Raw genomic sequence first — 103,814 nt, forward strand, 5'->3', positions numbered from 1 at the left:
TAAAAATAAAAAAATATAACTCACCTTTTAGGGGAAGACGCTGGCAAAAGGGAAAGGTCCGGCCGTGGCCCGAGCGATGAGCGACGAACGGCGGTGGATGAGACGATTTGCAACATCTTCAGGTCCCCTGAAAAATAAACAAAACGGGAAGAGAAAAAAGAGGAAGAAAAGAGAAGAAAAAAAGAGAAAGAAGAGAGAAGAGAAAGAGGAGAAAAGATATGAGGGGTAAAACACCAACGACTGTCGCACCGCCGGGCAAATGAAGCGTCAGAAAAGAAAAAAATGGGCTAGGGTTTGAGTTGAAAGAAGAAGGAAAAAGAAAGAAAAAGAAAAAGAACAGTCGGTTCAACTTGACCCGTACCGTCGATCCAAACTACTGACCCGAACCAGATCTGATTTGTTGCCAGCTGTAGACCCAATAACATACCAACCCAACAGCAGCCCAGCAACAACAATACCAGCAGACCCAACAACAAGCCCAACAGCCGCAGCCCAATCCAGTCAGCCCGTCCAGCAGCATACCAAATTGAAAAAAAAAAGTGAGAAAGGAGGCCCGATTTGCATTGTTTCAAGTCCATAACCTTAGGCTTTTGGTAAAATTTTAATCCATTGTAAATTTAGTCCATGTATTTAAAAGATACCCATTTTAATTAAATTAGCATTTTTAAATAACCTTTTTGAAATATTATTATGTCTACTTTATTTATTATTTTTAAATTTAAATAATTTCAATACATAGGGCAACGAATCGGTTTGACATTAAGCCATTGATTTCACTGCTATGTTGGGTGTATATCATGGATTTTTGTTAAATGCGGAACGCCTTTCTAAAAATTGAGAAATTTAGAAATTCTCGTTTTTTTTATAAAATCTTTATTTTTGAAATTACTGGTAAATTATCAAATTGCCTTTTAAAATATATAATGCAATAATATGTAATATATCAAAATTTTCATTTTTTCATCGGATTATGATTAAATATTAAATTAAACTCGTATATTTGAAAATTAAAATAATGTGCGCTTAATGAGATACCGATTTTGGGCGTCACGAAGGTGCTAATACCTTTCTCGTGCATAACCGACTCCCAAACTCCAATTTTCTCTGGATTTGATGCAGACCTAAAATCGACTTTTTTTTAAGAAAATTTTAAAAATAATTTTTTCTTTTAAAGAGAATTTAGTAGGTGTCCGATCGCACCTAGAAAAAAGATCAGTGACGACTCCTCTTTTTTAAACAGAATTGAGATTTTAGCGCTTGTAAAAATTTTAGGTCGCTACAGTGGTGACGATGACAAACTAGTTCGACAAAGTGAGATAGTAAGAGGACAGCGTGGTTGAGAACCAAGGTGCTGCGAAGGGCAAGAAGGTTTTGTGAAAGGACTTCATGAAGGTCGTGGAGACCCAGACGGCCAAGATTGAGTCCGCTATGAGTGACGTCCTTATGAGGGTGGAGGATACTAGGATTCCCTTGATGAGATTAAGTTCGAGATTAGGCAAGTATGACAATGAAACAGTGCCTAAAGTTATGGTCATTGTTTTAGCCATAGAAAAAACGACAAAATTATCCTTGCATTCAAATGTGTCAACAACCTCTAATGGGGACAATATTAAGAGTTCGACCGACTACCTGATAGATGACACTTCAAAAACATCTCTGAAAGGAGTCTACCCTCAACACAGTGAAAAAGATAGAGTTTGCCAATTACCACGAATACTTGTTAATTTACATCATTGACAACTTATTACCTTTAAAAACCCATAACACAAATGAGAAAAGATACAATAAACGACCACTCTTTACTTCACTTAAATTTGTAAGAAAAAGAAGGGAGAAGAAATGAACCATTTCGTTTGGAGATTAGTGCCATAATAATAATGTTGAAAGCTATTGATGGGTCATTTGGGACCACATTGGTCTATGTTTTTCAACACTTATGCATGAGGATATCTTAGGACACTAAAAATTGTTTCATTGGCTACACATTAATGTAATGCATGTGGGTTTTGTTTTCCATTTTATGGCGTATCTTTACTGCCAAAAACCCAACCTAGTACGTATTGATGGCTACATATTTTATATATTTTTTAATATGTCATTTTTGTATATGAGGACATACAAACTACGTACTTGCATGGTTAATTAATAGATCCAATTAAATGATGATCATCAATTCAGACTCAAGTTGTAATAATCGAGCCATGTGCTCAGAGGTTTGCACTCCACCATCACCTAACTCTCCTCTTTCTTTTCACTTTAGCTTAGGGTTCAAACCAGCAACCATAATAGAATCATTTTCATTTTTTCAATGTTTCAACCTTTTAGGTGGCCTTTAATTTGCTTTCTTCTTATATCCAAATTTCAATGAAATGTAGTTGTTGAAAATATTATTACTAATAATATTATAACACTTATTACGCTTGAAAAAGTGTGATTAAAATAGTAAAATGATATAATTACATGATTATATTACTAAACATTTTACTAGAAATGTGCCTGTAGTTTACTCTCATCAAATATAACACAAAAGGTTAAGTTCCAAAAATTTTCAATAATATTTGTTATATGATATACTTCCCTTTTAGTTTTTTTTTAACAATTAAAAGTTGAATTTTAAACCTTTTAGCTTTGGCTAAATGAAAAAAAATCATTTTAACCTCTCAAAACTTTTTTAATTTTATCTCCATCATCAATACAAAAGTTTTTGCTTCCTCACTGTTTTTAATTTAAAATTTTAGTTTATTACTAACAAACCATAATTTAATCTATTTATTTTAAAAATAATTTATTTATTCAAATAGAAATAAATTAATACATTTAATGCAAAACTAATATAAGATTAAGTTAAAATGAATTTTAAATATTTAATATGAATTTGAACTACAATATAAGTGAAAATAATTTGATTCCGCTTAAAGTTAATGTTGTCCAACCCATGCTCATATATAGGAAAAAAAAAACATTCTCTTATTGGAGGGCAGTAATAATTCCCCCAAAAAAATACATTTTCAAAAAATTATGTAGACACTGATAAAAATGAGTTAGAAAAATGGGAAGATAGTAGGTGTTGACACCATTTTTTTTTTGTGAAAATGGGTCGACTTGGATTTTGAAAATGAAAACGGGAGTCGTCACCGATCTTTTTTTGACGAGGTGTGATCGGGTCACCTCGTAAAACGGTTGTTTTCAATAAACGATTTGACTTTATTAAAATAACGATTTTGGTCCATGAAATTCAAAGAAAACGGGTTCGGGAGTCGTTTACGTATGAGGAAGGGTTAGCACCCTCGTAACGCCCAAAATTGGTACCTAGTTGATTAATTAAAATCTTAATGTCGAAGGTTGAAAACTCGGCAAGAACTTAAAATACGATCCTTTTTTATTAATGTTATCTAATTAAAATTAATTGAATAGATTGTAATGCATAAAAGGCCTCCTTCTCTCGAAGAAACTAAATGTCACATCCCGTAAGTTAGGACACAACATCTTGTTCTTTTGAGAATAAGTTCGTCTTATTTTTTTAAAAAAAAATTTTATTTCAGTTTTAAAAGGGTATTCGGTCATTTGGGTAAAATGAAAAAAAATCAGAACCCAATAAGTCAGGGCTCGATTTTTCAAAGTTCCAAATGCAGAATATTGCCATTATATTTTTAGAAATCTTTACATTGAGATAGCAAAATGTCACATCCAATGAGTTAGGCACAACATTTTTGAACTCCCGAGGATAAGTTTTTATTTAACTTATACTTTGATTTTCTTAAAAATGATTAGTTCTTTAGACTCGTCGAGAAAAATCGAAATCCAGTAAGTTAGGGTACGATTTTCCTAAATTTTGAGTTACAAAATTGCTTAATGTAAAATATATTGGACGAAGGTTAATGTAACGTGATTTTATAGCAAAATGTAAAATGAATTACAATGCTATTATATGCTAATAATGATGATGACAATAACAACAGTGAATGACAATAATAACAAAACTGATAATGGTAATGAATACTCGAAAATTGAATGTATGTATAACAAAATGTAAATACGTAAATAAATAAGTAACGAAATGACATAATAAGTGTAAAAGTTGAAGTAAAATAAACCAAAATAAAAGGAATAATAAGAATAAAAACAAAAATAAGATAAACAATAAAAGCAAAAATGATGAAATAATAAAATAGTAAGATAAAAAAACTGATTTAAAAATGAAAACTAAAGAAATAATTAAAATTTTAAAAGTGAATCCATAAATAATAAATGAGTGAATATTAGATCAAAATAGTTTAAAAATAACAATGTATAATAATAACAATAGTAGTAAAAATAGAAATAATAATATTAGTAATAAAAAATAATGATAATGATAATAATAAAGTAAGTAATAATAATAATAACACGATGATAATAATAGCAATATTAAAAATAATAGTAACAATAATGATAATACTACCGAAATTAATTAATTTAATAGCAAAAAGAAAATAATAATAAAAAAGGGACTAATTTGAACTTAACACGGAAATCTGGGGGGCAAACTCGCAAATGAATAAAAAGAACGGGACCAAATCGAGTGCGCGAATAATAAAGAGGGACCAAATCGACTCCGGTCACTGGCCACCATGTCGGCCACCAGCTACGGCGCTGCCGTATGCGGTGGCCGAAAAAAATTAAAACCTCTGGTCTGACCCTTTTAACCTCCCAAACCCAGATCTGGGTCCAAAATCCCAAAAAAAATTACATGGTTATTTTCGTGGCTTTTATAGCCACGACTACATCGCTATATCACTCGACTACATCGCTATATCACTGTTCTTTTTGCTTTTACTTTCGTTCTGCTATTATTTTTGTTGTCGTTTCTGTGTTTGTCTGGCGAAGTCAACTTGCCATTTTGGTGCAAATGGAGGCTGCCTTGGGCGACGAGTGCGCTACGAAGGAACATGGGCAGCAATGACGCTATAGGGCACTAGGGTTTCTGCCTTACCGAAATCAATTAAGGTTTTGGGCCTGTTGGGCCCTGGGTTTATAACTTGGGTTTTAATTTTAATTTGGGCTAATATTGTAATTTGGAACTTGGACTATTATTTGGGTTTTTATTTAGTTTAGGCCCGGGCAAAAATGGCCTATTACAATAGGATTTATGGATTTCCAATTAAAAAAGAATGTAGTAAAAGACATTTTAGAACAAGAGCTTACTGGTACCTCTGAACTGTACCTTCTGTTTTTGGTACTTTTCATAAATCTTTATAGAACAAGAGCTTTCACTTCACCTTTCATAACCCACGAAATGTAGAAAACAATCTCATGAAGGTAACAGAAACTGGTGCATATGCTTGTTTACAGAGCCGGTACTAGGCAAAGTTAAAATCACATGATATCTCCCAGCCCACAAGCCATAAACTAGGAAATGCTAGCTGGAGCGAGTTCTTTGACTCGACTGTACAGAAATTATTGGTAAAACCACAAGGCACCAGCCCTAGAAAAAAAAGGGGGACCACAGGGTTGCACATGCAATATGCAAATTGACAAATTTATTTGGGGATGTGTTTTTAGTTCCTTGGCCTATGGAAGTTGAAGCTGATATCTGTGCCTATGTTTTATAACATTTCAAGCTGTAATGGGGTCCGTTGTTTCTTCATCATCAATATTGTAATTAGAATTTGTTAGAGTTGTGTGACCTGAATTCTTGTTAAAGAAATAATACAGTAGTAAAATTAGGGGATTTGTTGCACGGACTACGTGGCACGAGTAGAATCCATATAGAACTACACTTTCTCTACTTGACTTTGATTAGAATAAGGTTTTTCAAGCAACTTTTCTTGTATCATTCGATTTTCAACACTAGTGAATTTTCTCCTGTGGCTGTAGTTTTTTTCTAAAAGGATTTCTATGTAAAATCTATGTATTATTGTTTTGTGATCGTTCTATATTATTATTGTTAACGTTAGTTTTAATAAGATCCTACAAGCAAAGTAGGAAAATTCTAAAAGAAAAGAAAAAACCTTTAAATGAGGTTACTTTGAGGTTAAAACAAAAATAATTGTTAGATCTAAAATGTAACGTCCAAAGTGTTGAAAGTAATACATGAAAGAATTATTTAAAATATGAAAGAGTTACTTAAAATATAAAGAAAAAGTTAAAAATTTAAGTAATTCATAATAAATGGAAGAATTGCTTAAAACATGAAAATGTTTCTAAGAAATTAAATAATTGGTGATGACACATATATTTATGGATATCTGTTTTTTTTATAATTAATAACAATTATCTTTAAATGAAAATGTTTCATTTCTTATTTGCTTGCGAAGCAAAAAAAAAAAAAGACAGGGAAGGGGAGTCTTACCTTCTCGAAACGCATCGCCGGACCTCGCTCACTTCGTCGGCATCGAAATTGAAGAGGGGTTTCCCTCTTGCGGCGGAGTGAATGGCTGCTTAGGCCTCTGATTTCATTTGAAAAGTGGGAAAACCCTGCTGATTAGGGTATTACTGCCGGTTGGGAAACGGCGTCGTTTGAAGCCTAGAGCAGTGGCCTCAAAATGACGTCGTACAAGACTTGTAACCCGCAAACCTGACCCGCACGCGTAGGATCCGCGTGTTCTTGGTGGAGGGAATATTTATCCTCCTGGTCCCTCTGATTCTCTAGTTTTTAATTTGTCTTCCTTACGCTTTACTTTGTTTTCAGATTTAATCGCGTTTTTTAAATTTGTTTCAATTTGATCCATATTAAAACTTAGCGTTTTGAGGGACGGGAATGTTTCCCTTTTTGGTGCCCTTGTTATTTACGCATCTCGTTTCTGCCCCTGTATTTTGATTTATTTCCACTTGTTACATTTAATTCTGCTTTAAGTTCAAATTTAACCCTTATTAAGTTGTTTTATATTTTCCTTTTTTAAATATTCGTTATGCCGTTATTATTTTAATATAGTTGATTTTAAATCTAATATATTTTTTAATATTTATACTTCATATTACTTTAAAGTTATTATACATAAGATTAATCGTATAGCATTATTATGTACTATATTTTAAATTACTACATATTACTTTTAATTTCATCATGTATTATGTATGCGTGTTTTAAAGTTATTGTGTATTATTATTCTAAAGTTATTATTATTACTTAAAAGTTATATTATTATTTTTAATTTGTACATTTTTTACGTATTTCATTTTATTTATAAAATTCCCTTTACATTTTGTTGGGCTTTTTTCTCTTCATATAAATAAAACTTCCATATAATAATATTTTATATTTTCTCATTAACTTACGATAAATTATTATTATTTCTATATGTAGGGTTTTTTTTTATATATATCATTATATTAACTTTCAATTCATTTTTCAATATTGTTGTTAATACTTGTATAGTACAAAATCATGGCATACAAGTGTTGCCCACTTGTACTTATTGATTGTTGGTCGTTCGTTAGTATACGTTTTAACTTGCGAATTATCACATTGTGGTCTAATTTATCGTTCATTCATGTTTTATTTCGTTTAAATGGTTGTGTTTGGGTTAAATATCGAAATCGATTTATCCATAAGTTTTCAAATATTCGATATCCAAGATCCTCGAGAGGAATGTGCCCTAACTTACTGCGCTTCAATTCTCCTTGTTGAATTTAGATAATCGGATTCCCCTTTTCAATTAAATGTAGAAATTCATAAATAAAAAGCTCAGTATCGGGAATTCAATACGTTGTGTCCTAACGCATTGGATATGACACGTTGTTTTCTCGAGATGAAGATTTTTCTAAAAAAAATAATAAAGGCAATATTCTGTATTTGGAAATTTGAGAAGTCGTGCCCTAACTTACTGGGTTTCGATTTTTCTTGCGTTAAACCTAAATAACCGAATATCTTTTTAAAATTGAAATAAATGAGGTTTAAATAAAAAATAAAAGGCAAGCTTACTCTCAAAAATATAAGGTGCCGTGTCCTAACTTACTGGATGTGACATCTTGTTACTCCGAGATAAGGAGGTATTTTCCATTTTGATTTATTCGAGTAATTTTAAAATAACACAATATAAAGAGGGATCGTATTTTTAAATTCTTTTCGAGTTTTTAATTTTCGACACCAAGACTTTAAGTAATCAATTAGGTACCAATTTTGGGCGTATCGAGGGTGCTAACCCTTCCTCGTGCGTAATCGACTCCAGAACCTGTTTCTCAGAATTTCGCAGACCAAAAGCATTGTTTTAATAAATCTAAATCGATTATTAAAAACAACCGTTTTACGAGGTGACCCGATCACACCTCATCAAAAAAGATTGGTGGCGACTCCCATTTTCGTTTTCTTTTTCAAAATCTAAGTCGACCCCGTTTTATCAAAAAAAAATGGTGTCAACAAGAATAACAAATATTCATGATTGTACACCTCACTATTATGCTTATGCATTACATTTTTGTATATATTATATTATGTTGAATGTGATTATTTTAATCCGATAATTTTACGATGGAATTGAGATATATAAAAATTAGAAAATTCATGTGTTTCCGGGAAAATTTCCTTTTAGACCTGTCTTCCTGTTTAATTGCGACTAATCATTATAAAAAAGTACATCCAAAAAAAGTATTGTAGATCAGTAGGCAGATGAAATGAACTGTGTTGGGTTAGGTAAGGAGCATCTTACTGAATCAATCGAAGTAAGATTGGTAGTCTCCCACTTCCGTATTATGCTTTGATGAGGGTCTCAATGATTCTTATTCAGCCACGACAACTGCAATTACCTTATGGGTTGGCATCCATACTTTTGAGATAGGCATGCCAAAATCCAATGCTTGCTATTCAATAAGGATTTTCTTATAAGGAAGTTGTACAACTTTTATAATATTAATTGACAATAATTAATAGAAAAAATAGGTGGACCATCTTGAGTAGTATAGGTACTAATAGATTTAATATAACCCCTTTTTCTAAAAACAGGTGTTTCCAAACATAAATGCAAGAGAGGGGTGAATAAAATAAGTCTCAACCAAAGTAATTAAACTATAATTAAGTTTATTATTTTGTTTTATAATATTTTCAATGTATATTTTATAACATTTGACTTCACCAATTTTACTATAGATTTTTGGTTATTTACGTATTTTATCAAAAAATAAGTTATTTACGTAATTAATTACTTTTTTGGGTTAGTTTTATAAAAAAGCCGGAAGGTGAGCTTTCGATTAAAAAGATCATACAACAGTAATTTTAACAATGTGATAATTTAAATGAAAACTCTTATACTTTTTAAAATGTGATGATTAAAATATAAATTTACTAATAATTTAATCCCGTAATTTTCACATAAAATAATCTTTTACTTACACAGTCATTCTTATATTGAGTCGAGTCATATTCATAAATCAAAAGTTGACCGCATTAATCTTGCTCAAGGATACGACACTCTAGTCTTTCCGCATGAAAAAGGTAAAAGAAAAAAAAAACCAGTTAACAAGCTGTCTGAAAGGAGAGGCATGCATCTAGCATCTGATTAGTGCAAGAGTTAATTAAGTGGCACGTTGTGGATCTATAGCTTCTTGAACCGAAATTGTACTTGTGCTAGGTTAGAACTATGAATATGGCATACGGAAACAATAAGGGTGAGTGAGTCCAAAATCTTAAATTATGTCTCATCGCGGGAGTCCTTGAGTGTGTACTGAACAGTCAGTTTCTGATCTTAGAAGTGATAGTATAAAGTCAACACTGTTCAGGTTTTGCAGGACATTGCATATTTTTTGTTCAGCGTTGAACACAGAAAATATAGCTGATCAGTTGGCAGTACTCGATGCTGACTCGTGATTTATGTCATTTCCCCACCAACTACGATGTTCTAATATCATCTAATCACTTTTGTCCCAACCTTTATTTATTGACTATTATAATTTGGCATTGGGAAAAAGTTGTGCCTATAAAATTGTTTATCTTGTATAATTGATTGCGTAATTCTATTATCTTTGTTAAGATCTCTAGTAAGAATGAAATTATACTCAGAAATTGAATTGGTATATTATTGATATCTTGAATCTGTTCAATCAATAGTATATATACAGTTGTGTAAGACTAACTACTGCTGCTAACTATTTAGTAACTGCATAATAATATGTCTAACAGACTAACAGAGCTCCTCCAATCTTTTATCACTAATACAATAAGTGATTCATACTTTATCACTCTTAAAATATAAAGATCTCACCTTTATACTTAAAAGATTACTTAAACAGTAGAACACTCACTTCTAAATCTTCTTCCAAGAATTTGGGCTATAAACACGCACTCTCTTGATATAATGACACTTGACAGGATCCAAATATTTTCTTCATTAAATTACCAAACCAAATAAGATAAATTTTTAATTACCTCAATAACAGTATGCAATTGATATTTCCGAATACCATTCAATAACTCTATACTCATTTTCCCTCAACAAGCTCATTGGGTAATTGGTTCCTTTGGCCTACATTAATACCTCTCTCCATGTGATGTTCCTACACTTCCTAAGAAAGGCCAATAATAAAAATAACTATTGGTAGTGTAAAGAAGACCAAAACAATGAAAAGAAAAGTTGTCCCATCAATGTCAATTTTTTACATTACTTTCAATCACATGGAATTATATTGCATGAGAAGCAACTGATGACAGAGTAGTACAATATGCAAGGTTAGACCCATGTCATTTATTCGGTAGGTTTCTTATGGTTTTTAAGGAAGGTGTAGGTGACGAATGACTCTATAGGACGGTACTTTTAGTATTTAGCCGACAATCCATCTTTTCAGTTAAAACTTTCCGCTGTGTAAAATCTCCCTTCATATATGATATCTCTTAGCTCTCGTATGCACTCTCATTCAACAACAATTCTATATCCATAGATGGTTCTTTTTTTCCTTTGAGCCTGATTTTTCCCCTGCCCTTTTCAACCCTCCATTTGTTTCCAAATTATGGTGCAATCAAAGAAGTTTAGAGGTGTTAGGCAGCGACACTGGGGCTCCTGGGTGTCTGAAATTCGCCATCCTTTATTGTAAGTCGTTTAAGCTACAAGATTTTCTTTTGTTTTTTGTTTTTTCCCTTTATTCTCCTTTGATTTGGTGGTATTTGTTGTAGAAAGAGAAGGGTATGGCTAGGAACATTTGAAACAGCTGAAGAAGCAGCCCGAGCTTATGACCAAGCAGCCATCTTAATGAGTGGAAGGAACGCAAAAACCAACTTCCCCATATCACAAACACCAAGTGGAGACCCAAAAGGCACTGAAAATACCCATTCAAGGGTACCATCAAATGAGCTATCTGAAATCCTCCATGCCAAGCTTAGAAAATGCAGCAAGGCACCTTCTCCTTCAATGACTTGTCTGAGGCTTGACACTGAGAATTCTCATATAGGAGTGTGGCAAAAGCGGGCAGGCCAGACCTCAGAATCCAATTGGGTAATGACTGTTGAGCTTGGAAAAGGAAATACTGAAGTTTCAGCGAATACGGTGCCTTCCAATAACCAAGGCTTAACTGGGCCTGAAGTGGGACCAGACATGGACGAAGAGGAGAGAATCGCACTACAAATGATAGAAGAGCTGCTTAATAGGAACTGTTCTTCATTTGATGAGCAAGAAGGAGATGGTAACTTGTTGCAGTAGTACCCATTAATTCTCTTGGGCTGTTCATTTGCTTTGGTTTGAAAAGTCATATAGTGTGTTGTATAGGATATTAATATCATGTCAGTCATCGGTGCATATATAAAAAATATATTAAGCATTCATGCAGAAAGGAGGGAAGGATACCATAATTAAGAAATTAAAGTCCGTCATATATATCACATAATTATAGCTTACAGCTATAGAAGGCGTCTGGTTTACATTTGCAAATGTTGTTTGTGAAAAAGAGAAATAATTGAATCATATATGAATTCTTTGTCTCGTATTTATATACTTCAAGTTATGTTTTGGTGTATTACCACGTTCTTTTGAGTTTGTTTTAAGCATCAGTTTGATCCCAATATAGCTTCTTTGAATCATGTATGAAATTGCATTCCAAAAATTGACCTCTTTATTTTCATCAATAACATACTTCCATTTGAACTATAAATATTAAAATTTTATTTACTCTTTATTTTAAATTTTTATGAGGTAAAATTTTGTTTTCATTTTCTTCATATTCAAGTTGATAATCAAAGTGTGGGATTTATTAGAAGTTGGAAGGTGTTTTAGTTTGTTAGTTTCCAAAACATATAGATTTACAGGTTTTTCATTTTGGAAATTTCAATTTCAATAACCAAAATTTGAAACATAATAATACCCTCCGTAAATTATTAATCAATTTCAAAAATAAAAAATTATATCATTGAATTATTTTAAAGTCGTTGAGTTGTTAAGTTATTTTTTAAAAAGTTCGATTATAGAGCTCTAAGTAACGATTTAATCATCCATAACTATCGACACGTAGAATATATCTTAGACCAAAATCGATTTGACGACTAGTGTCGGGGATCGAAAAAAAGCTATTTAGATTTTGGTTTGTAAATTTATGATTTCATAAATAAATAAATAAAACCTAAAGTGTAGAAGAGAATGAGATGAAATTTTTTCGACTGGTGCAGACGGTGCGAACAGAAAAAATTACACAAAAAACAATTTTAACAACTTAATCACTTAAATAGAAATTTTTAAATAATTTAATCTTTTAAAATTAAATAATATTTACTACTAAAAAAATGGGTTTAATATGGATTTAAGGGGAAAAAAAACAGGCATTGAAGTTTTCGAGAAACTTAAAAGGAATAACAAATGAGTAGTATTTTGGTATTTGATTATAAGGAAGATTAAGGAAGAGATTGAATGGCAACTTCAAAGAGATATTTCTTACAGAGAGAAATAGGGAGATTGTTAAAGAAGAAACCTAAGGGTATTGAATTTGTAGAATTATTTTAAAATTGTAAAAATTAATTTATTTGTTTAGATAAATATATTAGAGAATTTCAAAATTTATAAGTAATTTCGAGAGAAGATTTTAGTAACTCAATTAATTTCTCTTTTCAAATTCTATCTCAATAAGTGATTTTTAATATTTTATTTCCATCATAAGATAAAAGATTTAAACTTAAAAATCATTTTTAAATTTTTCTTTATTAAAACTATTTATAAATTTTTACATATATAATAATATTCGTATTGGAAATTTTTATAATATTTATTTTAAAATAATTATTCTTATTTTATAATTTGTAAAATACCAGTAATTTAATTTTTAAATCAATTATTTATTCAAACAAAACATTTATAAATCTTCATAAATTCTAAAATATTAACATTTTAAAATCTCAAAAATTTAAAATTTCGCAACTAAACACACTAATATTTTTTTAATTACTCATTTACCTTTCTATTACGTGAAAAAGATGATAATATGACAGATTTTCATTTATGAAAATGATTTGAAAGTTCGTGCACCATATTGGATAAAAGAACAGCACTTTTAGGGTAAATTTATAGATATTCACCTAATTATTAAAATTTTTATTTTAAGTACTCAAAATAAAAAGTTTGCAATTTAATTATCTATGTTACATAAGTCAATCATTTTGGTCACTCCAAATAAAATCACAAACGGCAAGCTGATGTGGCATAATAACAAATTTAGCCCCTCAGCTTCAAAATATTATATCAATTTATTCATAATTTTAGAAAATCAACTCTCAAAATTTACAAATGTTCATAATTTGATTCTAATTTTAAAATCCCCCACTCCGTCCCTCTCCCTCTCATGTTCCCCCATCGGACCTCCCCCCACCCTCGCAAATATTCACAAGCTGATATTGAACATGTCTCGAGACAATAACTATCATACCTCAAAACAAAGTATTCACTTATCTCGAGACAAGCAAACATTGAAGTTAAGCTAGGTTTGCTTTATTAAAAGCTAAGCTAATATATTATCAATCATCTAGTAAAGATTTAATAATTTATTTTTAGTAATAAATTTAATAACATATTAATAACTTAGACCATCAATACTATTAATTTATAATTAATTATTTTTAAATTATAAACAAAATTATTTATTAGTAAATTATAAATCATATATTATTAATTTATAATTATGTATTTTTAACATAGAATGATTGAATGATATATATGCTGGTGGCACAACACATATTACCTTGTCTTCTAACATAGAATTGTCCTCATGCTATTATAATTTTGAATTTTAAATATATACATATATATATAGTTCTAACTGCTTAACTTTTCAAGAAAATTTTTTAGTTACTAAACTTTGAAAATTCATAATTTGATCACCAAATTTATGGCTCGTTGTTGACTTAAACTTTATATTGATTTAACTATCAACACTTTTTCAAATTTGATATGTTAAATGATTTGCTGTTTTGCTACTTATCTAATAGATAAATAGGGATGTTCAAATTTTAGTTAAAATCGGTTTAATTCGGTTAATCGGTTGGTTAACCAATCTAATTCAGTAGGAGGTCGGTTAATGATTTTTTGAAAGTTTAGTTATCAGTTAATTCGGTTCAAAATCGGGTAATTAATCAAACTTCATAATTAATAATACAAATTATATGTAGTTTTAATTCAGATAATTAGGTGAATCAATTTATTTATTTTTTATATGTTTTATACTTGTTTTAACTAAAAAAAACCATATAAATTTCGGTTCGTTTGATTTTTGTTTGAAAAAATTTCAGTTCAGTTAACCGTTTGAACACCCCTACAGATAAGAATGGAAAACAAAAAATTTAAAGTTTAGAATGCGTGGAATGAAAGCCTAATTTCTAATCATATGCTTCGAAAGTATTTAGGCTCAAGACCCACCATACGTAATTATATATTTAAATCTTTGAGTCTCGCTATATGTGAATTTAATTCGATTACATTTTATTATTTCAAAAAAAAATTAAGCTTAATGTTGTTACTCCATTCTAGATCACAATATCAATTTTATAGGGTAAAGGAATCAAAATACAAATGATGGAGTGGACAACAAGATGGCCTCAGGTGTAAAACATCAGTATTATCATTAAAATTGAAAGATGAACAATAGACTGAATGCATGGGGTTGGATAATGAAGGATTAAATGGAAACAAATATATGATTTATACATCTCACATATCTTTTTCGTTAACATTTTCCATTAATTTGCTAAGAAAAAGATGTGAATGATAGATAGATAACCAATAATAAACAGTAGCAGCAGCCAAATTAAGCCACTTCTTTGGCTTGTACTTGTTTCATTAATTAAAGCTTGGTGTCTAAATCTTAATCATGTCCAAATCCAACATTTGATTAATATCAATGTACCAGCAGGAGAAGTTTTTGCCATTGTGATTATCTGAGAAAGCAATAGGTTTGATGGGTGATATATCATTAAGTTTGAAATTTTGGCACATCTATGAACTATAAACTCAAAATATTGTTTAGTTTTTATGTTTATGTTTATTTTGAACTTTGCATAAACCATTTTCTTTGTAATATTAGCTCTTTCTTTTTCAACAAGAATTTTGTTTGATCCATAGTGTAATAGGTGAGAAAATAATTAATAAAATCAATTTTATTTTTATTTTTCTGCCAATGCGGGAGGATATGGGTTGAAGTGCATCATCCTTTTATTTATGAGTTAGGAGGGGCTATGAATAGTTCTAAGCATTATGTCAAAATGAGCAGAAATGATTAGAACCTATAATGAAATTATTCAAAAAAAAATCATATACAAAATCAACAATTCATAATGAAATTAATGTCCGATTAACTTGTAACAACAATATAACCAGAGACAGCGAGGCAGTATTTTAGCTACTTAAAACCTTCCAAAATTTTGCTAACTAACCAATCGTACAAGTATAAGATAATTAAGTTTTTTATATTAAAAACTAAAAGTTTATTTAGATTTTTCTCATCAACTTACCACTTACCAAGTAAGTGTGTAAGTATATATTTCTTTGCTGCAAAAAGAAATTGTCTTGAAGATGAATGCCTAAGTTATAGAAATTGAAACTTAAGAGCTATATGTATATTACAACTGTTAAAATAAAATGGAAAGAAAGTAGTACCTCTAACATTTAAACACCTTCCATTCTCCCAAACAAATTTTACATGGATACTATTTTTGTTTAAACAGGCCTCAATTTATGCATTGGGTCGTTGATTCATTAGCATATATGCATATAACAATGAAGCATGATTTCCTCTTGTGTATATATATATATATGTATGTAAGTTTACTGGTATGGATTGTACTTAAATAAGATTTTTTTTTTTGGGTAAAATTAAGATAAGCTTTAAATAGATCATGAAAAATGCATGCAACCATTAGGTTCTTAATACGCAGAAGAATTTGGTACCAAGAACCTAGAAATAAAAATATTACTTAAATTTCTCAAAAACAAAATATTACATTTTTTTTATAAAAAGGAAATTACTATCTCTACTTAAATAATCTCGACAATCATTACTATTAATCCAAATTTAGAAGCAGGATACAAAGTCAATTATGATATTATTTTCAGGAAAACTAAATAAATGGGTTAGCCAAAGCCAAGATAGTTGGTTGGCCTTCAATGTTGTAATGTTTGTTGGATTAAATAAAGTTGTCTTGGTCTTTGGAGGCTATTTATTTTTAGTGGTCCCTACTGATATACAGATATATCACCCCATTCTTTGTACCTTGATATGATGTTTGAATTAATTGACAAGCCATTAAGCTAAAACCTCCAATCTAACTATAAGAAAGAGACATCTACCCATTTTATCAAAGGAAAAAAAGAATGAGGGGGGGACAGTCACCAATAGTTCAATTTTTGTAATTTTAGATTTTAATTAATAATAACCACGAAAAATAACGGTTTTAAAATATCAACAATAAATAATCATGAGGTATGGTATAATGGTCGCTCATCTTATCTATTAGTAATATGGCTGGGAGTTCGATCTCCACTTATAGAAACTAAACATATTTCATGATTAATCGTTTATTTTTTTTTAAAAATATCGGAATGAGAAAATTAATCATTCGACAGTGAATATCCTAATTACGATAAAAAAATTAAGTAATAATTAAGATTTTCATGCTAGTTGCTATTGATAGAGTCTCGACTCTTGAGGTACCAAAAAATTTATATGTGAGAAAATGTGGAAATTTAATTAATTAATTAAAGAAAGAAAGAACAAAAAGAAAATAAAAGAGATAGAAGGCTAAATACTATAAAATACCCCTTAAGAAATAATGTAAAAATCAATTAAGTCTTCATTATTTTATTGCATCCAATAAGTACTCGAATTTTTTCTTCAATCAATAAAGCCCTCGTGGATAGAAACCGTTAGCTGATAACTTTCACTAATTTGGCACTTTTCTTGTCCCCGTGACCATTCACGTGATTGAGTTTGTTGACTTAACGTTATTTTATTTTAAGGTAAATTAAATTTTAGGTCACTAAATTATTAGTAAATTTACGTTTGATTATTTAACTTTAAAGAGTTATAAAATGATCATTGAACTATTAAAAATATTTCATTTAAGCCTATGGCTGTTAAGTTTCTTTTTTTTTAAGTCCAATTAGTGAGCTCCAAGAGATAATTCGACAATAGGTACAATGGATCAGTACTCATTGACGAGTGGAAGAACATACTTTAGATTTAAGTCAATTTGACGATTAGCGTTAAAGATTGGAAAAGAAAGTTGTTTGAATTTTGGTTCGCAGTTATGTAACGTTCAAAGTTTTTTCATGAAAAAAAATATATAGAAGAGAATGGGAAAGAGAGCTTTCGATTGGTGTAGGTGGTGCAAATAGAGAAGGCCATACAACATTGACTTTAACAAACTTAGTGACTTAAATGAAAACTTTCAAATAGTTCAATGATCAATTTGTAACTTTTTGAAGTTGTGTGACCAAAACGTAAACTTTCTAATAATTTAGTGGCCTTTGGTAGTTTACCCTTTATCTTAATATCACATTAGAAAATAATTAAAATTATAAAAATGTTTCTAAAATGTTTCTAAAAATTCTAAAAGTTATAGTGATTTCAAAAAATTATGAAAAATAATAAGTAAAAAATCTTACAATATTTAAAAATTTAAAAATTAAAAAAAGTTATAAGAATTTCCAAAATATTAAAAATTTCATAAAAATCTAAAAATTTTAAAAATATATGAAAAAAACTGAAATAAATCCCTTAAATTGAAGATATTATAAAAGTTTGAAAATTGAACTAAAAATTAAAACAAAAACTTTTATATCAAATTTGAAATTTTTAATATAAAATTTGAGAAAAAAATAAAAATTTGAAAAAAAAATGTTGTTGAAAGAACACAATTCTTTTTTTTTTTAACTTGAATAGGCATCTTGATCTAAAAACAACCAAAATTGTGACACCTCACACCCAATCCGATCACCAGGTCTGAATATGTGGCATTAAATTATATTATCGGGGAAACTCATATCAATTTTTGTTTCATTTATCGTGTAACAGGAAATCAAACAAATTAAGTCTCATACATTTCCAACTATACATATAAACGTGTTCAATGATTGTCAAGTAAAGTCAGTTAATGCATTTGGGGATTAAACTAAATAAAATTCGGAGTTAAGATTCAAATCTAAACTCCAAATACCAAAGTCCAGCAGCGTGCCTTGAGACAATGATACCATGTCTCAAGATAGGCTTTTCCAATTTCACTAATTTTGCTTCGATGTGGATGTCTCGAGACATTTGATCCATGTCTCGAGACTAGATCTTTCATGCCTCGAGACAAGGATTGAGACACCAATCCCCTATTTTCTTAATTTAGCTTCAATGTTTGGATGTTTCAAGATGATGGGTTCTTGTCTCGAGACTTGGAATAGGGCAAATCTATTTTATTTTCAAAGTGCCTTATTTCGAGACACAAGTCATTCTGTCTCAAGACTTGTTTCATAACACAAGTGCATTGTTTTTGTAAGTAATCAAGTGACTTTCTTGTCTCAATATACCACGAACATGTCTCAAGACCACAAGAACAAAATTGACCATTTGGTGCATTTCATTGCTTTAGGTCTCAAGACTGATCAAAGAAGTCTTAAGAAAGAATGGCTTATGTTTTGAAACAATGACACTTCAAAGATAAAATAGATTTTCCCTGTTCTTGGTCTCCAGACAAGAACCCCTTGTCTCGAGACATTAAAAAATCAAAGTTAAATTAAGAAAATAGTGAATTTGTCTCAAGCCTTATCTCAAAATATGAAAGATCTAGTCTTGAGACATGGACCTGGTGTTTCAAGACATATCCACATCGAAGCAAAAATAGACACATTAGAAAAACCTGTCTCGAGACATGGTATCATTTTCTTGAGACAACACTATTGGACTTTGGTATTTAGAGTTTAGATTTGAATAGTAACTCCGAATTTGATTCCGTTTAATCCCCAAATACATTAAATGACTTTATTTGACAATTATTGAACACATTTATATGTATAGTTAGAAATATATGAGACTTAATTTTTTTTATTTCCTATAACATAATAAATGAAATAAAAGTTAGTATGAGTTGCTTCGGCAACGTAATGTGACGTCACACACTTGGAATTGGTGACAAGGTCGAGTGTGGGGTGTCATAAAAATGGTAGAGCTGGTAAATAGGCAGGCTCTGTTTTTTTTTTACTCTGGATTTTTTTTGGGTTTAATTTTTGTAATACCCCGAAAATTACTACAGTAAGAAAGTAAGATAATATCCTTTACATAGTAACATAAGGAAATAAAGTGACAAAAAAGATAATTTTGAGTTATGTCAACATTGGGAAGTATATTATGACATATTAATTTAAGAAATGATTAAATCGCAAAAGTGAGAAAAGTTTTGTTGCCCAAGAGTAAATACTCAAAATTTGAGGGGTTAAAGTGTAAATATGAAAAATTTAAAAGACCAATAGTGTAAATATTTTAAGGGTGAAATAATCTAGAAACTAAGAAAATGGATGAATTGGGACCAAATTGAATAGGTGAAGAATTATGAGGGGCTAGATCGTAATTTCACCAAATTAAGTGATGACTCAAGGATGAAATTTTAAAATATTATAAAGGGGAAAATGGTCAATTAGAAGAAATGGAAATCTAGAAGATAATGATGATGTTGGAGATATTTTAGATTAAATAAATAAATAAATATTAGTTTATTAATATTTTAATTTGATTTTTAAATGATATTTTATTATTTTATTATTATTCTATTTAGTATATAAATGGAAGGAAAGATGAAGAATCATCATCTTCTTCTCATGCATCCAACGTATGAAGAGAAAAGAAAGAAAGAAACTTTCTTTTCTTTACAATTTGGTCCTTTCACCAAATACTCATCATTTTCACTTAGAAATCAAAAGAATTTCCATATCCATCAAGAGAGAAAGATAACAAGGAGACTATGGGGAGCTAGAACATCAAGTTAGATTCAAGAAAGAGAAGCTGGAGGAGAGAGAAAATCAAGTTAAATGTTGAAACTAATAGGACAAGGTAAGAACATCAAGATTTCAATATATTTTTAAGTTTGATATTATTGAAAAAGCATAGAAATGATGTTATAGTAGATTTTTCTTAACAAAGGTCTTATGTTCTTGATATATTAGTGAAGTGAAATAAGAGAAAGTGATGGGAAATATTATAGAGAAAAGGAATAAGGGAGTTTTAAACTTAGTAATCAACATCTTGCATTAAAACAGTTTTTGACAGCAGCAGTAGTCCAAATTTAAAAAATCACCAAAAATTTTGGGAATCAAATTAGAAGATGAATAAAATATGAAATTAAATCTTAATGATTCTAGCTTCTTGTAGAAGAAATGGTGTAAGCAATGGAGTTTTAAATCATGAGATATAATAAATTTTGTGAGACAATGTCAGAATGAATTCGGGTTCCCCTGTTCTGACTTTGGAAAATCATTAAAAATTGTATAAAAATAATTAGGGGCATAAATTTAGATGTCTAAATTCTTAGTGAGTATACTTTTAATAGAAACAAACGAGAACATTATCCTAATCCCGTACGAAGCGAAAATTAATTTTTAGTGAAGAAGGGTTGAAACTGTCAGACAGCAGAATAGGGATGACTTTAAAGAATAAACTGTACTTATTGGATAAACCATAAATTCTGAAAAGTTTATGGTAAGAAAATATGTGAGTCTAGTTTCATATAAATTTAGCGGATCTTAATTTAGAGTTCTGTTGCTCAATATATAAATAATTTAGTGACCATGACTCAAGTGGACAACTTTGAATGAACATATAAATAAATAGTGAAATTATAGACAATGTTACATATAAACATGTTATATACATTAAGGATGTGGAATGGGGAGGAGGAGGAGGAAAATATATGATTATTCAACTAGCATGAGTTTTCATTAAAATGGCTAATTTGCATGTTTTAGATTCAGGGACTAAATTGAATAAAAGTAAAATTTTAAGGGTAATTTTGTAAAAAGTCAAAAGTGACCAAATTGCATGAAATGAATTGTTTTATTATTTAAATTAATAAATTGAATGAAATATTAATTTAGATCAAGATTGAGTGAAAATTGAGGAAAATAGAAAATTACCAAAATGTCTCGAATTATGGTATTTCTACAATTTAGCACGGTAAGTTCGTATGAATTATATTCGTATAATTTTAATTAAAGTGAATGTTATTTGGTGATGAATATTATATAAATATGTGTTTTATTATTGGAATTAAAATATTATTGGTAATATGTATAATTATTAGATGCATTGAAATGATTATCGGAAGCTCCATTGGGTTGGAAGCTTGTCGGAGATATATCACACTATCCATTGGTACTATCAGTAATTTTGGATGATTTGATTCTGGTTATAATGACATGTATAAGTTAAATTGGCCAACGTTAGCTCATTAATGTTTTGATTTTGATTGGTTATAAATATGAATGCTTGATGAAATGAAATGTTTGTAAATTAATTTGTAAACTCCGGTAATACTCTATAATCCTATTCTGGAAATGGATACGGGTTAGGGGTGTTACAGTTTTTGTGGGCTCAAATTTTTTCGAATTCGAACTTGGATCGAGTTGAGTGGGCTTTGATGGATTCAAATAATTTTGAATTTTTTAAGTTATAAATATTTCAATTTCGATTGTAATAATCATTTTATTTTTAATTGATAACAACACAATTTAGATTTGTCTTATAAAAAACATAAATTACATATATTTAATAGGATTTTTATATAAAATAATTAAAATGCTCATTGTATGTAAATTTATTATATAATATGCATATGAATTGATGAAAATATATTTTATTGTTTTTATTATATTCATTAGAGTTTTTATATAAAATAATTGAAGTACTTATTCGATGTAATATTTATTATTATATGATATGCATATGAATTGATAGAAATATCTTTTATTCTTTATTATTATATTTTATTGACATTGAATAACTTTTATCTTTCTTATTAAATTTATAAACTTAATACTTATTTTAAAATATTTATTTCAAAACCCACATATATTACACTAAGCCCAAACCCATATAATATATCCATTATTACCAAACCCAAAATAAATTAATTATATCCCAAATTTCAAGTGTAGCATCCCCCACCTATTTTGACGCACTGTACGAGTAGGAGGTGCTATCAGAGCACTTTCAAGCTTTAACCAAAATTTTCTTTTATAAAAGCCTTCATTTTACAACATTTCAATGTGGTTTGGATCAAATTGACCAATTTTAGAATAATTAAAATTTACTATTAATTATTTTGAGTATTTTAAAACTTAAGGGGCACATCTAAATCATAGAATAATTGTTTGAAGCCCACTAGTTTAAACAAAGTCATTCGGGTGGAGGAAAATAGGAGTTTTATCAAAATTTAAAACTTTGAAAAATTTAAATAAAATCATAAAAATAATATAAAAACATTTTGAAGGCTATGAAATCAACTTAAAATTATTTAAAAATATTTTTTGGGTGATTGGAGATGCATGGGATCAAGTACGAGCCTTGAAGGGCTTAAAATGATCAAAATAGTGTGGGGGCACTATCCAGGGTCCAAGGTATCAGTACCTAAGGCGTAGTTATTGGTACCCAATTTCATGTAATGTAGTTTTTGACATCAACTTGGATACCGACACCTAAGGAAAAGGTATTGGACCCTAGACCCCTTAAGCTAAAATTTAAGCAGAAAAACATGTTCAAACATCACCATATCATTTCATTAAGAATCAAACATTATAATTCAATTTCAAAACCTATTCAAACTCATAATTCAAGCCATAAACACATTTAAAGTAAACCATGAAAAAAATCTTAATTAAAAACATAAAAAAGACTCGAGTTACAACTCAAATTCTACAATTACAATATAAGAAATAAGTTCTTCTATACATGTCAATTTCTATTATAAAAAACATCCAAAATAACTATGTATAACCTCAGGATAATTGATGATACGAAGCTCCCAATTTCGGACCTTATACTTTTCGTCGCATGAGCTTAAAAAACTCAATCAGCATTCATAGATAAACCTACTTTACCATTTCTTATAACTTATGCCAATTATGAAGTTACACTTTTTATAGGCTGTTTATAAAAAGAACAAAGATTCTCTTCACTTATAGTCATTCATTAGGCCTAAGACATGTAAAGGCCAGTTTTTCATTGCTTAAAAAAAACACTTCTGACCCTACAAGCACTTTTGGAAGAAAAACTGTGAAGAGCAAGCTGTTTTTTGCTGAAATTTTTAGCTTTTTCTCCCTCAAAAGCACTTTTAGTGCTTAATTACTTTTTCACCCCTCCAATAACATAGTATTTTCCTTTTTTTTCTTGGTGCTTAATTACAAATGTGTTAAAATCATTAATTAAAAATAAAAAAATATTTTTAAAATACTAATTACAAATATTTAATGGTTATATTTAAATATTTAAAATATAGTTTATATATTCTAATTAAATTTTATAAATAATTAATATTTATTGCTTAAAATATTTAAAATTTATATTTCATATATTAAAATATTAACAACAAGTTATAATATTTTTTATATTCTTACTAAAATATAATAATATTAACTAATTTAAATATTATTTAAATGTATATTTGTTACTTGATAATAACATGTCTAAAATGGACATTTTATTTCTCAAAAGCACTTTTTGACAGTAATACTAAACACTCAAATTTTAAACTAAACTTTTCAAAAGCACTTCTCAAAAGCATTTTTTCAGAACACTTTTCAAAAACAATGAAGAACTACCCTAAATATGTTTTCATATCATCAGTCACCCTACACGCATATGGTGGTTACCAATATATTCCTTCTTCTTTATCACTTGTTACGCATTCATTTAATTAATTTTCTAGTTATTCTCTTATTCACTCACTTTTAGGTCCACATGTATTCCCTTAATCAATCCTTTCATATTTGACCAAGTTTATAATCTTTTCATTGACACTAATATATACTTAGCACATGTGACTTTTTTTTGTTTCGATTATAGCAAGAAACATTCACTTATAGTTCTTCTTAGCCAATTTTAAGCACTTTGACTTTATTAAACCTTCGTAAAATAAAATTAAATATTCAAGATTCCAACTGAACATCCTACATTTGTTGCACAATAAGTGCAACCCAACCATCACACCAAGCATTAGAGCCTTATTATGCACTTATGTGTAGTGCCGTAAAGCTTCTAACACAAAGAACGCACACTAATCCTTATTGACATGCCAATTATACCTTCACTATTTCACTAATCCCTATTGTATTACAAAATCCATATCACACATCATCACCACATGGCAATTCATATACACATTTTTCATGATTTCATTTCCATGTTATATCATATTAAATTTATGATCTCGATTATACATCATATATATATATATATTCATTAATTTCATATAACCATTTTCACATTTTTACCTTATATTGAATCTGTGGAAATTTTGCAAGAATTTGCAATTCAATGCATTACTTGGACATAATGACATTATTAAAATTTTGATTTAACTAACATGATTCATACATGTTCCTACATATCCAAATATACTCGTTATCACTTTCATAGCAACCAAAGTTTCCCATTTCATTTGATTAGCTTATAACGTATTTTTCTATAACACATTAATGACTTATTTCATAACATTTTACTTGTTTACAATCCTTTAATTCATAACATTTGCATGCATACATTTCACTATCATTTTCACATTTATTACATAAATTTATCATTTTTTTTCCTAATATAATAACGTAGAATAAGTAGGAGTATCCAAAGTTACTTGTCTCTTGGATGCTCTTAAACACAGTATCATGCCTCCAAAAACTTGTTTCCATCATCATCATCTTAACTTGGAAGCTCAATATCAACATCTCCTCATTTTCCATATACACAAAAACATATCCAAAATTAATACACAAGCTTTCCTAGCTTGTTAATGGAAATTAGTATTTATTACCTTGATGAAACTTTCTCTCACTAGCTTCTATTTTCTCTCTAACTTGAATGGTGAAGTTGATGGAGGAATTGAGATTAGAATTAAGTTTCCTACTTGATTTTATCAAGAAATCAAACGTTTTGATGCTAAGAAATGGTTTGATCTTAGAAGAAAAGATAAGAAAATGAGAAGAAAGAAGGGTTTCCATAAGGGGTTTGGCTGGCTGCTGCCAGGTAATGGTGTGGGTTCTTCCCCCCTTTTTTTCACTTTAAAAATGCTAAAGTGGGCCAAAGGCCCAAAGTTTTAAAAGTTTTGGCTCTCTCTTCCAATACATAATCCAATGCCCCTTTTTTTAAATTTTAAGTTTTAAAAATGTGAGTAAATGCCACTATAGTTATAAATAAGACATATTGGTTATTTTCCTACCTTTAGTCGACACCATGTTAAAACATGAGTTTTGTCATGTAAAAGATAAAGACTAAGGTAAATATGAATTTTCTCTATTGGAAACTATTAAATGAAATGGATATGCATAAGGCCTAAAGAAATGTGTAAATGTGTATTTAAATGTAAAGCATATTTGGTGACTACATGTGAAAATGAACATGCTCATAAGGCCTTTATTAATATTGATTTGATCATGAGTATGTGAAGACACTTAAGGTGCACCTATATGATATGTGTACATATGTTTGTTAATGACCTTGGTGGATATATGTTAATTATAATTGTAAAGTTCCTTAGTAGACATTTCACTGATGAAGAGTTGAGTGGTAACAATGCTATTAACGAGAGCTTCATTGATAAACAATTATTCTGTTTAGAGTGTTGTCAAGTGTAAGGGAAGCCATCGTCGGCACCATGATATGTTGGTATTGTGAACTGTTTTGTAGAAGGGTTTTTTTTTCCCAATTAATGCCTCGACTCAACAAAAACAAAAGATTATGCATGATGCAAGGGACTACATTTGGGAGGAATCGTATGCCTTCCAGTAGTGTACTGATAAACTAATTCTTCGTTATGTGGTAGAGGAAGAAGTTGTCAAGATTTTAGAAGGATGTCATGCTTCACCTTGTGGAGATCATTTCGGAGGCAAACGAACGGCGCAAAAAGTGCTACATTTGAGGTTTTATTGGCCTACCATGATTTGGGGTTCTTATGAGTTTGTAAGAAAATGTGATTGTTGCCAACGTACAGGAAATATCTCCAAACGAGATGAGATACCCTAAAAAGGAATTTTGGAAGTAGAAATGTTCGATGTTTGAGGAATTGACTTTATGGGTTTGTTTCCAAGTTCTTTTGGTAATCATTACATTTTATTGGAGGTGAACTATATTTCTAAATGGGTGGAAGTGATTGTGATACCAACGAATGATACGAAACCAGTGGTGAAATTCTTCAAGGAAAACATTTTCTCTAGATTTGGAACTCCAGGAGAACTTTTAAGTGATGAAGGATCCCATTTTTGTAGCAAGCAAATGGACAATGAGTCGAACATTATTTTGGAAGGGCGTTTGACACACCTCAAGAGGTTATGTATTTGGATTTCATTGTGTGTTAAGTGAAGTTGGGGAACCCATGGAAGTGGAACATGGTAGATGAATTTTGGATGAGTAGTGAAGACTCATAACTGAGAACTCATTTTGAACTTGGATGATTATTTTTGTTTTTGTTTTTCTTTCTTTATTATTGTATATTTTATTTTGGTGTGTTTTATATGTTTTTCTATGTAGGTTCGCTCACCGGAAGTTACACAACATTTTTGAGCTTTCAACGAAGTTTGAAGAGGACCTCAAAAATTTTCTGCACATCACCTTTTACCAATGGAATTTCTCAAACTTATCTTTAGTAAGTGGACACATTGAGGATAATGTATAACTTAAGCATAGGGTATACATGGACTTTATTTTTGTGTGTTTTGTTTGCTTATTTTTCATTTTTGCTTAAAATTTTCAAAAAATTTAAAATTTCTCCAATGGAATTATGAAGCTTTTATATTGTAATTAAGCCTCTATTTATTCTTTATAAGTTAAGGGATTGTATTATGTTAGAAGAACTATAAATAGAGGCCTGTGCAAGGCTTGTAGAGGTACACAAGGAATGAAATAAAAATTTCTCTCATTTGTCACTCTTGTATCTCTTTCATATTCTCTCTTTAGTTATGTCTTTTCCTTTCATTATTTCATAACACAAATATGATATGAATTCAGTAATGCTAGTAATAAGTTTGCCTTACCATCTCACCCTTTTCTCTGTTATTTTTAGCTATTTTGTCACAAATTTTCCATCAAAATATTTCAGAATCATTCATATAAACACCATAAATAATTAATAGAAATCCCTTGGAAAGTAAGCAGTATTTGTAAAGGAAGATAAAATGTATATTATGGGATCACTAGTGTTATTCCCCAATTCTTCACAGAATCATAACAAGTATTAAATATGATATCACATTTTCAGTCTTAGGAAAATATTAATTTTCTCTCATGATTGGATTCCTGTATTTCTGCATTCTTATGGTTTTAATAATGATATAAAGTAACTTTGTAATCGAGAATAGCATCTCCTGTAGTAGCATTGAAATAGCTGGTCTTAATATGGGCAAACCCTCTAGCCATCCTAAACCGACCTCTCCCTCCCACGATTGCCACTTCACGTTTAGCTTCGGTCACCGGATTCCTAGAGAATATACTGAAGGAGCTCCCTTTAAACTTGCCAGTCGTAAACGCAAAATCAGCGTACAAAACTATTGTAAACTTGGAAGCATCTTGACTGGATGATAGGTACAGTCCTTGGGCGTTGCCGATTATCTTGGATGTTGGTTCAGGCCCTACTCTGAGCCGATCATCGATAGCAAACAAGCTGCCAAACGGAACTGGGGAATGGTCTTTCCTGGTGAGGTTAGCATGGGCTACCAGAACTGCACTAGGGTGTTCTCCACTGAGGGTATCGTGGAGGAAGAAGTGAAGATTGGTCACTTTTTCCACCTTTGAACTAGGTGTAACAGTCTTGGAATAGTATTCCCCATAGACGGGCGCTATGGCGATGCAGAATATCATTGCCCACGCAAATATCAATTGTTCTTCCATTTTTCAACACAATATTTACTTTTTTACTTTAGTAATATTTTCTTTTGTGCTTCTGATTGTGTAACCTCTACGGCTTAAATAGAGTTTATGCTGGATTTTAAATATTAAAGCCCCCTGATTTTGTTTCCAACCATTTCTGACAAAAATTACCGTTTTTGACAAAAACTAATCATTGCTCACAAAAATCACCATTTCTGACGAAAACTAGTTTGGGAATTCTATAAATTCTTCATTAGTTTCCGTAATTTTATAATTTCTTTTCATAACTAAAGCATCCACTTATGGAAGTAGTGATTAATTTCTTCGTTACGGGTATTTTCTAAATAGGTAAACAGTTGGTCATGAAATAGGCTCATTCCCACAAATAGTATTAAATCCACGACCATAATATTAAGGGATAAGGTGAGCAATCACCACAATATCACACCTCATGGTTCATGTTGTTAGAAATTATGTGACAATGTCGATATATTTGAGAAAACGAAATCTAAAGGTTAAAGAGATAAATCATTGGATTGTCATAAAAAAATGGACAGTGACAAAGCAATATCTTTTGCTTGCTAGCTTTCAACAATCAGCATACCAAATTGAGATATTGTGGTAAAAGTATTATAAAAGTTTTTGTATTAGGAGTCAGATTGTATTTTATTTCTTCTACTAAAAAAATAGGTAGATTAGCACTTGTATGTTAGATTAAAAAAGAAACTTGTCATTTCATTAAAAAAATTCATCTATTTCTATCGTTAAGTGATAAAGTGGCTAACAGAGCAAGTAGGCAACGACACATGAAGTGTCATGTGTACCTCATGCTGATGTGTACAGGCTCATCCTAAATGTGGTTTTTCAAATAATTATAAAAAATTATTGAAAATATGGAAAATTATTTAAGAATATTAATAATTATAAAAAATTACTGAAATTATTAAAAGTTAATAAAAATATTTAAAATTTAATTAATTAAAATAAATAACCAAAATTAAAATAGCCCTAACCAAACTACAAATCCAAAATAATAGAATCTATAACTTTTGTTTTTCCAGTGAACAATATTTATACTTTCATCATATCCCTTAAATCTTTATTGGTTTTTTTGTCCTAATTTATAATATATATTTTCTCATATTGTTCCACTAAGTGGACAAAAGGAGGAAACAACTACTTAATTAAAACAAAAGCTTTCACTTCAATTAAATTTTACACTATTTTTCAAGTTATTTTTCATTTCAATTTTTTAAATATTTATAGTAATTCATCATCATAATTATTAAATATTTAAATAAATTTTAACTCAATGATGATTATTAATTTGCAATTCAAATGTCTAATGTAATTTTAAAAACTTTTATTAAATTTTAATACTTTTTAAAAATTATTATAATTCTTGATAATTTTAAATAATTTTCTATATATTTTATAATTTTTTTAAAATATTTGAAAACCATGTCTAAAATAAACCTAGACCAATCAATGTTAATTCTTTATGTGGGGTTTTTAATAATTTTTTAAAAAAGTAATTATTTTTAGGATTTTTTTTATTTTTCAAGTATTTTCTGATGTGTCAAACATGAGGTGCATGTGGCACGCTATGTATCCCTACCTACTTGCTCCATTAATCACATTATTACTTAACTGCAGAAATTAATAAAATTTTTAATGGAAGAATCCATTTGCTCTTTAATTTAATGCATTGAGATTTGTTTGTCCACTTTTAATAAAATAACTAAAATATAATCCATCTTCTAATACAAAGTTCTTCTCGAATGACACCTGAGAAATATGTCGTCGCTCCGGTGCCAGTACAAGTGCTTACTCCCATAACCACAACATCATCGGTTTTAGTCTCTCCTAGCTCAATACGGGGTTTCTCACTAGGTGTATATTATCAAGGACAGAGACAGGTTCAATGATGTCAATTTCAAACACATTAGCAATAGAAGGACTAGTATCAATAACAATGAGATTGGAATTAGATGTACTTTGTTGGATAGCAGCTTGAATCAATGACTCAGTCCTTTCTTCTGGCAAGCATAGACTCATGTTCAATAACAAGGGGATTTACCAAAAGTGTTGACTATGTCCAAAGACCAACAATATGATGATTATAATAACACACATTTACCTAGTTTATTAATAAATTCATTGTCATTATTGTTTTCAGTATTTATTTCTGTGTTTAAATAAATTGTATAATTATAATGTCCAAAGAATGATATGATCATTCTTAAATGTTATTAGTCAAGTATTATTATGGGCTTGGACAACAATAATACATTGAGACTAATATGTGATTGATTGATAACAAGTGTTGTTATAGATATGTGATATAAAATGAACACATAAGTATATATTGGACTAATTCACCATGAGAATGGTTATTGGATTATTATGTAATAGTCACAATGTTTCTCATAGTGGTAATTTTATCTATGATCCTTAGACTTGAGATGATCATTGTTTTAAAATCGTGAGTCGTATGCTTTGAGACAATCAAATGTCTTCCATAAATGGTTGTACTATAAAAACCGATGTGGGGTCTGCCACAATATGTATAGTGGCATGTGAGTGATCAAGGTATGATTTGTCCCTCCTACATAGTAGGAGAAATATCTCAAGCCTCTTGATCGAGTGAGACTAAAAATGCATGGACATGATCAAATTAGTTTATATGAGATATTACACTTAATTGATTATTTTAGTCTACTTGGGAATCAAGAACCAAGAGATTATCCTAAACAAGTGTGACTATTCTATGACTTGTGTTCATTCTAGATATAAAGGACAAAGGGATGTTTTCCATTATTTATCATAGAAGACAGTGTCGGACCGCGACGTCTTGCAACTTGGGTAGCAGTGATGCATTGCTAGATGTCACTCACTGTTTATAATATTAGGGTCGTTTTAATGTTACTTTCAACGTTACAAGATCCTATAGGGTCACACCATTTGGTTGTGACGATCAGAATGTAAAGAAAGTTAGAATTATGTTTAACATGTCATAAAAATTAAATTGATTATAGCACTATTCTAATAATTAAATTAACTTAAAAATGTTAAATTTAATCATAATATATGTACATAGTTAATGTGCATAGGATTAAATTATAGTATTTTTTAAAAAATTTACTATACTTAGGGGACAAATTCCTAAGTAATCCCTCAGGTAAACTCTTGTAGGCTGAGAAATGTTTGTTCCTTGACCAGCGCCAAACAAGAATATCTTGACCAACTTGTTCACTATCTTGTCTTGCTTCTACTACCTTAGAATGGTGAATATTTTAAGGCTTTTGTTATCTTACTCCAATTCCAATTCCCTTAGCTATTGATCAAGTCAACCACTCAAGCATTCTCATGAACTTCATCCTGATTATAATTAGAAACATTTCTTAGCGGTCCAATTTTAGGGATCCAAAACATTGACCCAGAATCTTATTACCTTTCCATCCTCTATAGACCCAACACACACTATCAAGAACAGCTTTCAAACCTTCGATAATGGCCTCCAAATATAAGACCAGCTACGCCTCTCAATGTTATTTGGGCACTTCTCTTTTTAATAGTGCTTATTTTTAACAGCTCTCACCCAAATAGCATTATAAGTGTTTTTTAGAACATTAAAATCCAATTTAAGCATGAAAGACTTACTATGGTCACTTAGCCTGCGAATTCCCAACCACCATTCGCTATTGGTTGGCAACAGTCTTTCCAATTTACTAAGGCCAGTTTCTTTGTCCAATATCAAATTTCTCTCCAATTTCTCTAATTCAATACATACTCCCAACGAAATTAAAGCATACTGCATGAAAGAATTTAGAATCGCTAAGAAGAGTACTGATTTTGCTAAAGTTACTCTGATAGCCATTGACAACTTCGCATCTCGACCGTTATAAACTGATACGTCATGTTAGGTACTCTTTTATGGAAAAGAAGCACAATCATTGACTCATTGAAATCCCCACATGTTGCCACTAGGACATCTGTATTTTCAGAAAAGTATAACTTAGTTTTAAGAACTACCAAATTGCTATAGAATTTCAATCACAATCCTTGCTTGCTCAATGTCTACTCCACAAAACAACACATCATCATCAACAAATGTAAATCTTATCCAATCTCATTGGATTCCATTTTTTATTCGAGATCGCTTAATTAATACAATGACTAAGTCGTTTCATACCAAGCACAAATAAATAAGGAGATAATAAATCTCCTTACCTTGTACTTTGTGTCATCTTAAAGGGTTCTCCAAAAAAATTTTATGCTTATTGTTGAGATACAATTCATAGTTATCTTAAAATTACAATTAATTTAATCAAATCTCAAACCCTTTTATTAGAAAAAATTAAAACCAGAAAGAATTTACATTTAAAGTTAAACAAGTATACAAAATTATATGTATATGTATGTCTCGTGTTAAATTATGTGATGTGCCAATGTAATATATATATATATACAAATGCTTAGAAATTATATGTTATACCCTAATTGGGTTAGGATGCAAGTTTTCATTTTTATTGTTTATATATTTCCTTCCTAGCATTGTTTATGTGTATATCGGGTTTCATTCAACCTTTTGTAGATTATTAATGATTATAAAAAGTAAATGCTAACATTCTTTTCTTTTATAAACAAATAATTTCAAAATAGATTTTTAAAAGAAAAAAAGCAAAAACTTGACCATAGAATCAAAATTTTACGATTTAATTTATTCTATTTTAACATAAAATCAAGTTCAGAGATTTGAGGTTGTCTCAAATAATAGGTTTTACGTCAATGAGGTCCAAATTTTTCACCCTCAAACAAGGGCAGTATTCCTCACTTTCCAAATGCACCAACGTATCCAAACAACAAGCCCTATATCCAAATTTTGTCCACTCTGATTTATCATCTCCATAACTCTGGTCCACCATTGAAAGCATGGCGAGAAACCAATTGCTAAAGGTTTTAGCAAAAAGAGGATGATCTCTAAACTACTTGGGCAAAGGGGCAAAGGAATAGAATATGCTCCATGAACTCAACCTCACTATCACATCGATGTCACTCTATAGAGAATAATCTATTTCTTTTCCTAAGGTTCTCCTTTGAAGCTAATGCATTTTAGCAAGTTCTCCAAATGAACAGTTTAACCCCTCGCAAGGAGTTGATATTCCAAATGGACTTCCATAGGTTGTTCCTATCATAGCCCTTTGGTTAGAAGATCAACTCCATTTGGTCCCTTACTTGAGTTGGAAATTAGGTTGTAACCTGATTTAATTAAGTACGTACGATCCTTAATCATTAATGTAAAAAAAGATTATTTGTGTAAATTCATTGATGTGAAATTTTTATTGGGGAGGTGATCTAGCTACTATATATATAGGAATGAGGTTTCAATTTGGTAATGCAAATTGATAATGGATTATTCTCTAGATAAGACCTCGTAAACGTAGTTTTTTTTTCCAAATTGCTTAACTAACTTTTGTGACCATCTCTAATTTATTTTTCTAGTTGCAATTAAGTGTGCAATTCAATGAACTCTAGTATAGTTTTCAACACTTTACTTTGGTAAGTTAAAAGAGGCCTAAGTCTAAAAGCTTTTATTTATTTGTAGGGTTAGTTGAACCAAACTATCAATGTTATATAAATTAGGTCCTTCAATTATTAAAATTATTAATTTAATGTTTAAATGATATATTAAATCTTATGTGGCATAATTTAAAATGAAAATTTTAAAGAAAAAGTATAACGTTACGAATAACTTTTAAAAGTAAAACCGAAAAAAGAGAGAGTGGGCAGTAAAACTTTTGTAAAAGTTTGAAAACCTCAAAATTAAGACTTTTCATTTTAAACTATGTCACATAAGGTTTGGCATCTCATTTAATGGTTAAATGACCTTATAAATATAACCTTGTTAGTTTGGGGATATAATTAAAATGTTTTAAAGTTTAGAGGCAAATTTTGAATAGAAATTATAATTCTGTGTGAATGTTACTCGTCTTGTGATTTTTAATAAATTTTTTTCATATTTAACTCTAAAGATATGTTAATAAAATAGGGTTGTTTTGGGGATGATAAGGAAACAGTGGAGAGATATCATGTGATTATGCATATATTATGGATATATCAAGAATATCCATACATAGATCCCATTCTTCTCAATATTTAAACGCATGGATATTCCAAATGCTTTCGCATTATACCAAGCCTCATAATAAAATGGATAAATTTCTTTTAAGGACATGAATTTTAATTTTGTGTGATTCTATACATAAAATTAAATTTTGATTTCATATATATATATATATAAATATTTACGAAATAAACAATATATATCATATACGGATGGCCCAAACCCTTTTTAAAAAGTACTTTTTGTTTGAATTTTTAACCTTCTTTTTCATAATTTTAAGTTTTAAAATCTCTAAAAACTATAATTCTTTTGTATTTCTATTTTTAAAACATTTAAAAATTTTATTACAAATTTAAAATATATTTTTGGATTTTTACGGTCTTTTAATTTGAATTGCTTAAAACATTTAGAATTTTTGAATTATTTGATGATGTTGCATATAAGACAAAATTGTGTCACATAAGCAATGTAAGACTGAGGGCTAGTTTGCTCCAAATAAAACTAAATAAAGAGATAAATTTATTATTATGCCTTATATAATGCCAAAATAAGCATGATGAAAGGATTAATTTGTTCGTTCAGGGATCGATATTTACTTATTTTCTAATATAGAGATCAAAATACAATTCAAAATATAGTATAGAGAGTGGCATGCTATTTTTACTCAGAAATAATAAGTAAATTTTGTTTTATGTTTTAAATAATAAGAAAAGGACATAAATAACCTAGATAAAATGCACAGCCTGGCTTAACCCACTAGATAAATGGTAACCCCGACTGAATTTTATTTTATTTTTCACATTTAACAGTTGCATTAATGTAGAATTTAGGAAAATAACTGTTTCATTAATGCAAAATTCAATTAAAAACCGTTTCATTAATGTCTAATTTCCTTTTCTACTGTAATTAATGTCTAATTTCTTTATTTGTATTTAGAGTTTCTACAGTAAAATTATTGGAAAAGTCTTAGATTGTATTTTGGTCTTTCTACTAAAAATTGGGTAAATTAATCTTTATATATTTTGAAACATGCGAATTAGTCCCTCCATTAAACTTTATTTGTTAATAATGGTGTGGAACATTAATTTAAATGGTTAATTATTAATTTGGTCTCTAAACTATACCTAAAATATCATTTTGAATTTTTTAAAATTTTCTTAACAATAATTCTCAAAATTAAAAATAAATATAATATATTAAAATTAGGTTAAAATATTTTAAACATAAAATTTTAAATAAAAATTCTAAAATTCAAAATATATATGTAAAAATCTAAAAATTTACAAAAAATCTTTAAAAAATTATCAAACTTTCAAATCGAAACCCAAAACCATTGTCTTTTACAATACTTTCTCCCTATTATTGAAAGGGAGTTCAACTTTTCAGAAAAACAAAATCATAATTCAACCAAAAAAAACTTCTTTGAATGTAAGTTTTGGCTTTAATAAATCTAGTTTTAATTTTGTTTTAACGTAATTTTAATTTTTAAATATATTTTAATAATTTTAATAATTTGTATTTATTTTAAGATTTATTTTAATTTCTTTTTAGAATTATTGTTAAGAAAACTTTTTTTAAATCATAATTATATTTTAGCTATAGTTCAGTGATAAATTAGTAATTAACCATTTAAATGAGCATTCTATGTCATCATTTAGCAGATAAAATTTAATGGATGGACTAATTTGCATATTTCAAAATGTATAAGGGCTAATTTACCTATTTGTTCAAAAAAGAGCCGAAATACAACCTACTCCTAAGTACAGGGACTTCCCTGGTACTTTTACCAGTTTCGACTTATTATACTCTGCTCATTAGAAAAGCAGCAGGAATCTCGGGGCAGCGACTTTGACTTCCTTGCTCTTTCAAATTTCTTGATATTAGAATATTATTATAGTAAATAAATAACCTTCAATATTTATTATTTAAACATAAAAAAGAAAAATGTGAATCATTAATCAACTTAAAAAGAAAATTAAGGATGTGATATGTTGGTATATCCTGCTGAACCATTCATGTGTCATGACCAGCGGAGTCCTGCCAATCCATCAATCATTACATCTTAATCTGGTTCTGCACTTTGAAAATGATTCATATTTTTGTTTGATTTCTGAAATTTGAATGCTCTCTAATATATATAATTATATTGAATTTAATTGGGTAAATATAAATTTTGGTACTGGAACTTGGCCTCAAAATACAAATTGGTACCTAAGGTTTTCTTTAATCCAAGTATTTGAACTTAGCTTTTTGGTTCAAATTAGTACCTAAACTTGGCTTCATAACTCAAATTGGTTCAAATAAGTCATTAACGTAAGTACTAATTTGGACAAAAAAACCCAGTTCAAGTATCAATTTTACTCAAGAAGTGAAGTTCAGGTACCTAATTGGATCAAAATAAACTTTAGGTATCAATTTAAACCTTGAAAACAAATTCAAGTACCAAAATGTATATTCATCCAATTTAATTTATAAACTTTATGAGCTACTTTTTATTCATTTATTATAAATTTTTTTATTGCTAAGTGATGTTTTGAATAAATATATACAATCAACTTTCCCCATAACAGTCTCATTTGTCTTCTCGGATTTTGCCTACTATAGAGAGGTGACTATTATACACCTATAACAACATGTTATATAGAGATGATCGTCGTAAGCTTATCATAGAATGTATATCGTGAATTTCTATCAAATAAAGAAAGTGAATTATGTTAAAGAAAATAAAATGAGAATCAAATCAACAAAATTAAAAGGCGTATAACATGTACATATATTATTACTTTTAGACATATTTTATTTTACATTCTTTCACATGATTAATTATAAAGTTCATAAATATAACAAGTTGAATTAATCAATATGAATTATCAAATTAAATTAATTAAATTATCATAAGTTACTAAATTCAAGTAATCAATTCATAAGTTTATGATGTTCTAAATTCATAGTAGAATATTTAATTAGAAATCTTAATAGTTTATTGAATTGATATCTTTAATTTCACTCATTAAAGATTATTTTCATTTAACAAAATATGGTAAATATATTCTTCACAAGAAATTTAGCCATTTCATTGAAATTATATTTTAATGAAGATAATTTTCATGTAGTAAATGATAATTAATATACTTGTTTTATATAAAATAGCTATAATTTTACTTGAAAATTTTGACCATATGATGTTATAAAGAACTAATTTAATAAAAAATATTTCATAACTATAGATGTTGTTATAAGTGAAAAATTGTTATAGATACTTAAAATAAAACATAAAAATCGATTCTTCTAAAAACTTAACTGCTATAGCGAGTGACTGTTATAGAGAAGGCTAACTATAGATTATCTATAACCTATTGAATTTTTAACAAATAAAAAGTATGTGAAACAATGTCAACAACCTCTTAGCCTAGTGACAAGAGCATTATGTTGTAGGCATGAGAGCTTGGATTTAATCCCAAGTTACCTAATTCTTCTCCCCTAATTATCAAAAAAAAGAAAAAAAGAAAAGTCAAGGTTTGTTTTATAAGGATTCTAAAAAATTAACTAAAATTAATATTTTAGTAATTTAATTTTAAATATTATAATAAAAACTGGTTGATAAATTTTATCAAAGTGCAAGAATTTTTAATTAGTTTAGTTTGATTTCTTTTAACGTTATATTAACTATTATGTTTAATATTTTATTTTGCTTAAAAAATCAAATGTTTTTAAATTTTCATAATTAATTATATTCATACTTAATTTTTAGCAAACACTTTTTTTTAATTTATCAAATAACAGCTAAATAATAATAATCCAATTTAGATAGTTTGACTAATCACAATCAGCTGTGTCAAGCTCAACTCAGTAGTTCCGAGTTTCGAGCCAATGTCCAAACAAAAGCTCTCTTATTTGAGCCACTACAAAAGAAATTACATTGCCAGGTGTCGGGCTCTGACTCGCTTAAAAATTTTAAAAATAAAAATAGCCCAAAAGAGAAAAGAGAAAATAAATAAAAATAATAAAAAATCCCTGTCGAAAGGAATAAAACCCAAGATATACTTTTGCTTTCATTTAAAGAACCCCACGGATATTCTCGCCCATCAACTCCGAATATTCCCTCTTTCCGTTATATTCCCCCTCTCCCACCATCCCCGCTCCCATCCTCCTTCCCACATTTTCCCTCACTTGCTTTCTCATTTTCTCACCAGCCAGATACCCTCCTTAAGATTTAAATTAAGAGTTTTCTGTTAATTATATAAAAAAACAGATTTTTTTGGCATGAAATTTGGGAAGAGCCTTAGTAGCCAGATCGAGGAGACTCTGCCTGAATGGCGGGACAAGTTCCTTTCTTATAAGGAGCTTAAGAAAAAATTGAAGCTTATTGAGCCTAATTCCGGTGAGAGGCCGAATAAACGGGTTAAATTGGATGGAAATTCTGGTGATTTTGCCGGTGCCGGAGATAAGGTCGGCGTCTTCGACGGAGACGGTATGTCGACAGAGGAGACCGATTTCATTAAGCTTTTGGAAAATGAGCTCGAGAAATTCAACACTTTTTTTGTCGAGAAAGAGGAAGAATACATCATTAGATTGAAGGTAATTCGAATTCTGATTTGAATTCTATCTGTCTGGTTGGGGAGTTTTTCTTTTCCCCTTTTATCTGGCTTTTCGTTTCTTTTCCCGGTAAGCAAACAGGGGATTTAATATTAAAGCTAAAAACGTTGCCGTTTGGTTCAATAGCATAATTCTTTTTTCCTCCCTTTATTTCTGTTTTCTTTTCGTTTGTCCTTCATGGGTCCGTTAAATCGTTGAAACTTAACGTGTTGTCAACTTGCGAGAAACTTCCTTTAACAACTAGCGTACATGCATTTAGGGGTTGTACCTTAAAGTACAAGCTTGAGTTTGCAATAGCATGCTAATGTTGCCGCCAATCAACTATTTGCTTACCTGCAAGACAATACGGTATTTTCTTAAAAGTTGATACCGAAAACATGGAAGCTTGGATTACTGCAATAGAACATTTAGAAATTTATGAGATTTAGTGAAGTTTTGATCATGTAGATTGCTGGTAACTAAGTTAGAGATCTAACGCTATTAAGTTTCATTTATGGGTTCTTCAAGTTTCATGCTCATTGATGGGCTATTTGGGCTTGCGGTGCAGGAATTACAAGACAGTGTGGCAAAGGCAAAGGATTGTAGTGAAGAGATGATAAGGATTCGGAAGGAGATAGTGGACTTCCATGGCGAGATGGTTTTGTTAGAGAATTATAGCGCTCTTAACTACACAGGTACTTCAGCTGTGCTTATTTCCTTTTGTCTCTTTGCTTAATCAAAGATATTGCTACTTGCTTCCTTTTAATGCTTACATAGTTGGTGTTAATATTTCAGCCGGCCAAATGATTTGTCCGGGAATATTATGATTAGGTTTATAGCAACTTGCTAGGAAGCCTGTTGGTGCCATGTCCATTTCTCTTGAAGTCAGAGTTTCTTTTATTCCTTTATTATGGCATGCTTACTTTTTTGACATTAGTTTTCTGGCAGACAACTTATCCATATCCATTCTTTAGTTAAAACTTCAATGATTTGATCTTCCTTTATAGCCTTTTATCATATCTTGTTCATGTATTTTGTAGGGTCATAATCCTGTTTAAGATATTTTATATTTATACAGATTATAATCCATTATTAGTTCATTCTTTATATGTACATAATATATGTATATATCTTGAGACATTCTCATATTCATGTTATTTTTTGAGAAACTATGTATTACATGTGGGCTGCATATGGATCGTTTTTTTGTCATTCCCCCAAATAAAATGAGTTTGCCCAAAATTGAGCTGCACCATAGTTTTGGTCACTAATCCATTATATATGGAGTTTTTCTTCCCAACTGAACTAAAAAGCAGAGGAGATAATGTGTTTATATAAATTATGAAGAAAGAGAAGAAAGTTAACAAACATAGAGGGTTCCAATGATTTACACTTTTGCTTTATTAGGAAGATCATTTGCATTTGTAGTATATCTTTTGTGTGGCTTGTTGGATAGAAAGAAAAGATTAACTGCTTTTTTCCAGTTGTTTATTTCAAGTATTAGGTAAGAGTGCTTTAACTTAGAAGATTGTTTTAGTGGATAACATCATTAACACGATATGCAATGAATAGGATTGGTGAAAATACTGAAGAAGTATGACAAAAGAACGGGCGCTTTGATCCGCTTGCCTTTCATTCAAAGGGTTTTGCAACAGCCCTTCTTCACTACAGACTTGCTTTACAAGCTGGTCAAGGAGTGTGAGGCGATGCTGGACCATCTGTTCCCCAAGAAAGAAAAACCATCTTCAACTGAAGCCGAAAATAAGGATGATGGTGGAGACTGTGAGGATGATGGATGTGATCCTGTAACATCATCCACTTCTAGGAGTGAAGATCGGCTCAGAATGTCCAAAGAGCTCGCAGAGATTGAGTACATGGAGAGTCTATATATGAAAAGCAGTATATCAGCATTGCGTGCTTTGAAGGAAATCCGGAGTGGAAGCTCAACTGTTAGCGTTTTTTCATTGCCTCCATTGCAAATAAGCGGAGTGGACGAGACATGGAAAAAGATCCCTGTTCTTGAACAAGCAGCCAAATAGTTGAATTTTGGTAAAAGACCCTGATATTTTTCATTATTTTTTAATTTACATTTCATGCTTTTATAATGCTAATATTAGATAGCAACACGTGTAAATGCTATATAGCAATTTGATATAATTATAAAGTTTTGATTACCAATGCTCTTATTGTTATATAATTTTGTTTCACATGTGTAGCATTTGGTGTGGTGGAAAAGCTTTTACATGTAAATCAACCATTTACTATTGTACAAACACTACAAGCAACTACCCTTGGTTTGTAATTATACTTGAAATGTTTTAAGATTTTTAACTAATAGTAGTAGAGCTTTAATCTATCAAAATATGAATTCTAAATTTGGGATTGTTGCCAATAATGAAGTATCAAGAATTCTATCTTGTCTAATTCGGTATTTATAAGGATTAATTATTAACTTTAAAAAGAAATTGAGATTGTCTATTGTATGATTTGATTTTCACTAAATTTGATTTTAATTTTTCTTTTATGTTCTAAGAATTATACTCATGCTCAAAATGCAAAATCCAACCATCGAAAACTAAAAAGCAGAAAAGAAAAGAAGGGTAACAAGGTACATAATTTGATTATAAAGGCTTTGAGTTTAGTAAAAAATACAAATGAGATAACGAAGATATATATATACTGATACTATTTATAAAAAGTTGGATTACTTTTAATTAGTTATAAGTATTATTTTAAAGATATTTTATCTTATCCATATAAAATTAAGAAAATAATATTTGAACCCAACAACATAACATTTACTCTCCAACTCAACTATTTAAACCAAAACTATATTTGATTTTTATATTAATATACTATATAATTATTTTCACTCGCATAGTAAATATGTTGACAGTAAGTTTTGTAACATGAATATCATTAAATAAAGGGAACTGAAATTTGTAACAAAATATAAAACCACCAGCGCGCCTGAGAGATTCGAAATCTCGCGGTATGAACCCAGGCACACGCCTTAACCACTCGGCCAAAGCGACTTCCTTGGGATGCAAGTATTTTATTTTAATATTTAATATAGTATATTACTTATTAGCTTTCAGAAATAACATCAGATTTAAAGGTCTGCACGGCAATGCCATAAAGCAGATATTAGAGTACAGGCATGGCGACGGTTTGAAGCATTTCCAAAACAATTAAACGATCCCAAGGGTATTAATTGTTTCTCTAAAGGGAAAAAAAAACAAAAAAACAAAATTACAAAACATGATATCCTTTAAAACAACCCAGAATTTAAGCTTTTTACAATACTCATCATCATAAAATCCACCAATAAAGCCGACTCCATTACAATTCCCTTTTCCCCCTACAACATACATTAATCCCGTTAATCGCTATTTGCTAACAATGCTGCGGAACAGTGCTCATCGTGCTTCAAACCTTCTCAATAATAAGAAATCAAACTTCCAATGCCTGTTTATCTCTTAATGCAGACACCAGAGTAAAGAAGAATAAATAATTAACTAAGAATGCAACCAATCAGTGGTGATGACCTAAATGATATTTAATGCAAGCTATCCCGATTGGATGAAGAAAAGGAGAGATGGGCACCTGCAAAGCCAACACAAGCCACCGGCTTTATATTGTCCGTTGAAGTGATCAACAGAATTAACTCCCGTACCTCAGTATTGAGAACACTGTTTGGCACCTGGTAGTTGGATATAGAAACCAGTTATAATTGTATGTAGGTTGAAGTGCTAGAATAAGTGAACCAACTCTTTTAAGTGATTCTTCCTAGAAAGTTTCAAGTATCATAAAAAGACAATGAAAAAACAGACTCTTAATATGGAAGAATATGAGTTAACCAACAGGGAAGCTAAGAGAGAGTGTGTGAAGGTCGGTGTTTGGCTACGAAGCCAAGTTAGCATATTTCTATGTTTAACTGATATCAGGATATAGCATTAGAATAACACTGCTTCATTTCAGTCCGGTGAGACTGAAATTCATATAAAAGTCATAGTAATACGTAATCTCTTAGCCACAATTTTTGCTTACCATTTTCATCACAATCATCACAGACGATGCTATTTGGTTTGGTACTTTGATTTTTATCTGCAGCCTGTTAAACCAGAAGCTAAGTAAAGTAAACTTGCAAGCAGAAAAAGACAGAAAGATAAAGGAAGAAGTTAAGATTTTAACAAAACTAAACTTCCCCCTTAAACATGTTCACTGTAGCCCACCTTGAAATTCATAGAATGGGTATGAACCCATTGGCAACAACTGATACTTTCAGTTTCCCAACTTTACTTACAAATGTCAAGAATAAGACTATAAATATGATAGTGAACAAATAAAAAGCAGAAAACTAACTCATACCTTAGCTTCTAAAGATTGAATTCTGGCAGTTCTGGAGCTCCCGAAAAATCGTCCTTGGGAAATAATTGTCGGTAACTATTTCTAGAAGCAATGCAGAAAAAAGTGAAAACTTGACCACCTATGATTAAAACAACATCAGTAAAACATCCATGTTTTGATTGCATGGTTTACAGGAAGTGTTGAAGGAGCAAGCAGAAGTGAAACATAGAGAGTTTGCCAATTCTTTTTGAGCTTTCAATTTGTTGTCTTTTCACTTTCTTGAACAGCTCTGTTTTATAACGCTTTGAACTTCAGAGAAGTGTGTGTGTCTTCGGTTGTTCTAACAGATCAGGCTAAAACGAAGCTAAGAGGTTCAGTTTAACTGAATTACCAGAAGGCTCTTTCATTAATGGGTTACATGAAAGTGGGGACAATGAGGTCAATTTATTTTATAAACAAACAGTATATATGTACATATTTTGTAAAAAAGAAAAAGTTTGGGTAAATACAGTGGCCAGTGGTAATATAGAATATATTTTGGAAAAATAACTTGACAAAATACCAACGTAAGTGAAGTGTAAATTTGATTTAGCACTCTGCCTCTATTTATAAAGAAAATAACAAGAGTTTCAGTCGAGGAAAGTGTAACTTGAATAATATTCCTATGCCCAAAATATTGTTTATCCATTAATTTAATTTTCACTTCAAATTTTAATGATTTAATTAAATAATAATTGAAAAAAATTAATTTAATTCTCAAGTCATCTCTTGTTCATGGTAAGAAAACGTTTTCACTTTGAATAGTGATACACACGATCTATTTCTCTAATTTGTCTTTTCACATTTTCATATCATTGATTCTATTGCAAACCATCAAGGTTACACCGAGTTAATGAAGGGAATGATTGAGCACATATAATTAAGGCTCAAATAATTTGTAATTAAATTTCGACTCTTCGTCTATTATACACCATGACCGAGCTCTCCATATTGTATAACATTACAAAAGTTACTATATCAAGTGCTCGTCCAATAAAGTTGTCATATGTGTGTTAACCTCATAGGACATCATTAATCCTTTTTGGATAAAATTCGTTCTCCTAATATGATACTATTTTATCTCATATTAACCATTACATCTTTCTTCATGAAAAAGTCTATTACTAACACATAGTAATTAAATAATTCCTATTAGGATAAATGACTAGTGGCCACATTACTTTTCAATCTACCATGTAATGCTAATGATAGGATATCATTTACCCTTATTGGGCTGTAAATTCTACTATCTCATGCAAAAGTAATATACTTAACGCATCAGCTTTCGACTCTATTACCAATTGAAATTAGGCTTTTAATACATCAATGCATATGAGTCACGAACACATAGTTCGTCACTTACTCAGGATTGAGGTTAGTCGTACTATGAACGTCACAAGTGAATAAATCCATAAACAAATCTAGAATTTATTCTATTTGGATTTTGTCCAAATCACATTTATGTCTCTATCTTTTGGAAGTTATCCGCTCCAATATCTAAGAAAAGGTATCTCCCTAATAGTACTTGATAGACGACGTAATAGTATTTTAATCGACTTTATCAATTTTGATTAGACTATAGACCTTTTTTAGATTATCTACTAATATAAATTGTCTTCTCGCATTCTGATCCAATCACATAATACAACTTATTATTAGATAAAAATAAGATAATCAATGAGTCAATATTTGTTTTCATTATGCTTTACGTGCAAAAATCGATAACGACATTATACAAAAGATGTTAATGATAATGGTGGAATTTTATTAAACTAATTTGTTGGAAAAATTATATACATAAAGTAAATAGACGATATTACTACATTAAGGGCATCAAATCCCAAAAGCACTAAGTTCCTTTTGAGGTTTCTCCAACTTGGTTATCTCTTCAGCAAGTAAGGACTCCTTTCCTTCCACCGATTTGATCACCTTTGTATATTCTTGCAACAACTTAGTATTCACATCACACACTTGTTCCCATTTATCAAGCATAGTCTTACAGTTCTACAAAAACTCTTCTCCAAAAATTTCCCTTCAAACTCATCATCATTGTGAACAGTGACACTAGTTGTGAATAGCACGTTGTTACTAATGGTGAACAAGTTGAATGGTAAAATATTAAATATATTTTCTTGAAAATTTTATTAGGGATAAAATTGGAATGAAAAATTATTTAATTAAATATAAATATAGAAGTTTATTTTAGGAAATAGAAAAACAAAATCAGGTTCTATCAGATTACAAAATGTTGGGTCAAAAAGTCTTTGTGAAAACTATTATTAGAATGCTAATTCTTCCCCAAGCTTAACTCAATTTTTATTAAATTATCTTTTCAATAAATTTTAGCTAATTTTATGATTTCAACCAAATATTTTTGAGTGGTCACGCACCATTTTCTATTGGAACATAATATTCAAGTTAAGTATTTAACATAATAATAATAATTAAAAATATTTTATTTTCTAATATTATTTATTCACTAACCGATGCATTATATTCCAACCGACCAAAATTGATTGAAAGGTATAGACCAAAATTTTCATCAATGCAAAGAAAGTGCTACTTGCGGCGGTGGGCACTGGCCTATACAACAGTGCAAAACCGACTACCATGTGGTCAATCGCACCTAAAACAATTGATGGCTTAATTCATTCCTAATTGTTATGCAAAAAGATATCTCTTACTATTTTCTGTATTACTTGTAAACCAATCCAAGTAATTATTATGCAAAACTGTTTGTCCTGTTTTGACTCCTGGTATGACACATGAAATGCTTATACTTGATTTGAAATGCAACTTGTTTAAATGCTGCCCACTTCTATTTGTATTCTGTCAGAAAACAAGCTTCAAATCAGAGACGATGAGCAACTTTGTTCAAATTAAATGGCTGCTTGGGCTTAAACTTATACCTCAACAGACAACATGAAATTAGTTTCAACACCTACATTAATATTGTATTCTTCCCCAATACGCTAAAGAAATTTTTAAAAAAATAAAATAATAATAACAACAACAATAATAATAATAATAATAGAAAGCGTCAAATGCACGAATTGTTGTTACATTCTTAATTTACAAACAGGGGGTAGTGACTGGTAATGTGAATAATTTCGATTACCGCCTTTCGAAATATCCTCGCTCATTAAACCATTATCCAGCAAACTTTTGTATCGCCATTTCTTTCAGTGAAGCAACTGATCTGCGGAAGACCTTAAGGTTGTGACCTACTTTTTCCTGAGAAGACGAGAAACAACAATAAAAATGAAGTCACCATGTTCCAACAATGAAAACCAAGTGCAGAGATGTAGCTGAAAACAAAACCATGATAACACAAGCCTCAAAGAAATCCAAGGCGAGTATAAATTTTTGAATAAACTTTAGACTAAGTGCCTCAATTTCTTACTAATTTCCCAAAAGTTAAAACTCATTGACCAAGTTTCAAGTTCATGACACCGCCATCATTCCAAACAGACTAAAAAAAAAATTTTGACACTGTCAGTATTGCCAACCTGGTGTTCAATGTCAATTTAGCAGTAAAGCTATTAATTCAGAATTTCAACCACTACAGTAGATAAAGTAAAGATACATTGTTCCATGTCTAATACTAATTCTCATATGGCATGAGGATATTTTATGATAACAACAGGAGCTCGAGCTCCAAGAAGGAAAATTGTGCATTCTAGGAAAAGGAATGAGGTTTATACAGAGATCAGGGAAACGGCTTACCTCACTTAATAACTCGAGTCGTTCTAAAAGTGGAATTAGCTTTCCGCACAGCAAAGAAATCTCTTGCCCAGAGTCAGGCTCGGCACCATATGTAATGGTTTTCATGCTTCCATTCGTATTGAATACACCAGAGCTGCCATGAAAGCCAGGAATTCAATCTAAGACAACTTGCAAAACAACACATATATTGGAAAAGAGAGCTAAAATGAGAGAACATAACATCAATCTGCTGTGCCTGACATTCGGATATCAACTGGCCTATAAGGACAAATCATGCTATAACTGAACCTAAAAAAAGGGAAGAGAGGTATGTGGATGGCAGAGGCAAATGTTTTATGACTACTGCACATTCTAACTTAGATCACTTAGTTCTAAAATATATTATCTACTAGAACTGTTGATCACTCACTATCACAAAAGAGAGCCAGATAGAGAGTTAAAGAACTTTCTTCTACACTTCAAAATCCTACAAATACAGGATTCCAACACAACTTTAACACCTCATCCAACTTGCTTCAATACTCTTACAGCAGTCTTAACCATCTCATTCCTTGTGGCTTATCAATACTAAGCACCAAAACCATGCAACAAAATAAGATTATTAAAAAACAAGAGGACTAGCCGATATGGGTTCACCAATTTTTGAAAATTACAGAATGACCAGAACCATGTACATACACACAAAGTACTGAGGAAAATAACATCACTCATCAACAAAACCAAAGGGCAAAAGACAAAGCACCTATCCTGAAAATGGATTATGATGACATTCAATACATGCTCCACAAGAGGAAGTAACAGAGAAATTAGCTGATCCCTATTACCAGCTACTTGGCACATTTCAACCATTGCTATATATCGCCTGTAAAACATGAAAGCCACATCATCAAAAAATAGATTACATGGAGGATGCACCAGAACACTATTACCACCACAAATGCAAGTTACAAAACCATCACTAAGGAAGTTATATATATGTTCTGTATGAACTTTCTAATAAATTAAACAAAAAGAAAAGGCAAAGCAAAGAAAAGCCAAAAAAATTTGATACCTTTTTTGTATGTCATCAGATGCCGAAACCAAATCTTGCCTAATACACATATTTATGACTTCATCCACCTCCTGTCTTGATAGTTCATTTATGTCTCGAATCTGCAAACTCGAGAAAAAGTAATAAGTTTTTACTTCCAAGGGGTAAGAAGAGAAGCAATGTAAATGCAGAAAGGGTATCCAGGTGCAAGAAAAAAGGACATAATTGAGATCTTTCACAACTTAATTCAATCCAACAATACCTTATTCAGAAGTAATGATTTTTCATCAGCTGCTCTTTCTAGGGAATTTATGACACCATTAAGAAGCGAACAAAGTAAATTAAGTGTTGGCTGCTGCAGGCTAACAGGAGAATGGTATTCAGGAGAGTCATCTGAAACCTGCAACAAGTTGATGGATGAAGCATATTTCTTTGTATTCAAAGAGTATGCTATAATTAAAAGATATATATATAGATGAAAGAATTTGCTTCAAACATACCTGCAGTCTAAGGGATTTCTTAGTGACCAAAAAGTAGAGATAAGAACTCAGGCTAAAGCATAATTGAAAAACACTGAGTTCTGACTTCCTCTGATTCTGTCATCCAGTGGAAAGAAAAAAATAGAGTTCTAACTTCATCAGATTCTAATCATTTGAAAAAAAGGATAAAAAATACATGTGTAGCATCTGCAGCACCTTCAGAAGAGACATTAGCATACCTCAGGAGATCTAGTTGAGATTGAAAGAAAGGGTCTGTCTGAATCACAAGAGAAAAGAATATGCATCATACTAAAAAGCCCTTGAACAAAACCATACTCGCCACTTTCTTCATAAGGCCAAACCTATAATGAAAAAAAGGGAAACAAGTGTCATCAAATCAAAAGTTTATGATGATAACATGAATCCTTTTCTCTTGTATATTCAAACAGAAAATTTACATGGCTATTTATACTAAAAGAATAGGGCTATCTAAGGAAACATAATCAATACATGAAATCAATAATCCTAATTTTAAGCTAATCTAATCCCTAAAAATCAGTAATGAGATTAGCTAAGATAAGCTGTCAACAGTTTATTTGATTAACACAAAAGAAGAGACTATCAACAAGAAAGAGAAGAAAGATGATCAATATAACATGAAGATGAGAACCACTAGAAAAGAAGGTAGGGAGGTAGTAATTTTGAATCTTTTAAAACCATATACCTTCAAAGTGTCCAAAAAGCACCAATCAAGCAGATAATTGCTACCTGATTGCAAGTATAAAAATTTAGAGCCAGATAATATTACAGCAGCACACATCAAAGGTTCTTACTTTGCTAAGTATACCAACAACAAGATTGATCTGCTCCATCATCAAGTCATCAGCTCCAGAAACATCTTCCCGAAGAATGTGATCAAAGACCAAATGATGTCCTTTCACAAAATCTATGACTTCACGAACAATTTTATTCTTCACCTATAAAACAAAGCACACAGGAATAGGAGGAAACCCGCATCAGGTACAACAGAGAATGAAGATCAGGAAAAGGACTAATAAGAACATAAGAAAGAAAATAAATAGTGGCTCATGAAAATTTGAGAGAGGAACCAAGATTGAATGCAAGGAAATCCAGCTAAAATCCTAGCAGCAATGTTTCTGCTCTGCCATGTCTCAGATGCTTTAGTTCAGATGAACATGACTCATTGCAGATGTCAAACAAGGGAGTCATAAAGAAGCTATCAATCAATCTCAATTCAAATGTTAAGGAGCTTGAACTCATTTCTTGAGCTTTAGTTTGAAACCATCATAAGCTTGATAAAAATTAATTTAACAATAACGCCAATCATTATTAATCATAATCAGAAATATGACAGCAGCAAGAAGAGTGGCTTAGGATAAAAGATTTGAAGCCAGAGCTCAACTCTTACACTCAAGCTTGAAATCAACTTTGAGTAACAGACATGATTATTATAATAACAATGGCAGGAACCTTAAATGAGTTAATGCGTTTAATTAGGTTTGGTTATTATTTATATTACATGATCTCTGCTTCCTCCAAAACCAAAATCATATTTGTTTAAAAATAAAAAATTGCATAAAATAACACCAAATCCAGCATAATGACTCAGTATAGAAGCAAAATTATGGTTCTTATTATCCATGACAGTTAAACTACAATTTTCAATCCTTCACAACTACTACATACCTTTGATCCACATGCACTTTTTTACTTTAGGTTTGTGAAACAAAAAGACAAATATAAGAAGTGACAATGAAATGAAGCCTTCAATAAATAGAATACCAAGCTCGAGCGATGTCAATTAGAACCATCTAAAAACTGCTATGTAGCTAGTGGGATAACATTATTTATTATGGTTAGCTTCCAAACATGGATACATGTCCAGTACGAGTCACTTTAACTTTCTGAGAGTTTTACCTCAGATTCAGAGAGTCATACCCTCATCCTCATATCTTCTTATGTAATGCAAAAACATTAAAGAGGTGAAAACTTTGTTGAATTCTGCAGTTAAACCAGACTCAAAGGATGGATAGGAATAAATTCCTTTCATTACAAGCAATAAGTGACCACACTTCAAAGACAATAAAGAGTACCAACTAACCTCAAAAAACTCAGATGTATCAACCAAAGATGTCAAAGAGAACACCACTCTCAATACAGGAGTTACAATCATTCGCTGTTTGTCAACGTCCACAGCCACATCTCTCCTCAGCTTCGTCTCAACCCTCAAACTTCCCTGGTGGATAGTTTAATTTCTATCAAATCAAAAACTTCAGGAAAATAAATATCATAATAACCACAAATATTTGCAATTTCACCTGTAAGTTAACTGCCCTGCATGAAGCAATATGCTCCAAAGCACCCATAGAAAATAAAACCTGTGCCCCAGACTTCCCATATTTGTGGCAAATTCTCAGAAGCAAAGCGAGTTCAGCTTCAAGAGTACAAGCCCGTTGCATTGAGTCAAGTGAATGACCACCATCCTGAAACAATATTCATACAGTTCATATGCAATGCATGAGACAAATGGAGCTTATAGAGGTTAAAGATCTCAGGTAATGCTTCTTCAGATTTTCCTTTTTCATTCTGGGGGTGGGGGGAGGTTGTCAGGAAGCAGAAGGGGGAGCAATTGGAAAACTGTTCAGGAGATGGGAACAAATCTATATTCACATATAAACAATTAACACAAGGGAAGTATTCTTTTGCCAAAAACTTGTGTGCAAGTCAAAATTACCACAAGCAACAAGATGGAGAGCATTAAAAAAGTTTTAACATTTAAGGCCCTAGCTCCGGGAGGGCATAACCGGGCAAATGGCCCTTGGTGAAAAAAGAAACATTGATTAATATTATTAATTATGGATAAAAAATAACATGGCAGCATGTATAATGCACTTTAGCCAGCTAATACCAAAATAAATCTTTATTTTCAACTTAATGACCAATCTAATCACATTTCCCCAACTAATAAATTTAATATCAGAAAAATAACATCTTATGATGGGATGATGGAAACTATGCTAGTTGAGGGGTTACAGTATTTAAGACTTCATATCTTACGGATTTTTCATATAATTAGATTGTTTTATATATTAATTAGTATTTTATTTCTTTCCAAGCATTACAATTTTTAGTGTTATATTTGGTATTTTGTTTTATTAGGGTTTTGAGTTTAGTTATAAATACCTAAATATTTTAGTTTTGAGTAGGCTTTTTATGATGAATATTTGAGTTATTGTGAATAGTGATATTGATTATTGAAATTTACTAGTTCAATTCTTTCTAGTTTTCTAGCCTAGTTCTTCTTGTTCTCTTCCAATTTCATTTGTTCCTTCCTAATTGCTTCCATATATTTCTGATTTTCCCTCTACATTTCTATATTTTATCTCCCCTATCTTCTTGTTCTACATTTTTCATGCTTATAAACATAATATATAGCAAATAATTCAGCAACTAGTTTATGAAGAATACACATACCGCAGAAGAAAAACTACTAATACTCATTAAGCAAGACCTCAAAAATCCTCTACTTTGAAGTTGACTTAAGAAATATCTCTGATGATCGATACAAACTACTGCATCCAGAACGTAGAGTGATATGGTCTTGCCAGGTTCACTGCCATGAGTTGCATCCTTTATTACCTGCAGTTTGAAATTGAATAGATATGAAACCAGAATGAGAAAGAAAAAACCACCAAAATACAGATATATGACATTCCCCCATATCAACCAGAATAAGAATGACATTCTATACAACAGCATGAATCTCCAGCAGAAAAATTTTACAATCAAGAAAACTTTTCAAATTAAGAAACTTGAGGAATTATAGAAAAATTAAACTGCAAAACTATTTAAAACAGTTCATCTGAAAACAATATCAATAAAGAGGATAAATTATGTTAAACCTGTAAAATAACAAAATCACTGCTCTGATTTTCACATGTATGAATCCAAAAAATACGTCACTAGTTTTTCAGGTTGATAGAATTCAAAAGCTGGAGAGATCAGTAGACTGCGTATATGAATTCAAAGGAGCTGTATGGATACACACAACAAACATATAGAGCATTCCAATGCACACAAACCAGGAGTTCTTTTTTGGGGGTGGGGGGGGGGGGGGCGGACTCACCAAGTCTAAGATGGCTTGAGCCTCCTTCCTTAAGACTGAAAAGTTGGCACGAGCTAGTTCTGCCTGTTCTTTGTCAATCTGCAAAATGTGGATCAGTGCCAATGAAGTATTTCTTCAATTAACATAGGCTTAATTATATACTTGGCCCTTGAACTTGGCACCTTCTCCTATTTTGGTACCTAATTTTTTTGGACTACATTAGTACCCAAATTTTCATTCCGCCAAACCTTTTCTTGTTTATGTAACACCATTTGAAAATTAAAGAAAAAGTTTAAAATTCAAAAATATATGTAAGAACCTTTAACTTTTAAAAAAACACCTCCAAAATCAGCTGGAATATCATGTCTAAAACGTTGTATGATTAAAGTTTCAACATTTTTATTCTGGGAAAAGAAATTGGAAGCTACTCTCTATCATAAGAACAAAAGAAAAACAAAACTGTAAGCTAGAGCCCAAAAAGAACTTGAATTCTTCATTTTATATATACCGACTAGAGGAATCTAAAGCAATAAAAATCATGCAAGGCAGAGAGGATAACAACACTTCATATCCAACCCATAAAATTCCTGCCACATATATCTCATAGAAATGAAACATTAGGGGATTCAGAGATTGATAATCAGAAATGAGGGTAAACACAGAAAATGTTTTATATTATATAACTTTAAAAAATTATAAAACCCTCCCTGATAGCATTACGAAAAGAAAAGAGATACGTAAGGCTTGCAAAGTTGTTTTCTTGAGTGATTATTTATAAAAAAGTTGGTGACTTCTGATGAGATTTAACACTGCTTTAATCTCTATCGCGGTCAACTCATCCACACTTTAGTCTCTGACAAGGTCTTATTGCAGGGACCTCATTCACCGAGGATACAAAAGCTAGAACCGGCTTCAACCTCTCCCTTCCAACCACCATAAGAAATAGTACATATCTGACGGTGGTTAGAGTCATTGATGGCGGCAATTTGTATCTCAGTATGTGGATCAAAGTGGTGGACAGGGAAAGAAAAAGAGAACGTTTCAAAAACTTGCCCAGAATTTGGCTAAGGTTGATGATGATACTAGCGGTAGTGATGGAGAAGAAGAGTGAGAAGTTTACGGTTTTAAAGTTTAGGGGGTTTCATTTTAACTAAACAAAAGTAAATAAAATAAATAAAATGAAAGTAAAATAAAATAATGAAAAGTTTTTTATTTTAATTTATGAATTTATTAAATCGTATCTTTTTCATTTTAGGTGATGACATGGCACGCCCTCAAAATGCTACATCATCACTAATAAACGGCATTACAAAAATGGGGCAAAAGGTTTGATGGAATGAAAGTTCGGGTACTAATGTGGATCTATGGTCCCAAAAAGAAAAATTAAGTACCAACATGGGTGAAGGTGCCAAGTTCAAGAGCCAAATATATAACTAAGCTATTGACATAAAAACTGCAACATAGAGAAGAAATAACCGGAAAAAGGTTTTAGAGAGTACATACCTTCTGGAGATCTAACTCCTCACCATCTTGCTCATCAAGCAGCAACTGCTGAAGAACTGATGTTGGCACATTAGGAACAAGCATATGCTGACAATACTGGAAATAGCTCAGAAGCAAAGCATATTGACTGAAGACAGATACAACAGAAAGGTCAGGTAACAACTGAACAACAAGCAAAGAAAAGCACCAGCTCTGTAACAAGAACCATACCGCCTCCTCAACGCCTCTGATGATTCATTTCTCAAAATTGTCATGATAAGCTTAAACAGTAGTGAGTGGCAAGCACCATTCGATAATTGTTTCACCATGATAATATCAAGACATGTGATATTATCTGAGCTAAAACCACCAGGGAATAAGAATCTATCATCTCGTAGTTTTGCCATGCATGTAAGAGCAACCTAGCAACATTTCGTGCAGAAGGCAAGTAATTAGAACCACTGACATAAAAAGGAATGCTAGGCAATAAGTTCACAAGTTTGAGTTCAGTAGGTTACCTGGCTCAATATAAACGCCATTTTCAATGAGCAGTCTGGAGAGGCAGAAGCACCAAGACATGCATCAAGAATCCTGACAATCAAGGGAGAAATAAGCAACACTGCAAGTCAATTACAAGAAAGAAATGTACTAGTGATGACAGGAAAGCATACTGATATAAAATTTCAGATCGATTTTCAAGCGACGAGATTCTTCTTGATACAGAAACCTGCCACAGCACATGGTACAGACATAGGGCATGAGAATATGAAATATTTTTTAAAAAACAAAAACTGAGTTTGGACAAACCAACTACAAGTGGTCAGACCTCCACAATATGTGACCAACCAGTTAACATATGAAGTTGGGCAGCCTGTTCCTCAAGGTTTTTGTTGTATCTCCATCCCCATCTCAACAACTGCTGAATTGTCTCTCTAACCTCATTCAGCTCGGCTTCATTACCAAAGTTACTCAACTGAGGATAAACAGAGTTGAACTTCTGAAATAACAAAATTAGATCAAACTCAGCTATATATATATATATATATATAACATTAAAGCAACAAAACCTCTTATTTTGAGGCAAGTTTTCTTTTAAGAAAGAGGAGCAGACCTGCCAAAGTTTATCGCGAAGTGAAGCAAGATCAATTAGACGATCACCACGTTCAGAGTAGTAATAGATGCCACCCTTTCCAGAAGTTGATGGATTTCTTAGTATGTCCTCTACCTAGAAAAGCAGAAATGAGCAAGCACAGATGACAGGTAGTTTCAGAATCAGAGCTACTATCAGTCGGAGGATTTTACCAGCAAATTATATTTCATATTAGAAATAATTTGAGAAAGATTCATAGTGGTGTCGGGAGATCTGAATTGAACCACTTCAAGCAACTCTGACACCTGAAATTAATCTCAAATAAGTGCAACAATGTGAGACATCAAACCAACTTCAACTCTTCTTAAAGGATATGACACTATTAATACACACCAGAAAATGCATCTCATGCAAAGTATAAGACTAGGATTAATAGCATACATGGAAACAATAGTCAAAAAGATTCAAAACCCTGCCAATAATGGAAAGTAAATAAAGGAACAATGCAACATGCATCAGCATGTATACAACAAGCATAAAACTTAGACTGAACTTTCAAAAGTTCCCAAAATTCTTGTCAAAGTTTCTTGTGACTGTTGATACAGCCAAAATTAATAATTAAAAAAGAAAAGGAACCACCACTTTGAAACAAGCATAAAACATAGACTGAACTTTCAAAAGTTCCCAAAATTCTTGTCAAAGTTTCTTGTGACTGTTGATACAGCCAAAATTTAATAATTAAAAAAGAAAAGGAACCACCACTTTGACTCATAAAACATATACCAGGGGAATCGAGAAGAGGAAAAACTACATCAGTAGCAACAGCAGTGAAAAGAACTACTAGAAACTGAAACTAAACTCACTTTTTGATAACCATCAACTTCTCTTTTTTCTTAAGATCATCAGCCATGTGAGGAAATTTATTTATTCCAATTTGTAATAGATACAAGTAACTAGAAATACCTTGGTCTTACTGATGGTTCTGGTTGCAGTATGTTCCTTGTTATTTTGCAGAATTAAGGACTGAGTGATTACATCAGTGCCAGTTTCAACAACATCCTGCCCAAAAAGGTGAGCAAGGATACTCTGACAAGCCTCTCTATGATGGGGACTACTCATGTAAGCAGCATGTAATTCAACAGCTAAAAGTTTCAACAGCCATGCTCTCTGCCGAAGACAAGGAGCAAAAGTTAAGAAAAATAGTACAATATAGCTCACAAGAAATTTTCAAATAATAGAACTTAATTCTGAATCTGTTGGGGATGAAGCTTACACCATAATGACCATTAATCAATGTAAAATAATACCAAGCAACTGGTTTCAAAATATATTTAACAAACTTCAGATAAAAAAAAGGTAAATACAAAATTGTTTAATAAATGAGCTTAAAAAGGCCTGACATAAGACTAGGGTGCTTTAAGCAAAACAGAGAAAATAAGGGGGAAAAGGCTTATTTAATCTTGTTGGGAGTAAAACATAAGACAGGTTACTGAGATGATTGTTATCAAGTATTAATCAAGTCAAGTGTGAAGGGTCAAGCTCAGATTATAAATTTAATTGAGAAGATAGTCAACTTCCATGAGGGAAGTTGCCAAAAAGTTTTAATCCAGAAAACAATGCCCCATCAGATTTGCCTCAGTTGCATCTCACAATAAAAAAGAAAATGGCACTACAACTTGGTCAAAACGATGCATTAACAAAAGCATAAAACTAAATTAACCAGGAAAGAAAAAAACCTGATGCAGAGAACTGATACGAAGTGCCTGGTTGCTATTTCGTTTAGGAAGTGGAGCAACACCTACAGAATCAAGATGCTGCCACATAAAAATGCATAAGATTTAGTTCCTTGAAACAAGCAAAACGCATGAGAGAGAGACACATCAACTAAAATCATTAAATCTTTAAATCATCAAAGCATGTTATACCTTTACAAAGAAATGGTATTTTTTGTTACTCAAAAGATCCAGGGTAGGTCCGCATGTTAATGGATCCAAACACAACTCGTAAAGAAGCTGCATCAGTGAACAAGTAAATTTTTCTAAGAAATAATCCCACTTCTTTAGAAATTTGAGAAGCTATGAATGAGAATAGATCTCATCCGAATGCAAGAAACTTTCCATTTAAGAAACCTAATATACAAGATAGAGTAGCTCTAACCTGAAAACCAAATTCATGAAGCCATGCATTTACATCTGGCTTTGAAAGGTTCTCCAAGATTTCAAGGATAACCTTCAAACAGCTGTAAGATAATAATGAGTGTATTGCAGAAGGGTCCAAGCGAACATTTACATAAATAAACATGAATGTATTTGAAAAACTAGCAACAAAACCTGAAATGGAATTTTGGCTGCAAAAGTGTCCGCTCAATGGAGGTATCAAGATCAAACTTAAGCAGTAAATGTGTAATATTTGGTGCGGGCCGACTGACATTATCAATCAGGAGCTGAAAATATCACAAAAGTTACGCAGAAGTTCAAGACACTGCTCAAAGCACTTGAACTACTAAAGACCACAATAAATAAATAAACAAAAAATACACACACTACAAATCCAGATTAACCTGCATTATCAGAATTCCAGGATCATCACGACTGTTCTCTATAACCTGACATTCTTGTGATCGAAACTCAAGGCAAGAAGCATAGTCCTCAACCAATGAAGTTGCAACATTGGATTTCAGCAGTAGCTGAACCAGCCCAACCATGCGAGAACTTCACCCAAGGTAGAATTAAAAATTTAAATCAAATTCCAAAGAATCAGAAAGAGAGATAAGAGAAATGTTGTCCAATTGAGCCAACCTTAGAATGCTCATGATTTTGATAGAGGATTGCTGAATTTGTGGTAGAAACTCATATCTGACATACTCCAATAAAGCAACAATTTGATTATGATCTTGCGAGAGTACAACATCCAGAGGCTGCAAGACAACATGCAAAAATTGAGGTTATTTTCTTCCCTCTGATCTAGTCACGCACATAACTAAAACATGGAAGCTATTATCAGGAAATATCAGTTGCCATAGCATGTGATGTAAAATCTACTACTTAGGGTTCAAAAAGTTAGCTGAGAATACACTGCAAGTCTGCAACCAACATGAATAGGGATGAGATGTACGTTCATCAGCTAAATTCAAACATATGAAAGACAGTAATTTTTATGATGGCCAGATGTTTGCCCAAGAAAAGACGTTCACATTATTTCACAATTATGCTCTTCAAAACCTTCTCCTAGCATTTTTACAGGCTAGCTCAAGTTTGAATTTGCATGCAAATCTTTTCTAGACACAGGGAACATGAGAGAGAGAGAGAGAGTATACAAGGAAAACAGCTCACAGATTAATAATAACCCATAATCTGTTAAAAGCCAATGGCCTTAATAGAGAAATATAGAAACAATTGACTTTAGAAAACATGCACTCTTAAATCAAGCAAAGCACCTCATTGTTTCCAAAACAAACCATGGGTCATCAACAAAAATATGTGGAATTAAAAAGCCGCAGTCAGATATAGAAGTCATACCAACTTGGTTATCACCAGAAAATTTTGCTTAGAATCCAAACCTCTCTTAAAAAGTCAGAAAAGAATTCCAAGTCTCAACCTATTGTTTTTGCAACTTAACAATATTCTACAAAGTCCATCCTAAGCTATAGAGAAGCAAAAACTAAAGATACAGCACAGTTGGAATATTTACCTGGTATAGAGGACGCCAGAAATCAGCTAAAAGTATATCCTTTTCCAAAACAAGGATTACAATTTCCAATGACAGCTGCACAGCCTTCTCTAGAAGTGGCCCATATACTTGACTATTTCTTTCAGCAATGATTGTATTCACCCCTGGCATAAGGATACTCATGATATTTCGGAAAACAGTTTTACCACTCATGAAATCCTGCCAAGAGAACATTATGTTTTTTTTGTTCTTAATATCAATGAGGTGAAAAAAAATCATATCATGAAAAATGAGGAAAATAGTAGGCAACAGGCACAAATCATTCCCATCAAACTTACCAAGAAAAAGATTATAAATAAATTTGAGCAAATTACATGCAAATTTTAAACTTGAGGAAATTATTCTTGAAGTCTAGCACAACTTTTGATGCAGTTTGTTTACAACATTAACCTTAGAAGCACTAGCACTAAAATGCCACCTTGGCAAGAAACAGATCACAGAGTCAAAGCAATAAGGGATGATTATACTAATATTGTTCAGAAGTAGAATTTCCTACGCAGAAAATAATTAGATGGCAATTAAATAATTAATGGTTGCATTAGGAAACATCAAGAGATTGCACCAAGGATAAACAATTGTGCACCAAAAATTAATAAGTTCACAGGTGAACTTGCTTCAACAGTCTTCAAAAATGGTTTTTAGCCATATAGGAAGACAGAAACAAGAAAAAGTCATGCAACATACTTTCAGCAACTCTAAGATAGGTAGCTGCATCTGAAGTGAAGATGGTTGCGTTACTGCTGAAAGTTGTGATCGGTCAATAACACTATCAAGATCTTGTTCTTGAATATCATACATCCTAAGAATCCTGCAAGTTACATTACAAGTAATGCAAAAAAAATGGGTAGGGGAGTCATATAAATAATCATAAATTTATACAAAACAAAAACTGGCATTACTTAGGCTTAGTTAGCATCACTGTTGTGGTTGGGAAAAGCTTGGTTTGGAAAAAGTGCATTTAAAAAGTGTCGGTGCTGTGAAAAAGTGCTATAAGATTTTTTCAGTGTTTGGTATTGTTGTGAGAATACAAAATGTCTAAAAAGGACATCATGTTAAAAACTGATATTATTAGATTACCAGTAATGATAATTGAATAAATTAATAGTATTAAAAATATATATAAATATGTTATGAAAATTAATTTTGAAATTTTATATAAAAAATATTTTTTTTAAAATAAAATAAAATTCTTTCATCCGAACAATACTTTTATTTTAATAATTTTAGAATTTGTAAATATATCATAAGTGAATAATGTTTTGTATTTAAAATAAAATCTCAAAATATAATTTTATACAAATTATGCAAATATGTGATAATTAATGCATATAAAAGTAAATACTTAAATAGTGTTTTTTGCCAACAGCAAAAGCACATCAAACCAGCTTTTGCTTTTGGTTCAAAAAGCACTTTTGAGGCCATTTGTTTAGCAATGCTTTTGCTTCCAAAAAATACATTCGGACATCCAAAAGCAAGGCTAAACAAGCCCTTACTCTACATGACAGGACCAAAAATATCAAAAAGGATTACCAGATTAAAACTATAGGAACTATAAGAGATACTCACATATGAAAATGCTGAAGACAAGCTACAACCAGTTGCCATTTCTCAGAAGGATCAGCATAGGCCCTTTGAGGGAATGGCCCAAAAACATGATCATATATGAACCTGAAGATGCCAAAAAATCTGCAAGAAACACACCGTGAGAAAGGTAACAGAAAGAAAATTGAAACTGAGAAAGCAAAGAAACGGTCAGTACCTACGCCCTCTATCGCTTACATCTTTTTCTTCAGCAATAAGAGCATTTAGTAGATTAAGGAAAGATATAGTCGAAGGATATTGTTCCCTCCTTGCTTCTATCTCATTCAACTCAAATTGCATATCATAAACCTGTGAATACAAAACTCAACATGAACACTATATGTATTGAATAAGCACAACACACTTCTCTTGCCAAAACTCATGGTCATTTTATCATACTTATTTGCCTGGAAATTTTGCCAGGCATATGTTAACATGAACGCTTCATGTAAAATAAGCAGTTGCTTCAGGATAATTTGTTGGACTCATAAGCTTCTATTATTAATTTTGTTTGCAAAAAGTAAACTAAGTCATAGATCTCCACATCTGATACAATTTATCAACCACCTAACCGAACAAAACATGAAAGCCAATACCTTACACCTTCACATCAACCGTTAATACTAAATAGAAAATTTAACCTGGGCTGCCATTGGTTGGCCACTAATCCCAACTTGTGACCCAACAACAACTGGTAGATCATACTGCTCAAGAAAAGTCCAAATAGTATCTTTGAGGACTGGAGAGACACGAACAAAAGTAGCGATTGTGTTCCGCAACGCACCCTGTGAAAATATATAAATATTCTTAAAAGCAATTCCTTAAAACGTCCAACCACAGCAGAAGTCTGGGAATCATCATCAACAAATTCAGATTGAAACAACATAAAGGAACTAAATAGGGAGAAAAGAAAAGACAAGGGATAAAATGATAGAACTAACCTTGAGATATGTCGGCACATTCTCATAACTAAGGAGCTTAAATAATGGTTCAATATCTGGAAACCAATTCTTTCTTTCAATAGGATTGCCATTTTGCACAACCTGTAACCAATGACAGATTACCAATTATTACATCAATGGGAAAGACAGAAAGAAGACAATGTACAATTCAGTCTATAGGAAGACAAAGATACCTAACCTAGAACAAGTAAAGATAAAAACATTCATATTAGTTTAGGACAATAAACTCACAAAGATAAATAGATATGCATGCACAAAGAGGGATATACATACAATATAAACCATGTGAGTATAAGCTACAAACAACAGAAAATGGAAAATGCACAACCAAAGAGATTAGCTTTTATAATCGCGATTCACCAATATATACACCAAGTTTATAATTGACCTCAGCAGTTTTTGCTTCTTGACGCACCCGTTCACCTTGTTTTGCAATATGATGAAGGAACATGGAGATCATAAAAATTAAACAAACATTTATGATATGTACTGCAGTGACATCTTCTATAGGAAAGGTCAAGAAATCAAAATCAAGGGAGAAACCATTTCTGAATTAAACATTCTTTATAAATCTGGAGTACTAAAACAAAATTTGAAATCAAACCAAAAAATCCAACAAACTATGACATAGGATGGAACAATATCTAAAGAAAATTCATACACCCTACCCAAGAATTTCGATCATATAAGTTATCCATACTTTCTCCATAACATTAATCATTCAAGAAAACTTAAAAGAAACAAGTGAAAATTTCCAGTACATGCAATTTAATATATTTTTATATGGGAGACCATAGGTGATGTCGAAAACCTTTGCCCAAGAGCAAATCTTACTAAATCATAAGTTTTAATTTGTTGGTGGTCAAGTATTTGCAAAGATCCTAGAAAGACGGTCTTGAGATAAATGAGAGAATGAAGAGGGCAAAAGAGAAAAGGCTAGAAAAGCAAAGATATAAAAGGAAAAAAGGATGAACGGAGTGGCAACATCTATGGAAAATATAGGGGAACAGGCAGCCGGACCTGAAAACTTCACCAGAAGAACGAGCAAATAAACATTAATCAACACACTAAAGATTGTTAAAAAAAGAAGAGGTCAAAACCTTCTGCAGAACATTCAAATATGCAACAAGAGCCTTTGCATCTCCCTCCTGGAACTCAGGTAACATGGCCCCAGCAGTTTGAAGAGACTGTTTATACTTCTCATCATAAATTGAAAGGCAATTAAATAATGTACTCCACCCTATAGAGCGGAATGCTTTACCCTGGAGTAACTCATAAACCTTTGAAGCACCTTCTTGACTAGAAGCCTGCAAAGGAAATCCAATCAAGAAAAACCATAGTGCAATAAACCCCATAAATACAACAACGGATGCTTTGCAAAACAAATAATACAATTAAATACCAGGGTACTCAGCATGTTTAAGAAAGCCACAAGAGTTTGGAAATTAGTGTGATCCTCTCCAGCAAAATTCACAAATGTCCACAAGACATCATTGCCAGACAAGAGCTCTGGTTCCTTCTGAAAGATTCACCAAATGTTAAAAGTAGGCTAAAATGATATAAGAACTAAAAAAAACACCAACATGTCAAAGAAGGAAGGCCATCTCAATGGGATTGAGAGAATATATTCTACCACAAAAAGGGAAGTTAAGCATCATTTCAAGATTCTAATATAATGTGCGTCACAAAGAAAGAATTAATTTGTTTTACACAAAAGAAATGACTCAATCTCATTATAGGGAGGTGCAGAACAGCAGCAAAATGAAAAACACAAGCATATCCATTTATCAAACAGAAATGACTTTTTTTGTGAAGCAAAAGAGAGAGTAGTAGCTTAATCAGATTAAGAAGTTAATAATCAGATTACCAAAAGAAACAACTCTCAATGCTTTATTTTCAAGTAATGAACACAATTCTTTTCCTTTTGGGTTTATAAACATCAACAGTATACTGAATATATACGTACAAAGCTTTTTGTTTTTGAAATGAATAGATCATACACAAACTGATGAACCAACCTGATAAATTTCACTCACAAACTCCAAGAGAGACACAAAAGGTAAAGGAACACCTTCAGCAGCTTGTTCACCTTGCATACTGCTATCATGCACAAAATCTCCAGCCATGCGATATGTATTAAGTGTGATCATAGCCTTCTCCTTAGATTCTTTTACCTACAGTGAAGTGTTGCAATTAAAAGGTCAAGCTGACAATGATGAAAATAAAATGGACTTTCCGATATAAAAAGCAAATAAATCTAACACAAACATATTATAGAACTAGAAGACAAGGATAAATCGAAACAGAAGGACAATGGTGCAAAAATTTTCTAAAGCAATTAATAATATGCCCTAGACCTAGTAAGTATTAAGCACACTCTTCTCCAAGCTGATTTTCCAAAAATATCTCCTCAAAGACATCATCAATGTGAAGTAATTTCCTACAAATCAGGTCTAAGTAACAAAACACATATAAAAAGCACAATGATGATCTATCATGCACAGAAAAAAGCCACTATCGTTAAATGAGATAAATTTAGATTCATTGCATCATTATCCTAAAATACATGAAATAAGAAATGTACGTGTTTGTTATGTATATAGCATTTTACATACACTCAGTTCACAATAAATTGATATGTTGCATGAAATCAAGAAAATAAACCTAGTGATGCAGGTACTAAGCACAAACCGTGATAACAAAAAATTTATCTAAGCCACCTGCATATAAACAGAAATTGATTCAATGCCCACCTACCCCAACCCTAAAGTACAGGAAAAAAAATTAAAGATACCATATTGAAACAGATATCGAAGTTGCCTTAATTTAATATCATAAAAGGACTGACAACAGAATCTGACTGATATTAGTTGTACTCCATTCAAGTTTCTTTCAACGTGCAAGCCATAAATGAGATCAGAAAATTTAAGAATTTGAACTAACCTTATCTCGGGCAACTGGGTGAGATAGAAAGCAGGTAATTAGCTTGTGCAAATAAGCATTATACATATATACCATATCCTCATCATCATTCTGCAAAAGTCACAAACAAGGTCAACTACCTTAATTACATGCTCTAAGCAACAAATATAAAGCACATCACAACATCCCCAAAAATTAAAATAAATTGTTGCTCTATCAGTCAATGAGGCCCTGGCACTATTGACAGAGGCCAAGATCCCAGACTTTGAAGGTCGGGGTTCAAGTCCCACCATCTGCAATTGTGATGTGTGGGTCTCCCTCCCACCATGTGCAAATGCCTTATGTGGGTTTTGTCCGATTCTTTCCAGATTGGTCCGCCTTTTGTCCAGTTCTTTGTCCGCTGTGCATTGTATTGGTCAGATTCTACATTGTAGTTAGTCGGACATATATTTGCACCTGTCTTATACTTGTAATTGTACGGTCAAAATTTGTTGCTATATCAAAATGATGACAACAATTAAGAAAAAAGAAAAATCAATATGAAAATCCACTATGTAAAGGGGGATGGTGCAGGTACTCCAAATTAATAAAAGCAAGAACCAGGAAATAGAGAACATCTATTCAAAAGAACTTTATCCACCTGATATGCTGCACTTCGAAGAACCTTTTCCAGCAAAAAGTGGAACACATTCTTGGCAAAAACCGATTCCAAGCAAAAATTTATGTAACCAAATTCATTTGAAGACACAGTTGATACTGCCTCACCAAGGCCAATCTCATCATGTATTAACATCAAATGTACAACCCAAGCGAGCCTTACGCCACCAACAAAGCCCTCAGAATTTGGGTCATTTACCACAGCCATCACCTAAAATGTTCAAGTGTTTCAGGAGAATAACTCCATGATTTTCGCTAAAAAATCAAGTCAACAAGGGAAAATGAAACTGAGACTGTAGTTCATCTTACAGTATCTTGGAATTCTTTTCTAAAAGAAGCATCATGAGAGAGGATGGATGATTTATCAGATAATGCACTAAGAGCATCTGATACGAAAGCAATGACAAGGAAGAAAAGAAGACTATGTGTAATCTGCATAGAAATGAACAATAATAATAAGCGTCTGGAAGCATACAGAAGCATGTGCATAAATCATCTGTCTGCACATATTGCAAGACAAGAAACATAAAAGGAAAATCTTTTCCACAGAAAATTATAGAGAAAATGGCATGCCTGATGTTTTAAGGTGTCACTGCTCTCACTAAGTTCAGCAGCACTATCTTTTAAAACAGAAAAGACATCCTTAACGTCTTTCGGACCTACATGATAAAAATGTCTAATTAATTGTTAACATGAGAAAAAATAAAATATACAGGCTGTTTAGATTTGTTAAAATCAGTAAAATGTCAAATAAAAAGGTGGTGTGCAGAACAAATGTAGACACAGTGTACATCCTGTGATTAGAATCCAGGTCTTAGACGAAGTTCCAGTAATAGCCTAGTTCATTTTTCCAGTATTTGGTATATTCATGGATTAAAATATAAAAGATTTTCCCTTTTTTGTATTAATTTTACCCCTTTTCTATCAAAATGAAAAACAAAGAATAGAGATTACCACATAAATTCGTTAAACCAACACCAATCAGCTTCATAATAGGCTGCTATGGGAAAACGACCACTAAACAAAACATAGAACCTCATAAAACCATGGAAATCTTCTTTGTGCAGTGTAATTTTGAAGTTGGCAGTTAATATTCAATTTGAGTTGAGCGTTCAGGATCCTACAACTTTTTCTTTAACATGGCTTTGTTTTTTTTTCTACCATCAGGATAACCAATATTAAGGTTTCAAACTTCATTTAAAAATTTGGGCAGATACTACCAGCATTAATCACAACAAAGGGGCAATGTATAGCCTCCTATGATAAGATCAAAGCAAATCTCATGCTACATTATCCTAGGCAACAATGCTCCCAACCTAGTTATAGTTTATGATGTTCAGTCTTTCCATGTTGAAAACCTTTAAATAACCACCAAAAGGGGGGGAAAGGTCTTGAAGAATCAAGATTTTGGTGGCAGAACCGGAAAATGACAGAAGCTCCACAATATCACATGAAGCATACAACTAAACCAAAAGAAACCCAAGTCAAAATGAGAACATCATGGATGGACATAACATTTCCTACTAATTAGTTTATAACCCCCTACTCTATATCCTAAAGAAGCTACTCAAACAAAGCAAATAGCTCAGAAATTATTTTACTGCTGGTTTATAGGTTGCCCATCATTGTTAGTGTTACTTCACAATTCAAAAGCATCACAACTTGAAACTGAAATTACAAGAGCTTGAAGTTAGATTTTCTATGCAAGAGAATCTTAAAGTTAGAACCCTGAACTCTCAACATCATCAGGGATTCCAAGTTACAGCAGCAAAGACCACACCATACATTCAAAAATAACCCCTCATAAGAAAAATTTATAACACAAGTTTTGCACTCAAACATACTTCAAATCCTTCAAAAGAACCATATCCATCTAGATTAATATCTACTTCCATCTTGTAGAAATGCTAAATTCCTCCTACACGCTGCATTACCAATTTTCACACCAACTATTGCAGAATAACGTAAACTATAGACAATGAAACAGCCAAAAGACCAAGTAGTGGGGTTTGCATAAAATAGTACCGAAAAAACAATTTCAACAAGAATTGGAAACAAAGTTTTTTGAGTCTAGATGGTTTAACCTCCTTGCTCACTCCTTTCTCAGATTTTGATTAATGAGTGGGGCTAAATTTAATCAATTAAAGCAAAAAGTAAACCTCTATGAAGTACATAAACCAACTATAACAAACTAAGCATTTCCCACTATGTAGGATCTACGAATCATCATGCATCATTGTTGGCTCTATACAAAGCAATATGCTCAATAAGATCAACATACATAAGATACTTTATAAATCCTCTTTGCTCTTTCAATCCTTATCATGACACGGGTACTATATCAAATCATATCTTCTCTACATGTCCCTCTTTGCATGTTTGAAACACTATTTAGTAGTACTATTTTTAGCCAACAGACTGGAACAGTAACATTACTTTAGAAGCTAAGAAATGACATTAATTTAATATAATGTGGGCTATAAGGATGACAAGCAGAAATCACTGCAAAAGCATGTCCTACCATTCAATCAAATGTGGATTACTGCCATATGTCACTGCAAAAAGTGCATTGAATTGTCTGCTTACCTGTCCGCACAACTAGAACTGAAAGGACAAGGCAATGTCCAAGTAAAAGCCGTTCCCTACAGACCACTGCTCGCCGCTCAACAAGGGCACCTCTAGAATCAAGAAGATAATGTTCAGAGAGAGGCCCACCTAGACCAGCTGGTTCTTCCCGATTGAGTTCCTAAGCCAATGACAATCAATTGCATTTAAAAGACCAAACAGAAAAGTACTAGAGGAAAGCTCATATTCAATGCCAACAAGAAAGGGAATGTTATCCTAAAACCAATCACCTACGATTCACCAAAGTGAAATGAGATAAAGATCAACTAAATGCATCTTTAAAATGACGGTTGTACTCAAATATGAAATCTCATAACATATAACCTGATACCACTTACAACTACTTCACAAAATAAATATGTAAAAAAGGTGGGTTCAAGTTCAATTCTGCAACTCAAACTATAAATCAAGTTGACAATCAGGCTAATTAGGCCATTCTATTCAAAAAAGAAAGGAAAAAAATGATTTAGATTTAAAGAAAGTTAAACTAACCAGGTGGTAATGCTATACAGTTCTATAAACTAGATTACAAAAGAATTTCACTTAGAAAATTTCCAATATAATGTACTTGTTAAATGCTCATAGACATAGGTACATCATTTGGCGAAGAAAAGAAATCAGTCCATCAAATCCACTAGAAAACAGATCATATTCACGGTTATCTACATCATTGGGCATGCTCTATATAGTTCCCTGGCTCTATAACAAGTAGTTCAAGTAGAGTTTAGTAGTAAAACTAAAGGAAAGAAACACTTATATTATACGTTTACCTTTAAGCTATATGATTCTCAAATAAACCACATATCTGATAGACATAAATATTAAGTCATTTATTCCATCTTATCATGAAATATATGTAATGGACTACTCAAATGAAGACCATCACAAAATCCAGAAATAATGATCAAATCAAATGTTGAACCATTCAGAACAATAATGATGGTTAGGCAGATTATGGACAATTGCAAATCAATGAGCTATCAATTCTCTCACAACTGGACAATATTAACAATCTAAAATAAGAATAAGAATTAATGCAAAAAAGACAGACCCATTCTCAGAAGGCATACTACGAAAGCAACCATTTTACAAAGTTCCACACCTTTATTAGAGAAATCAATCGCTGTCTAAGTCCAGCATTGATAAGATCTTCCAGGTACTTTTGAATATCAGCCACAAGACCAGCTTCAAGTCCCGGATCAATCACAGCAGCCTACCAAAAAAAAACAATTATCAGTTCTTACAACAACAGCAACAAAAAGAAAAAAAAAATGAAAGAACAGAATTGCAACCAAATGATGCAGGATGTTGAATGGCATTAGGGAGGGAATTACCCTCAAAAGTGTATAGAGAGCCATCACTATATCTCGCCTCTCAGAATACCAAAGTCCCGCAGCAAGGCGTAAAATCTCTAGTGGTCCTCGTCCAACTAAGCCCCACTGGAAATTTTTCATAATAAAACATAAATACCCGCACAAAAACATTAGTGTACAAGCATGGAACAACAGAATTATTAAAAATTTGCACAGACAGAAAGGACAAAGATACCTCTTGGTTGGCAGAAACAAGCAATTGAACGCAGTCTATCTCATTAAGATAGAGCTCATCACTCAATTTCAATGCCTATAATCAAAAGTAGCATGGTAATAAGATAATAACATTGCAGATGATAAAGATTAAATGGCATAATCAACTTAGTTCCAACAACGTCGTCATAATGCAGCAATTTTTTCCACAGTGAAGAAATTACTAAAATTGAACCCAATGGAACCATATTACCATATCAAGGTTGGTAAATGGACTCATGAAAAACAAAAAAACACATAGTAATTCCCTCTCCATCCAAGAACCACGTTAAACCGTACCGACTTAAAGTATTTCACCTAACTTTTAAGCCAATTTCTAATTAACAGTCCAAAACAAAGCCTAAAATCAACGCCTCATTTTCATAAGAAAAGAAACTGCAAAAGGAATAGAAAATAAATGGCAAAGCATTAAAGCAAAATTCAACTGACAATTTGAACATCTTGATCGTCAAGCGAGATTGGCGGAGAATCCGGAAGTCTCAATTCTTTGGACCGAACCTGCGCCCGGTCTGAGGGTCTCGGGGGCTACAAAATCCGCAATTTTTTTAAAGAATTAATAAAGGAACGAACAATATAGCAGCAAAAAAAAAAAGAGCTTTCGCACAAATTGTAGAGGAAAGAAAATACCGGATAGGAGAGGAGAGATTTGAGAGAGGGAAGTAAGGTTCGAATGGCGTGAAGGAGCTCGATTCGCTGCGCCGGCGATGGAGGAAAAGGATTTACGACAGAGGATTCGATGATGGAGAGGAGTTGCTTTGGCGTCACCATCTTTGTTTAATGAAACCTTAAGAGAGAGAGGACGAGATCTTGGAAATGAGTAGCATATAGAGGAAAAAAGAATGGGAGGAAAACAGAGAAAGTGGACAAGTAAATGGATGTCGGAGAGTAAAAAAGGAGAGGGATGGACTCGGCAGAAAGGAGAAGACAGGAAAAAAATAGAAACCCTCCCTAAGCCCTAAAATCTAATCTAACGGGTCGAATTTAAATTTCTCCCGTCAGTTTTATCATCAGGAGGGAAATTTTTTTATATTTTTTTCTTTTATGTTTTTGGTTGTGTAGGCAAAAAAAATTGAACCTTACATATAGCAAAGTCTCTGGTTAGGCAGCTGACTCATCATGCAGTTACTTCATGACTTCATTCGGTGGTGTACAAAAACATGTGCTGTTTGATAGGGGGAAAATATTTTCTGGAATTGGTTTTCCACATTTTACGGTGTTTGATTGTTGGAAAATGAATTCCTAAGGAAAACATTTTCCAAAACACGGGTAAAATCATCTCATCTTTCCGGAAAACGTCTTACCCCTTAGAAATCGGTAAGACATTTTCCTTGGCTCATCTATTCACTCTTGAAACCATTTCCACAGCTCCTCTCTTCACCCTTTCCACAGTTCCTCTCTTCACTCTCTTCACCCTACCGATTGCAGCCTCATCATCTTTGCTAGTTCACCTCTTCTCTTTGCTTGCCTCGTTAGCATGCTAGTTCACCTCTGCTGGTTTATCGAAAGTAAAATTGCAAGCTTTAGGTTAGGGGTTTCTTCTGCTCGAGTTTGGTTTGTAGAGGATCTGTTGATTTCTACAAGTTTTATTACAAGTTTTTGTAGTAAATGTGTTTTCTGCAAATTTTTTTATCTTTTTATTTTTTATTTTATTTCTTGTCCATAGTTTTGTGAATCAATTTCTGGGTTAGTATTTGATGCTAAGAGAAGAGGGCTTCCTTTGATACCATACTATACCATTAAAATCAGTTTCTGGGTTAACTGGAAAATGGGTAATTTGAATACTTTCATGGCCAAATCAGTTAGCAAAGAGATAGTTATGTCTTCTCTTTCAATTTTCGCTATTAAGGATGATTCTTTTTAAGAGAAAGAAAAGGTTTGGCTTCTTCATCTGTAAGTTCTCTTGACCATGAAACCCTACCTGCAAAGCTTTCCCCTGGTCCAGTGAATTTGTACTGCCATAAAACACAGTCGTGCCAACCCACATAAACCAACCACATGCTATCCTCCAACTTGGTCGATTTAGAACCGTCAGTGATTGGCAATTCTCGGACTTTACCGTTCTCTGTTGCTGTTGAGTTCTTCTGATCTTTACTTTTGCCCCATAGCACAATGTAGAGTCTAAAGATTATGATTACAGTTCCTATTATGCTGGGAAAAAACAAAAGAAATTTACATGAGTGAATAATGCTAAATGGAAAGGAAAATCTAAGGTGTAAAATGATGAGGTAAAATACCTTCCCAAGTGAACTTTCTCTGCTAATATAAAAGAACCCAGAGCTGCAGCAGTGATGATCATGCAAAGGGGACTAAAGGCAGTAACAAAAATTGGGCCTTGTTCCCTAATCACAACTCCTTGTGCATAATTATTCAATACTTGTTTTTTAACACAATTACAAATAATTTATTTGATATTAGTTTTTTTCAATTTATAACGACCAATATTGTAGCTTAATAATTGAGTATTATTATAAATAAATCATTGCAATATATCTAAAAATAATTTAAAATATAAAAATTTATTAATATATATTAATATATGTAAAAACAACTTTTCCGGAAATTATTTTCAAGAAATCTGTCAAACAGCAGAAAATATTTTACACAAATTCAATCAAACACCAGAAAATATTTTTCAGTAAATCATTTTACAGAAAAGTAAAATATTTTCCAGAAATCATTTTACGGAAAACATTTTACTAGCAATCAAACAGACCCATAGCAAAGTCTCTGGTAAGGCAACTGACTCATCATGCAGTTACTTAATGACTTCATTCGGTGGTGTACAAAAACATGTGCTTCTACTTGATCGAGTAATGCCATCTTACTTAACCTATTAGCAACTCCATTGCATTCCCGATAGCAATACTTCACAGTAACAATCCACGCTTTGGCCAACCAATCTCTATTCCTTTCCTACAACCTTGGAGAATCTATACAGGCCTCCTTTTGCAACATTTTGGCTATCCATAAATTATAAGTCTCAAGCAACAGTTTATCGATTCATAGACTTCAAGCTCGTTTCAGTCCTTCAAAAAGCTGCCCAAAGTTCAGCACCAATCGTCGAACATATGCCTAAAGGCTTGGCAAAGCCTTTCATCCAATGTTTGTTCTCGTACCGTATCACCCTTCTAGCAGCTACCACACCATCCAACTATCGAGAGACTCCATCTATATTTAGTTTTACACCAACTACCAGGCGAAAGACTAACGCAATTGTCGCAATACCCGAGTGACACCTGCAAAAGAGTAAAGATTTTTGTTCATTGCAACTGTCAGCTCATTACACTATCTAACACTCCATTGCAAAACACCTTCCTTAAACCCTAGATCAGGTTCAAAAATCCTCTTGCATATGAATTTCCAAGGCCCCCAGTAGATAAAACCAAATAGCAGCTTCCAATCAGGAATAGTCGAGAAGGAACTTGGTTTACAGTGATTGGTCATAGGCCAATCTTTATCATCCATAGCAAGGAATTCATGCAATTTCTCAGGGATTATGATTGATGACCAACACCTAAGAGCATAAGGACACCACCTTAACACATGTTTTATAATTTCAGCAGTATTTGGACACCAAAGACAATTTCCATTAGGTGCAATGGACCGTCGAAAACGTTCTAGATTAGTGAGTAATTTACCTTTGTACACTAGCAAAAGGAAATTATTTAATCTTGGCGGCCCTATGTAATGCCAGAGATGCTTCCACAAATCACTGTCATACACACCATCTTGACGTTAAAGGGATCGATATGCTGATTTTACTGTGAATATCTTCTTATCATCCCACGCCCAACCACGATCATCATCAGAATCAATTGTTGTTAGGGGGAACGTAACTACTATTCTTAAGATCATATCCTATGGCAATAAATCTCGAAACTTACTCCACTCCTAATCATCGTTCGCTGCTACCATAGAAGCGACAGAAACAAAATCATGGGGGATAAGTTCCCGATTATAGCATAAATTCACAGGGGGTCTCTCTCAAAATCCACTTATCCTGCCAAAAATCAATATTTCGCCTATTTCTTACATTCCATATTAAGTTTTCCTCGGGCTTACTAACAATTTAGCAGACCCCTCACCAAAGACGCAAGCTATGGTGTACGTTGTGGTGAAAGGAAAACATCGGTACACTTATATTTAGGACGAAGAACTCGCACTTGAAGATGGTTAGAGTTTTTGAGCAGCTTGAAGTCGATCTTCATCAAAAAAAGAAGTGTTAATATGTTACATACAATGCATACCAAGTCCACCTTCATTTGTTGGTTTGCAAGCTTCCTCCCAACTCACTAGATTAATTCCCCTCTTGTCATCTAGCATCGTTGTGCAGAAGCGTTTAAAAGAGAAAAATTATTGTACTGAAAAATCACACTAAGTTTAATTCCCAGGAAAGAGAGGTGGGTCACGTGGATCACTTAAGTACCAGGTCTTTCCTAACCAGAATATTCCTCTATCGCAATTTAACCGCACAATAAATCACTACAATCACTCTCACAAAATATGCAAAATAAACAATAAAGAACACAAGAATTTTAACGAGGTTCAGTAATTTTGCCTACGTCCTCGGGCATTAACAAATATATTTTACTACAAAATACAAGTGAAAATTTACAAATAAAGAGAGAGAACAATGCCTTAAGGAGAGAATGGTGATTGAAAATGAGAAATGGTTAGGCCTATTTATAGTTGAGATTCAGGGATCAACTTGCAAAGTCACTATACAATTAGGGACAAAAATTGCAAATATCTCATGCCAAACTTCAACCCCACTTTCAGTACCTTAAATCTCTTATTTCCAATGCCAATATTTTGATACCCATATCTTTGACTTTTCTAAATATGGATGGTTGCTAATAATCTCCACCTTGAAGATTTTATCAGGATAATCTTATCTTCATACAATTCTTTCTGCCTTTGACAACAATACTTGATAGTGCATTCTTCAACTGTTAAACTTGCAGGATATTGACCAAGTTCAAACAATGTTCGAACTTGGTTGTTGTTACCATCTTGGTCATCATATCTGCGGGATTATCTGCAGTCTTAATCTTCTGAAGATGAATTTTCCCCTCATCAATAATTTCCCGCACAAAATGGAATCGTACATCGATATGCTTTGTACGTGCATGATAGACTTGATTCTTTGCTAAATAAATAGCATTTTGACTATCACAATACACATTAATATGCTCCTGAACCAATCCCAAGCTTTTAACCATACCTTGTAACCAAATAGCTTCCTTTACGACTCTCATTATGACCATGTATTCGGCACGTGGTTGACAACGCAACTGTAGACTACAGTGTAGACTTCCAACTTATTGGTCATCCAACAAGTGTAAACACATAACCAGTGGTTGATATTCGTTTGTCCAAATCATCGGCATAGTCAGAATCAACGTACCCAATAACACCTTTACCAAGTGTAGTATCCTGCTTGAACAGTAATCCAACATCCATGGTCTTCTGAATATACCGTAGAATCTATTTCACAGCTTGCCAATGTCCTTTTCCAGGATTATGCATATACTTGCTCACTATACTACTGCCTGTGAAATTTCGGGTCTTGTACATACCATTGCATACATCAGGCTACCTACTGTATTAGAATACGGAACTTGTAACATGTATTCTTATTTCGTATTTGTCGAAGGAGATAGTTGTACAGAAAGCTTGAAATGATAAGCCAACGGGGTACTTATAGGTTTTGTCTGTCCGTTCATGCCAAACTGATGTAGTACCTTCTTCAAATATTACTTCTGAGACAAGCTAACTCTGCCATGAACTCTATCTCTACATATTTCCATGCCAAGAATCTTTTTAGCTTCACCTAGATCTTTCATCTCAAACTCAAGGTTGAGTTGAGTCTTCAATCTCTCAATTTCAACTTTGCTCTTAGATGCTATCAACATATCATCATCTTATAATAGCAAATATATGAAAATTCCTTATTGTAGCTTCTGAAAATACACGCAATGATCAAATTTACTTTTTGTGTATCTTTGCCCTTTCATAAACTGATCAAATCGCTTGTACCATTGCCTCGGAGATTGTTTCAATCCATAAAGTGGCTTTGTCAGTTTACAAACCCAATTTTCTTTATTAATAACCTTGAATCCATCTGGCTGAGTCATATAGATTTCTTCTTCCAAATTACCATGTAAAAACGCGATCTTCACATCGAGCTGAACTAGTTCAAGATCATATTGCGCAACCAAGGCTAGCAAAATTCGAATAGATGAATGCTTCACAACTGGAAAAAACACTTCATTGTAATATATTCCTTCTTTCTGAGTGTAACCCTTTTCTACCAATCTAGCCTTGTATCGAATTTTATTTTTACCAGGAAATCCTTATTTCTTTGCACATACCCATTTGCATCCAATTGCCTTATTTCATTTGGGCAGTGCCACCAACTTCTAAGTCCTATTTTTATGAAGAGACTGTATTTCTTCATTCATAGCTTGCTTCCACTTTACACCACCAGGGTTACTTCTTGTTTCTGTGTAAGTAGAAAGAACATCATCATCTGCAATTAGAAGTGCATATGCCACCATATCATCAAAGTGAGCAGGCATATGAATCTCTCTTCTTGGCCTCCTATATGCAATTGAATCTTGCTGTTGTAGAGGTTCTTGAGTCGAAACTTCTTCAACATTTGTTCCTTCAATATTAGCTGGACCATCATTAACCTTTTCAAGCTCCACCTGCTGCAAAGTACTACTGGTTTTGTCATCCTTTTGTGAATCATTGTTCTTCATCATAGTTGATTCATCCAAAGTCACATTTCTACTGAAAATAATCTTCCTTGTATCAGGACAGCAGAGACTGTATCATTTTACTCCACCAGTTATACTTACGAATAATGTTTTTTTTGCTCTTGGGTCTAACTTAGATTCTTTTACATGATAATATGAAGTGGAACCAAAAACATGTAAAGAATCATAATCAGTAGCAGGTTTACCAGTCCATATCTCCATATGAGTTTTTCCATTTATTGCAGCTGATGGCAACCGGTTAATTAGATGGCACGCATATGTAACTGCCTCAGCCCAAAATTCCTTGCCCAATCTAGCATTGGGCAACATATATCGAACTTTCTCCAGTATAGTCCGATTCATATGTTCTACCACCCCATTCTACTGTGGTGTATCCCGAACAGTGAAGTGTCGCACAATGCCCTTATTTTGACATACTTGTAGAAATGGATCATTCTTGTACTCAGTACCATTATCTGATCGAAGTCGTTTGACCTTTCGACCAGTCTGAGTCTCCACCATCTTCTTCCATTTCAGAAATGCCTCTAAAACTTCACTTTTTCTTTTCATTAGATACACCCATACTTTTCCTGAATAATTATCAACAAAAGTAAAAAAATAATGCATACCTCCTAAAGAAGCAACTTTGGTAGGTCCCCACACATCACTATGAACGTAGTCTAGAATTCTTTTTATATTGTGAATTGTTGAACCAAATTTTACCCTCGTCTGCCTGCCCAAAACACAATGTTCACAGAATTTCAATTTGCAAGAATTTGCACATTTCAACAAGCCTTGCTAAACCAAATTTTGCAAAACTTTTTCACCAGTATGTCCTAATCGCATATGCCATAACCTGGTAGCCTCTGAATCTGTATCTTTCGCAGAAGTTGTTAATGTTGATCCAATAATTGTATTTCTATTTAAATAGTACATGTTATTTCCTCTTGTGCCTTTCATCACCGTCAATACCCCAGCTACTACCTTTAATAATCCATCTCTCAAAGTGATTGTGATCCCTTTAGATTCTAGAACCCCTAATGAGATGAGATTTTTCTTCAAGTTAGGTACGTAGCAAACATCTATCAAGACTTGGATTGAGCCGTCGTGACTCTTCAATTGGATTGTACCTACTCCCATTATCTTACAAGCACTGTTATTGCCCATAAAAATAACTCCGCATTTTAGTTCTTTAAGACTAGAAAACTAGTCTTTATTATGACACATATGGTAAGTACATTCCGAATCCAAAATCCACTCATTGTATGACATGTCATTCTCATGCCAACCAAGCTAAAGTCTGACTCCTCATCATACTCCGCTACACATGCATCAGAAATAGCCTTGTCCTTTTTAACTTAAGACAATTCTTTTTCCAATGCCCTTTCTCACAACAAAAAGCACGTTCATCTTTGGCAGGTCTCCCTTTAGACTTACTCCTTCTACCAGGTTTGTTGCTGTGTGAACGACCTCTTACTGTTAAGACTTCTGCAGTTGTATCTCTATGATCTCTTTTATCTTTCTTTCGAGTCTCAGATCTATACAATGCACTACATATTGCATCAGACTGCATCAAATGTGATCGTATCCTTCACATGAAGCAATGTGGTGGTAAGATGATCATATTTATCAAGAAGAGAATTCAACAACAATAATGCAATGTCTTCATCTTCAAATTTCTCATACTAATTTAGCAAGTCTGCTAAAATTTTATTGAATGAGTTCACATGGTCATTCATCGATATACCAGGTGCATAGGTGAATCGATAAAGTTTCTTTTTCATATAAAGCCTATTTTCAAGACTTTTCATTAGAAACTTTTCTTCCAGTGTATCCCACAACTTTTTTGCTGATGTCTCACTCATGATTGAGTACTTTAGCTCTTTGGCCAAGCATAGGCGGATTGTACCACACGCTTGTCTATTGATCTTGGCCCACTCATTGTCATCCATCTTGTTAGGTTTTTCTTCAAGGGCTATATCCATCTCTTGCTGACACAAGACATCCAGGATCTCACATTGCCACATACTAAAATTATTGGTACCATCAAATTTCTTTACTTCAAATTTTGCATTGGTCACAAAAATCTTTACTGATGACGATGCCTCTGCCATTTTTCTCCTCAATCCCAACTACTGTATATGTGAACAGTACAGTCAATGTGAATAGTGCTGTGGATGAGCAATACTGTATACATAAAGTATCGTAAACGATCGTATTCCCCAAGTACGAACCTGGCTCTGGTACTAATTGTTGTGCGGAAGCGTGTAAAAGAGTAAAATTATTATACTAAAAAATTACACTAAGTTTAATTCCTAGGAAAACGATGTGGATTACGTGGATCATTTAAGTACCAAGTCTTTCCTAGCCAGAATATCCCTCTATCGTAATTTAACAGCATAATAAATCACTACAATCACTCTCACAAAATATGCAAAATAAACAATAAGTAACACAAGAATTTTAACGAGGTTCAGTAATTTTGCCTACGTCCTCGGGCATTAACAAATATATTTTACTCCAAAATACAAGTGAAAATTTACAAATAAAGAGAGAGAACAATGCCTTAAGGAAAGAATGGTGATTGAAAATAAGAAATGGTTAGGCCTATTTATAGTTGAAATTCAGGGATCAACTTGCAAAGTCACTATATAATTAGGGACCAAAAATTACAAATATCTCATGCCAAAATTTTCAATCCCATTTTCAGTACCTTAAATCTCTTATTTCCAGTGCCAACATTTTGATGCCCATATATTTGACTTTTCTAAATATGGATGGTTGCCAATACTGACCCCAAATGAAATTTCAAATGGCCCTGTCAATAGCATTACATAAGACGTAATAACAGTTCAAATAGATCTACCCAAGATTATTCAACCCACCATCAAAATATGGCGAGCTTTCCAACTAGTAAATTTATTCTGAATCCGCTGCAACGAGTACCCATAAGTTTCCCTTGTAACTCATTTGTACGACAAAGGAACACTCAAATACCTACGTAAATCATTCACTTTCGAGAAGCCAATCCCACAGCTAACAGTCTCTTGCAACTTATCTGACACATTATTGGAGAAATAAATTTGAGTTTTCGGATGTTCACCTTGTGCCCAGATTATTGGCAAAACTCATAGAGTACCTCACTTAAGACTCTCATTTGTTCCAAGGAAGCTTCAGCAAATAAAACCAAATCATAGGCAAAAGTAAATGAGATAAAGTTGGGCTTTCTCTATTTAACTTAATTGGTTTCCAATTACCCCTACTAACCTCCCAAGTAAAAGAATGAGCCAATCTCTCCATGCAGATCACAAAAATGTAGGAAGAGAGGGGATCACCCTGTCTAATGCCATGCAAGGGTATAAATTCATCCATAAGTACATTATTCCAATTAATCCATATTATAGGAGTTATGACACATTGCATAATAAGTAATTTCAGATTTCCCAAGATCTCCACGTTAAACAGAGCCTCTTTAATAAAATTTTAGTCCCTTTGGTCATATGTATTTTCCATATCTATCTTAATAGTCATCCATCCTGTTTTTCCCAATTTTCTCTTAATCGAATGAATAATCTCTTTAGCCCCAATAATATTATCGGAGATGCATCTATCGGGCATAAAACAAACCTAATTTGAATGGACCTAACTGTTGGAAAAATTAGTTTATAAAATAGTGTTTTTAAGCACGGTAAAAGTTTAAAAAGTTTCTTAAAATCGAGTATTGTGATATTTATAACAATAAACTCTTAACCAAAAACTGTTGGAAAAATCTGTTTACAAAAAAGTATTTTTAAGCACAGTGAAAGTTTAAAAAGTTTCTTAAAATCGAGCTTTGTAATATTTATAACAATAAACTCTTAACCAAAATTATGCATGTGCTTGCGGTTAAAATCAATTTGGCTTTCTACCGAACGGTTTGTTAGATCTAGTGTCTTTAGTGTAGTATTTTCATCTATGTATATTTGTATTTTTCGAACAAATTGGTTTAATAAATATATTCATTAATTACATTAATATTCTTGTATATTTTCCTCAATGATTTTTGCACACAAAAAAATGTGAGCAAATATTGGCTCACTAGTTATCTAATATTTAACTAATATTTAACTAATACTAAACAATATTATGTGGTTGGATTGTAATATGGAAAGACAACTTGTATTAATAGATAAAACTAAATAGGTCCTTAGTTTAATCGAAAATGAGCAAATCGATTGTAAGACTAATATGTCATATATCAAGTCTAATTGGGGAGATGTTTTATCTTAAGCATCGAGGCAAATGACTCCCAGAAGATAAAGATATAAATGTGATTGACTAAACTAACAGTACATCAGACAATACCATAGTAGAATAAATATTACATTCATTTATGGATCTATTCACTTGTGACGTTTATAATGTGACATACCTTAATCCTGAATGGATGATGGAATATGTATGCGTGACTCGTATATTTTGATGTAAGTAAAAGTCTAAGTTCAAATAGATAATGAACCAAAAGTCAGTGTGTTGGGTATACAACTTATGCAGTAAGTAGTATCACTCCACAATAGCGGAATTCAAAAGCCCAACTAAAAGGTAAATGATATCCTCTCATCAGCATTACATGATAGATGAAAAATAAATGTGATCACAAGTCATTGTTCTTTGTGATAAATGATTTTATTACTATTTGATAGTAATTGACTTTTCGTAAAGAAAGATGTAATGGTTACCATGAGATAAAATAAGATCATATTGGGAAAACGGATTTATCCCAAAAAGATTAAGGATATTCTATGAGGGTAACACACTTGTGACAAGGTTATTGGACGAGCATTTATTAACTAGCTTTTATAATGGTATGTAATTAGGGAGAGCTCAATCACGATACTTTAGTGAAATAACTTCATGACTAAATAAGTTTATAGTTATTAACAAAAAACTGTAACTTAATTATAAATTATTTGAGTCCTAATATATATGTCCAATCGATCCCTCAACTAACTTGTTGAAATAAGAAATGAATTGTATGAAGAACCAAATGGCAAGAAATGAATGGAAATGATGAAGTTAGAGAAACGCGTCGCATTCGCAAATGAATGTGTTTAATAACTAAATACAAAAATAACTTGAGAATTAATTTAAAGTTTTTAAATTATTATTTAATTAATTATTTACCCATAGATTCTTTTACGATAAAGTTATCATCATTACTTTGAAGGAATTAAAATTGAGTTTAGAAAATTATTTAGTTAAAAATTAATTTAGTTAATTTAATTAATTATCTTGATTGAATAAATAATATTTATTTTGAGAAATAAAAAATATTGAGTTGAACTAAATTATAAAGTGTCGGATCAAAAGCTTAAGAAGCACGTATAAATGAACTCAATACATGAGAGGCCCAAACTCCATATGATAAGTGGAAGCGACAACCCTAGTATTTACTAGGGTGTGCTACCCATCCCTACTCTAACTAAAGTAGGAGTGTGTTTTCTATTTAAATAATATTATTTTACAATGACTTGTTTAACCAAGATTATTGTATCTCTCTCTATAAATAAATGACATTGGTTGACCTAGAATTATAAGTTTCATACACCATTATTCTCTTAAAAATAATAGGATATATTGTCTAAGAATAAATTTTATTTTCGGGAATTATGATATTTCTGAGTTTATATTGAGAAAAATGCTTTTCTTTTGAAAGTAATTACATCATTTCTTTTTCGTGTTGGTTTGTGTTGCTTGAGCCCACACTTCGGTGCAATTTGAGGTACAAGGATAGTAAAGATGGTCATTTGGTTGAAAGTCAGGATCAACTCAAAATTGTTTCACACAAAACACATGTACATTTCGGTTAAGGTTCATTGCTATAAATATCACAAAGTGGCTGGGTTTTGAAAATCTTTAAACTTTCATTGTAACTATTATAACCATTTTCTTAACCTGATTTCTCCAACACAATCTCATTTGCTATTTTTGAACATCGAATTGCTTTGAGTGTGAAGTCAAACAAAACAAATCAAGTGCACAGAATGAAAACTTTTCTTAACTCTTAGTGAGAATCTTAATTTAATCTATAACCAGAAACTATTAATTTTTCCCAAAAAATAAAATTTATTCTAAAAATAAATTTTAACTATTTTTTGATAGAATAACGACGCTTAATAACGTGTGTAAATAGTTTGACTCATATTTCCTATTTATAGAGAAATGAGACAAGAGTTTTGTTCGAATGATGTCTAATTAAATAACAATATTTTAATATAAAATACAAGTTTTATGCTAAGTAAAACATATAGGGCTTGACGACATCCCTAAGGAATTGTAATGCCTCAAAATTATAATATGTCATGTGACATAATTTTGGGGTCGAATACCGAAAAAATTATGAGATAACTTATGGAATGACTTGGATAATAAATTTTGGGAAAGGAATATGACATTGGAGATGAGAACATGTGAAAATAATTGAAAATGTAACAAAAGTACTAAAATGTAAAATTTAAAAGTATAGGGATTAAATTGTACTTTTCTTATTTTTATCGGAAATAAGTCAAAGTGCGATTTCACTACTCATGGAGTTATAATAAAGATTTATGATGAATGAACTTAAATTGGTCTAAGTATTGAATTTTGAGAAGAAATCGCTATAAAAGTAAAATGAGCTTTTTTTTCCTAAACTATATGACATGCTTACATTATATATGCATGAAGATACTTTTTAAATTAATTTCATGTCATTCTCATATAGCATGCTATAAGATTGCAAAAAAATGAAACTAACTCTAATTAACCACAACTTTCCATGATTTCATCCTAAAGAAAAATAAAATAATTAAAATTACAATACTTTTCCAAAGCAATTATTTAGGTCTTTTGGGTAAAAGTCAAGTAACTTATACATTTCACCAAAAGATCCCAAAAACCTGCAAATTAACCTATTCGTCAAAAATAATCCCAAAGCTCAAAAACTCGAACAATTAAACAAAAGTTGGTTTCATCGTTGAGCCACTGTTGTCGACCACCATCGGCTAATGCTGTCGTCGACCATCATCGATTGACTTAATGCCAGGCATCCTCGACCGTCATTGATCGGCTTACCGCCAACCATCCCCTATCAACTTGCATATTAACTTAATTTTTATTTAAATATAACATAAACCATTTTAGTAAATCAGCCTCGTCAAGTTATATTTAATAATAAAACGTTATTAAACATACATATTTATATTAGATAGTAGAATTAAATATTATTGATATAATTTATTACCTTAACAAACTTATTTAATATTACAACTTCATTTTAATAATAAATCTTAAAATTAGAAATAAATTTAAAATTTAAATATTATTCTTAATATTTTATTAAAAATATTTTACATTAATATTTTAATAATAAATGTGATCACAAGTCATTGTTCTTTGTGATAAATGATTTTATTACTATTTGATAGTAATTGACTTTTCGTAAAGAAAGATGTAATGGTTACCATGAGATAAAATAAGATCATATTGGGAAAACGGATTTATCCCAAAAGATTAAGGATATTCTATGAGGGTAACACACTTGTGACAAGGTTATTGAGCATTTATTAACTAGCTTTTATAATGGTATGTAATTAGGAGAGCTCAATCACGATACTTTAGTGAAATAACTTCATGACTAAATAAGTTTATAGTTATTAACAAAAAAGCGTAACTTAATTATAAATTATTTGAGTCCTAATATATATGTCCAATCGATCCCTCAACTAACTTGTTGAAATAAGAAATGAATTGTATGAAGAACCAAATGGCAAGAAATGAATGGAAATGATGAAGTTAGAGAAACGCGTCGCATTCGCAAATGAATGTGTTTAATAACTAAATACAAAAAATAACTTGAGAATTAATTTAAAGTTTTTAAATTATTATTTAATTAATTATTTACCCATAGATTCTTTTACGATAAAGTTATCATCATTACTTTGAAGGAATTAAAATTGAGTTTAGAAAATTATTTAGTTAAAAAATTAATTTAGTTAATTTAATTAATTATACTGATTGAATAAATAATATTTATTTTGAGAAATAAAAAAATATTGAGTTGAACTAAATTATAAAGTGTCGGATCAAAAGCTTAAGAAGCACGTATAAATGAACTCAATACATGAGAGGCCCAAACTCCATATGATAAGTGTGGGGCGACAACCCTAGTATTTACTAGGGTGTGCTACCCATCCCTACTCTAACTAAAGTAGGAGTGTGTTTTCTATTTAAATAATATTATTTTACAATGACTTGTTTAACCAAGATTATTGTATCTCTCTCTATAAATAAATGACATTGGTTGACCTAGAATTATAAGTTTCATACACCATTATTCTGCCAAAAAATAATAGGGATATATTGTCTAAGAATAAATTTTATTTTCTGGGAATTATGATATTTACAGGTTTATATTGAGAAAAAATGCTTTTCTTTTGAAAGTAATTACATCATTTCTTTTTCTGTGTTGGTTTGTGTTGCTTGAGCCCACACTCGGTGCAATTTGAGGTACAAGGATAGTAAAGATGGTCATTTGGTTGAAAGTCAGGATCAACTCAAAATTGTTTCACACAAAACACATGTACATTTCGGTTAAGGTTCATTGCTATAAATATCACAAAGTGGCTGGGTTTTGAAAATCTTTAAACTTTCATTGTAACTATTATAACCATTTTCTTAACCCTGATTTCTCCAACACAATCTCATTTGCTATTTTTGAACATCGAATTGCTTTGAGTGTGAAGTCAAACAAAACAAATCAAGTGCATGAATGAAAACTTTTCTTAACTCTTAGTGAGAATCTTAATTTAATCTATAACCGAAACTATTAATTTTTCCCAAAAATAAAATTTATTCTAAAATAAATTTTAACTATTTTTGATAGAATAACGACGCTTAATAACGTGTGTAAATAGTTTGACTCATATTTCCTATTTATAGAGAAATGAGACAAGAGTTTTGTTCGAATGATGTCTAATTAAATAACAATATTTTAATATAAAATACAAGTTTTATGCTAAGTAAAACATATAGGGGCGACGACATCCCTAAGGAATTGTAATGCCTCAAAAATTATAATATGTCATGTGACATAATTTTGGGGTCGAATACCGAAAAAATTATGAGATAACTTATGGAATGACTTGGATAATAAATTTTGGGAAAGGAATATGACATTGGAGATGAGAACATGTGAAAATAATTGAAAATGTAACAAAAGTACTAAAATGTAAAATTTAAAAGTATAGGGATTAAATTGTACTTTTCTTATTTTTATCGGGAAATAAGTCAAAGTGCGATTTCACTACTCATGGAGTTATAATAAAGATTTATGATGAATGAACTTAAATTGGTCTAAGTATTGAATTTTGAGAAGAAATCGCTATAAAAGTAAAATGAGCTTTTTTTTCCTAAACTATATGACATGCTTACATTATATATGCATGAAGATACTTTTTAAATTAATTTCATGTCATTCTCATATAGCATGCTATAAGATTGCAAAAAATGAAACTAACTCTAATTAACCACAACTTTCCATGATTTCATCCTAAAGAAAAATAAAATAATTAAAATTACAATACTTTTCCAAAGCAATTATTTAGGTCTTTTGGGTAAAAGTCAAGTAACTTATACATTTCACCAAAAGATCCCAAAACCTGCAAATTAACCTATTCGTCAAAATAATCCCAAAGCTCAAAAACTCGAACAATTAAACAAAAGTTGGTTTCATCGTTGAGCCACTGTTGTCGACCACCATCGGCTAATGCTGTCGTCGACCATCATCGATTGACTTAATGCCAGGCATCCTCGACCGTCATTGATCGGCTTACCGCCAACCATCCCCTATCAACTTGCATATTAACTTAATTTTTATTTAAATATAACATAAACCATTTTAGTAAATCAGCCTCGTCAAGTTATATTTAATAATAAAACGTTATTAAACATACATATTTATATTAGATAGTAGAATTAAATATTATTGATATAATTTATTACCTTAACAAACTTATTTAATATTACAACTTCATTTTAATAATAAATCTTAAAATTAGAAATAAATTTAAAATTTAAATATTATTCTTAATATTTTATTAAAAATATTTTACATTAATATTTTAATAATAAATGTATATTACAATTTATAAATATTTAGTAATAAATGTTATATAGTATAAAATATGAATATTTTAATAATAAATATGCTTATTTATTTAAATATTGTTTAGTTTTATGTATCCTTTCTAACTTTAATATGTCTACATTCACTCTCGTGTATATATATATATATAACTTTAAATTAATTTTTAATTAGGCAAGGATTATTATTAAAGCTATTATAAGACATTTGTTATTATAAAATAAATTCCGATCGTAAAATGTAAATGCTTATATCATATTTTTCAATAAATATAATCTAAGATATGCTTGTTTCACAGATTTTTTAAATATTTTAATAAAATTTATAAAACAACAAAAATATTTTTCATATAATCATCTAACAAGATATCAACTTTTTAAAACATTAATAATTTTCCATAAATTATTTTACTAAAAGCGTTTTCACTTTTCAAGGAAGTCCAAAACCTTTTCTTTAACCTCATTTTAACCTTATTGTAAGGTGAATTAAAAGTTTCCACAACCTCATTGATGTGTCATATTTCGATTTCGATATGACAAATTAAGCTCTTTAAGCATGTAAATAGCTTGTTTTCGTGTAATTAGTTAGCCTTTTATCGTTTCTTCGTACTTAGGGTAGATTTTCATTTCAATTACAATTTCTAGTTTGTTTTATGTTTAGTTGAATAAAAATGTCAATTACATGTTTTTATGTACGTACTTATGGTTTAAGACCTTTTCAGAGACTTAAATGAGGAGAGTGATGAGGCAAGTAAGCAGACAGACGCGCAATGTTGCAATCTTGGGAGACCAATGTTGCAACCATGAGTTTTTTTCCCCTAAGGTCGTGACATTACCTATGAATGTTGCAACATTGCTTGTTATCCGCCTGCCAAGGAGCCTGCCCTCAAAGTTCCTACATTCAATCTTCAAAGTTGCAACTTTGATCCCTTTGAAGTCAAGGTCGCAACATCAACCTCAGCCGTGGAGTGGAAGAATTGTAATGACCCAAAATTCACGGGCATCAGAAAAGTATAATATCGGGCCTCCTTCTTAGTAAATTAAGTTTGAAAATAATTATTAGAAATATTTACGAGGCTAGTTGTGTGTTTAATTAGGTTTTAGATGGGTGAATTTAGCTTAATTAGGAGTAATTAGCAAAAATGATTAAATTGTAATAGAAGGAAAAGTTAATTATAGATTAAAGAAAAGCTAAAAGGACTAAAAAGGCAAATAAGCCAATTGCAAAGATTGAGGTGGTTTAAGTGTAAAATATCAAAGATATTTTATTAGTTAAAATATGTATATTATATATATTCTTAATAAATAAGTATATAATAAATTAATTATATTATATTATTATATAAAATAAATAAAAATTTTGACAATTGTATGGTGATGATAATATATATGTGTAAAAAGTACATGCATACACTTGTAAAATATATATATAATTACTTATTGTTTAAGAAATTATTATTATATTACATTATTATAATATTATATTAACTAAATAATAAACAAAACGTAAAATAAAATAAAGTAAAAGAAAGAAACAGAATAGCATTCGAAAACAGAACAGACAAAGAAGAAAAAGAAAGAAAAGAGAAAATAGGGTTTTGAAGCTTGAAGTTTAATTGGTAAGTTAAATCAAGTCCTTTTCTCATAAATTTGATGTTTTTGGAATCCTAGAGTGAAATACTCTTGGATTTAAGTTGAAAATTTGAAAGTTAATAGAATTTTGAGTAGGGTTTATGTTGAATAAATGATGGAATTGAGGGTTATTTGATAGAAATTTTAATTGGAATTGAATAAAGGATTGAATTGTAAACTAAACCTTAAGTTTTATATTTTAGGGACTAAAATTAGAGAAATTCGAAATTAAGAAAATATGCTGAAATTTTAATAGTTAAATTTGAGTTTGGATGAAATTTGAATAAAAATAAAGTATGAATTGAATTAGGAAAGTAAGAAAACTTAGTTAGGATTAAATTGAGATCAAGGTAGGAACCGATTAGAAATTTAATTATTTATTTTAATTAGTGCTGTACTTAATAGTACAAATTATTATTATTTTTGTAGCTAACAAAGAATCCTAGGCACCAGCATCAAAGGGAAAGGAGAAAGCTATCGAGGACTAAAACGGGAGATTTACGGTTTGTATTACTATAATTCAAGTTATTTATTATTAAATGTTAAATTTTAATTTATGTGTTTGGTAAAGGAAATGTGAGATAAGTATTATTATTATTATTATTATTATTATTATTATTATTATTATTATTATTATTATTATTAAAATGAGTGGGAATTAAATTGAATAATTGATATGAATTAATATTTGAATTGTTTGTTGATTGAAAATGGGAAGTGAATGTGAATCGAATTGTGACTGATATTAAATTGAATGGAAATATATTGAGTTTATGAAAATGTGTGTATTGTGGATTTATTATTGATTGAAAGGTGGAAAAATGAATGGATTGAAAATGTGAGAAATTGTGATTGAATTAGGATTATACATGACTTAAATACCCTATTAACTAGTCGGGCTGAGTCGGATATAGTTGGCATGCCATAGGATTGGAAGAGTTCAGGGATACTTCGACCTCGAGTCGATGAGACACTGAGTGTCACTATATTTCTTCGGATAGATTCGATGAGGTACTGGGTACCAACTTTCTTCGGCTTTGCCGATGAGACACTGGGTGCCATTTTGATGTGTTTGGTTGGATCCGTGTATCCGCCAAAGTCCGAGTTTTGTTAATAGGGTAAATGATGAAATGATAAACCGAACGAGTTGATCAAATGAGCTACTGAAATGAAATGAAAAGGGTAAATTACGAATTGAAATGTGATATGAAATAGAGGAATGAACCTAAGGTTCATGATATGTTCAAATTCAAATTGTGGATGTATGATATTAACTGATGAATTGTTATTGTTGAAATATGGAATTTGAATTAAAATTTGTATATAAGATTTATGCATTATATGTTTATTATTGTTATAATTTGAATTATGGTAATACCATTGAGTACGAAATACTCAGCGTACGGTTGTTTCCGTGCGCAGGTTGATAGAAGTCAAAGATTCCGGTTCAACACCCAAATCAATCCCGACTTCAACATAACTTTGGTGATGTATATTTTCTTTTGGCACTGTGACATGTACATAGGATGTGTATAAAGGTTATTATGTTTTAATATAAATGGTTAAAAATGTTAGTATTATAAGTTTATGAATTATAATGGAAGAAGTTTATCTATTTTTATTTAATTAGTAAATTTAAATTGATATTATGTTGATTGAGTTTTATTAGAAGGTATTTAGAATAGAAAATGAGAATGTGACATGAATTGGTTGATTTGATTATATTTGAAAATGATATGGTTTTAAATTGCATGGGGTTTTATGTAAAAATAAGCAGAAATGTTGCCGAATTTTTTTTTTTTAAAAAAAACATGAATGAAGTCAATTAGTAAAATATTATATAAATTTATGATTTTATCTTAATATGTTTGATATTTATTTAAGAATTATTGTAAATTATCTGATATGTCCGGTAATGCCTCGTAACCCTATTCCGGCGATGGTTTGGGGTTAGGGGGTGTTACAAGAATCGAGTAAGGTTGCGACCACACCCTCTCAATTTTGCAACCTAGAGCTCCTTGATGAGAATGTTGCGACATTAGGCATGATGTCGTGACATTGAACTTAATGGAGTTAAAATCAAGAGGGCAACATGAAGACACTCTAGGTCAAATTTTCCATTAAGTTTATAATTATTAGTATTATTGTAATTGGTAGGTTAAAAACTTTTTCCCTATAAATAGTACTTTATAATAGTTTTTAAGGGGGTTAGAAATTAGTTTTAAAATTTTTAAGTTAATTTTATTCCAGCTACTGATTTTTTTCTAGGGCTTAGAACAGTATAGGGACTATTTTTGAAGGCTAGTATTTTTACTTGCAATTTATATGTTTCTATTGATGAATTGAAGATTTTAGCAACCAGGCTTTCATCAATTTTGTGGAATGAAGTATTCTTTCCATTGAATCAAGGAGCTTCTGCACAAATCCCAAGCTTTTCTCAACTTTGCAATTTCATCCTTTTTACTTTGTATTAATTGTATGAAATTGAATTTTTGATGTAATTGTATGATGGATAGTAATTAAATTGCTTGGGTGATTGGTTGATTTAAATGATAGTATATGAGTTTTATGTTTAGGTACTCAAATTTATATTTATATATATAAACTCAAATTCAAACCCAATACCAATCAAGCCTAAACTCAAGCCTAAGTCCAATTTAAACTTTATTTAAATCCAATCTAAATAAAAGTAAACTCATTCCAAATTTAAAAAAATATATATATAAACTTTGTTCAGTCTTTTTCGGACTTTGGATCAGATTTATCTCGGGCCAGATTGGTCTTAGATTCAAATTCTTACAGACTCGGGCTCGGGTTCTGTTGAGCTTGAATTTTCTCAAATTTAGACTTTCTTGAACTCAAATTTTCTCGAGCTTAGATATTTTCTGAATTTTTTAGGGCTCAAATTTATTATGTACTCCGGTTATATTAAACTCAAATCTTATGAACCGGAGAAACTTTTGAACTCCGATCTGCCAACATCCATGTAAAATAACATTTCAACACCGGATATTAAAAAATAATACTAAATTCAACAATATAAAAGTCAGAAAATGTGGTTGTAGTTAAATCTTCTTTTTTAGAAAATCCTTTGAAGTGATGACGTGATTGGAATCAAAATTAGGGTTATCATCGACCAATTCTTGCTTACGTTGAATCTAAAATAAAACTAGGTCACTAGACTTGTCAACTCCTTCAAACAAATCATCTCAGCTGAGCTGCAATTGTGTACCATAATTGGCCACGTAACTACGTATATCAATGGTAGCAGACCATAAGAACAAGTGAGCGATCCCTTTGCAAGAGTCATGAATCAAACTGTCCATTTCTCCCCCAGCTTTTGTTTCGTCAAGATTTGACACCAAAATACATAATACTCAAAACTTGGAATAGTATGGGGTTTTTACCCAAACAACATCAAAATGTTTTTTATCTATCAAAATAACATAAACCCACAATTATTGATGGAACTAATCTGGAGGGCAAATTCGCTAAATTAGTTAACAGGTTAACTTTTTTTTAAAATTAACGGAATAAGTCGATATCTTTTACCCAAATAACATGGAAAAGTTTTTTATTTATCAAAATCCAACTGGACGTATTTTTATTGACTTTGTAAGAAAATTTAATAAAACATTTATTATATTTATGGTAGTTTGTTTTAATATAAATATTTTTAATATGTTGGAAAACTTTTATTTTAACATTTTTAGTGCATTATATATTTTTTATAAAAATAAATTTAAATAAAAAGTAATATAAAAAAAATCAAATATGGACTAGTCAGGTCGGGTCCAAGTTTACTTTTCTTAAATCGAGTCGAGTTTGGACAAAAAAGTAAGTCTATTTTTTGGGTTGGATTGGGCCCAATCTTGAAAAAGTGATCTAAATACCTTGCTTAGGCCAACCCAAACCTGACTCGACTTGACCCATGAGTACTTCTATCTATAGTTGATAAATACTAAGTGGGTTGGAATTTGATTACCATACCACCCAAAGTTCGACCAGTCTGTAGGAAGTCATGAAAATCTTGAATTTGGTCTTCATCACATTCGTTATTCGAAACTTCATCTGAATCTTATTTGCTAAATTCATCAACATCGACATTTGGGACCTCTTCATCTTCCTTCTCTTTTTTTATTTCATCTGGTAACCTTATGTTGTTTTCAAACTTGACAATTGATGGTTGGGTATAGTTAGGGTTGCCACTAGATGCTAGTGCCACACCACATTAAGGTGGATCAATCCAACCGATGTTAAGATCAAAATCGTAGGGGCATTGAGCTCTTGGATTTTACTGATTTACTGGAGTAGCATCAATTACAACATCCGCCAATGATGTCCATTGAATATCTACTTCCACTTCAACATTGTTGCATTCTAACTCGTCATACAGCTCAGCAGCATGGAGGTCCTCATATTTGGTATGTACATATACCATTATATTCACATCTTCGTTGTCAACAAGTTCCAAGGTATTAAGATACGAGGATTAGATGATATTGGATATCTGTAGAAGAATCTTGATATCATTCTTCCACAACGGCGGAATATTTTCGCGTCAATCTTTCTTTTTACTTCATCAATCTTAGTATCACAGTTGAACCTTACGCCGATATGTTGGTTGGATTCAAAAATGATAACTTTAGATCGATAAATTTTGTTTTCGTAGTATACATAAGCAACAAAATCTTTCACAAGTGTTTTTTTTTTAAATATCTCAACAAATGATATTTTTTTGGCTAAGTGAGGTATTTTTTTTAACGTTGTTTTGAATCTCAAACTGTAACTTTAAACCCGTCTTTTTTCTCTTTGATTCCAGCATTTCTTCTTAGATTCCCGCAATAAAAGGGCTTGTCAATGTCAGGGGAGTAGGGACAGAGACAATTCCGCATTTGAGGTGCCGATTTTCGCTCACATACTATTTGATTCAAAAGCCCGGTGTTATTTAGGTAATTAATTGGGAGCATATTATTTTAATAAATAATTTTTTTTTATATTGTTTGGTTCAAAAACCCGAAAATATGCTGCTTTTCTTCGATATGATGTTGGAAAAAATGGGATCTCTTCTGACAAAAAAGATGGAAGGCTTAGCTACCTATTCCAAGTTGTAAGATACCAAACATGGGGTGTAGAATCAATACAGCCCTGTTTAGTGATAGATATATACTGTGTTGTTTAGATTCTCTGTTTTTTTTATTTAATACAATATGGAAAAGATTATATATCTTTTTATATTAAATAGGAATAGTATTTGATATACTTATAAGTATTTTTTAATATTTCACAAATAATTTTAAAATTTGTCATATGTCTTTTGAAAAAATATAATTTACTATATTTTATAAGACATTTATGAACCCTAAATCTTATCTATGAAATTTAAAACTTTATTTGTGAGGTTTAAAATTCTATTAGAAGAATATCAAATGTTTTCCTCGTTTTCTTCCTTCTTTCAGGGAATATATTTTATCCTAATTTGACTTATATAGAGAAAGAAGCAAGGCCTATGATACCATAGATCCGAATCTTTTATAACTTAGTTCATAATTATTTGAGTGAATTACCATTAATTAGTTTGCCTTTTTCATTTTACATTAAAATTTTAGACTTTAAATATTAGCTTCTATTAAAATTAAATTATTCCGGTTAATCATGAGATGAATTGAAATATAGAAAAAATAAAATAATTGAACATATGATGTCATGGAAAAACTATGTGGATGACATAATATAGTCGCGTGAAAATTTAGATATAATGAAAAATTATATATAAATTTATAAAATTTTAAGCACATAAACAAAACACAAACAGCAACGTATTATGAAAAAATAATATAAACAAACACCAACATATAAATGAGTCAAAGTAAACATAAAACAAATCGTTATGCATGGAAAATTTTGTTGGATTCAACTCTTTTCATTCTTTTTATATAATTCTAATTTTTATTATTATTAATCTCTATTTTTTCTGATAAATTTTCTTAGATATTATTAGATTAAGTATACCTAACTACTAAATGCTACTTATAAAACTAACCTTAATTTTAATTGGTATATAATTCTAATACTAATTAGCGATAAATAAGATGCTTAAAGTTTTATTCAACTAATTAATAATTTTATTTTACATAAATAAAATTAACACAATTTTAAAAAATTATAATAATTTTAAAATTAAATTATAATTATTTTTAACTAATAATTGTAAATTGAATTCTAATTATAATTTTCACAATTTCTTTTTATATTTTATTCTTAGAGTTCTATTCATGTGATAATTTTATGTCACTTTTTTATCTAATACTTTTAAATCAAATATTATAATTATTTTTAAAAGTCAAATTAGTAATACAATGAAAAATAAAAATCAATTATGAAACACTTAATTTTTTAGTTTTTTCAAATATATGTTTTTATATATACATTATAGTTTATTTCATATTTTACGAAATACTTGGACATTTTTATGTTTTGAGCTTAAAGTGAACATCAATAATGACAATATAGACCCATAAAGTAATAAGAAAGAAAAATAAAACACACGAAACATTTTTGAGAAAAAAAATAGGTAGAAGAGAAAAAAAATTCACTATTGTTGAAAATCAAATGATACTGTAACGCCCTGACTAATTTATTTCTAATTCTGTAAATATTTGATATAAATGTGTATCCGCTTCAACGACTAAGTGTTTTGGGGGTGTGTATGAGGTCTTGAGTTTCAGTACCATAGTTGCAAATTTTGTTATTTTTGATCCAAGCCTTACCCTTGTTGAGTGGGCGTATATAAAATTGTCTGTTAATTTATATTAGAATTAGCCTGCTGGTTCGAGTCGTAAGAAAGTTAATGTGCTAAAGGTCTTATGTTTGAATCCTTGTGTGAGTGAGAGTGTTAATTTTTGTTCCAGTCAGCTGTCAGTGGTTCGATGGAGTTGGGAGTTTGAGGTGGTTAGTGAGATTGTGTAGTTAGTGGGATGATTTTCCTAATAATTGTTACTATTTTATTTATTATTATTTTTTCCTTCACTCTCTCTTCCCCTTCTCTGATGTTTCTGTGCTCTTTTTCCTATAAAATATTTTCCTCTTCCAATCGAAGTTACTGCTCGTTTCGTCGTACAATTTTGAAGGTAAGGGTTGTCATGGTGTTGTGAGGATTTTCCTTTTTGTACCCTTGCTTCTATTGATGTTTGAGTTAATTCGGTAAACTATTTTGGTAGGTGTTCTTCAGGAAAATTGAGACTCTTAGGTGGTGTAGTGAAATTTTGAGGTTGCTGTTGCAAAGGGTAAGCTTTTGGGATCTTTTAAGAGTAGTTTTCTGTTGTGTTTTCGAGATGTGGTCAAGAGGTGTCTTGATTGGATTTGAAGATTTAAGTAATCGTGGGTGTTTTTGTTGTCATTATTAGGTGTTGTTCGCTTCGAAAGTGTTTTCGTACCAAAACCGCACCAGGTATGTACCCAAAACGCAGAAAATTGAGCTTCGACAAAAGTTAAAAAACCACACTGTCGACATCACACGGGCGTGTCCCTGGCCGTGTGGGCCACACGGGCAAAGCCAATCTGGACGTGTGGGCCACATAGGCTTGTAGGCCTCCACGGGCATGTGGGCCCATAACTCTGAATTTTTTTAGGGACACAAGGGTCGTTTCGATCGTCTGTGGGCCTACCGTAGGGTCGGTAAGGGCTAACCAAACCCTAAAACTATGTGTTTGTTAGTCTGATATTCTGTTCTGAATATGATACTGTTATGCATGTCTGATTAGTCTGATATATATATCTGATATCTGTATATGAGCATGATAACTCTGATTATATATATCTGATTGGGGTGAGATTTGTATAAGTGGAGGAAAGATTCTGTATGGAGATCATCGCCTATATTCTAGTAGCTTGGCTGCACATTATCTAACATGTGTCGTCATGGCATGATATTGTGTGTAGGGATGGGTGAGTGTTTTTAACCCACATGGTTTGATGGGATTGTCAGAGTTGGTGTGTAGAGGACAGGGGTAGGATCTCGTATTTCTAATTTATATATTTGTTCTGTTATTTGAACCTGTGAAGGGCTTAGGTCCGAATCTGAATTTGTATTTAACTGTGTATGAGTTTACTGTATGTATTATATGTCTATTTCTGTTGGGTTACACATTGAGTTTACAAAAACTTATGTCTGTTTGTCTGTTCTATTCAAGTAATCCACAGACTTAGACGGGTCAGTGCGACGGAGGCTCAGCGGTGACAACTTGATCGAGAACTAATTTACAGTAAATTACGTTTTTATTTATAATTCTGATTTCATTTAAGAGTTTGTAATTTTTGGGACTCTTCGGACTGTTGGTTTTTATTTTGGTTTTGGAGGTAGTTTTTTACTTTCTCATTGTGAAGCATGATGAAAATTACGGTTTTACAAAAATAAAGATTTTTCTGAAAACACGAAATGGATTTTTAAAAAAATAACGATTTTAAGACTTCCGCTGTAAATTATGTTTTGGTAAATAAATGAATTAAATAACACTTTTGAAAATGATTATAAACGAATATGAACTATGAATCTTGAGTGATTTGATGAAACGGTCCTATTTTTAAAACTTTATCTTGTGACAACTTCGGATTCGGCCATAACGTCTAGGCCGGGTTTAGGGTGTTACATTTAGTGGTATCAGAGCCAAATTACAAAACTGAGGCTGTAAATTTTGGATTCCAAAATTGTGTTTCATAAAGAATAAATTTTTAAACAATTTGGCTAATTTGAAAAAGTATGTGGTACACCGAGTCTCCGTCGCCGATCCTGTAAGTGCTTCTGAACTTTAGATAGAATATTCTGAAAACACTATAGATAATACTTTGTGAAGCTATACTGAAATAGTTAGAGACTGAAACCTCTGAAAATATTTCTGAACTTCTGATAATTTACGCATAAAATATCTACTAATAAATACTGGAACTGATGCATAAAATTTCATAATGTAGATTAAATTTGAAATACATAGTGAGCGCTCATGGAATACGCAGACGTGGTATTCGTAGTCGTGGTAGAGGCCGTAGGGGGCTCGAACTAAGTCTTCCTCTTTGGGTAGTATGCCAAATTTAGACACAAGTGAGACACGGGTTTCACCTGCTACTGAGACTGGGTCTCAAAGCCATTCGACTGGGGATGACTCATTGTCCCAGGCTATGTTGAGGATGTTAGGAAGGATCGCTGGACTCCATTCTAGATCTGAGGGCCGTAGGTCAGTAACTGAATGACTCCGATCCAATGGTGCTGAGCTGTTTAGGGGTGTCACAAGAGTCGCCCCTACTGTGGCCCAGTATTGGTTAGAGGCCATCGAGAGGATCATGAATGATATATAGATTGTATTGCTTAGCAGAAACTAAAAAGTGCAGTCTCTTTGTTTCGCGATGAGGCGTATTAGTGGTGGTTATCGGTTGAGGACGGTGCCTAGTCGGATTGTCTGAATTGGGACTTTTCTAAGATTGCCTTCTAGGGGGAAATATGTGGGTGCGAGCTACGTTGATGCCCATAGGCGTGAGTTCATGAATCTCACGCAAGGTGATAGTGGCCAAGTATGGGGTCGAGTTCTTGAGGTTAAGCCACTACGCTCGAAGCATGGTGGCGTCTGAGTATGAGAAGTGTGTCCACTTTGAAGACGGTCTGAGGGATAATTTGAGGGTACTGATTGCTCTACAGAAGGAGTGAGAGTTCACGGTTCTAGTTGATAAGGTGAAGATCGCCGAAGAGGTTAAGCGTATGGTGCGCCAGAATAAAGACCGTGAGAGATGTAAGATTAAGAGAGATTCAGAGCCCTCGAGTTCCTTTTAAAGGCCTAAAAAATGAGCCAGACTTGATGGGCCAGTTAGAGTGGGGGTTCCTATCGCCCCTATTGGGATTCAGCCGTGTCGAGATTATGGAAGAGGTTAGGGGCTTGTTTGATGTGTGGATTTTTTGAGTACCGTATTAGAGAGTGTCCACAGCAGGCTGATTAGATGCAAGCTTCAGGCCCGGGTTCTGTATAGCCTCAGAGGGCGGTTCAGCAGACATCTAGGGGCCATGAACCTGCTAGAGGTAGTAATGGTATAGGCCGAGGATAGAGAGCACTGGGCAGATGTGCTAGTCAGATTGAGGCGAAGCAGCCTACGTTGGTTTATGCTGCACGACACCGAGAGGATAGAGATGCTCCTGATGTCATCACGAGTACGTTCTTTATTTTCGATGTACCTTATATTACTCTGATAGACATAAGTTTTACACACACCTATGTAACTAGTATTATTTTTGAAAATATGGGGATTTTTGTTGAGAGCACTTCTAGTGAGATTACTGTACTGAGTCCATTGGGGCAGTCTGTTCGGGTTAGTAAGCTTTACAGAAGTGTTTTGTTAGTGGTGTAAGGGGTCGTATTTCTGGCAGATCTAATGGAGTTTTCGTTTGGAGAGTTCGATTTAATTCTTGGTATGGACTAGTTGGTTGAGCACTGAGTTAGTTTGGACTACATAACTAAGAGGGTCGTTTTGAGGACTAAAGATGATGAGAAGGTGGTTGTGATCGGTGAGCGTCGAGATGATTTGTCCAATGTGACCTGTGCTTTTGTGGTTGAGAAGTTGGTTTGGAAAGGATGTAAAGCTTATTTTGTTTACATTAGTGTTTCTGTTTCTGGGGACTCTTCTACTGGGGATTTCATAACAGTAAAAGATTTTTTGGATGTCTTTCTTGAGGAATTACTAGGTTTACCTCCGAATTGAGAAGTTGAGTTCGGCATTTAGCTTCTACCGGGTAAGCTCCGGTGTCCACCGCTCCCTACTGAATAACACCGAATGAGCTTACAGAGCTTAAGGCTTAACTTCAAGAGCTTCTAGATCGTGGTTTCATTCTCCCTAGTGTGCCTCTGTAGGGGGCACTTGTTCTGTTTGTAAGGAAGAAAGATAAGACCATGAGGATGTGTATTGATTACCTGCAATTAAATAAACTGACTGTGAAGAATAAGTATCCACTTTCGAGGATAGATAATTTATTTGATCAGTTTCGAGGGAATTCTGTGTTTTTGAAAATTGATCTTCGATCTGGGTATCATTAGCTTAGAGTTAAGGAAACTGATGTTCATAACACTGCGTTTAGGACTTGTTATGGATATTACGTGTTCCTAGTTCTGCCTTTTGGTCTAACGAATGCTCTGGCTGCATTTATGGATCTGATGAACCGAGTCTTTCAGCCATATCTGGATCAATTCGTCGTGGTTTTCATCGACAATATTTTAGTTTACTCTAAGACCGAGGATGAGCATGAATAGTATATTAGAGAAGTGCTTCAGATACTCTGAAAGAAACAGCTCTATGCTAAGCTCAGCAAATGTGAGTTCTGGTTGCGTGAGGTAACTTTTCTAGGCCATGTGGTTTCTGCTGAGGGGATCCGAGTTGATCCTAGAAAGATTGAGGCGGTGCTTGATTGGAAACAACCCAAGAATATATTTGAAATCTGCAGTTTTTTGGGTCTTGCGAGATATTATCAGCAGTTTGTCGAGGGGTTCTTTCTGATTGCAACTCCTTTGACTAAGCTTCTACGAAAGGGAGTTCCTTTTGTCTGGACTGATGCGCAACAATCGAGTTCTGAGAAGCTCAAGTCTATTCTGACTCAAGCTCTTGTTCTGATATAGCCTAAATCCGGTAAAGAGTTTATGGTTTACAATGATGCATCACATGTTGGTTTGGAATGTTTATTGATGTAAGATGGTAAGTTTGTGGCTTATGTATCCCGACAGCTTAAGACACACGAAGAAAATTATCCGACGTATAATCTCGAGTTAGCTACTGTGGTTTTTGCGTTGAAGATCTGGAGGCACTATTTGTACTGTGAGAGGTGTATCATCTACACTGGTCACAAGAGCCTCAAGTACCTCCTTACTCAAAAGGAGTTGAATCTTAAGTAGCGTCGGTGGATTGAGCTGCTCAACGATTATGACTGCACGATAGAGTATCATCCTAGTAAGGCCAATGCGGTGGTCGATACTTTCATTCGTAGAGTGATGACTGATTTGAGAGCGATGTTCGCTCGTTTTAGTTTGTTCGATGATGGGGATTTGTTAGCCGAGTTACAAGTTAAGCCAACTTGGATTGATAAAATTCGGGATAAGCAGTTAGGGGATGAGTCTCTAGATTTGTGGTTTTATCAGATTGAGAGTGGCAATACTTTAGATTTTGGGTTGAATAATGATGAAGTTCTGTATTTTTGAAGTCGGATCTGTGTGTCGAATGATTCTTATCTGAGGTAGTCGATTTTGAGGAAGGCACATAGTAACTCTTTACTATGCACCCCGATGGTAATAAGATGTATAGAGATCTCCGTGAACTATTTTGGTGGCCGAGTTTAAAACGTGAGGTTACAAGTTTCATTACTCATTGTCTGACGTGCTAGCAAGTTAAGACTGAGCACCAGTTTCCTTCGGGTTTGCTGCAACCCGTTAAGATTCTTTTATGGAAGTGGGAACAAGTAACGACGGACTTTGTTAGTGGGTTGCCCTTGACACCCACTAAGAAGGATTATGTTTGGGTCATCATGGATTGATTGACCATATTTGTTCATTTTATTCTGGTTCAGACAGACTATTCTCTACAAAAGTTAGCGAAGCTCTATATCTCTGAGATTGTAAGATTGCAGGGGGTTCCTATTTCGATGATTTCTGATAGAGATCCTCGCTTCATTTATCGATTATGGAAAAAATTACATGAAGCTCTAGATTTCAGATTAAACTTCAGTACTGTGTTCCATTCTCAAACCAATGGTCAATCTAAGAGGGTGATTCAGATACTAAAGAATATGCTTCGAAGTTGTGTGATTGATTTTCGAGGTAGTTGGGAGGATTATTTGTCGTTAGTTGAGTTCGCCTACAATAACAGTTTCAAGTCTAGCATTCAGATGACACCCTACGAGGCTTTGTATGGTCATAAGTATCGTACTCCGCTATGTTAGACTGAGTTGGGTGAGCGTCGGGTTTTGGGTCCTGAGTTGGTTTCTGAGACCGAAGATAAAGTTAGACTGATTCGGGATCGTTTGAAGGCGGATTCTGATAAACAAAAGTCTTATGCAGATCTGAAGAGGAGAGATATTAAGTACTCTGTGGGGGACTTCGTTTTTCTTAAGGTTTCTCCGAGGAAGAAAGTTCTGAGATTCAGTCGTAAGGGCAAGTTTGGCCCTACGTTTATTGGGCTGTATCGGATTTTGAAGCGAGTGAGACCGGTCGCTTATCAGTTTGAGCTACCTCTCGAGTTACACCGTTTCCATGATGTATTTCATGTCTCGATGTTGAGACGGTACCGGTCTGATTTATCTCATGTTGTTTCTGTTGAGGAGATCGATATTAGACTTGATTTGACTTTTGAGAAGGAGCCGGTTCAGATTTTGGATCGTGATATTAAGGTTCTGAGAAGGAAGTTATACTGTTAGTGAAGGTTCTGTGGCGGAATTATGGCACTGAGGAAGCCACGTGGGAACCTGAGGACTCGATGCTTCAACAATATCCTCATCTGTTCGGATCAAGTAAATTTTGAGGTCAAAATTTCTTTTAGGGGGTAGAGTTGTAACACCCTGACTAATTTATTTCTAATTCTGTAAATATCTAACACAAATGCGTATCTACTTGAATGGTTAAGTACTCTGGGGGTGTGTGTGAGGTATTGGGTTTAAGTCTCATAGTTACAAATTTTATTATTTTTGATATACGTCTTACCCTTGTTGAGTGGGCTTATATAAAATTGGTTGTTAATCTATATCAAAATGAGCCTGCTGGTTCAAGTGGTAAGGAAGTTAATGTGTTAAAGGTCTTGTATTCGAATCATTATGTAAGCAAGGGTGTTAATTTTTGTTCCAGTCAGCTGTCAGTGGTTCGATGGAGTTGGGAGTTTGACGTGGTTAGTAGGTGAGATTTAGTGGGATTGTGTAGTTAGTGGGATAATTTTCCTGATAATTCTTACTATTTTATTTATTATTATTTTTTCCCTTCTCTTTCTTATTTCCTCTCTCTGATGTTTCTGTGCTCTTCTCCTTATCGAAATTTTTCCTTTTCCAATCATGGTTACTGCTTGTTCCGTCGTACGATTTTAAAGGTAAGGGTTGTCATGGTGTTGTGAGGATTTTCCTTTTTGTACCCTTGCTTCTATTGATGTTTGAGTTAATCTGATAAACTATTTTGGTAGGTGTTCTTCAAGAACATTGAGACTCTTCGGTGGTGTAGTGAAATTTCGAGGTTGCTGCTGCAAAGGGCAAGCTTTTGGGATCTTTTAAGAGTAGTTTTCTGTTGTGTTTTTGAGATGTGGTCAAGAGGTGTCTCGGTTGGATTTGAGGATTTAAATAATCATTGGTGTTTTTGTTGTCATTATTAGGTGTGTTTGGCTTCGGGAATGTTTTTATATCAAAATTGTACTAGGTGTGTACCCAAAACGTAGAAAATTGAGCTTTGGCAAAAGCTAAAAAACTACATTATTGACGTCACACGGGCGTGTGCCTGGCCGTGTGGTTGGCCGTGTGCGAGACACGGTCGTGTGATCGATGAAGGCTTGACCGTGCGCAAGACACAACCATGTGATGGTGTAAGTGTGGTTGTATAGGCCACAAGGGCTAGGTCAAATTGGGCATGTGGGCTTTTGGTCAGGCCAATCTAGATGTGTGGTCCCCCACGGGCATATGGGCCCATAATTTTGAAATTTTCTTTAGGGTCGCATGGGTCGTTTCAATCGACTGTGCGCCTACCATAAAGTTGGTAAGGGAAAACCAAACCCTAAAACTATGTGATCTGTTAGTCTGATATTCTGTTCTGAATATGATACTGTTATGCATGTCTGATTAGTCTGGTATATATATCTGATATCTGTATATGAGCATGATAACCCTGATTATATATATCGGATTGGGGTGAGATTTGTATATGTGGAGGAAGTGTTATGTATAGCGATCATCGCCTATATTGTAGCAGCTTGGCTGCACATTATCTGACATGTGTCGTAGTGGCACGATATGGTGTGTAGGGATGGGTGAGTGTTTTTAACCCCAAATGATGCGATGGGATGGTTGGAGTTGGTGTGTAGAGGATGGGGTAGGATTCTGTATTTCTGATCGTCATATCTATTCTGTTATCTGAATCTGTGAAGGGTTTAGGTTCGAATCTGAATATGTATTTGACTGTGTATGAGTTTGCTGTATGTATTGCATGTCTATTTCTGTTGGGTTATACACCAAGTTTACAAAAACTTACGTCTGTTTGTCTGTTCTGTTCAGGTAATCCACAGACTTAGACGGGTCGGTACGACGGAGGCTCAACGATGACCACTTGATCGGGAACTATTTTACTTAGTAAATTACATTTTTTATTTATAATTTTGGTTTCATTTGAGAGTTTGTAATTTTTGAGACTCTCCGGACTGTTGGTTTTTATTTTGGTTTTGGAGGTGGTTTTTGACTTTCGCATTGATATGCATGATGGAAAACACAGTTTTATTAAAACAAAGGTTGTTTTGAAAACACGAACTAGATTTCTAAAAAAATAACGATTTTAAGACTTCGCTGTAAATTATGTTTTGGTAAATAAATGAATTAAATAACATTTTCGAAAATGGTTATAAACGAATATGAATTATGAATCTTGAGTGATTTGACGAAACGACCCTATTTTCAAAACTCTACCTTGTGAGAACTTCGGATTCGGCTATAA

The 103,814-nt window shown here is 32.0% G+C and overlaps 5 protein-coding genes across 5 annotated transcripts; 3 read left to right on the top strand and 2 right to left on the bottom strand.

Annotated features, from left to right (window-relative positions):
* The first annotated feature begins 10,705 nt into the window (after positions 1 to 10,705).
* On the top strand, positions 10,706 to 11,886 carry LOC105778797 (ethylene-responsive transcription factor WIN1). The gene is made up of 2 exons (XM_012602590.2): positions 10,706 to 10,997; positions 11,081 to 11,886. Exons 1-2 carry the CDS (start codon positions 10,918 to 10,920, stop codon positions 11,601 to 11,603), a joined length of 603 nt encoding a protein of 200 aa, XP_012458044.1. The 5' UTR covers positions 10,706 to 10,917; the 3' UTR covers positions 11,604 to 11,886.
* Positions 11,887 to 27,810: 15,924 nt separating this feature from the next.
* Positions 27,811 to 28,520, bottom strand: LOC105770287 (dirigent protein 15). The gene has a single exon (XM_012591418.2). It carries the CDS (start codon positions 28,498 to 28,500, stop codon positions 27,934 to 27,936), a length of 567 nt encoding a protein of 188 aa, XP_012446872.1. The 5' UTR covers positions 28,501 to 28,520; the 3' UTR covers positions 27,811 to 27,933.
* Positions 28,521 to 38,689: 10,169 nt separating this feature from the next.
* LOC105778721 (SPX domain-containing protein 2) lies at positions 38,690 to 41,359 on the top strand. The gene is made up of 3 exons (XM_012602495.2): positions 38,690 to 39,184; positions 39,750 to 39,876; positions 40,754 to 41,359. Exons 1-3 carry the CDS (start codon positions 38,870 to 38,872, stop codon positions 41,218 to 41,220), a joined length of 909 nt encoding a protein of 302 aa, XP_012457949.1. The 5' UTR covers positions 38,690 to 38,869; the 3' UTR covers positions 41,221 to 41,359.
* A 5,080-nt stretch (positions 41,360 to 46,439) lies between these two features.
* On the bottom strand, positions 46,440 to 70,543 carry LOC105778662 (nuclear pore complex protein NUP205). Its single transcript, XM_012602446.2, has 45 exons — positions 70,193 to 70,543; positions 69,995 to 70,090; positions 69,528 to 69,602; positions 69,314 to 69,418; positions 69,082 to 69,192; positions 67,941 to 68,100; positions 65,928 to 66,013; positions 65,664 to 65,786; positions 65,338 to 65,565; positions 64,719 to 64,808; positions 63,794 to 63,949; positions 63,178 to 63,294; positions 62,876 to 63,082; positions 61,755 to 61,856; positions 61,455 to 61,598; positions 60,992 to 61,122; positions 60,799 to 60,918; positions 59,917 to 60,040; positions 59,194 to 59,391; positions 58,302 to 58,420; positions 58,064 to 58,214; positions 57,834 to 57,946; positions 57,661 to 57,742; positions 57,429 to 57,515; positions 57,240 to 57,317; positions 56,467 to 56,670; positions 55,716 to 55,808; positions 55,525 to 55,638; positions 55,240 to 55,410; positions 55,085 to 55,140; positions 54,932 to 55,004; positions 54,645 to 54,835; positions 54,435 to 54,561; positions 52,953 to 53,030; positions 52,301 to 52,465; positions 51,145 to 51,309; positions 50,928 to 51,062; positions 49,639 to 49,782; positions 49,045 to 49,167; positions 48,827 to 48,922; positions 48,589 to 48,726; positions 48,348 to 48,448; positions 48,039 to 48,158; positions 47,297 to 47,429; positions 46,440 to 46,804 (listed from the first exon to the last, which is right to left on the bottom strand). The coding sequence occupies exons 1-45, from the start codon at positions 70,331 to 70,333 to the stop codon at positions 46,721 to 46,723; spliced, it is 5,655 nt and encodes a 1,884-aa protein (XP_012457900.1). The 5' UTR covers positions 70,334 to 70,543; the 3' UTR covers positions 46,440 to 46,720.
* Positions 70,544 to 100,136: 29,593 nt separating this feature from the next.
* LOC128042579 (uncharacterized) lies at positions 100,137 to 101,554 on the top strand. The gene is made up of 4 exons (XM_052633976.1): positions 100,137 to 100,328; positions 100,526 to 100,615; positions 100,709 to 100,906; positions 101,081 to 101,554. Exons 1-4 carry the CDS (start codon positions 100,137 to 100,139, stop codon positions 101,552 to 101,554), a joined length of 954 nt encoding a protein of 317 aa, XP_052489936.1.
* The last annotated feature ends 2,260 nt before the right edge of the window (positions 101,555 to 103,814 follow it).

This window comes from Gossypium raimondii, chromosome 7 (genome assembly GCF_025698545.1).
Source record: "Gossypium raimondii isolate GPD5lz chromosome 7, ASM2569854v1, whole genome shotgun sequence".
Classification (NCBI taxonomy): domain Eukaryota; kingdom Viridiplantae; phylum Streptophyta; class Magnoliopsida; order Malvales; family Malvaceae; genus Gossypium; species Gossypium raimondii.

Bases quoted from the DNA above. Each gene is read 5' to 3' on its own strand.
- LOC105778797 (XM_012602590.2), top strand. From the start codon at position 10,918: ATGGTGCAATCAAAGAAGTTTAGAGGTGTTAGGCAGCGACACTGGGGC. The intron at 10,998-11,080 runs GTAAGTCGTTTA...TATTTGTTGTAG, and splicing joins GAAATTCGCCATCCTTTATT to AAAGAGAAGGGTATGGCTAG.
- LOC105770287 (XM_012591418.2), bottom strand. From the start codon at position 28,500: ATGGAAGAACAATTGATATTTGCGTGGGCAATGATATTCTGCATCGCC.
- LOC105778721 (XM_012602495.2), top strand. From the start codon at position 38,870: ATGAAATTTGGGAAGAGCCTTAGTAGCCAGATCGAGGAGACTCTGCCT. The intron at 39,185-39,749 runs GTAATTCGAATT...CTTGCGGTGCAG, and splicing joins AATACATCATTAGATTGAAG to GAATTACAAGACAGTGTGGC. The intron at 39,877-40,753 runs GTACTTCAGCTG...TGCAATGAATAG, and splicing joins TAGCGCTCTTAACTACACAG to GATTGGTGAAAATACTGAAG.
- LOC105778662 (XM_012602446.2), bottom strand. From the start codon at position 70,333: ATGGTGACGCCAAAGCAACTCCTCTCCATCATCGAATCCTCTGTCGTA. The intron at 69,603-69,994 runs GTCAGTTGAATT...TTTTGATTATAG, and splicing joins ACGATCAAGATGTTCAAATT to GCATTGAAATTGAGTGATGA. The intron at 51,063-51,144 runs GTGAAATTGCAA...ACTATCCACCAG, and splicing joins GCAGGGCAGTTAACTTACAG to GGAAGTTTGAGGGTTGAGAC.
- LOC128042579 (XM_052633976.1), top strand. From the start codon at position 100,137: ATGACTGATTTGAGAGCGATGTTCGCTCGTTTTAGTTTGTTCGATGAT. The intron at 100,329-100,525 runs GTTCTGTATTTT...CTGACGTGCTAG, and splicing joins TTGGGTTGAATAATGATGAA to CAAGTTAAGACTGAGCACCA. The intron at 100,907-101,080 runs GTGATTCAGATA...CCGCTATGTTAG, and splicing joins CCAATGGTCAATCTAAGAGG to ACTGAGTTGGGTGAGCGTCG.